The sequence below is a fragment of the Xiphophorus maculatus genome, chromosome 15, assembly GCF_002775205.1.
Source record: "Xiphophorus maculatus strain JP 163 A chromosome 15, X_maculatus-5.0-male, whole genome shotgun sequence".
Lineage (NCBI taxonomy): Eukaryota > Metazoa > Chordata > Actinopteri > Cyprinodontiformes > Poeciliidae > Xiphophorus > Xiphophorus maculatus.
Genome location: NC_036457.1, coordinates 17,979,492 through 18,086,271, shown reverse-complemented (window position 1 = coordinate 18,086,271; position 106,780 = coordinate 17,979,492). Strand labels below are relative to the sequence as shown.

General features: G+C 41.1%; 5 protein-coding genes and 2 non-coding genes across 10 annotated transcripts; 4 read left to right on the top strand and 3 right to left on the bottom strand.

Annotated features, from left to right (window-relative positions):
* The first annotated feature begins 2,416 nt into the window (after positions 1-2,416).
* Positions 2,417-17,802, top strand: ism2 (isthmin 2). The gene is made up of 7 exons (XM_014472595.2): positions 2,417-2,569; positions 2,685-3,101; positions 9,442-9,687; positions 11,754-12,075; positions 13,520-13,657; positions 13,750-13,818; positions 15,341-17,802. Exons 2-7 carry the CDS (start codon positions 2,991-2,993, stop codon positions 15,856-15,858), a joined length of 1,404 nt encoding a protein of 467 aa, XP_014328081.1. The 5' UTR covers positions 2,417-2,569; positions 2,685-2,990; the 3' UTR covers positions 15,859-17,802.
* Positions 17,803-24,842: 7,040 nt separating this feature from the next.
* On the bottom strand, positions 24,843-24,925 carry trnal-cag. Its single transcript has one exon. It is a non-coding gene; the product is annotated as a tRNA-Leu (tRNA).
* Positions 24,926-25,349: 424 nt separating this feature from the next.
* Positions 25,350-25,422, bottom strand: trnat-ugu. The gene has a single exon. It is a non-coding gene; the product is annotated as a tRNA-Thr (tRNA).
* A 77-nt stretch (positions 25,423-25,499) lies between these two features.
* LOC106699939 (cholesterol 24-hydroxylase-like) lies at positions 25,500-30,697 on the top strand. The gene is made up of 15 exons (XM_023347848.1): positions 25,500-25,747; positions 25,835-25,912; positions 26,132-26,213; positions 26,314-26,387; positions 27,064-27,150; positions 27,318-27,456; positions 27,554-27,664; positions 27,756-27,918; positions 28,385-28,450; positions 28,673-28,745; positions 28,824-28,908; positions 29,032-29,142; positions 29,501-29,589; positions 29,696-29,762; positions 29,942-30,697. Exons 1-15 carry the CDS (start codon positions 25,599-25,601, stop codon positions 30,089-30,091), a joined length of 1,524 nt encoding a protein of 507 aa, XP_023203616.1. The 5' UTR covers positions 25,500-25,598; the 3' UTR covers positions 30,092-30,697.
* On the top strand, positions 30,487-36,834 carry LOC102224087 (cholesterol 24-hydroxylase-like). The gene is made up of 16 exons (XM_005809269.3): positions 30,487-30,629; positions 31,530-31,751; positions 31,834-31,911; positions 32,071-32,152; positions 32,294-32,367; positions 32,492-32,578; positions 33,605-33,743; positions 33,828-33,938; positions 34,034-34,196; positions 34,342-34,407; positions 34,689-34,761; positions 34,844-34,928; positions 35,021-35,131; positions 35,437-35,525; positions 35,657-35,723; positions 35,819-36,834. Exons 2-16 carry the CDS (start codon positions 31,603-31,605, stop codon positions 35,966-35,968), a joined length of 1,524 nt encoding a protein of 507 aa, XP_005809326.1. The 5' UTR covers positions 30,487-30,629; positions 31,530-31,602; the 3' UTR covers positions 35,969-36,834.
* A 1,625-nt stretch (positions 36,835-38,459) lies between these two features.
* Positions 38,460-90,233, top strand: ccdc85c (coiled-coil domain containing 85C). Of its 4 annotated transcripts, none has more exons than XM_023347656.1 (7): positions 38,460-39,988; positions 73,519-73,598; positions 75,471-75,512; positions 81,355-81,459; positions 84,534-84,626; positions 85,063-85,161; positions 87,212-90,233. In XM_023347656.1, the coding sequence occupies exons 1-7, from the start codon at positions 39,277-39,279 to the stop codon at positions 87,299-87,301; spliced, it is 1,221 nt and encodes a 406-aa protein (XP_023203424.1). In that variant the 5' UTR covers positions 38,460-39,276; the 3' UTR covers positions 87,302-90,233. The 4 variants fall into 4 exon arrangements, with proteins under 4 accessions (XP_023203424.1, XP_023203425.1, XP_023203426.1 ...); XM_023347657.1 differs by having other exon boundaries at positions 38,461-39,988; positions 81,358-81,459; XM_023347658.1 differs by lacking the exon at positions 75,471-75,512 and having other exon boundaries at positions 38,461-39,988.
* Positions 90,234-92,875: 2,642 nt separating this feature from the next.
* Positions 92,876-102,042, bottom strand: ccnk (cyclin K). The gene is made up of 11 exons (XM_023348328.1): positions 101,889-102,042; positions 100,385-100,611; positions 99,638-99,719; positions 99,401-99,532; positions 98,008-98,113; positions 97,842-97,899; positions 96,790-96,959; positions 96,499-96,707; positions 96,379-96,409; positions 94,954-95,025; positions 92,876-94,053 (listed from the first exon to the last, which is right to left on the bottom strand). The coding sequence occupies exons 1-11, from the start codon at positions 101,895-101,897 to the stop codon at positions 93,524-93,526; spliced, it is 1,626 nt and encodes a 541-aa protein (XP_023204096.1). The 5' UTR covers positions 101,898-102,042; the 3' UTR covers positions 92,876-93,523.
* Positions 102,043-106,780: the final 4,738 nt, after the last annotated feature.

The following is a 106,780-nucleotide window of genomic DNA, read 5'->3' as shown; positions in this document are numbered from 1 at the left end:
CGTCTGTCTTTGGAACTGTATTCTGGTTGACGGATCTGTAAAGCCATGATGTTTCTGAACCATGCTGCTAGAAAACTGTGCCACGAAAATTAAATCAGTTTTGAAGTTGAATGCTTTTCTGACTAGTCTCGTTTTATTTACTGAAATAAATGAGGACCGAAACTTTTAGAGCTAAAATGGCAAATTACAAAGGACAAGTCATTAACTTTATTCGCTAGACTTTAGAGGGTTTTAATGTTTAAGGGTGCAACAATTAAAAATAATCATGTTTCAAATCGACTTCAACTATAAAAACACAGTAGGCAGATATCCCTGTCATTAAAAAAATAAACCCAAAGTGGAACAGCAGATTTATTTACATGATGCCAACTGGGAATGTCATCATCGACGATACTCAGGACGCCATTATGGATTCTCATCAATTGGGGAAGGAATACAAGACCATTTCCAAACAACTGAATGTCTTTTTTATACCTCAGTCAACTGACTTGTCTCGGTTTCTCAATTGGATTTCGATCTGGACTTTGACTAGGTCATTCTAACACATGGCTATGCTTTGATCTGAACCATTACATCATACCCGGATTGCTTTCCTGATGTGAGGTGGACTTCTACGCCTGTCTAATCTTCTTGAGCCTCTAACAGGTTTCCTTTCAAGTTTGCAGCTTGTATTGAGCTCCACCCATCAGCTCAACTCAGTTTCCCTGTTCCTGCATGTTGTTGCCACCTCCATGTTTCACTGTGCAGTTGGTAAGTTCAAGGTCTTCATGCTGCTCCTTAATAAGGTCTGATTTGTGGACTGATCTACTTATTGTTGTGGTTTTCTCGTTTGTCGTTGCTGGGTGTGCTTGCGTCCTCTCTCCAGAACCTCCAGGTCTAGGCGCCGGGGACAGTGTGTGTGTGTGTGCGTGTGTGTGTCTGAGTGCTGCCATCACACCTGACTGCTATCAACTACACATCTGAGTTAAAAGGGTCTCAAGATAATTCCTTGCCTGGTGGTCAGCCACTGATGGTAGAAGTCAACCTTTGACCTCCATTGAGATTTTTTGGTGAAAACTCATTGTTCTTGGCATTCATGTTTGTCTTTTGCAGTCCTCCAGAATGCAACTTGGACACTTACCTGACCAAGCTCTTTGAGTGGCTTCCTCCTCCGATTCCATCTCTCTCCCTCTTCTAGAGCGTACATTTGTCTCCAGACACAGCCGTAATGCTGCACTCGTGAAAGTAAATCTGTCCGGCTTCTACTTTGCACTCAAGACAACAATTCTGGGTGCTGCTCTGCCAGCAGGAAACATAAAAAATAAATAAATAAATCGTTCCCCTCAACTCCTCGGCCTGCCTGCTCTCCAACAGACCACCTGCACCTTCCAGGAATCCTCGCCGTCTGGATCGCACCCAGCGAGACATCTCCAAGTCGGACTGATCCATTGTTCCCTCAGAACAACATTCGCCAAACCCACTTACTTCTGTAAGTGGGTACTTCTGTAAATAGACTTCTAAATCTAAACCGGATCTCAATATGTAGACTTGTCCAATTCTCTCACCTGAACTCTGGATTTCTGTAAGACTTTCAGATGATAAGCACTTAAACTAATTGATCCCTGATCTGCCTGCTTGTGTTTGTTGGTCATAACGAGGGACGTTCGATATGTCAGAATTAACATCAGGCTTGGCCGATATTAGTCGTTCTTTTAACATATCGATATCGGCCCAAAAAATAAAACTGGGCCAAACTAATATTTATCTCCATCTTGTTGCTGTCTGTTTCTGGTATTCCCCCCCCCCCCAAATGTGTCAAAACAGTAGAGAAATATATATGATGTGGGTAAATATAGTTTATCAGAAATAATAGCAATATTAATATTAGATATTGATATTAACCCAAATTTTCATATCGATATATCCTTAATCATAACGATGTTGTTTATCCACTAATGCTCTCTGATTTTTGAGTCCTTCCCAGTACACTGAAATTAAATGACATTTGTTGATTAGGTAACTTTTGAATGCAATCGTATTTTATTTAGAGCAGATATTTTATTCAGAGTAAAGTGAATGAAAAAACAAAAACAAATGTACACCACATTTGGACTTTTTTTTTTTTTTATCAATACACTTCACTATTTTGAGACTTTGTGATGGTCTGTCACATAAAAAAAACTAGTGAAACAAATTGAAGTTTATGATAAAGTGACTTACTATGAAAAGTTGGGTCTGTAATGCTATGCAACTGACTTTGCCTGCCTTCAGTCAGTTTTACTGAACAAACTATTGCTTTCACCTTGTCAAGCTCCTCAGTGGCCCCACTGCACCCTCTCCACACAGCTGTGAGCAATCCCACCCCCAACTCCCACAGCGTGAAACCTCTTAATGCGTGCGTAAAAGAGGCAAGTTTGCCTCAACCGTTTGGCTAGGCGGGACGCGCGCACAAACACGTCGTACAAAACCGTTGGATGAACCGTGGCTTGATAATGGATTAACGAATCAAACAGACAACCAGCGAGAGGAACCCTTAACGCCCTGATATCAATGTATTGGAAGAGAAAACCCATCCACCCACTGACTAGGAGTGAGTCACAGTTTAAAGCAGCTGAATAAGCGTGCGCCGGTGCGGACGGGGAGATTCAGCGTGGGGTATTACACTCTTTTTTTTTTTCTTTTTTTCTTTTCTCGGGTACTTAAAGCCCGCAGCCGCAGCGGTTTTTATGGGGAAGAGAAGCGTGGAGCTCGCGCCGCCGAACGGACCCACAGCTGCTGCGCGAGCCTCTGGTGTATCCGACATGGACGGTGCGCGGGATGCCGTCGCACGCTGCTGGTGCGCATCTTTATAAAGAGCGACGAGACTTCAAATCTCCATCTGTTCTGAGCTAAAAGTCAGACGAGAGTTCGACGACGAGCGTTTCTCCCGAACCAGCCGGCCGCCTCACCGAGAGCAAACCAGAGAAAAGCACTTTTAAAAGAACTTCAGAGGGAACACCGCCGCAGAGAAGATGCGTGGAGAGGTCGCGAGGAGATTTCAGATGCTGCTCGCGCTTTGCTCGATTCTTCTCGTCAGCTTGGGAACGGGCTTTCCAACAAAACGCAAGAGTTTTACCCACAAAGTAAGAAACTTTTAGTTAAACCTACAATTTTGTTGCTAAGAAGGTTAAACAATAAAAATGGTTGATCTTGATCAAATTTTCACTTAGTTAATGCATTTTGGTTTTTATATCAGCTTCCTGGTTATTTTTTTATTAGCAGATAACTTTTTTTTTTAAAAGAGATAACATGGGTTGTAGAAAGTTAATGCAATTCTGTTATTCCAGAGCCGGACCAAAATTGTACAGGGCCTTAGACGGAAGTTAAATTTGATACCTTCCCAACAGGATTGGGTGACATGGACTTAAGTTTTCTTGTAATATTATGTGGTATTTATTGTGATAATGATAAATGTGATGCTAGAAGTTATTTAATATCCTCATCTTTTGGCAAAAAATCTGCAACTTCATAGTCAGAGCCCCACAAATGCAAACACTACTCCACTACCTCTAAAATAATTTGTGTAGTTGATATTCTAGCAGCACAAAATAAGAGCATTCTTCACCATTTCTAGGATACTAATATTTATTCATGCTCTCATGAAACTAAGCCAGTGGAAAGTGGGGGGATTCAAACAATCACAACCACATCTCAGGCTTCATTGTTAATAAAAAAAAAATCATTAACTTTTCATCATTATAATTAACTCCATGTAATTAATCACTTATTGCCTCTTCCTGCTTCCCAATACTCTACCAATATTGCCTTTACATATGTTTGAAAGATTGTCGCAAAAGAAATTTTGGGGAAACAAATGGTTTCGTTTTGAAGAGCATCAAAGTCTTTTGAATGACACCAAAATCAAAAGTTATGTTAAAAATAATAAAGTGTCACCAGTTTTGTATCTAAAATTTGGGAATTTGGGGAAATTTCATGATTGACTTGAAATTAAAACTTAAAATTTGGCACAGTTTCAGTATTTATTTATTTATTTTTTAGATATTTTCATGATACTTGTGAAGGAAGTCGGATTATGTAAAATATGTTAAGACAATTATGATCGATTGTAGTCCTGTTATTTATAATAGTTACAATAACATTGACTTTGGGTAAATTTGACCCAAATATGATTTTTTTTCCTCATATTTGTGACCCATATCTGACTTTTCATGGCTGTCTGAATGGCCCATTTCCAATCTTTTCACCCAAAATACCCCCAGTTTTGTCCCACTTCCATACTAACTTGTATAAATGTCTAACAGTTTTCAAAGCTTCTGTAATTAGAAGCTTGTCTCGACAATGAAGTCTCCATCACTACTACTACAACTTTTAGACATTTTGACACGGATATAGTTTTTTTTCTCAAATGTGAAAAGAATGTACCTAATTGTGCAAGTTGATTTTGGTTTTAAAATGAACTATAAGCGAAAAGGCTGATTTAAGCAACGCTGTCCTGACTTGAGATCCTCCAAATGTAAAAAAAAAAAAAGGACGTAACAGGAAGTAAATAAATAAACCAGTATAATTCCGAGTATGTTTTGTTTGTAGAAATTCACGGTCTTGACTTGTAGCACTCCAAACTTTCCATGAGGGTGGCTGATGAATCACTTCAGTTATCATTTTCGTGCCCTTGGGGGCCCTCTGCTGGTTTGGGGGCCAAAGTGATCTGTTTAGTTTGGCTACGCCTGGGGCCAGCTCTGTATTATTGCAACAAAAAAGCAAATCTTAAATGTGTTTCCAATAATAATGCTGAATGAGTATTATAAACAACTTACTCCTCTTTAAAATGTTAATCTTTTCTCAATCACTCCAGTAGGATTTGTGTGCAATGTAAAAATAACAGCTTTCTTGTGGAATATATGGCATAAGCATGACATGCACAGTTTAAGCGCTGTAATTTATACTCTGGTAATTGATTACATGAATCTATCATGATTTAGTTTTCCGAAAATAATTAGCTGATTTCCACCTTTCGACTCAGATCACGTTGCTCTGTTTCTCCTCCAACTCTCTTTCCATGTATAGTAACATTTGTCATGACCGGGCACACACCCTGCCGTCATAAATCCAAACTCGGTGCGTAGCTTGGCACGCCACGCAATGTGTGTGGCGGGTCTATCTAAGGGGAATGTTTGTGTTATGCGCAGACATATTTGGAAATCAAAGTCTGTTAGTGGATGTGTGTCTTTGATCTCTCCATCTTGTGTGGCCTCCCATTGATGCCCTGTTGGGACTTTCTCTCTCATCATCTGTCTGATTGATGTAAAAGCATAAAGGGGCAGAGAGAAAACAGAAGGAAGGAAAAGAAGGGAGTCATTAGAGTAAGACAGAGGAGAAAAGAAAATCCCTGTAGAGTGTGTGATGGTTCATTTCTATCCCCAGCGGTTTGTGGAAGATGACTCCCTACCTGTGCTTGTGACCTGCAGGGTGTAGCAGGCTAAGACAGAGGGGAAGGAGAAAGTGGAAGCTAAGATCGGTAGAGTAACTAGATGCTTATGTAACCAGAATAAGGCAGGCCTTCAGTATCTCCCTTACTGGGGCTCAGGTCAAGTGTCATTCGTCTGGCTGTTTACGTTGGCTCTTTTTTTTTGTGTGTTAATGTGGAATTTCCTGTTTTTGAGTTTTGCCCCCATCTCTCTTCAAAGTGGAGAAAGAGGAGGATTGTGTCGGAGTGGCCTGTTTTCCCCAAATATCAGGACCTGTTTGCTCTGTTCACTCTCTACCCTCCTTTGCTCCCCCCTTTCCAAAGCTCCACGAGCTCACCCCAGTTCATCTGAGCATGCATTCGCTGTCCTGTTTCTATTTGACAAAGATGCCGATCAAAGAGCATCCATAGTTTATTGTTCTTCTGTAATGGTTTGGAAACAGCCAAGTGCAGGGGCCTTTGATTTCTGCGCGCATAAATCAGGCCTGCCACTCTGCGTGCCTTCCCAGACTCCCCGCCAATCCTACCGGATCTCATCCCTAGCCCTTTACTTTGGTCCCCCCTCACCCCCACGTTGGCTTCGCCCAGCCTTCCAACCTTCTCTTCCCTAACCCGAATGTGTGTCATCATCAGCAGTAGCAATGGCAGTAGCCCTAATTGGGCGTAATCTTTTAAATCGCTTTCAAGCGGCGCTCTCTGCTTATCTTCAAGAGAGACTGCAGTCTCCAGGTCAGGACTGGTGTACCCCTATGCATTTTGTGCAGTCTCCCTGTTAAACACGCCACATGCCATCAGCCACGGGGCCTTTGATCAGGGGAGCCCCACTACCAAGTAAGGAGGAGAGGAGGAGAGCAGGATCACAGAGAACAAGGGGGAGGAAGAAAGGAGGAGGAGAGTGATATACAGGGCGAAGGAATACAAGATCCAGATGTGAAACAAGACGAGATGAGGAGGGTGTGAAAGTATGTGGCCTCTTTCATGGCTCTGGACTTTAAGCTTTTTGTGTTTTCATGGTTGCGTTGGATATATGTGAGTCTTAGGTGAGAACGGTCTGATCCGATATAACAGATATTGCATTGTTGGACAATATTACAGTGTTGGACAACGATTCTTTGTAGGTATTTGAATAAGCCCTGAACATTGGATTGACATCTTCTTTATGGTTATTTTAGGTGGAAAACTTGTTGTCTTTGTTGAGCTCAGAAATAAAATTATGTCCTATGTCTGAGAGAGTAGTGAACTAAAAGCTGGATTTTATTCATTTAAAACAATACTGATATGAGTGGACGTTGCCAACTGCCTTTAGCATCTTATGTTAGCTATTAGCATAATTAGCAATATTAACTGTGAACAAGAATCTCTGTGTGTATTATCCAGAGAACATAGACCCTTAAATCTGAGATTTCCAAAAGACACAGTTTGACTCTACTCTGTTCAGCAACCAGCTCAGGGTCAATTTGCTGCTCTGCCGATTCAACGAAACGTCTATAAGGAGGGTATGAATTGATGCTCTGTTTAAGACAGCTCCTCTTTGTACCTGGAAAAAGTCATGTACAACACAACCAACTGCCAGACCAACCTAAATAAACACACAAATCGCCTCTGCATATCCTTTAAAAATTGACTTTTGGTCCTCCTTTTGCCTTATTTTGAACATCTACGTCCTACATTTAATTGAAAATGGATAACTTTCAGGATACCTCCCTCTGTAACAACTTCCACTATGAAGAATGTGGTTAGTGTGATCTAATTGAGCTTAAATACTGAGTGTTTTTTGTTGTTGCGTTTGTTTGTTTTTCTGACTTGCAGGTTCCCAGTCAGGACATGCAAACAAAAATTGTCCATTTTAAGTCACCAGCAACAGTTTTCAGTGAATCTCTGATGAAACTACCCAAATCTCGACTCAGCCTGTTTGATCAACTCAAACAACCTTTCACCCACATTTAGATATTTATACATCTATTTTGTCAACCCTGTGTTTCAAAGCAGTGATGTCCTTTGCATGTCTTTCAGCTAATTTCCATTTGTGGTGGGGGTGTAATATTTTACAATTTGGTCAAAAACGTCAGAATAAAATTACATACCAAAAACCTAAACATAATACCAAGTAACTTCATATCACAACACATTCAAATGCTTCTTTTCCCATGAGTTTTAGTTAGAAACACGCATAACTAACACGCAGTAGTTACATTTTTTGCAAAATATTGAAGTGAATCTTCATCCTAAAACATGTCATAATGCATTGCTAAATGATTAAGTTTTTGTTTTGCATCATCTGTCATTTGTATTAGTTTAATTAGTCTACTTTTGCTAGACGTTGAGCTGTTCACTTTTAATTTAATTTATGAATTGTGCTTGCTTGAGATATTCCCCAATAATGGATTCCGTCTAGGGTTGAAAGGAAAAATGATCCTTAATATCTATCCTGTTTGTCACCATTACTTTAAGTCTATTTGAGGAACAAGGCTGAGTTCATCATTTATCATGTCTGGGCTGAGTTATCTCCTTTGCACGCTTCATGTGTCTGCACTCTCGAACGGTGGCACGAGATCTTTATGGGACAATCGCAGGCATCGAAAAGTACATCGTCTTCTTGAGGCCATAACTACAAATCATCAACTCGCTGTTCATGCGTTCAGACAGTTTTCCTCTTCGGCCTTTCAGCTTCCCCTGTTTTGCTGGGTATGACCGCAAGCTGGATCATCTCCAGTCGTATACAAGGACCGGCATAGCATATGACACACGTTTTCACCGTTCGTCGTCACTCTTTCTGTCAATTCACTGTATGTGACCCTTCAAGGTCACATACAGTGGGGGAATAAAAACAGCATCAGGTTCAGACACCCTCGCATCAGCCCAGGAGTCCCACGCCTCCCAGGCCCTCTAATTAAAGCTAAAAGAGGATCTCGCCAGCACAGGACCCCCTTTGTCCACAGCTTGGATGCCATGACTGTTGTGGGAAAAAAAAAAAAGGAACGAATGCTGGTTGATCACTTGGCTAGTAATTTGGATGCCTCAAGTCTTTTACAAACTGCTGACATTGCAACAAAACGAAGAATAGTAGTTATTACAAAGAAGTACTACACTGGCTATGTTCCCCAAGTCAGTAGTTTGCAGAACCAAGTCTCTACCAGCGTTGCACATTGCCTATCGCGATAAGCACTGAATGTATTAATCCCTTGATAAATTAACAAGGTGCTTGATCATTTTCACTTGTATGGTTGGTTGTTTTTTCTCATATCTCTCTTTCTACCAAAGACTGATTGACAAAAGTCTTCAGTCTGGTGCATTGGCCTCAACTAGCCCCTTTTTTGAAGGACAACTTTGTTTACAGGGACTTCAGTGTTAATTTTACCTGTTGTTTCGGTTGTTTTGTTTATTTATTTTGGACATTTAAAATGCCTTCCAGTTCCAGTGCTAAATGTTTGTCAGAAATTAAAGTTTTATTTATCTCTGGGATGACGTACTGTATGACTTGAAAATGGTCTCAAAGCAACAATATCTTTCTCTATAGTAATAACTTCTGGCACAATTAATCGCCCAGCAAAATTTGTTGTCATGATAGGCGACAAATATGGACATGTTTGCTTATTTTTGCAAAACAGGGTCAATGTCCAAAAGAAACATGGACTTCTGACCCAGGATCAAATATTTTAGCAAGTTTTCTTTTCAAGATTGCTCAGGTTTTAGAGCTCCATCCAGGTTTATAGCTCCTGTAATTCCCATTAATTACTTCCCTGTTCCTACTGAAAAAAACCTCCACCCCCACAGAAGGATCCCATATTTTACCGTGGGATGGTTCTTTCAAGATGATGTGGGTGAGAATACATAACAAATTTGAGAAAATGTTATTTGACAAAGTTTTGAAAGGTTTAAGGCGTACCTACAAGTCACTGTAACTGTTAAAAAGTGATATTTATCACAACCTTCTTGATGAAATGTTTTGTGCCTGTGCCAGAGAGTTCAACTGTATATATTTTTGTGTTTTCCATCAGATTCATGGCCATCCAGTTCACACTGGTGGGATCCAGCACATCTCTGAGGAGCAGCAGAACCAGGTCCAGAGCATTCTGCCTGAGCCGCACAGCCACCAGAGGAGGTGGTCTCACCCCCAGCACCGCTCCGCTGGTGTTCTACCACAGCCCGAGCCCGAGGAGGAGACCAAGCCTTTTATCTTCGACCTGAACAACTTTCCAGACCTCGCCAACGCTGACATTAACTCTCAGAACCCCAACATACAGGCACGTGTGAAGAGGGCACACACACTTTGAAATGTTAAATTAGTACTTTGTTGAAGCAGCTTATCTGTCTGTAGGATAAATTATTAATGCTGTCAATCGATAGAAAAACCGAATCAGATGAATCACATTTGGACATTTTGATTAATCGTGCCTAATCACCAATTCTATGAGCTTGAAATGTCAAAATTCACGTTTTTAAAACATGTTTAAGAAACGTTTTCATTGCCTCAAACTAAATGTCTGAAGATTTTCCGTTGTCCAGGTTTTCATTTTCAGGAAGATTTTTTAAAAAAGTAATTTGTTTCAATCTTAGTTTAGAAATGTTAATTGATTGTGCGTCAACAGAAGGATAATTCGACGGAAGGATAATTCGCTGTCGCAAAAAAACTGCATCCAACCAGGGTTTTATCCAAACGTCCATTGTCATGTTGTTTAATAAATCTTTTGCCACTAGTTGGACAGAGGGAAGAGGGGAAGACATTTGGAAAAGGAACCGTGGACAGGATTCAAACTCAAGATGTCTGCATCGATGTCTATAGCTTCGCGGCACCTGCTGTAACCGCTGTGTTTTTTAAAGCGAAATTTGCCGCTGAGCAAAACAGCCTGACTCCTCACCAATCTCCTCACTCGACATTGCTAATAGTAGCATCTTTGAACTAAAGCTTAAATTAATTGCGTGCGTTATCGCATTACCACTGACACCCCTATAAATTACTAAAAAGCTTTAAATTAAAAGAAAAAAATGGGTGTTGCAGAGAAAAGTATGGGTTAGTTTACTTTTTCTTTAAAGTCTCCTATTCTCATCTTTTTGCTTCATACTTCTGTTGAAATTTGAAGGCAGATATCTCTATAATCATGTATCTATTTATCCTCACAATTTAGGATAAACAAAAAGTTCAACATTTTCCAATAAACTTATTCTGTCCAACTCTGGGTAGCTAAAGGGCCATTATGACGTAAGATATGCTGATCAGCTACAGCTAATGTAGCTTTTTCTCCTGCAGCTTTTCCTCCTGTTCAAGTCGTACTCGCTTCGCCTTTTCAGTGATGATTAAATCTATTGTGAGTTACCATATAAACACTTAAAACAGCAGGTTGTACAGTTTATATTCAAGCAAACATAGTTTTAGGTCTGATGAATGTGCTGAATTTGGCTTTGGGAAATTCAGTTGCATCTAGGATGAGTCATCTTTGGGTAATAAGAGGTGTTTATCCAGAATGAAGCTTCACTACTTCCCTGAGAGAGTTGTTTGATCTACTGACTGCTCATGCCCACTGATTGACTTTAAATCTGTGGAAAGATTCAGTCATAAGCTTAGTCACCTAATGATTTGACAGGAGTGGGTTTCGGACTACAGCTCGCCAGTTGTGTGATGCTTTAAACGTGCATAAATACTTTGCTGAACTTAATGTTTGTAAATGTGTATAAATTCAAAATCAAACTTTGTGCAGGAAAAAATGAAACTTTTTAGAGATACATAGAGAAATCAGCTGTTGCCTAGAATTGGAAAATGTTCATGTTTATTGGCTTATGAAAATCCAGCTAGAAAGTCCAAAATCAGATCTGTTTTCTTATTAGTGAGCTTACCATACTTATGACACTGAAAACACCCCTCTTCGGTGTTGAAGTTGTTTTTTATTATGTTTAAAATGCAGCTGAAACTATATAATCCAAGACATGTTGACATAAATTTGCTGTTAAAAATGAGAGAAAGAGACGCATCAGATAAAAGAGTGAAATACAACAGTGCTTTTATTGTATCATTTTGAAATTTTAACACCTGTGTGACATGAAACACATTGGATTTTGAAAGACTGGCAGCTTTCTAGAGTCAACTTAAACCTCCGACTCCTTTAGGGAATACAGGGGGAGACTTCTAGTGACCCATGCTGAGTCATCTGTACTAATTACCAAAAACAAATCGTCTCAAGTTGTGACAGTATCCACAGGTCAACTCTTTGAAAAGAAAGTCTGGAAATTGGCCCAAAATCAGTTTCACCGAAGCTTTTACTGTCTATGTTTGGAAGCACCTGGTTAACGAAGCTTCTCCAATTGTTCCACGCAGGTAACCATAGAAGTTGTTGACGACCCTCAGATGGAGGTAGAAATGGACCTGGCCAATGAGAAAGACTGGCTACCTTCCTCCTCCCCGTCGTCCACAGTGGATTGGATCGGAGGCAAGAAGCTCTTCTGGCCCCTCTTCTGGAGCTACACCGATTCCAGCGAGGAAAGCAACAGTCGGTCGGGCGCAGAAGACACCGGCGAGGAAGAGGGGGAAGACGATTACTCTCTAGATTATGGAAGCGAAGAACCCCTTCCCAGCGGAGTGGGGGGAGACTGGGACACTCACTGGAATGAGGGTTGGGATCCCATGGAAAGCTATTTTGGTAAGCTTTACATCTACTAGAAATGGCACAAAAAAATAAATAAAAAGCTTAAAGTAAAACAAACATAGCGGAGTGATAAGATCAGAATGGATGGACAAGAATTACTTATTTAGTAGAATTGCTTTTCACTGTCAGATCGAGCCGAACGATGCCAGCATATGAGGAAGCACGAGCACTCGACCATGAGGACATTTGCGGGCCGCGGCCGCTTTGAAGTCGACACTGTCGTGCCGGTCTCAGAGGCCCGCCGTTTGAAGATGCCTTCCGATGGGCTCGCTAATAACAGCGTGAGGCCGTCACTGTTCTCTGGGACAAAACATCCCACTGCTTGTGGACAATTAGAGGGCAGATTGGGAACAGAGAATGGCAGGGACCATTTGGCCGGCTCTTTCATCCCTCCCCGGGGCCCTTTGGGCCCCCTCCCACCACTTCTCCCTAACCTCCCCCCGTTTTACGCCCTCACTGTCCTGCGCGGCGCAGCCTTTTAGGCGAGTTCAAGAATTTGGGAGGCTGTAAGGGCACCGCATAACTTGTTTTGTGTCTCAGCTTTCACAGACAACGTACTCAGGGATAAAAATAGTATAAAAAAAAAAGAAAAGAGAGAGACAAAGAATCGTGAGGTGTGCACTGTCAGAGTTTGGAAAAGGAAGTGAATCCCAAATGCAGAGCCCCAATCGGATTAGTATTTAGGCAGTTTTGAGGGTTGTTCGAAGCTCTCCTCAAATAGATCCAAATATTTTATAGTTGAGGAAGACTCTGCAGGTGAACGTACCGTCTCTTCGCTTGTCAATTAAGCCATTATGCATTTTTTAATCTCTTTCGATGTTGCGTATACAGGAGGGAATCAGTAAAGGGCAACAATGCAGCCTAAATGGTCACATCTAACGGCATAGTGAACATAAATTAAGGGTGCCAACCTTAGCTCATTCTGTAATTACAACCTCCCTGAGACCTCATGCCCCTTTGGCCACATGGCGAGCTGGCGTTGCCCACAAAGTCAAATTGGGTGCCTGCTACACCCAGGCTGGTATTTCTGCACCCACCTCGCCTTTAATCAAGAATGACTTGTTTTCAGTGTTATTAACACCACAAGGAAATATGGTGCGGAGGCGGACAGCCACAGCACAACCTCTCTCCCTCTAATTTCACTCAAGCCTGCTTAAAAAGAGCAACGGATTGCATGGGAAAGGTTAAACCAGGAGAAAATTGTCATGTGTATAGCCTAAGACGTTTAGGAAACTTTGAAAGCTTGTTCTGGATTAGAGCGTTCGAGTACACAGATTCCTGTCAAAACAAAACTTGTGTTTTGTTTTTTTTGCTCTGTTTTTACACTGATCTAATCACAGAGCGTATAGCTGGCTTTGATCTCCATGAAATAAATCGCAAGCGCTTATGCTGGGTTTGGAGTGCGTGGTGATTTTTGGATTTGTTTTCTCTCCCACAGAGAAGGAGACAGATGAATGGACTCCTTGGTCTCCATGCTCAGTGACATGTGGACACGGTGAAAGAAAGAGGACGAAATCCTGTGGCTACTCCTGCACACTGACTGAAGCTTCAAAGTGTGACCTGGAGCCTTGCCCTGGTAGCGTTTTACTTCTAGCTTCGTTTTGAAGAATTTTTGTTTTTTTGTCTGATTTCTAATCTAATTTCACCCGTTTCCTTTTGTCCTCGTAGGTGACGTCAACGCTGTGGTGGAACCATTCCCTTTTGAGATGGAGAACGGCACTGAACCGTTTGGAACAGGTGGGTTCTTTCTAGGAAAAGCTGGAAGAAAATCTGTTAGAGACTGTAAAATACATAAGGCTAGGGTGAAGGTACACTTTCTAGTAGGGCAGCAACTCAAAGCACACAGTAGAGTTGGGCGGATCAATCCAAAAAAATCGATCATAATGATACCAAGTCAAGATTTCATTTTGATTTTCTCTCTAATTAAAATTTGTTGCACTGTATTTAGGAAAAATGCACACAAATCATGCTAATTTGGCATTAAAGTATTTTGTAGATACCTATAAACTTTGTCGAAATTATGTTTGAACAAGTTGATTCAAAGGAGAAACTACTAAAATCAGAAGTTTGATCATATATGCATGTATTGATATCAGCAGTACTGGCCGTGTATTTAGCTGGCATGGGTTCGATACCAGAAAATGCTGTATCACACACTTCTAACATGCAGCCAAAGTTAGAATGGGTCAGATCAAGTCACACTGTTGGATTAGAATGGTGAAATCCATTTGAGAATCTGTGATAGAACTTGAAAATGGAGGCTCCAAGGTCGTGTCTGGGCATTCTTAAAAAGTCTGAAATTTAAGTATCTAAAATTAAGGCCCTAAATGTCTTTAATTTGTTTAAAAAAATCAAGTGACCTCAAATATGTTAATCAAAGGTCTTAAATTTTTGTTGCAGCAGAACTATTTAACATTGTGTCGTCTGTGTGGTTTTAAAAATGTTTTCACACAGAACGTTTCTGTCAGGCAAAAATTTGAGTCACACTCAAACATGGTCTTTGCTTTTTGTGACTTTGAGGGTTTGCGTTTGAGGCTACCTGTAAGCAATATGCCACAGCTAGTTGTGGCAAAACTTACCAGTTTTTCTGTCACTGGTAAGTATAAATTTATTGCCAGTCGGTTGGATGACATTCGTCTTTGCCATTGACTCACTTCTGTTGCCAACTCCATACCAAGGTAGGTGCTTTATGTGCAAAAAAGCATGGAGGTGGGGGTTAAGACCGTAGGCGACTTTCTTTAAATTTCTGTTATGATACGGTTCTTGAATTTCATTCATAAAGGCCTTAAAAAGGTTTTAAAAACTCTTAAATTCCAGAAATCCTATCATAGATTCTGTCCATATAATCTGACTGACTTTAGGTTATTTTGCAAAGAGAGACAGGCAAGAAAAACTGGTAGAGACTTACCCTAAAAGACTTGAAGCTGTAGTTGTTAGAAGGTCAGTTAGCACTTAACTTCAGCTTCACAATTATCCAGTACTTCGTGTTGGTCTACTACCAAAAATCCCAATAACATTACTCAGAAGTTTGTGAAAAAGCATTGGGATTGTTGGGTAGTGAGTCACGATGCTACATAGCTGATATATTTTCCCTCGAGAAAGCAGATTGTTCTTGTTCTTAACTGTAATATAAAGGTTTAGGAAAGGCACCCATAAGATTTCAGCTTGGCTCCATTCTGGCACCTGTTCATTCTATCAGCAGAGCTCCTGTAAACTACTAAAGACACAGCTTTGCTTCCTCTGTTCTCTTTCCCGACAGATGTGGACAGCTGTGAGAAGTGGCTGAACTGCAAGAGTGACTTTCTCCAGAGGTATCTGCAGCAGGTCTTGTCTGAGCTGCCCAGCTGCCCCTGCTCGTACCCGTCCGAAGCGGCGTACACCGTGGTGAGCCTCTACGACGAGACCCGAGGGCGACCTTTTCGCTGGCGCGACGCCAGCGGCCCGACGGAGCGGCTGGACATCTACAAGCCCTCGGCGCGCAGCTGCATTCGCTCGGCGCTTTCCAGCGACTCGTCCACTCTGGCGGCGCAGCATTGTTGCTACAGCGACCGCGGGCGCCTGATCACGCGGGGGAAGGGCGCGGGCACGCCGAACCTCATCAGCACCGAGTTCTCGCAGGAGCTGCACTTCAAGGTGGACGTCCTGCCTTGGATCCTGTGCAAAGGGGACTGGAGTCGCTTCCACGTGGTGCGGCCGCCAAATAACGGACTGAGTTGCCCAGAAAACCCCCATGAAGACGTGTTTATGAATGAACTTGAAGAGGCCAGAGAGTACTGAGTTACTACAGCCAAAACAACTACAGTCCTAATTTATGATGAAACAGCCTCTGCTAAAAAATAAACATTACCCTAAAGCGACATATGAGCTATTAATCATGCAAAACCCTCAAAGAACCTTTTCATTTGTGAATGTGTACTTTGATGAGGTTTGTGCCCACAGCATCATTGTCCTATATCCAGACTCGGCCAACTGATTTACATGAAAGGATGAGGGGGGGAAAATGGTCGGTTTTCATCTTCCCACACATTTGGTGTATCAATTTCTTTCTTTCTAAAGTTCATTCCCTCTGAGGCTTGTTTTCTTGTGTCCTGTAGTTATTGTCTAATATTGGATGATAACATATGGCCTAAATCCTATATTGCTTCGTAAAAATGTAAATGTTATGTTAATAAAGTGGTCCTTTTCAAGATACAAACAAAGGTATGGTAAGCTAATCACTCATCTTAACGCTGCTACAACGTAAAAACCCTCAGACCTTATGAGGATTTTAACAAATGGACACACAGATCCAAAAGACAACACATGGTTGGTGCTTCTCCCCTCCCCGCCCCCATCACTACTGCAAACTATAAAGGAATATGGATCTGAATATGAGTGATTCGAAAGGCAAAGTGACTTTTCGCAGTCAATTGTCCTTGTAAGACTTGTTAAGAGAGCCTTACAAGAGTAGCCTGTAGGCGGAAATGATCCAGAAAAATCCCATTCGATTTTAAACGTTTTGTGGCGCTGACTCGATTTCAGCCGTTTCCTTTCACAACCAGGAAAAACACATAATCCGGGTGCCAAAGAGATACAAATCAGACTGTTGGTGCCAGTGTAAATCCAGCCTCCACGTCTCTACCGTGCAGATGTAGACGAGGAGCAAGTTGGGCAATGGTTAGATTGTGCATGTAGGTGTGTCTCTACAATGTTCTCAGGGGGGGGGACTAACTGATCATGCTAAATGAAATCGGTTCATTTACCTCATCAACAGGATACTTTGTGGATCTTGTACAGAAGCATGTTGGGGCAAGAATTAGTCGATGTGTAATCTAGATAGAAAGCGATGAACTGATGATGCTTTTTCAGAAGGCATTTGGATCCTTTACGTTTGGTTAATTCTTTCAAGCTGCTGGATAGAACCGGATTGGATAGAAAAGACATTCCTTCCTAAATAAAGTCAGGAAGTCGGCTGACACAGGATATTGGTACTGGCAACAGGAATAAGGCGGTACGACCAAATATTTCAGGCTTTAGCCATTATGTATGGTGCATGATATTAAAAAAAATAAGTTTTTACCTGTGGCCAAACATGTTTCAGCTTTGTGATGGATACACATAAAACGTGACCGCTGGACTTGTCCTTTCTATCCAACCTTATTCCACGGATATTCGCAACAGACCTCTTTTCAGGAAATCTGCCTCCACGCGCATACAGGCATTTGTACTTTGAAATAGCCAATTTTAAAGTAAGGCACTTTATTTTATTTTACTTTGTTGTTTTTATTTTTCATTTTTTGCCATTTATTAACAATTTTGTTATTGTGAAGGTAAGCTCAACAGAAATGCTGCGTTATTTCATGAAGTTTCATAACATGTAAGAAGTGTTGATATATATATATATATAAAAACAAAGCATGATCTTTTTGTGATTTCTGGGTCTAGTATTACGTATTATGGTGTTGTACAGTATTTATTTGTCTGTTCTGTTTTGTTTTTAAGTTTGCTGAAGCTTTGAACTGTCTCTACGCTCAGCATGGTGCACTAATTGAATTGAACAAATGAAGGCACCCGGTTACAAGGGAAGCATTTTTGCCTCATATCACTTTAAACAGCAAACAGTGTGTCTGTGTTTCAGGTTTTTGTTTTGTTGGACTGCTCTATGAATATGTTGTTGCAATTATACTGAAGAAATATATAAATATATATATATATATAAATATATATATAAAGAGTTTGCATTCATCATCTGACATCTCAATGTGTTTTCTTTCATCACACCTTAGATAAAGGTGATTTCAAATCGCCTTTAGTTTGCTGAGTCGAATTTTCCAAGACAATTTCCGAACACATGAGACATAAGTCACCATAAAACAGTGTTACTATTTTAAAACAAAGACAGAGACTTCTGTTTAAAACTGTTTTAGCGACTTATGTTATCAATTAGCTTGGTTAGATAAGTGTGAACAGTAGTCTGAGTGTTTAGCCTGGATAATGCAGAGCTAGACTTGAAATCAGCTTTTGAATGTTCAATAAAAAAAACAAAAAACCCAGACATTTAATGATCAAAAGAATAAAACAGTCAGCTCCTCCTGAACCCTGCTCCAGATTAATTCTCCTCCTTTTCTGCCAGTTCAACAAAACGTCCTCAAGTCAGAATTGATGTCCCGCGGCAGACATAAACTTTTGCAAGTTGAAAAAGTTGTGTGTGTGAAACGGCCAAAGCCACAAAAGCAAAATGACCAGCACCCGCCAAAGTCTATTTTCCATTGTAATAGCCTGACAGAAAAGCCAACGGGCCGAATAGAAAATAATATTTTCAGTAGCTTCTTACAACTTTTGTCGTGCTTCTGACTTAAACACCTGAGTTAAACACTGAAAATCACTAGCGTTGCATCTTCTTCCCATTGCAAAAGAGTGTTGTGGTTAGCACAACCTGGAGCATCTATGGTTCATTCACTGATCAGAAAAATAATTACATTTTCTCAGAAGTTGGCAGTCAGACATTATCGAGCTGAAAATCTATCGATTCCGATTTAGTCACCTCAGTAATACTGAAAATTGTAAACTTTGAATTTAACAGCTTCGACACTGAAGAGTGTTGTGATGCGACTTAATAAGTATGGTGCGTTTGGTGATTACAAAAAAAGATTAGACGTTTAAGTTTCCAACCTTGGTCGGTAATGCCAAGAAGAGTGTTGCATTCTGCGTGATCTGGTACATGTAATGCATTCACTGATCAGTAAAACCCTGGATTTTTTTGAGTTCCCGAACATCGTCACAGTCCTAACAATTGTCAGACCAACAATTTACTTGTCTAAAAAGAACAACACCAACAAATTAGTCACAGTTAAATTCTGATAAGAAAATAAGTGTGTGCTCCTTTTAATGTTGTTTGTTCCATTGAATGGGATTTAATGAGAAACCACAATGTAGCAAGCCAAAGGAAGGTCCATGTTTCATGTTGCTCAGTCTGTCCACTGCACAGAACTGATGGAAACTAGAAAGCTGCGCAATCTGTAAGAAAAAAAAAAAAACAGTTAGTGGTTTTGTGAGTTAATGACCACTCTGATGAGGAGCAATCAGAATGAGCCTGTAATCTTTTCCCGTCAAAGCTACGTTTTCCACATGCAACAGATCCTGAAAATAACAGGAGCCGGCTACATGTTGCAAAACTCGCAAACTTTGAATCCAATCGCTAATTTCATCCGAGCCACGGGGTTTTCCCCCCTGCAGGTTTATTTGATGTGTTCAAGTCATCGGCCATACGCATTCTCTACTCAAAACAACCACCCACACCCTTGCATTCACTCATCCGGGGCTTCTTCTGGTGGTTTATGAAAGCGACAAATTTTCAAAATGTGATGAGAGGAATCATGGCCGATGCTAGGACGCTCAATTGAACTTGCCGGCCAAAATTCAGCTGTTTTTTGTAAAAGCTCTTAAGCCCCTTTATGCCTTAACTTACAGCCAGCATCCATGTGGTTTCTAGGCTGATCTATGCCGGCCACAACGTTGTCTGAGGCAATAGTCTTTCTAGAGGATTAAATAACCTTGAGATTATAAGATGAAAGGTCAGAGTAATGCAAAACCGTAGGCTTAGGCAATGCAAACAGTACTCTCAAATGCTCTACTTTCAGTTGGTCATGACATCCATACTTCTCTTACGGTTCCCTTTGACCCATGATTAGAGGTTCATACACTAGCTATAAAAACAAATCTCAACCAACAAAGACTCCGAGTAGTACCTGTCCCGCTGCAGTGTTTTGCTTTTAAACAAACAACAACAAGCATAATTCCGTCCCCCCATGTGGTTCTGACGTTGACTACAAATGGGTAGTGAGTGAAGGAGAGCCAGACAGATGCTGACCACATTGCTGCCACAGAATAACAGATAAATAACCACAGATGTGTAGACGGAGGAGAAAGTCAGAGCGTGGGGGGGGGGGGGGAGTGAGGAGAAAGAGAGAGAGAGAGAAAATAGGGAGGCGAACGAGGGACATGAAAGACGAAGGGGGTGGTTTGGAAACACCGTGGCTAGGAGATGTTATCTGACACACTGAATGAAGCGGGAGTTTTTTTTTTTTTAAAATTATTTTTACGGACAGATGCGTTTTTTAAAAAACAGCGAGGTGAGTTCCCCCCCACCCCGCAGCATGTGAAGGGGGCATGCGCATCACTTGCAGAGAACGCTGTGATTACACAGAAGTTTAAAACTGTTCGGTTGGAATGAGTTTGGCTAAACAAAGATAGAAAAAATAACAACAACAACAACAACAAAGGCTGAACGATGAGTCAAAATTTCTAACGCGGGGCTCTGCTGCTCATTTCAGATAGTTAAATGATTCACCTCTGTAGTTGAGCGCTGGTGGCTACGGCCCGGTGCCAGCCAATGGTGGTTACAGATATGTTTACTTTCGTAGGCTGGCAGGAACACGATATTTCCTCTGGGTGCACCGCGGCTGCCTGACCCTGCACACAGCGTGGCCCCTGCTCCTGTTTGCAAGCTGCAGCGACCCCAACCCCCAACGGCGAGCGCTCGCACGACGCCGCACCAACATTGACCTGCAGAGGGTTTTTTTTCTCTCAAAATCATGGAAAGCACACATGCACACACACACACCATATGCATGTCGACAAATTCATACGTGCGTTTTAGCAGCTCCATCTACATGGGAATGCCAAAGGGCTTTAGGATTTTAATGGATTATCTCCAGCTTGAATTATCCCATTCCTTAACCCACTTGACACAGAGGAACTCCTTGTTCTGGAATGATCAGCAGCACTAATCTTAAAAATGCAGCTTCTGTTCAGAAGATCACCAGAAAGAAAGAAGCTTCGCAATAGCTATAGCTTTTAAGGAGGTTCTTTTTTTGTTTTTGTTTTTTTCTTTTTTGAGATACTTGACAAATGTCCAGTGACAGTAAAATCATTGTAGGAGGACTTAAAAGTGCATCTTACATTCAGAAATAGTCAAGTAAGGAGATTCGCAGAGGAGCGAACAACGCCTTCAAGCACAACAACCAGTAGCCTAAAATATAGGATTTTAGCCGCTACATCATCCATTTATTTCTGCTTAAATATCCCCAGTGTATACAATCTGCATTTATAGGTTGAGCAAATTTATGTGGTCCAAAATGTCGACACTCGCCCCCCACAGAGTAGGGTTCGATGGAGAGACTTCCTCCAGAATTTGGGATTGGAGGTGCTGGAATTGCTAACTCAACTCTGTTGAACTCTTGCCTCCAATAATTTAAAGCCTTGTTCTTCCAATGAATGATGATGCCACCCCCATACCATAACACTGCCTCCACCAAAACTGTCTTGGAGGCAAATCTGGGAAACTTCTCATGAACACCATCCACACACTCCGCTCGGCTCCTCAAATGCCTTTTAATTACACGTGTGTGTCCCTAAATAAGCAAGCTTTCCAACAGTAAAGAATAATTCATGGCAAAAAAAAAAAGCACTAATACGGCAAAATATAAATGATCAATAAAGAACACATTTCCTGACTTTCTGTAGGCTTATTAATTTTGGATCATAAAAAGGCGGTATACTCAATGTTCTGTCAACCTTAATGTGATTATTTTACACTTTTCAAAACGTAGAAATTTTGAAAACCAATGTACGGTGGACCCTGGTCTAGTCTCGGTTCAGTATTTGAAGATTTCTTTTCTTAGAGAATATCAAAAATATTGGAAAGAAAACTCAGCTTGGGACGCTGAGATGCTTAGCCACTAAAATGCTATGCTACTTTGCTCACTATTGGCTGGAATTTGCAAAGCAGCCAATCGAGGAGCGCCATTCATTTCCCTTCGCGCTGATTGGCTGTATCCCCAATTAGGAGATCAGAAAGACAGACAGTGGATGGTAGCTTTTGCAACAGAGCTAAGACGGTTTCAGCTGTGAGTATTAACGGACACTGAGACATATTTTATGTCTGAACTATTAAAATAGGCAGTTATGGTCGTTTTTTTGAGGGGGTCCAAAACATTAGTGGATTGTAGCTATTTGACCGTAACCCAGAAACATACCGTGGATCCAGCACCCTACGAACTGACCTGTCCTCTTTGAGCTGCTTTACCTTTTGTCACATCATAATAACCACAAATGTAAATATATTACATTGGGATTTTATGGGATTTCAAAAGAGTAGAAGCCCAAAAGAACTGAACCTCCTGCACTCGACCACTAAATCCAGTGAAACCATTGGAGATATGGTTTAATTAGCCACGTCATTCAATTTCCTCTTGGTTTAAATCTGGCTGTTTCATTGAGGGCCAGAGAGAATTAGTGAACAAACAACATCAAGAAGACCAAGAAACACGGCAGACATAGAAACCGCGCTGGGTTATGAAATAATACCCCGCGCTTTGAAAATGTTTGTTGTTCTATCCAGAGATGCTAGCTGGATGGAGGTTCATTACAGAACAATCCTGAAAGTGCAATTTCTTCCATCAATCCTAGAAGAAAACCTATTAGAGGCTTGTTAGAGGTTTTCCCTCCTTCTAGCCAGACAACAATCTAAAATATCCAGCCAGAGCTGCAATGGAACGGTCAAAGTCAAACTACGCTAACGTGTTAGAATAGTCAAGTCAAAGTCCAGAGCTAAATTTAATCAAGAATGTGTGGAAAGTCTCGGAAAGAATGCTGTTCAAAGACACACTACTTCCAATCTGACTGGGGTTCAGCTGTTTTCTATTGAAGAATGGGCAGAAAGTTCAGCGTCTAAATGTGCAAAAGCTGGTAGAGACGTACAACAAACGACTTGCAGCTGTAACGGCAGTGAAAGGTGGTTCTACAAAGCACTGAAGGCATTTTTATTTGCAAAAACTTGCAAATCGTGTATCATTTTTCCCAGTATTTCCTGATTCCATACTACCTTGGGTTGGCATATCACCTGAAATGTCACTGAGAGGCATTGAGGCATTTGTCCACATATGTACATTTCTGGAATATTTTGACAATCGCAAGATTCTGAGGAGCATGTGTATATGTGAGCTACAGTTAGCAACGTAGCTTATTCAGAAATCTTTACCAGTGGACTCTCAACCAAACCAATTGGTTCCCAAGCCTTACCAGTGAAAGGTCGTGTCTAAACTTGTCAGAGTGGGGCCTCATCCTCGGTCGATTCGTTGCAACTGAAGCGACAACTGATGACTTTCTTGTACTTTTAGAACATTTGGACATATTTTTTTCTTTATTATTGTCCAAACTCCCCACCTCAAGCCATGGCAGCTTTTTTTATTTTATTTTATTTTTTTACAGAAGACGACCAACAATGAGCATGACAACCCTAACACTCCACACTGAACATCAATATCCTCAGAGAAGTCTGAATAACTTGCATTCTTTGGATGAATCCAGACTCTACAAACTTTTGTTTGTTTACTCATGTCCAGAGGGAGTCTTAATTTTCCCCAACTAGCACTCTCTGTTGATAATATAATCAAAAGAAAGGCCAACACAATACATTTGGACTTGAGGGGGGGAGTGTGGGGTGGTTGCCTGCATTCAGTTCTGCGGCGGCAGCCAGCCAGTCATAACAACATCAAACGGCCCCCGTAGCCTGCAGTGCTTACACGGAGCCAAGACCCTGGACCAGAAATATGATTGCTCCATCTTTTTAAGATAAGAATGCAGACGAGCTTAAAAGTTATTGCGGACAATATGTCCAGGTATGAGGCGGCCATAAACGTTGAAGAGGCCGCACCGGGCTGAACAAAATTGGAATAAAGCGGTGGTTAAGATCAAGGCAGGAATCTTGATATCTTGTCTTGGATCAATATGAATAATCCTCTTGTTTTGAAAGGAAATGGAGGGAACGAATGCCTCATCGCAACACACAGGTGCGCTTTCACAGAGAACACGTTATGATCTGGTCTGCTGCTGTGTGTGTATACCTTTCCTTCCAGCCAGTTCAAGAAGAGGACAGTAAAGGGAGAATGGAACACCACCACCTTCTGGTCTCCATGAGTAAGTGCTGTTAATGTGTCCTTAAAGTACTTCACTTGTAATTAGCGAGTTATTTATAATCACTATAATTCTGTATGTATGACATCAGAAACCAAAGACTTGTGTGTGGGTGCCTGTGATTGTGTGTTAAAGTGATGCATTGAGCTGGAACACATGGACCAGCAAACACTGTGTGTCAAACTTGACACTGTTTAGCACTTGAGTGGCCACGTGTTCGATCGGAAGACATGTTAAACTGAAAGAAAGTCGTTCCATATATTAATACATGTACTTCCACAGGCGAGAAATCAGTTAATGGGTCAAACTACTTTCCTGCTTACTCTGTCATGGCTCCTTAGTTAGTTTTTACCATTTAAAAATCCACCTAGTGTTCAACCAATACATTCACACGAGCAAAAATGAATAGCGAATTGGAAATGCAATGTTTATTTGCATCACCTGGTCCATTTCCTTTTCTACTCTTCTTTGGCAAGTATGTGTAATATTCTGGGCTGATTCAGACAATTACTGTGTTTTTTTTTCAGCATCTTTGGAGATGTGTGCAATTGCATGAGCTATAACTGGGTTTGTCAGCTTCACCAGCCCAGTGATAAGTAAGAGGGAAATTATGCATAAAGCACGTCTCGCTACGTAGTTGCATGCTGTAGTTGGCAATATCAAACCTCCTAAAAGCTGAAATTATCCCCTGCGTCATGTGCAGAATGAGCTGAAGTGTAAATCTTATGCGAAAGCGACATTGTTTTTTCCCCCCAGTTACTGTGTTGACTTATTGCTATTTGTAGGACACACTAGCAAAATATGTTTGTCAGAAGTGGGATTCGAACCCACGCCTCCAGGGGAGACTGCGACCTGAACGCAGCGCCTTAGACCGCTCGGCCATCCTGACATGACACCCCGTCGTTCCGCACACGTATTTCATAGAGGGTGCCTGTAGTCCTGCGTAATGTTTCTGTTTTCCATGTTTAGGTACTGTGTACTTCATTTCCGAAAACAACATATACAGTATTTAATTTTTACTTTGAGAAGAACAAATTTTAATAAAGTCATCATTACAAATCTGAGACTTTTGCCTCGTAGTCCCTGCTAACTTCCTCGTAAGGTAAGATAAGATAATACTTTATTGATCCCGTAAGGGAAGGGGAGTTTGTTTGTCCCAGCATAGCACAATTAAAATACATAAATAAAGCAATAAAAATAAACGTACAATGCATACCTTCCAACGAAAACGGTCAGGAACAATTCACAAATGGACAACTCGACATAACTTTCCACATTTAACTTTCCTGTCTAAAGAAAAGAAATAACCATGCAGGCCCCAGCGAGGATCGAACTCGCGACCCCTGGTTTACAAGACCAGTGCTCTAACCACTGAGCTATGGAGCCTACCACACCGTCGTAAAGCGTCACGTACAGTAATGAACGCCAAAAAGCGAGGTTGTATACTAGTCTTACATAAATTGTTGTCTGAGAACTACCCAGGAACTACCCAGTTATCGCCCCACTGCGAACGAGTTAGCTTTATTTGAGATTAATCGTGCTCGTCGCTGAAAGTGGCATTTATGGAAGCGTTTGCTGTACTTTTGAGTGTCGGCGCAACAGTTTTCACATGGCTGTTCTTTTCTCTTTTCATTGCATTTCTCGCCTACTGTTTTTATATCAAATACATTCATATGAAATATGACCACATACCAGGGCCGCCGAGGAACAGGTAAGCCAAGGTCGCTGGAATATTAGCATAGATTAGCAGCGGAACAGTCGTACACTAACCACAACTCCTTGTTTTTGTCCCTTAAAGTTTCTTCTTGGGACATTCGCCGACGTTTGTGACGATTATGAAAAATGACGGAATTGTGCACAACAGATTTTTGGAGTGGTAAGCTAACGTGCATCTTCGCTAAATGGTTATTTCTCGGTGGATAATAGCAAACAAATTGAAATGTATCACGTTTCGCATTGTCTGTCTTCTGTCTGGTCTCGATATGTTGGCTTAAAATTCCCGTGACAAACTGCTCGCTGGCTTTTGTCGACATAGTTTTATTATGTCTAATTTCTTTTGTCTTTTTCAAACTTACATCACTCTTGTCATTTACAGGGCCGAGACTTATGGGCCTGTTTACAGAATGAATATCCTGCATTACATTATCCTGGTTGTCACCTGTCCAGAGGCAACTAAGGTAAAAACGTTAGATATATAGCGAAATTCATATTCTACATTTTAATACTTTGATTTAATTAAATCACACAAAGTCAACGCATACATTTTTCTGTTTTCAGGAAATCTTGATGTCCCCTAAGTATCCCAAGGATCGATTCCTCTACAAGCGACTGTTTAATCTCTTTGGCCAAAGGTAGATCAATGTCATTATTATTGTCTCTTGAATCTTTTTACATGTACACCAAATAAACAGTCAAGTTATGAAACTGGTTTTACTAAAACTGTTAAAAATAAATTTATTACACCCATTGACCTTGTCTACATTTTAGCAGGTTACAACCACAAACTTCCGCATATATATTCCTGACAAATCAGCACCAAGTAGTTCCTCACTTTGACATGAACAGCATAGCTTTCGAAACATCTCACAAATAATCTCAGTAGTGTGGTGTGCTTGTGTAAGTAGTTCACTTTACTTGGATACCGCAAAATGAAATCCAGTGCAACCAATTCACCTCAGAAGTTGCGTAATTAGTGAAATACTTGGATAGTAAATTTACAAACTGTTACTTTAATGTCTCAGAGGGTTGATTTAGAGAACGCTAGTGAACATACAGAATCCTATAGCGCAAACATTAGGTCAGAGGTTATGACAAACTACCTGTTGCTGCAATTACAGCTGTAAGTCCTACGTCTCTACCAGCTTTGCACGTCAGATGCTAAAATTGTTAATCATACTTCTTGGAAAAAAGAACAATTTTGGTCTCATCTGATCTGTCTTTGTTCTTCCACATCATTTAAAATCTTTTACAATATACTGAAGTTTGTGGTTATTTACATTTCGAATGATATTCTTGTCGCATTCCCAGGTTTATAGGCACCGGTCTGGTCACTGCAATCGATCATGAGACGTGGTACAAACAGCGGCGCATCATGGACCCCGCTTTTAACACCTTGTAAGTTAGTCTCCGAACTGATACTCAGAAGCCACTTGTCCAGTTCGTTTTGTACAACACATCTCTCCGGTTTCGATTTGTCCCACTGTCTGGTGGCATGACGTCTGAGAGTCTCTGCTGGTGTCTTCTTTAGGGGACGTTTCTCAGTCTGAAAGCTTTTCTTTCAGGTACTTGAGAGGCCTAATGGGGACCTTCAATGAAAGAGCAGAGAAACTCATGGATAAGCTCTCAGATTTAGCTGACAGTAACACGCAGGCCAACATGCTGCAACTTGTTAACTGTGTCACGCTCGATGTCATCGCTAAGGTACCGTCTGTATTAAATCTCCTCCTTCGACGTGAGACGCTCTGATTATAACTATACTGTTGTCGTTGTAAACATGCGTTGCTTTAATATATTCCAGGTTGCGTTTGGAGTTGATTTAGATCTCCTGTCCAACAACTCACCTTTCCCCAAAGCCATCGAGACTTGTCTGAAAGGGATGGTGTATCAAGTCAGAGACTCTTTATTCCAGGTAACGCTTTAGATTTGTTTTAAATGAAGTTTTTGCGAACAGCCCCCCCGTGGGTTTTCACATCAAGGTGAAACTAACTCTGCCGTTCCAGTTCAAGCCAAAGAACTGGCCGTTCATCAACGAGGTGAGGAGAGCCTGTCGCCTGCTGCGCACAACCGGAGCTCAGTGGATCCGCGACAGAAGGACGGCCATGCAAAACGGAGACGATGTCCCGAAGGACATCCTCACTCAGATCATTAAAACTGCTGCCACAGGTGGTGATTCGGTCTCGATAAAGGATGAGATTTAGAATTATTTGGTTTTACAAATTGCGTGGATAAGAAAAGAATCCACACTGCTTTCCTTTTAATCCTTTTTCTTATTATTAGACTTTGGACTGCTCCCTTCTTTCGGTCACTGTCTTTCTCTATTTCATCCTGTCCTCAGCATTATATTCTCTCGTTAGCGGCATTGTTTTTAGACAATGCTTGTCTCTCTTGCAACTATCCTGCTGTTACAGCTCTCCTTTGACATTGCTTTGACCTCAGGTACTTAAACTCATCCGCCTTCAGTAACTCCTCCACCTCTTACAGTCTTTTTGTTTCTGCATTAAGCATCTATTTCAAGAAGAATTTTGTTTCTCGCCGTTTCTAGCTCGACCGGATGAAAACGTCTTTTTCCTAAACAACAAATGCCAGAGTAGATTTATGGCTGACGTGTCTGTTGCTTTTGTTATTGCAGAGGAAAATATGTCTGAAGAGGATGAAGAGTTTATGTTGGACAATTTTGTAACATTTTTTATTGCAGGTAAGTGTTGTTTTTTTTTCCTGGTGCAAGAAATGTATTTTTATTCATTCCTATCCACTAGGGGGTGCTGTAGCATCATCTGCACACGTCCATCCTACAACCTTTTGCCTCTTTGATATTCATTTTGTTCTCTCTTCCATGTATGCCACACATCTACATTTGACTTTATACAAACACACAACTTACAATGTAGAGTGTTTTACTTTGAAATTTGATGTTTAGGTCAAGAAACGACAGCCAATCAGCTAGCATTTTGCATCATGGAACTAGCAAGACATCCTGAAATACTGGATAAGTAAGGGCAAAAAAAATACCCCATCAGTTCGCAATATTGAGTGAAGCAAGTTTTTTAAATAATGTCCATAATTTTCAGAGTGACCAAAGAAGTGGATGATGTCATCGGGATGAAACAGGAAATAAGCTACGATGACCTGGGGAAGCTAGTTTACCTCTCACAGGTACTTGAGAGAGTCTGGATGCTTGTCTACCACCAAACATCTGCTCATTGCGTTTAATTAAATAACATGCAGTCTCGTGTAAGCGGTTTATTCAATGTGAAGAGTTCACATCTCATACTAAAGGTGCTGAAAGAGACACTAAGAATCTACCCGACGGCTCCGGGCACGTCTCGGGAAATTCATGGAGACATGATGATCGACGGTGTCCACCTGCCTGGAGGTTTTACCTGTCTGGTGAGTCTCTGATACGTCATATACATGATATATCATATGTATCCGATATTATTGATATGTCAGATGTATTACACAAAATCTTACCGAGTATTTTTGGTCTCGTTTCTTGTGCAGATATCTTAGTACATTTACAGTAAGAGAAAACAAACGTACAACTAGTACTTCTAAGGAATTGATGACCTTAATCAAACTCACATTTCTTGCTGAAAAGCTACTTGTAAGTTAGTTTTGTCTTATTTCCAGTGTACTAAGATATTTGCACTGGAAAATAGACCGAAATGACTTGGTAAGATTTTGTGTTTTTACAGTGTTTCTGTTCCACTTACAACAAACAATTGACTTTCATGTAACATTTCAGCTGAACTCCTATGTAATGGGGAGGATGGAAAAGTTCTTTAAAGAGCCTCTTAAATTTGATCCAGAGAGATTTCATCCAGATGCTCCCAAGTAAGTTAAAAAAACAAACAAAAAAAAAACCAGACGTAACACGATGCCAGTTTTATATTTCTTTAATAGAAAGGAGGACATGTTTTCTCTTTTTTGTTTTTACAAGACCCTATTACTGCTACTTTCCCTTTGCCCTCGGCCCACGGTCATGCCTGGGAAAGAACTTTGCTCAGGTGGGTCTGACAGAACAAAAATTAAAAAAACAATAACTTGCTAATTTACACTCTTTGAACATTTTCTCTTTCGTCACGCCACATCCACACACTTCAATGTTTTTATTTAGATTCGGATGACCGATTGTAACGCGGTGAAATGTGTCGTCCCAGCTCAAACAGACTTGGTTTGTTTTCAGATGGAGGCTAAAGTGGTGATGGCAAAGCTGCTCCAGAGGTTCGATTTCAGCCTCATCCCAGGACAGACCTTTGACCTCCAGGACACTGGCACCCTGAGGCCAAAGAGTGGAGTGATCTGCACCGTCAAACACAGGAAATATAAAAACTGAGCGATGCTAAACGTTTCTGCCACTAAAATTAAATTTAAAAAAAATAATCCTAACTGTTAGGTTTCTTCTCCTGCCTCAGACAGAACTGATTTTTTTTATCTTGCACTTTTATTGTTGTGATTAAGAGTGTTTTTATGTAAAGTTGAAAATAATTTGTCTTTATTTAATTAATATTTTCAACAATGCTACACCTTTTGTGCCTCTAACAGTAACATATAAATATCAAATGCTATCAGCGCACATCAATAACACTAACTGTTGTGGTAACTGATGAAATGTACTCTTTGTTTTCTTCCATGTGGTTAATTTTATTTTTTTTTTCCATGTTGTCTGCTGTGTTTTGATATTCCTGAAAGTGTACACACGGGGGCGCTGTAATCGTGTTAGCAGAATTATGTAAGCATTTATTTGATTTTATCATGGGAAGCCATACTGTTTCTAGAGCAACGGCACGGTCCAAAGTATACATGAGCAAATTTCGGTCATAAAGATACTGAAACGCAAGAAAGCGCAACAGCGAGCAACTTTCTAGCAAAAGGTAAGTTTAATTAAAAAGAAAACCAAATCGATACGTTTTTGGGGATGCAAATAAAAGGATTAACTGCGGGTTGTTTCAATCTTTGGTGATTGTTTTAGCAAACTTTAAGTAAGAAGGGTGAAAGGAACAAAAATTGTGATTTCAGACTCGTGATTAAATTATTTTGACCAAAATTTTGAAAAAAGCTCCTAAATCTAAAGTTTGTCGATATGGAAACGGAAGGGTTTGTCTGAAAAAAGAGCAGTCCACAGTTTCTAAGTTATCTAGAAATTCTTAGTTTCTCTTTATTGTGAGAACTTCTGCAGAACCCCTTTTTAAATGATGGCGCAAATATGGATTCTTCATAAATCAAGAGAACTTCGAACAACCCTGAGAGTCCTCGAGATGACACGTTAAAACATACCGTCTTCAATCAGAGGCTTCTTTATAACCCAGACTGCAACAGGAGGTCCCTCCTGCCCAAAGCTGGCAGCCTCTACAACAACTCATTGTCTTTTGTGACCAATAAGAAATTTTTTAAATTGAAATGAATAAAATGAACGTCTACTAGAAGGATTGTACTTGGGCAACTTAAGATTTGCTACGATTGTACTTGTTGATGATTATGAACTGAACTGTGGAACATCCTGGCGTTGTATCTTTTGATTAAATGGATGTCATTTATGATGCATTTTTGCAGAAGAAGGATCAAGTTCAAGTTTAATATGAGTGGGAAATTTAGGAGGCAAATGTGTTTTTAGAACAAGGCTATGGAAAATTCCCAATACATCTTCATCTAGTAAACAGAACAAAGAGGGGAAATTCCACGTCATATCTGATTGCTGAAGTGATTTGCCCTCTACAGCACCACCTGCCTGACCTGAAATGCAACATGAACTTTGATTAGACTTTCTATTTCAGAGTTCAGGGGGAGTGACCTGGATTGGATCATTTTTTACTGTCCGTGAACAAGCGCTCAGCTCAGTTTGGGAAAATGGCGGTTTTCCACCTACTTTTGGGTTTGCTTGGCAAAGCCCTCATCCTGCTGTGCTGTCTGCTCTTCGTCGCCTTTCTGGGTTACTGCCTGTACCTCAGGCACATTCACATGAAATATGACCACATACCGGGGCCGCCGAGGAACAGGTAAAGATAAGCAGAGTTGTGTTTGCTACCAGTCTCTGCAAAACATTTCTTCTGACTTTCTCTTTTTCCTTTTTCCGGACAGCTTCTTCCTTGGCCACTCGCCAACCCTTTTGACGATTATGAATAAAGATGGACTAGTTCATGACAAGTTCCTGGAATGGTAAGCACAGGAAGTTCACACAGAACTCTAGTACCACTGAGCTTTCCGGGAAATTTCTGCTTCACTAAAAGAAAATCTCTAATCAGTTTACAGTATAAAGGATTCCCGTTTCATGTGTGCTTTCTTCAAAAAAAAAAATTATCAACATGTCATTTTCAGGTCTGAGACTTACGGACATGTTTACCGGTTAAATTTTCTCCATTACGTCACTGTGTGTGTGACCTGTCCAGAAGCAACAAAGGTGAATATATGTGTGTTTGCGTGTGTGTTGCAAGAGAAACGGTGTGAGAGTTCAGGAACAAAGAAGGCGTGTCTCTGCAAGTGTGAAACCAGAAGTAGGTAAATCTGTATTTATCCTGTATGTCATTGGTTCTTGTTTCAGGAAATCCTGATGTCCCCAAAGTACCCCAAGGATAAATTTGTCTACAATAGGCTCTTCAATCTGTTTGGTCAAAGGTTGTTCTTACATTCATTGAACATAAAAAAACCCAATAAATTCTGTTTTGGTGCTGTTATCCATTTAGTTTGTGAACCAGAAGTTGAAAGCATTACATTGAAGCTAATCCTTTGGTTTTTACAGGCTTTTTGGCAATGGCCTGATAACAGCTCGGGATCATGACATGTGGTACAAACAGCGCCGGATCATGGACCCTGCCTTCAGCAGCTTGTGAGTCATTCAGTCTCTGTTTATTCTATGATCTTCGAATAATTCTTCTCAAGCATAAGAAAACAAAAGATTTTTTTGGGGATAAACCTAAACCAGTCTCCCTCTTGTGCCCCCTTGCCACCACCATGTTTCACATTTCTCCAGATGTTTGCCCTATCCGACTTCTCATGGCTCTTTTTCAACAGTGGTTTTCTTTAAATGGGGGTACTCTGTAAATTCAATATATATTATTTACTTTATATCACTTTATAATGTTATCCTACCATCAAAAACATATTCTTATTGTTGGTCTGATTCTTTCATGCATGCCTAAGAAATTCTTGAGTCTCCCGTGGCAACCATTCGGTGGTGACTAAACGCTCGCTCCCACAAAGCTCCGCCCATTTCCACAAAGCTCCTCCTTGCAGCTGCGGTCTCCAGCTGAACTTCCGCCCAACAGAGCTTCTCCTCCAGACTAGCCAGAAGCAACTAGCAAACACCTGTTGGAACTGCGAGTCTGCTGAGCTCATCATACGAACTACTTCTCAGTCCAGAATGGTTGTAAATGGCATAATGAGAAGCATTGTTGTGCTGAAGGCGGCATGTTGGAAAGAACAGCAGCTTCTTAAAGAGACAGAGGTCAATTTTAAGTCACCTAGTCAGATTTATTTTAAGTCATATTTCATATATACAGCATTTTACAGCTATAACACGGGACTACGTACCTAGAAAATACATCATTCTGCCTCTAAGCTACTCTCTCATGAAGGACAGATTTGTAGAGGGCAGCAGTATAATGTGTCTCTTTAGCTTATCCAGATTCATCATTGGCCTCTTGGCTGCTTCTCTGATTAAAACGCCTGAAAGTTTATTTATTCTTTTCATTTCTTGCCATTATCAACTGCTCTGTGTTTGTCTATCACATTTAACCCCAATAAATTCAACAATGTATTGGTGAGAAGTTGGGGGGGGAATGTAAGCAGCGTGAATCCTTTTGCAAGGTTTCTTCTGTGCCTGACGTTTCTTGGTTTGCATCTTTTCTTCCAGGTACTTGAGAGGCCTAATGGGGACCTTCAACGAGAGAGCGGAGAAACTGATGGATAAGCTCTCAGAGTTAGCTGATAGCAACAAAGAGGCCAACATGCTTCAACTTGTCAACTGCGTCACCCTCGATGTCATCGCTAAGGTAAAATTCGACAAAAATCCTGCCGTAAACTCTGACCATCTGGCTTAATGAGAAAAATGTGTTTCTTTCCCCGTCAAACCTCAGGTCGCTTTTGGGATGGAGCTAGACCTCCTGAAGAACACTTCACCTTTCCCCAAGGCCATCGAGATTTGCCTAAAAGGGATGGTGCACTACGTTAGAGACGTCATGTATGAGGTAGCGGTTCAGTTGTAGTCGAATTTAAACGTGCGCGAGCAGAGGACGAGCTCTTCAACGATCGAGGACGCTGTAACTGGAGTTTGCTCTTCCAGTACAACCCCAGGAACAGAACGTTTGTTAACGAAGTGAGGGATGCCTGTCGCCTGCTGCGTACGACCGGAGCTCAGCTGATCCAAAAGAGAAAGATCGCCATGCAAAACGGGGAGGATGTTCCAAAGGACATCCTCACGCAGATCATCAAGACTGCAGCCACAGGTGGGAATGAAAAGATGGATGACAAGATTAACTGTTGCTCTAACGCAACATTCATCATTGGGTAATTTTACACAGCTTAGCATGTGGGCTACTTCCCACAGTACCCAAGATGTTGGTTGACTTGTCCATTTTCTCCCTATTCCAGAGGAAACCATGACAGAAGAAGATGAGGAGTTCATGTTGGACAATTTTGTGACATTTTTCATTGCTGGTGAGGAGTTTTGGTTCTTTGCCATGGTGGTTTCTTTACTCGTAAAACTGTTTGATTAATTATAAAATTAGATTTGATATAGTCTGATCCTGCTCTATGCTAACTTAGCAATTCATGTTTGGGTTATGGGTTAGAGTCAGCATACCGGGATAGGCTATGATCACCAAAAGTGGGTTAACTACGTTACATTAAAATCTGCAAAAGAGTAGGTTTTTGACTGAGTTTTGGGTCATTGTGATGTAATGCTTTGATTCAGTTATGCTAAAATCTCCTCTTTCTAGGTCAAGAAACAACAGCCAATCAACTAGCGTTTTGCATCATGGAACTTGGAAGACATCCTGACATCCTCGAGAAGTAAGAACTCAAAATTTGCTCTGTCGCTGCTTCTGGTACAGTTAGTGAGCCATGATGCTTATGGTGTGATTATACTTTACAGAGCAAAGAAAGAAGTGGATGATGTTATTGGGATGAAACAGGAAATAAGCAATGATGACCTCGGGAAGCTAATCTATCTCTCACAGGTAACTTTTAGCTGCTACTTCTATCTCTTTATACATGTTTCTAACTAATTTCTGTCTTTATTGACGTGTTTGTTCCTGTAATTGTTGCTCAGGTGCTGAAAGAGACTCTGAGGATCTACCCGACTGCTCCAGGAACGTCCCGTGACATAGAGGAAGACATGACTATCGATGGCGTCCGCATACCTGCCGGAGTCAACTGCATGGTGAGTCCTTTGCTGTTGAATGTGCTTCATTGGAATAAAAATATGAATCAATGCAAAACTAAAGACACAATAAAATCACAACAGGCAATGATGGTGAATTTGTGGCTCCACTTAAACTTATGACTTTGCACATCGTGGCTTGAATTCATGGACCTACTGTCTGCTTTACAGTCCCTTTCAATGGCCTTCGTACCACTTGAAATTCTTTACACTTTCTCACATAACAACCACAAGCTCCAATGTACTTATTTGGGATTTAAAGTAAAACGGTCTTTCTTTTGTTATTCTGCCACTCTCGTACTCAGTTTAGCTCCTATACCACTGGGAGAATGGAGAAGTTCTTCAAGGACCCTTTGACATTTGATCCAGACAGATTTCATCCAGATGCTCCAAAGTAAGTAAAACAACACCATCGCATCATGACAAGTTTCTATTTTTTCTTTTTTTTATTTCGGTGTGACTTTTGCACATCTTTGTTGTGCCAGGAAGAGGAAGTAAATATTCTCTCTTATCTTGCTTTACAAGGCCCTATTACTGCTACTATCCCTTTGCTCTGGGTCCACGGTCATGCCTGGGTTTGAACTTTGCTCAGGTGGGTCAGACAGAGTCAAGATATTGTGCTACCAAAAAATACAAATGGTACGTACTAAGTTGAAAAAGAACAAGAAAATACTTATGTGTTTTCAGATGGAGGCCAAAGTGGTGATGGCAAAGCTGCTCCAGAGGTTCGATTTCAACCTCGTCGCAGGACAGACCTTTGACGTCAAGGACACTGGAACCCTGAGGCCAAAGAGTGGAGTGATCTGCACCATCAAACACAGGAAATATAAAAACTGAGCGATGTTAATGGTTTACAATAGAAATCACAGCAGTCCACGGGGTAAAAGATGTTCATAACGAACTACAAATTTCTTTGCGTATTTAAATTTGTTTGCGCATGCATTAATCTTTCAGCTTGGGTATTTTTGCCGATTTAAATACCTGGAAAAGTTTATATCGGGTGGAATGTTTTGTGCGACATGGTTGTCAGTTCACTGTAATTTGACTTACTGACAACGCACACATGGGGGCGCTGTTAGCTCTTTAAAAAAACCCTAACAGCGGAACATCATCTGTTAAACGCACACAAAACTGAAACTCCACTTCAGAACTGTTTAAATGAGGTCTACCTTTTCAACAAATTGCATAGGCTGTGGTTGTAAGGCAGTGATAACATGTGATTGTTTTGCTCAGTCCAGACTGAAACCGGAGACACTATCACTTTCTCATGTATGTAATGAAAACGTTGTGGCTTGATGTTCACAAATGGATGAAACCAAGTATTCAATCAATTTTTCACTCCTTTTCCTGAGGCAAGGCAATTTTTGATTCAATTTCGTGGTTGTAGTTAACGCGATTTTATGTGTACTCAAATTTGTGTCATGTGAAAGCCGGGTCACAAACAAATCCCCTGCATTTATTTTGTAATTTTTTAACATGTAACTAATTTTACCGTTTCTTAAATTGCTTTAATTGAAACAAACAAACCCTGGATTTTTTTTTTCTGGCATCTTCCCTCTGAACTGGATGTTAGACATACAAAGTCTCTCCTTTTGCCTATTTTTTCTTTGCTCTTTTCTGTGTATCGGTCTTTGGTAATATTTGACTTTATATGTTTTGCTTTTGCTTTCTTGAATTTACAATAAATAAATATCTAATTTTTGTTTTGGTGGAATTTTCAAGTAAGTTAGCTTAGCAAGCAGAAGCTTGTACATTTTCTGCACTTCATGCTTTAAAATAGACACCCTTATGTAAAATTTTTGTAGCTTGCTGTTAAGAAACAATTTATAAACAGTGAAAAATCTGAGCACTGTAAGTACAGGGCTTGCTCATGCTGCTGAAGTTGACGTTAATTCTAGATTCTAGATAAGGAAATATGTTTCCTTGTGTAATTAAATTATTTCTGAATGCCAAAAATATAGAACTTAGGTGTAAATAATAAGATAAAATGAAGCATGCAAAAATAAAATAAAAGCAGGAGTATAAACTGTGCAGAATATGAGTAGACTGTGTGCGTATTTGTGCATATAATGCTCTATATTAGCTGATGTGTGCAACATTCAGTACTGAAACAGTGATTGTACAGAAATTTGACAAAATAACAAAAAGGTAGCAATGACGAATATTTATGCTTTGAACCATTCTGGCAAGACATGAAGGTCAGACACAATGTAGGCAACAGAAGAAAAAAAAAACAAGACTTTGGACAAAATGTTTTTGGACAGATAAGTCTGAAATTGAATTCACAGACAACAAAACAGAGGACATGTTTGGCATAAAAAACTAATTTAACATTCCAGGAAAGGAACCTTATTCCAACTGTGAAGCATGGAGGTGGAAGTGTCATGGTTTGAGGATGTTTCGTTGAGAGTGGGACCTGGTAGTTCACCATCATTGAATTCAGCATGATTTCTTCTGGGCTGTATGGGCAAGAAACCGCACAAAACTGGTCAAATTTCCTCAAATTTATGTCAGTGACTCATGGATTGCTACAGGACGCATCTTACTGAAGTTATTTTAGCCAGAGGAAGTTTCTTAGTAGCCACTAACTTACCATTACCTAACATTTTCATGAGTTAGAATACTGAGGGAAATCTTGGTAATTTTTTTGGTGTGACTTTTAGGTCCTAAATAAACAATGATTAGACATGAATCTGTAATCACTTATTATAAAAAGAAAAGAACATATTATTTAATGGAGCGTACTGATTTTTTCGACATGACTGAATGTTTCAGATTATCAAACACATTTGATCATCTAAAATTGCTTTTTAATTGTTTAAAAATGCAATTTTAAAATTATTTCAGATAGTGGAAATGCATTAAGAACATGGTTCATTATGATTAGGACTTGTACATTTAATCTTTTTTAGTCTTTTATGAACAAAATTAATTTATTTATCTAAATATATTTGTACATTTATATGCAATTATAAATATAGTGTATAATTGTCTATATATTATATACAATTTATATAAATTATATATATTTATACAATTGTATATACTAGTGTATACAATTGTATATAAATGTATATACATTTGTATATTGTATATACAATTGTATATACAATTGTATATTTATTGTAATTTAGGCTGCCATGGCTTTATTATCTATACCACAAAAACTGCACTGCCTCTGCACATAAAATACGTCTTTTCAATATTGCTCCATTTACATTTTAGAGTATTTTCAAATAATTAACCATTTTTTCCTGTTTTTTTTTTTTCGTGGTGGCCTGAACGCACCGTGCTGTTGCTTTAAGAGGGCCGAGCTTCCACAGCTCTGAGTCTGAAGCGCACTTTTCATCTACCTGCTGCCTTGCCTCTCTCCTCCGTCTTGATTGGCCCTCTGGAGCCAAATCCCCTTGAATGATTTCAAACCCGAAGACTTTGGACACAACAGGAGGAGGAGGAGGTGTTCGCTGGAAACTGGGCAGGGTGGAAGAGACGGAGCCCTCTCAGTCCACCGAACGCACCATCTCATGACAGAGGTTTTATCCGCGGAGAAGCGCTGTTGCTGACGGCTTACCGCGTCCAGACGGTGGGAAAGGTGGAAAGACACGGACTGAATTCGCTTTAACGCTCGCGGACCTCTCTGAAACCAACCCGCTTTTTTCTTTCTTCCTTCATTCCTTCCTTCCTTCCTTCCTTCCTTCCTTCCTTCCTTTCTTTTTTTTTTTTGGCTATTATTTTTGTATAAGCACTTGAGTGGAGTGATGGTGTCTAAGCTGTGGGACGCGGTGTGCTGACTGGACTTGTCGCTTGAGACTAATAGGACCAGACCGGGAATTCCTCCGAATAAATATCTAAACACAAACAGTAATTACTGGAGAAATGTGAGTACCAACAGTTGTCTCCGAGCTCCACTGAGGCTTTTATTTACCAGATCAAAAGGGTTTGGAGGGAAGAGCATTCAGCTCATGCACAGATTGCCATAGCATCCCATTAATATTTCCACTCCTTTCAGAGCCTAACAGCATCTTCACATTTTGGACAATGTGCTCGTTTCTCAACACCATTCCTCAGCTCAGGTCGGGTCGAATCGGGTCCTCGCAGTAAATTCCGAGCCACAGGTTTCACAAACTGAGATTCAGACTACAGTCATGGCTAAAAATCCCTCCGATGGGGCCAAGGATGACCTGAGCCAGCTGACGGACGATGACCTGCTGCGGTGCAGCAAAGAGGAGCTGGTGAGGAAGCTAAGGAGGGTCGACAGCGAGAAAATGAACTTGATGATCGAGCACGGCAACATGATGAAAGACATCAACCGGCGGCTGCAGGTGCACCTGCACGAGATCCGCAGCCTGAAGGAGGTCAACCAGAAGCTGCAGGACGACAACCATGAGCTCCGGGAGCTCTGCTGCTTCCTGGACGACGACAGACAGAAGGGCAAGAAGTTGTCCCGGGAGTGGCAGCGCTTCGGCCGCTACACTGCCAGCGCCATGTGGAAGGAGGTGGGCGCCTACATGATGAAGCTCAAGGAGCTGGAGGCCAACCAGGAGAGCGTGTTGAGGGAGAACTCGGAGCTCAAGGAGATCATCCTCATGCTGGACGAGGAGAGGAACGGGGCCGGCTCCAGGAGCTCCATAGACAGCCAGTCTAGCCTCAGCAACCTGAACGGCAGCGCGGGGACGGTGAGGGATGTCGGAGACGGGAGCAGCACGTCCAGTACGGGGAGCGCGGGAAGCCCGGATCACCACAATCACAACCACGTACACAAGCCCTCTGAAAACAGCAAGATGCCCACCATGAGGAGGTCGATGGATGATCTGTCAGCTCCACATCATCACAGGAGCATCCCCAACGGACTCAACGGTGAGTACATTCAAGGGGGGAACTTCCTAGTCAAGCACTCGTCAAAAAATTCCAAAGCATAATTGCCATTTGGAGGTGGTCAGAAGGCCTGGTGCTGCCGGATGCAGCCTCTCCTCTGACTGCCCCAGGGCACCTCTGGCTACTATCCAGTAGCTTGCCATGTGAACATGCGCATGAATGAATGTAATCTGAAGTGCTGTGGGGCCCTCTGGACTTGATAAAGCACTATACAAGTAAAGACCACTTACAATTACTTCTTACCATTGAGTATCTTGGTCTACCTTTATCGTCATGCTATCTTTGGGGTAATAAAAGTGGACACTGCATCCCTAAAAGACCTCCCCAGTCCTGAGCTAACCCATCCTCTGAGGTCTGCCCTGATTTAGGTCAGTGCACTCTTGGTTCTCAAGAAGCCTTAATAGCTTTGAGATGAGGCACTAGCGATCACCGCCGTCTCTGTGATTGGAGGAGGAGAGAGCACCTCTCTTCTTCGGGCCAGTTTGACATGCGTGGCACGGGCCCAGACATCAATGTCCTTGCAAAATCTAAATGCACGACCAGAAAGCCACAAATGCCCTGATGGGACATGAGGAGACTAAGCCCCGTTTGGCTCCTCAGTGATCTGTTTAGCGAAAGGAATAAACTGCTTCACTGGAGTAAAAAAAATTAAACAAAAATAACAACACAAGTCTCAGTGGGGCTTTATTTTTATTTACAAGGACAGGGCAGGGGCATGTAGGAGCAGGACTCGGATCAGGTCGCGAGGGCACATGTTATCCATCAGACATTCCTGGAGTTGTGTGCGTGATAAAGCCGTGCAGGTAACAGATACAAAAAAAGATGAAACCGTGCGCGAGGGAAAGCAGAGGAAGCCCTTAATCCAGATGTTGTCACGCGCAGCAGCTAGGGCAGTTTTTGACTCCTGTTATGTAACCTCACTGTTGTGCCTGCGGAGTCCTAGAGCCGCTCCGAGCTGCTGTTTCAACAGATGTGTGCGACATTGTTTGGCCCAAGGGATTTACCACAGAGTCATGTACGGTCCTTGCGTTTATCATGCGAAAACCAGGAGCGCCTGTGGATTTTATTGGCATTTTAAGTGATATAATGTGCATCGGTATGAATTGGAAGATAATTGATACGTGGCATCACAATTATATGTAGCCCACCCGAGTCAATATGTAGAACCACCATTGCAATTACCAATGCAAATCTTTTTTCAAATTTATGCCAATTGTTTTGCAAAATACTAGCAGGTCATACTCAGGCTGAATTACCACATTTCACAATTAGACTTTAACTAGATCTTTCCGGCACATCAATATGCTTTTACTTACATGCTGTTATTTATTCTTTTATTTGAGATTGTTGCCCTGCTGGAGAGAGATTTGTGAGTTTTTTGGGGTTTTTTGTCCTTCTTTTGTCCCAGGATTGTCCTTCTTTCAGCTCCATCCATCTTCTAATCAACTCTGGCCAGATTCTCTGTCACTGCTAAGAAAAAAAATCCCCACATCATGATGCTTCTCCCACCATGTTTCACTATAGGATCACAAGTTCAGAGTAATGTGCAGTTTTAGTTTTCCACCGTACACATGCGTACTGTGCTTTGGCCACAAAACTAGATTTGTGTGTCATCCACCAAACTTCATGCAGGACTTCTTATGGCTTCTTTTTTTCTAATTTTAATATAATAACACACACTGGGACATGATTTACCAATTGGATGCCTTCTTGATTGGTTGCACTGGGTTTTCATTCAGGGAATCGGAGTAAATGGGACTGAATACAAATGCACTATAATATAAATGCAATCAGTAGTTTTTGAAAAAAATATTTAAATATGCATCTTGTTACTTCTGCTTTACATAGTATGTGCTAAATCATTTGCATTTCACATAAAAATGTGAAATGCATTTTCATTTCAAATAAATATGTGAAATGCAAAAAGTATAAAGTTCAGCGTGTATGTATTAGGGGTGCACCGATTTATGAGCTTTTTTTATTTTATTTTGGGAGATCCGTGACCGGCCAATCTTATCCCCTTATCTACTGCAGCAAAGGTCTAAAAATCAACCACTGTCCACTTCTGCTCTACCGTGAGAGAGGTTTGACTCACAGACCGGCCCACCAGGTCACATCTGCACGTTTGCAGTTAACAATAGTCACCCCACTGTTGCCAACTCATTTACTTCCTTGCTATATTTTGTGACATTTAAGACAAAAAATTGGCATTGACACAACATCGGAATTGGCAGATCAGGTTTTTAAAAGATCGGTAATCAGCGATCGACCAGAAAACTGCAATCGATGCACTCCTTGTATGTCTACTTTTGCAAGGCACTGCAGATATGTTCATTTGAACGTTTCTGTCAATTTGATGCTATCTGGTGTAGCACATGGCGCAGCCTCACAAATCTGTCATCCTTGTAAACAGATGAATTTCGAAAGGAACACAACTGACATCTCCTAAGATGCCATTTGATAACGGCAACAAAGCAATCCTCCCCTGATGCCGCCTCGCTGTTTGTTGCACGTTAGATCGCTGGGAGAGGAAGCACGCGGATCAAAACACAGCTTTCCTCTTCAGTGAATAATTCCCTTCAACACTCTCAGATACAAACCTAGTCATGACACAAGCTTCTCAAAGTGCCAGACTGGAGGGAAAACTGTCTTCTTCTCCCCCTCCCTTCCACTGGGAAAGATTTACTCAGTTGGCTGGTTGAAATCTGAGAGGAGTGACCGTGTTGTGAGGTCGGATCTCCCCCCATGGTGTGAGGTCTGGAGTGGCTTTTATTTAATGCTGTCCAAATGCCACAGGCTCCCCTGGGCATTCAGGACACCAGCTCCGGGATTGCCACTCAAATGCTAAATGAACAGCATCTGTCTGCTTGTGAGATGTATATACAGTCAGGGAGGAGGAAGAGGATGTGGATAAAATAAGTGTTATTATAGGGTACTGCATCGTTTTTGCCAAACAGTACCTTTCTCTGCTGAATTTAGTCCTATCCTCATTGGAAAATCCCTGTCTTTTTGAATGATAAAGTCTGAAGAGGAGCCTAAGCAAGGGGTTCTAAGTAGATTTTGGGTTTTGGGGGGGAGTGGCAGAATGGCAACAAGGGGTTGGTTGGGATGCTTTGGAGAGGCACGATGGGGTTTCCTGGAGGAGCTATTAAGCTCCATAGAGGCTGCCTTTTGCAGACGTCCCACTGTCTGCTTAATTGAATTTCTTGAGCACTGACACGTCTGACCACCTCCAACCCCCCCACCCAGCCCTTCTCTTCTTACTTTGTGGTGAAGAGTGACGACATCTGTTTAGAACAAAAACGTAGATAAATCAGCAAGGGCAGCTTTGAGTGCCATGCCACGGGTTTCGTAACCTACTGCATAATCATAATAGGCTTTTCGAAGTCTGCAATCAATTTTGGAAGCCATGGAACCCGATTCCACTCAAAGACAGACTGATTCGCAGGCTGTCGCAGAGAATTTGCATAAAACTCCCTCGCAGAGCCTTAAAAACTGAACTGAACACAGCACAGGATTAAAACAAAGTGGCCAAGCGAGACGGGGTGCTTTGACAATGTCCAGATGAGCTGCTGATAAAAATCCCCTCTTGCGATAATGCTTGTTGACCTTTAGCAGGCCTCAAATGTTCCCCTGGCCTTTTAGCCGACGGTGGCTTTGAGAAGCAGTATTTGTAGTTCAGCAGATAAAAGTGCTCAGAATAAGGCAGCCGATGCAGTTTCTCCCAGTCAGATGGGAAAACATCTGACTGGGTGAAACATAGTCTGCTATCAGAATTTTTTAAGCAGAAAACTTGGGAGTACTGCAGTATTCTGCCATTGTAAGATTCTAACAAAACTAATAAGTACAGCACTAATTTAGGAATTGCTGCAGTCATGCTTTGCTGAACATAACGCAATCTAAACATCTGTTTTTAAAAAAATTGAACATACTTTGCATTGAAATGTCTAGAATGTTCATTTAAAGTGAATGCCTTCTCTTGAGGCACAGCAGTTCTTGTTTTACATGTCACTGCATTTGATGCGTGTTAAATTTAGGTATTTATTGATATCTGCGTAACATTTTGTCTTTAGTATTCTCTTTGAGTTCGTACTCAGTTCTTCCAATGTCTGTAGAAACAAACCCCTTCACTGCTTGTGCTGCATGCAGAACTTTAAAAAAACGGGCGTGTAGACATCTGATGGCGGAGACAAGGCACAACTTCCCGTCAAATAGAGTAGCCCGAAGGACTCATAAAAAATAAATGGTATTTATTTGGCTTTCTGTTGGATCCTGGGTGATCCCATCTGAACAACAATAATGTACTCTGAGCAACTCTGAATGTCTTTTCAGATAGTCTAAACTACTGCTAACTATTTGCTGTTCCTACAAGAACCGCTGGGTCTGTAGTAAGAATCTGATGGGAAAATAAGCTCAGGAATGTCTTCATGACACCATATAAATCAGGGTTTTAGCGTGGTATGCCTCGCTACGTGTTGCTATTTTGACAACTTTATTGATAGGAGATAGTGAGAGGTCTCAAAGTGTATAAATCTTTGATTATCTTTATGGCAGACTCTTACTGCTGTCAAGGTTTGGGGCTGAAAATGTCTCACCTCATTCGGTTTTTGTTAGTTATAAAATTTAAACAGACTGATTTGGGTTTTCAGTCATACACACAATAGAGAAGGTGAGTGGCCAAACCCAATTCTTTCAACAGGGACTGAAAGATTCTCACTATTAGATTTTACTTAATTTTATTTTATTTCTTAGGATTACCCAATGCTGTCCTTGGCTGTGACCAGCATGAAACCACATAAAAGCTAAGAAGGGGCAATACATAAAGCAGGAGTTTTATCACCATGTCCTCTGCAGCCAGATTATTACAGCATGACCAGGCTTCAACCCCTAACCCCTAACCTTCCCAACCAAATTCAGTAGCACCCAACCTAGACATTCATTGGGATATAGTACAGGGTGTTAGGGATGCTTTCAGGGGTTATCCAGTCTTTGTCTAACCCAGGCAAAAGCTGTCTCCACATTCTTGGCACATGCTCAAGCTTGTTTGCGGTACAGGTTGGACTCAGCCACGACTGCTTTTTGTCTCTGATCCTCCTTGTGGTGTTTATGGACAGGAACTCAAGATAGTGTTGGAAGAGAAGAATATATCCGACTTGGGATCATGGTGTTTTGTTTGTGAATGACATAATAGGGAAAGTTTGATCAGGGCATGGTCTATGTCCTAACCCTTGCTTATGGCCAACGGATAGAAATAATTACAAAAAGAACAAGAACTCTAATACAAGCGGGTGAAAGGAGCTGCCTCTTGTCAAGTGGATAAATTGAGAAGCTTCATTATCTACAGAGAAGCCACAGCTTCTCAGCATCTAAAGGATTCACCTTCGGTGGTACAGGCATCTGGATTAAGACGCATCCTGGGTTCCTCCCTTTGGAGGTTGTCCAGGCACATCATACTGGGAAGAAACATCAGGGAAAATTTAGAACTTACTGGAAAGGGTGGAATACCCCCTTAATGAACTGGAGAGAGCTGCTGGGGAGAGATGTCTCTGGGTTTCTCTGCTGGACTTGTTACCCTCAAGATCCAACCTTAAATACACAGGAGGTTTCATATCTCAGGTTGGATGGAAGGATTTTTGGGCATTTATTGCAGTGATTTTGTCTCATGATAATAATCTTAGAGGATTGTACTCAGTAAACTTTGCTTATTGCAACGTGCGATAATTTTAGTGTCTGGACTACGTGGAAGGTTCTGTTATTATAGGCCAGTAATTTATTTTGCAAATTACTGTTTTTTGTCTCTTACATAAATGGGTTGAATTTTGTCTCAATGGCAGCTGAGCCAAAGAGCCAACTATTACTTGACAAGTAAGCAAATGCATTTGCTGGGTCAAAAAGACTTAGTGCAGTTGCTAAAGGCACTAAAGGGGAAGGCATCAAACTTTGTTTTGATCACTACCGGAAAGCAGTCACCACAAAGTGTCTTGGCTTTAAATATTTCAGCGATAAGCTTATATTCTCACTTTCTTTTTCAGACCTATCAGCTCTTGCAGCTATGTCTGGCTCTCCTCTCGGAAACCAGTTGGGTCGGTTGGTGATTAACATTCATGAGATATTTTCATAAGACTTTATTTGAAGTATGCAGTGTGACCTGGTCAGTGGAGTATATGTTCCTAAGAAAGAAGTTCCTCTGAAAAGTCAAGACCCTCTCAGTCAACACAGTTCCACACATTAGGCCCAAATTAAGTTCTAGTTCGACCTTTTAATTAACTTGTTGATTAGATATGAAATATTTCACTTCCTCATTGCAATGCTTTTCACTTATTGTTCTGTTTTTATGTATTTGTGTATGTTGGGGACCTAAGTAAATAAAAAAATAGCTCACTTAGTGTGTATCTATGTGGGTTTCATATCAATTAATTTCAACAACACAAATTGTTTGAATGCCGACATTTAGGCCTGACTAAAGAAGCTTTCTTTGTCACTTTGAATGCAAAGACCTTCATTAATAATCTTACCGACTTAATGTGGGAAACCTATATCTGTTCTGTGTTAAATTGCAGTATCTGTTTGGGGCTTTTCTTTGTGTGTACCAATCAAAGTCCAGTGTTGGAATGCTGTGTTTGGCTTAAATAAACCTTAGTCACACCCGTGCATTCCTGAGTTTCTATTTGAGAACTCCTTTCTTTCGGAGGAAACCAGTGGGTGAGCTACACAATAGTGTTTTCTTCTAGGCAGCTGTTTCAAGTCTTTGTGTTGCATGTCTGGATTGCTGGAAAAAAAAGACAGGTCAACTAAGCAGGAAAAGGATGTTTCGGTCGCCAATATCCTGTTTGTCCACTCTCATGTTCAAGTTTCTCTGCTCAAAGTATGTAGACAGGTTCTTGTAATCCCCCGTCCCTCTAGATTACTCAGACTTTTTGAGATGATCCTGAACACACACCTCCATGGTGGAAAGTCATCAGCTACGAAGATCAATCTAATCCATGTAAATATCAAAGACAGATTAGGTCTTGTAAAAACTTGTTGGAATTGCATCAGATATGGTTTTAAGTACTTCCCTGGACATCTCTGGGTTATGTTTCCCTGCGATGCTGTCTGTCTGCTTGCCTGTGTGAGGCCTGGCTGATAAAGCACAGATAATAGAGTGTGCACACACCCCGACACACACACACACGGGAGAGGTTAAGAGAAAGAGCCACGGGGGAAACTCAGCTGTGTACTGTCAATGAAAAGCTTGCCTGTCAGGACGTCCCACATTCCAGGATAAACAAAAGAGGAAGTGGGTCTCGCTAGTCGTTGTGACACAGCAGGAATAACACTGTGCAGAGAGACAGAGCGAGAAAGTGGAAATAAAGGAACCTAGTCTCCAGATTTCTTTTTGAACTTTGGTATCAATGTCTTATCCTACCTGTTTGGCAGACTTCTCCAATCTCCCTTTCTGTGTCTCTCTTTCTCACTCATTCGCACTCCATCTGAGTTCATCTTTCTCACAATTCCTGTGAACCGGCTGTCTGATCCGCTGTCCTATCTGTCCCATCAGCACAGCAGCCAGCCGACAGAATGAGGTTACAGAGTCAGTGTGAGTCTTGCCCTGCACGGACACAGCCTTGCTCAGAGTAATGCAAGGACAGTTAATCCAGCAAAGAGTTCTCCATATAAGATTTAAGCAAATTTGTGTTTGCTGCTTTTTCTCTTCCAAAGGCATCCAAAATCTTGTAAGATATGGCATTGTAAACTCTTTAAAATTACTGGAGATTTTCCACAACACCTATAAGATCAGTAAACTGTGAATGGGTCATTTTAGGTATCTAAACAAGCTAAAGATCCAAAGGTTCTAGCCAATCGTGAACAAAAATGGTTTACCAAGTCTTCTTCCAAGTCTCAGATCAGTAATCCACTGATCTAAATACTATTGAAAACTTTTTTGACTTAACTGTACCAAAAGACTCTGATTGATGTAGAATGATTGGAGGAGAAGATTAAATGATGTCCTGGTGGCATAAGGAGGTCTTGAAAGGGTTGTTAGTAGGGGTTACATCTGTGCCACCCCGAGGGTCTGTTCAAAGCATTTATCTCTTAACCAAATAGATGTACTGATTGTGAGAGATTGAAATACAGAATGAGTAGAGGCTTCACACATCTTTATCAGGTCTGGCACTGTATGTAGTTCTCTCCAACGGTATGTCAAGCAACATTTTGTTCTCTTTATCCTTAAGATACCAGTAAGTTAGGAAGTTTTAAAGTTTCTCACAGGAACAAACTTTCCTCCTTTACAGCAAGGCAAATACTAAGGTGCTTGCCTCTTTCCTTATCTTTGTCTTCGTCTTTGTCTGTGCTGATCTGAGTGGACGTCCTTCTTTACTGATCGCTGGGCAGTGTGCCGCTGGAGGGCTTGGGTGGTGCTCAGTTGCCAAGGCGACAGCAATGATCAGTGGGGTGAGTGGACGTCACCCACGCCTAGCCTCACGGTTAGTGAAGTGGAAGGGAAATAAGACGCAGGGGGATGGGATAGGTTCGGGCATAGTTGCCCTCCATACTGACTGACCCGTGCACAATGATGCAAGCTCCACCGTAGGTTAGTAATAAGTGTGTCTTCTTCCTGCGTCGCCGTTACTCGTAAGAGGATCCCAGAGTGCACATTTGTTGTTTACTGAATGCTCTTACTAAAATGTAAAATACTTCTCTACTAATCGTTGTAAGGCAGAATTTTGACGTTTCTTGGATGTCAATGTCTGCCTTAACAGGGAACAGTTCAAAGATCTTGGTGTCTTGTTTATGGGGCATGATAGGATGAAGTGCTAGATGGATAGACCGAATAGTCTTGTCAGTAATGTGTTAGTGTAAAAAAAAAGGGTGAGGCAAGAAGTTCTTGTTTTACCAATCTGTCTATGTCAGTTCTTGGATACAAGCTGACGGGGGTTTTAAGCTTTAGAGATTGGTCGAGAAACTCTGCAATCCTTAGGGAGCTTGAGGTTGAGACACTACCTTTCTGCATTGACGAGTTCGTTTTTGGCGTGAGCGTCTGATCAGGACGTCTCCTCAACATCTCCTAGATGTTTTCCAGGCAAGCCCCACCGAGTCCCCTGGGGAGAAGCAGCCTTCTCTTTGTGCTGACAACATGCCTTATTAAAAAGGCCACATTAAACAGAACACAAATACACAATTATTTCTTTGTAGTTTTAACTTTTCAGGACTGCACACTCATCATAAAGTTTTTAAGTATAGAGTTTATTGAATCCCAAGAGAGACCTAGAACTTTTTAGTGGAATTTTAAATCTCTTCTGATCAACGAACACCCAATCAAATTAGATTGCACCCAAGATTTTCATAATAGTTTATCTCAATACGTAACTCACCAGAGTACTTGGTTACAAAGAAAATTAAACTGAGATGCAATGGTTTAAGTGCACTGGTACAAAATGATTCATTTCTTGGAGAGGATTAAAAGCCAATGCGTAGGTACAGAGAGCTAAATCAATTCATTGTTGCACTGTTTTTCCTGATCTCAACCCATGAAGCTTTGGCTCCAAAGCCAAAATGAAACTTTGCTACACATTATTTCATGCTATGCAGTTAGCTCACTGATGCTGAACTGAAAGAGAAACTCTTGAATTGAGTGTTTGCTGATGAACCAGCGTTCCATTCTTTTTGTACTAAAAGATGCCTAAATGTAAAGTAGCTGAATACATTTTTCAACTTCTAAAATAAGAGCTTATTGTACTTCATAAACAAACACAATTAATGTGAACTTGAATAGAACACCTGGTTGTTCAGAGCAGCATATCCATTTCTTGTCCTCTGTAATTAGCCTGACCTTACCTGACTTTGTGGCGGATTACTTTTCTTTACCCTTGGCCAGTGACCTATTGATCTGTGCCACATGCCAGATTGCAGTAGGCCCAGAGCAACTCATTGTGGATGCAAATGACAGACACAAGGAGGAGTTGGAAAGAGTAACTGGGTTCAGGTGGCACGGCGACGATAATCCATTTGGGGCAGAACCTAAAGCCCACTATCAGCAGTTTGATTCTGTCTATGCAACACAACCACTGACCTTCAGCTGCAGCTCAGTCCCAGGTTGCCAGAAGTCAGCAGCTCGAGCCTGGAAGGAACATTTGGATTTTCTGCCTGTCAGCTCTTTGGTTTGGGCCTCTGTGACACTGGTGGAGTCAGCAGAGGTCTTTCCCTTTAGTTTATACAAAGTGCCGTCACCTTCCTCCAACCACCCATTCTGACGGCAATAGATTAGGTTTCTTGAGTGCAAACGACCTCCGTTTCTAACATGACACATAGGTCGTCGGACCAGGAACATAGAGTACCCATTGGGAATGTGTGTGGAATACGCTCTGGTAAATAAATATTTAAGCGCCTCAGCAGCATGACTTCACTGCATAGCTGTTGTGCATGCAAAAACTTGCGAAACCGGCATTGGACCGCTAAGATGGATGAGATAATTTGGAGTTTTGACGGTCGGCTGAAGCATCTGGAATGAATTTTACAGTCTGCAGCACTATTGCTCCATCCCCTGGAATCTTTTTTCCTTCTATTTGGATGGTTTCAGGTATCATTTCTTTGCTGTTCTGCAGACCAATTTCCTCTTGCAGGCCGGGGTGTGTAACTAAACATGTGTCTGCTTTAGTTTGGACTGAGGGTGACGGCACACCTCTCTCTTCCTCCCTTTCTCTCCTTGTTCTTGATACTTTTAACCTGGGACAAGGTCGGGACATTTGGATGACAATCGGAATCGTATGTGAGGTGAATGCAGAAACCGGATACCCTGGAAGGCAGGGAGTTTGAATGGGTTGGAATAAAGGGGGAGCATTTTGTTTTTGCTTTCAGACTTTAGATAGTAAAAGTAAGAATGTAGCTAGTCTGTTTAGCGGGTCATATTTGGCCTGGCGATCACATGTCAAACGGCTGCTGAAATTCCATCAAGAAGATGCTGTACACACCCCTGCCTAACAGAGCCAGCTTTTACCTTTTCGTGAACTGACCCGCAGCCTTTTGCTCACTTGAACTGAGGCGAATGTTGGGCATTCAATTCCACTGACTGCGATGATTGTAAAGCGCTTATGCGAAAGCTGATCATGCAAGTGGACGAAAAACGGGCTCGTCTGGCAGAATCGATAACTGGCGGCGGAGAGAAAGGGATACGAGCACAAAAGCTCTTCATCTTCTCATCTGTTTGCGTGTATTATGGAATTAGAGGATAATTGCGTTAGCATTTATGCCATGTAACAGCCACCAGGGGAAAATCTGTAGATGTTCTCGGGCCCCTTTCTGATCCTCTTAAATGCCAGAGTCGTCTTTGGGGTTTGCGAATGTACAAAAGACGTCCTGATTACATACTGGCTGCTTGGCTGTAGGAGGAGATTATAGCATGAAACGTTAGAATTTTGCCAGTGACGGATATTTAGGAGAGAGTGTACCACTTTTTATGGATAGTTTCTGTCCAGATGGCTCTTTAAATTCACAGAGTTGGTTAGTGTCAGGGAGGCAAATGAAGCCAGTTATTCATCTCACTTACACACTGAGAGGAGCAGACACCCATGACAGCCAATTATTCTTCTCGTCTGCACTGTGGCTTATTTAGTTCTCATCTTTACTCCTCCACTGCTATTGGGAAGAGTTCAGCATCAGCACATCTTTTCACCGAGGCTCCAATCCGCAAGGCTGCAGGGGCTTGTTAACACTTCAGCTTTAAGTATTTGTTTTTCCTCCCGTCTTAATGGCGATGTAATTCCTCTTGTGGAATCAAAGAAAGAGAACGATTCCATTTTCACTTAGTGCCGTTTTGAGACTTGGCCGATAATCAGAAAGGTTCCGGGATAATTATATTTGCATTAATTTGCATGTAAACAAAAGACCATCTCAGAACCTTTCGGGGGAGTTTTCTTTTCCTGTTACTTTAGTTCACCTGTTTATTGCGCAATGGTGAAAACTCATCTTGTTAAAAAAAACAGACAAAAAAACCGATACATTAAATTTCCCCTCAATTGTTTCATAGAACCTCTACCTTTTTCTTTGGATCAGTTTTTCTGTCCTAGTGGAATTTTGGAGCTTTGCAATTTACAGCATAAACTATAAGAAAAACATTTTTGGTCTGTAGCTAAATTTTATTTGTCTTTTCAAGGTAGCTATCTAGGCAAAAACAAGCACAATAAAATATGATAATTCAAATGTACAGAAATATGTTGCTTGAACTTATATCTTACAATAATTCCGATAATGTCTGAGTTAGCAAATTAAGCATCCAGAAATATTAAGTTCTCTATAGTGGCTTTAGGAACTTGGATTGGCAACAGTCATCAATAAACTCACATTGGTGCCAATAAAACGCCCCTTACCCGTGGCTGTCTTTGCCAGCATCCATATCCATTCTGTGATTTGGTTTTCTTCAGAGCAGAAAACCAAACCCAGCCATGAGCAATTTCAGATGTCTCTCAGTCTTATCACTGGCAGGCTCTCCTATCTTGCTGAATCTCGCCTTAGTCAACAAAAGATGTAAAAGGGGATTAAGGCATTGATTTTTGTAGCTGCGCCGTGGCTCGCTACACCGTGGCAGAGGGTTTGAAGATGATGGCTTAAAAGGATTTTCAAAGTAGGATCCAGTGCTACATCTCTGCCCACCGCTCCTTTAAACACATGACACGTAGCCCTGTGTATGATGGATGCGGCGTAAGCCGAGGCCGTCTCTGAAACCCTTCAGAAACCGCGCGCTTAGTTGATGAAAGTGCTCTTGCAGCGGCGCAACATCGGCCGATGATTGGGGAAAGACGGAGAGCGGTCTGAAAGATTTTTGCTGAGGTGAACTTTTGTGAAAGATGTAAGGCTCGAGATCCAGGAGCAACCGAGGACACTGCAGAGCAAGCGGCGTTCTCTTTCTGCTTGTTGCTAGGATACAAGGCCTCTATTTTTCTTTTTTCCCCCATTTTTTCCCTCACTATTATGTGGTGTGCTGTGCTCTCCTTTCACCACAGAGAGGCACCTCGTTTGGCTTCGCTCATCTCCACTGTCCACTTCTCAACGCTTTTGAAAATTGATTTTTTTTTTTTTTTACTTTGACAAATTTCTCCTGATATCTCTTATGTTGTTCTCTGCAAAGCTTCTAAACAAGCTCAATCCTGTTGCAGGAGGAATGCAGATGGATAGATGCTGTATTTCTTGCTGTTGATTGCTGCTATGCTGCGCTTCTTTAAGGAGGAATGCATGCTTTATGCCTCAAGGGGCCTCCCTGTAGTCTGTTGCATAATGTAGTAAGATACACCAGTTGGTATTAAACTGGGAACCATGAGCAGGACTGCGCCAGCCAGGCTGGATATGGTGGAGTTTATGCAACCTGAAATTACACAGAAAGTGTCCCCTGCAAGCACTTTCCATGCAGAAGTTAATAATTAACTGTTTGCAAAACAGAGGAGATAGCAAGAATGAAAGCAGACTCTTGGCTGTTGCCACGGTTATGGCAACGCGGTGTACCGGATGGATGAGGTGCCCGCATGAGTAACCATCAGGGAGAACGCTGAAGTTTTAAAAGTGAAGAAATACGTAAGAAAAAGGAAAAAAAAAAAGGAGGCTTGAGGCTATGTAGGGTCAGCAGAAGATCTGAAGGCTCAAGCAGCAAGGGCTGGAAATGAATAACATTTGAACAAAAAAGATGAGAGGGGGGATAGATTGCAGCAGAGATGAAGCTGTGAGGAAGAAAAAAAGGAGAGCATGCGCTGTTGAAGGAAGGGAGGAAGTATGTGGGAAAGAGACGTTATTAACGAGACGCAAAGCCCAGACAGATCTTGCACCAGCAGCGCTCCAAACAGCTCAATTCATAAGAGCGACTCCTTTAAAGAGCCAGCGCTGGCCATTTAAATCTTTAGTGGGTAGTTTGTAGTTTGTGACCAATTTCAAAACACAGGTTTTCAGAACGCTGTGACTCACCGATACCGAGTTGAACCGATTTTTTTTTTTTTTTTGCTTCAGTTTTTTCTTTATTCTGTCCTTTCTTCCGTCTTCTCTGGAAGAAACCCAGTAAAAATGTTTCTACACTCTTAAATTGAACGTAGAGACGTCAATTAACCTCACATGCCTGTGGAGTGCTTAGAGAGACATGCAAACTTCATTCAGAAAAAAAACACATTTGAACTCAGAAACGTACTTTTGCGAGGTAGCAATGCTAACAGGCTACTGTTGCACATGGCTTTAGCTGTAATTAACAAGCTTACATCTTAAACTTTTATATTTCATAATTAGCATGTGTAGCATGCTAGCGTTGCAAAAGAAACTCTCAGTCACCGTTTATTCAGTTCCTTTAAATCTGCAAACATTTCCAAACCAGAGCGTTTTATGATTGCGGTTAAAGACTGAAAACGATGAAACAGCAGTTTGACTGTATTTCTGTTGATTTAACTGATATGTTGTAGAAAATGGTTTACTTATAAGTTTCTATTTATCTATTCTTCCTCTTATTCCATTTTAAAATTCCTTAGTGATCCTAAAAACTCTTCTTCCCTCAGTAAAAACTTCCACACCAATGAGCGGTGCTGATTTCTCTTTGCATCTCGACCTACAAGCTGATCTAGCTAGTAAAGTTATGTCACCCCTATGTTTTTAAGAGCATTCAATAAATGGCAATAACTCCCAGTCTTAATGCTTAACTGCATCTTTCTGCTGTGTAAGTACGTTTTTCCTTGACATTTACGACTCGACGCTTTAAACCCCCTTTCTGCATTTCATTCAGAAGCGAAATCCATCATAGGACAACATTCTGGCAAACGCGAGCGCGTATTTCACCATCGGCGCAGCTCCGACTTCATCTGCTTCCACGCTGTGTCACCATTAAATATCTCAGCGGTGGTCTGAGAGTCGCCTTATTTGCAGCTCTTCTTTTTATGAATTACTCCCGTCACAGGGAAGCATTTCTCACGAAGCTCCCCTGCTTGTGTAAAGGCGGCAGATGTTGTTGCCTTTATGGGGAACTACGGCACAGAGACTTTAAATTTCTGAAGAACATGAATCAGAGGAGCTCACCCTGACAGGATCTTGGCCGATGGTTGTGCTGGGTGGAGCGTATTGTCATTAGGTTGTAATAAAGCTGTAATAAGAAGCAGTTGAGGGGGTTAAGCAAGGCGGGCCCTTCCCTTTTTCCGCCTCAAGGAATTCCATACAACAGGAGGAGAAAGTTGATAGATGGGTCAAATATGTGACTTCCCTGGAAAAGGAAAAGCACAACAAACAAATTCCTTCATGTGACTTAATCACTTTTCCTGTTATGTATTTATTTATTTATTAAATAACCTGCAACAGTGGACGTATTTAGATCTCTACAAGCTGCTGTATTATCATTATTGTGTTTTTTGGGTTATTTTGCTGATGGCACACAGATTAAAGAAAGCACTCGATCCATTACTCGCCCCATTTGATCCACTACATGCTTTCAGGGATGTTGGACAATTTCCCACAACAAGCTGTTTGTCCAGCAGGCCAGGTCGCCGTCCTATCAGGGAGGAGGAGAGTAGCAAATTCACACCTACAGGCGCGTTTACGGCCGACCGGGGTTTCAAACCGAACGCCGTTCCTGCTGCGACGAGAAACAGGTTTCTCTCTAACCAGAGAGGCTTTATGTTTCAGAGGAAAAGGTTTGAGTGTTTTGCCAAGGACAAAAAGCTAGCATATGTCGCTGTATACTAATCTAGGGCTTTTACAGTAAGATGATTAAAGGTTTGATAACCCTGCGTTTAAAAAAAAGAAGAAAAAAAAGACAACACTAAGGGCTTATTTAGATCCTGTCAGAGCTGATTTACCAACCTTCTTTTTTTTTTTTTTTTTTGCACAAATCGCGGTATAATTCAGATTTAGTTTTGCTTAAACTTAATTTTTAACCGTTCCCTCGACGCTGTCCGCTTCGCTCTGGTTGTGTTGGTTAGATCCAGTGAGGCGGTGGACCACCTGCTGACCGCTGTCTGGGCCTGACCGTTGCCGCTCCCCGCTAATGTGAGCTGACACGGCGACTCTCAAAGGACAGCTGGCTCTGCAGACGACAATGGACACAGAAGAGTGTCTGACCCAAAACTTGTGTTTGACTTGAGTGGGATGCTATATTCTGAAAAAAACCCAAAAAACTAAATATAATTCTGATTTTTAGTCATTCTTGTCTTTTCAGCTTTAAATGCAGCAGACATGTCTTGTTGTTATGATGATAATTTAAAGTTCACAGAATATTAGTGCATCCTTTGGTGTACTTTTATAATCTCTCCCTTTATATTTACTTATTTTTAACACTCAGTGCTGCTGCAAAACTAGGATCAATTTCACTTATAACAATTAACTAATTATTCCTAATGGAAGTTTTGATACACAGAAATTATAACAAAACAAAACAAAATCAGACAAACAAACAAAACGAGTCACTGAAAGCCTCTTTCTCAGTAACACTGTAGTATCTGTTATGGTCTTTGCTCACCATGACAAATCCAATGAGTTTATGCCAACAAGTGGGAAACAAAATGCCTTTATTTGTCCAAATAAAAGCTGTAAGGGTTCCAGATTTCATTCCCAATGCAATATTCCCAGCTATCATACTGGGGCATTCCCACATTGATTGGAATCGGTCAACCTCTGCATCCCCAATTCGAAGGTTCATAAAATGGCGCTCGCTCAACATTGCAGAACGCAGCGGCGACAGTTTCAGACTTTGCTTCCTGTTTCTCCACGTCATTTCTTGCTCCGTTTGGTATTTAGAGAAGAAAAAACAAAACAAAACAAAAAACTATGGCTTCAGTTTCATCAGCTTCAAAACGACATTGCGTGTGTAGCCAACAACAAGCGAGAAAGTGTTACTTGATGACAAGGTCCTGAATAGTAAAATTACCAGTTGATGGCTCGTCATTAGCCTTTATGAGGTGTTTGTGTGTGAGGGCGTGGGCGTTTGTGTGTGTGTGGCCAGATAGAGTACCACTGTGGTCTTCATCAGATTGATTCAGGCCAGGTTAACCATCTGGCTATAAACCTCTAGTCTCACTTGCTAATGGAATTTCATCCTGTAGACACACCACAAGCATGTGTGTACATGCTTGTGGTGTGTGTGTGCGTGCGTGGGCGTGTGGGGGTGTGTGTGGGGGTGTTTAACGCTTAGAAGAAGCAACACTAATAAACCTAATGGTTGTGAAGGCAGACGGGGGTTTTAGGCCTATTAAAAAGGACAGACTGCTTCAACTCTACAGTGGCACTTATGGATCGCAACACTTATGATGCCTCTGAATAATTTATGCCGCTACTTAAAATTCCCCCTACACGCTGTCTGAGCTCCGGTTTGGACATAAATTAAAAATGTGCTTCCTCGTCGCATCGGTTTTAAAGCCCGTCAATTTTAAAAATCTCTGTGGCAGCAAGAGGTTTATTGTTTGAGAAGCGAAGAAAAGGGTCAATGTTTGGAACAGGAACGCCTGATGAAGCCGTTCATCGGCTACACTTAGATGTTTATTGGCATAATTAATCAGTGTCATGTGTTTGGAGCAGGGTTGCAGGAGGTTGCTGCTGTGTGTGTGTGTGTGTTTTTTTTTTTTTATTTTTATGGATTGTTTCCTTGTTGGTGTGCTTAGCACACCAGATCGTGGCGCCTGTATCAGCGCTAACTCTTTTCCCACTCACCTTTTCTATCTCTTTGTTTACGAACTGACCTGTTGTAATTGTTACACATCACACAACTAATTATTTGTGGATTACAGGGGTCATTTCACACAATCCTCATAATGGCTTCCAATTATTCCTTTGAAACAAGAGAACGCACTGAGCTAATTATATCCTGATTTCTCATTTTTGTTGCCATTTCATTGAGATTCTTCAGCTGCTTTTGTTTGATAGCATCTAATTTTACATTTGGCATCACCTTTTCTCACATCACAGCTTCTTCTTCTTCATTGGGAGGAGATTGTGTAATTAACTAAATTATTCAAATTTGCCATCATAGCCTTCACTAAATAAATAAAAAAAAGACTTTTTGTTTTTTGCGCAACACGTGCTACACTGAAAACCAACCGGTTCCAATCATCCTCCGATTTATTGGCGCGTCACTAGAACTGAGCTGAGCTGGGAGCCGTTGCTTTAAGAACCGAATGAATAGGTTTGAGGCCAGATCCAATATATAGGAGGAACAAGTCAACAATCAGACAAGTTCGGACACCTGAGGAATGCTTGGGAGCTCCCATCAAAATGGGTTAGACATGTGTCCCATCAGCTCATCTGTCAGCCCTGCAGGTGGCAAAAACAAACAAAAAAATGTAAGAATAACCAGAAGCATCTGCTTAATATTTGCTTGTTAGAGCCCATGAGACTTTTCTCAGCTGCGGGATAATACTGGCAGTTTCAAACATTCCAGTCAACTCGTCACTTCCCAGAAGTCCCACTTTAGTGTCCAAAAACATACATAGATGTGCTGTTGCCTTTCTTCCAAAGCGCGCCACGTGACCCGTCACTTTAAGGATTAAAGATGTCATTTCTGTGCCGCTGCCGCTTATAAGACTCTTGGTTAAAAATAGATTTTGCATCTGAACACGTGAGAAGGTGATTTGCTCCCTCCTTGGACGCATTTCACACAGTTCTGGTCAAGAACACATTGGTCACTTTTAAGTTGTGTTTAAACTGAAGGGCTAAGCTAATCTGCTCTGGGGTTTATGGTAAATTACACCAGACACAGCCAAGACAAAGAGCTTCATTTTGGAAACTATATCAAACATGAGCATGAGCTAATTCCAAGTTTGGTTTTTGGCAACACCAGATCATAATGTATTCTTTCCATTTTTGAGAAATCAATCACATGTTGGCCAAGCACTGTGATATGTATGGTACTGATGTGATAACGTACAAACAAACGAAGCGCCGATAAGCTAACGTGGGTATGTGCTTGTCTCAGTGGTAGTAAATGCTGAACTTGTGGGTTTCTTGACAATTCCAGTTCAAATTCCAATTTCAGGAGGCTCCTTTTATTTCTACATTCAACTGGGGAACTTGGAAAAATCCAGCTTCTCTGTGCAAAGCAAACACAACATTAGGCAGTTACCATTTTACAATTTACCGTAATTCTTTATCATTAAACATTTCCATCAGTGTAAGTGTGCATAGATAATTGTCTTCTTCTATGTTCAGGATCCGGTAGTGTTTATTGAGCCTTTGTTTGTCCTGTCCACCCAGATTTTCTTGTCTCTTCGATGCGCGTTGCGTCTCGCTGCCGTTCTCATGTTACCCTTCCAGTGGCTTTATTTTTCCAGACGACAGCAAAGTCTAAGCGCTGTCATCTTCATTTAGTTTCATCCAACGCTGCCGGACCGAGCGGGAGTGCTGCTGAGCTCCGGCCCAACGTCACTGCTGTTCCTAGCTGTGGTTGGGATGAGATAACCGTCTATCCGCGCCGCTCTTACGTAATTGCTTTTTTTTGTCTTTGTGGCCTTTACCGTGCCAATAGCCCTCCACAGATCCCTTTCAGCCTACATGGGTAGGCGAAAGGTTGCTAAAGCTCAAGCCAGCACAGGAAATGTTCTCTTTAGCCATGTGGTTTTATTGGAATGATCTTTTTTCTTTTTTCCTTTCCTTTTGGATTAGTGAAAAGTTCCAATATTACGTTGTTTTCAGACAGTATCTTTCTCTGTTTTCCTGCATGTTGTCGCAGGTAAAAAAACTTCATCTGGAGATTTACATCAAAACAGAAGAGCAGGGAGCTTTTGTCCACACTTGTGTACAGTAGCAAAGCCACAAGTTGAGACTTGCCTGGCCTCCTTTTCTCTCTGGGATTTGGATTCAGATGAAATCATAGTTTATGATTTCATAAAGGGGGGGGGAACTCTTAATGGCACCACAACATGATGTCATTAGAATGAAAAAGATTGTTTTCACTGGATCTGAAGAAGCAGTCCTGGTTTGCAGATTGCCTCAGAGGCCCTCATGGGAGATGGGATTTTAGGCTGCCGATAATAACGGGGGTTTTAGGGTTCCGCTTATGGAAAGATCGTCCTCTGTGTTTACTGTGTAACTGCGCGCCATCAGGCCCTGCTTACATAAGCAGAACCTTTGCCAGCTCAGCAGTCAGACGGGCTTTAAAAGAAATGCAGATTTATGCAAATGAGGTCGCTGAGGGGGATTGTGGCGTCGAAACCCTGACAACCGGGAAAGGAATGGGGTTAAATAGGGCTGTGGGGCTCCAAGACGACTTTCTCCACCCTCGAGGCCCTCCGTTGTTGTTTTACACACCGCGTTGGCTGGCGGCTCGCACGTGATAAAGCCAGCTATCGCATAACAACCACCTACTCCGTGTTTTGTCACGGTACGATTCCTAACTCCGCTGGATTTTGCTGGGATTTTAGGTGATGTGCCAAGTGCAAGTTGCTAGACCTTGTAAGTCTTTTGCAAGTTTAGAAGTTGACATTCTTGTCAGTGTTTCACTCCATCAGTCTTCCCCTCAATTCAGAACAGCTTTTCATGCCTGATGCTATCATCGCGCTTTATTGTGCGGATGGTGTGTTCAGGGTGATGGAGTTTTTATCGCATACGGACAAAAAAGTGCATTTTTGTTCCCGTGTCTCCAACAGACTTCTGGCAAATTCCAAAGGGAACTTTTTTAAATACTTTCTTTCAACCCTGGCTTTCTTCTTCCATGGACGACGAGATGGCTGAAAAACTCATCCTGATATAAGCATTTCCTATCAGTCTATCCATAATTGTTGATATCAATAATTATTGATCTGAAATACTGCCAAACTGGTGGCATGACCTTTTCCTTTTGACTCCACGGCACGATGGCGAAACCTGGAACTGCTGCAGTGCAAGTTACTCAACCGGTTGTTGCCAGGTAACCACAGAATTACTGAGTTGCTAGGTAACCAAAGAGTGAGTGAGTTAGTTGATGCCACCAATCTACCTTAGCTGGCTGTTAGAGGCCAACATCTCCCAGAATGCTTTGCCGTTCTGAATCAGAGTTAACTATATATTCTACATATTGAATAGTCAATTTGACAGAATTGGAATTCTATCCATTTTTGATATTGATCAAGTGTCTATCGCGATACAAATTGCTATTGATTTTTGATTTATTTTCCAGCTCTTAACAGGACATATTAGTTGCGTACATTTTAAGTACTTATAACTTCACCACAATACATATGAATGCCACACCTTACGTATTGTATATTTCTGAGAAACACTTTTAGCTATCAGTTTCCATCCCACCGTAAAATCAAGAAGTACTTTACATAGCGCCCTGCATGAATACTCTTGCAGGACACTGTAGCTTAATCCTGCAAGCAAATGAGTCGCAAACCCCCTAAACAGACAATTTCATCATTCCAGCTGCAGGACAGCGGAACGTATGAGAGGATTTCGCAGCCATATGGCTGTCCGCCCTCTCCGTGGTATGAAAGCAGAGACTGACTTGACTGATTTAGCAAACTGTTGCATCACAATCTAACATCAGACGGGTATTGTTACCCAGGACCATTGATGTTGGTCGTTCCTTATGTAACCGATGGGGATGCTGGAGGGCACTTGAAGGTGAAAAAGACAAGAGGTTATGGTACAAAATATTCTGCTAAATAACAAAGAACATAATTTCTACATGGGCGAGTTCACAAGTTGCACAACACATCCAGAGGAGAACAATAGCCCATAGCTAATCTCCAAATGCCACATAATCCCTTCGGGGTTTTTTTGTCTTGCGATGAATGGCCACTCTGCTCACACATGAACTGTAATTACGATCTTGAACCAAATATTAGCCCGCAGCTTTGATTTCATGGGATTAAAACCAAACGAGCCTGCCCCGACTGCCTTTCTTCTGGCCCAATCAAATGATTAGGATCTGGCAGCTTTAGCTGATGTCTCACTGCAAATACTCGCCGTCGGTGAAAGGTAAACGTATTTCTAAAGGACATTAATGCGTTCGCAAATTAGTATGTAGCTCATGCACAGACGCACACTGGACTTGTCACAACCACAGTCCTATTTTTAGCCCGGCCGCGCTGGCCCGGAGGTGCGAGGAGACATCCGCTGACCCTGCAGAAGGTGGTGATGTCAAGCCGAGGAGACGGCAGAGAAATGCATCACTTTCCCGGACAGAATGGGTGACAGCAGCGCTGTTTGCTTCGGTGTCCATAAATAAAGCAAGCAAAGCGGGAATGTCTCTCTCTCTCTCTCTCTCCACCTCCGACAGGGACGACGTTAACTGAGCGATCGATCCTCGGACATCGGTTTCCACATGTCCCAATTCATTAAACGGCACCACCTGAGCCGCATGCGGCGCTGAGTGGCTGGCACATCATGATTACACGCATAACGAGATTCGATTATTGCGGGTAATTAGATTAGGTCAGTAATGACTCCCTGTCATGTTGTTTAGCTTTAATGGTCTGATTGATTTGTGCTGTGCGTCACATGTGGGGGCAGAGGGGAAATGAAGCGGCCTGCTGTTTGGTTTTTATTTTAGGCGGGACTCCTCGCTTTGCGCTTTGTTAAAAACAACACACCCAGCAAATAGTCTGTAACAGACATTGGGTGGTTTTAAATTATTATAATATGACAATACCGATTTGGTTTCAAGCTATTTACATAAAAAATATATCATGTGATGTCATTTTTTTTACTTAAAGCAGAAAAGGAACATTTAGTCCTACGTCTGCCACAATACTATGTTGAACATAACACTATTAAAATTGTTACCTATAACATTTATTTATGTTATTTTTATTTTGACATCGCTTTAATGACTTATGTTATAACTTTTATCTTTGGGGAGGCAGTGCAAGTAGCTAATATTAGCTGGAAAAGCTAATGGCTTAGCTTTGTTGTGCTATCTACAGTTAGCTGCTAGCAGACATGCTGCCTTGTCAACAGCTCTACATTAATAAGAGTGATTTAAGCCCTTTTAAATTCCTTTAACCCTTTGTAAAGTCTCTTATTTTTTCCCTAATTTTATGGTTTTCATTTTTATTCCTCAGAATTCCACCTTCACCACGTCAGCCATATTTATATAACCCTAAAAAGTGTGTAATTGTGAAGTGTATGAAAACAATTTGGCAAATTAGCAACTAGACCTCCACATTTACTGTTATTCATGTTTGACAAGTATAACAAAGTGCTGTGATCCAGCATAACATTAACATAAATGGGGTATTTAAAAGTAGTTCACCCTCATTTTTTATAAAAAGAAATAAAACATCATGTTCAAATCAAATAATCAGATGATCTTCATATTCTAAACAAGTTAAATCTCCATTTTAAAAATGCTCCAGATTTGAACTCGACACAAAATATGTCATGTAAAGAAACCAGCAAATAGTACAACATTGTGTAGACTTTCATATTGATCAGAACTTTTGTTCATTTTTATATATGGAGATTCATTTTAGATTCATTTTAGATTTTAAATAATTGCTCCCACTTCCTGTTTGCTGTGAAATTTCCGTGAAAAATTTGGTTTAAATAATTGGCTGTGTTTTCTTTGTTGCTGCCGCACCGAAAAGACATTTCAGCTCTTAACTCTTAAAGCAGAATTAAATGTTGCTAACAAGAACTTTGTGTCAAGCACATTAAAGTATGAGTCAGATATTCAAACGGAGCTTAAAGAAATTTTTTCATTTATTTATTTTTTTTAATCATCGTTTTTCAGTAGAGAACACAGCTAGGATTCTGTGGTCACGGTTCAAGGTGTCCTCACAGCTAATCAGCTTTCTTCTTTCCATACCCTCAACCTACAGTGAATCAGAGGAATGGGATTATTTAAAAAAATAATAGTAAAGAAAGAAAGAAACTTAAACGCTTCAAGGAAGGTTGTTAAAACCCACTAAGAAAACAAATGAGTACAAAGTCGATTCCACCTAGTCCGTGTTTTACGGTTGCTCAGAGAAGATGTCCTTCGGTTGCGTAATCCAACCGACACTTTGACTTTGACACAAGTCCCTCCACATGCACTGCACCTCTCTAAGCATGAAGTCATTCTCAGCTGTCTTGACATGCCAAGACACACATTTCTACATCCTTATCTACATAACAAATGTGCTTTTTTTATTTTTTTTACCCGCTTCCAGATCACTCTCCTACACAAAAAACACTGTGCATGGTGAGGTGAGGTGCTCTCTCTCTCTCTCTCTCCTCCCAGAGTGGGTGCCATGTCTTGTCAGATGGGGTTAGCTCCCTGCCAGCTGATGAGCCAGTCGAGCCTTTGAAGCCCTTCCTGGGGCTTGTGGGTTACGTGCTTGGGTTGCCAGGTTCTGCTGTTCCCCTCATTAATGCAGCATGGGTACCCACTTAACGTGCTCCTCTCTGTTGATCTGGCCAGCTTGCCCCGGCCTTGACCCATCGCTGCCCAGTCGAGCAGAAGAAGCACGTGTTAACTCTGAGAGGACTCATGCATACATGCACTTATATACTGACACAGTAGCAAATATTAGGTCAGGGTTGTTGTTTTTTGTATTGATTTGCACTGTAAAAAAGACTAAAGTTATTGGGGCAGAAACATTGGGTGCAGCTGTCCATTGATCTTCTGCTCTTGCTATCCTCAAATGCACATAAGAGACACTTTTGATATGAGTCTTTTAATAAAGCATAACTTCAAAACCACTTTAGGTGCACCTTATGGCGCAGCGTGTATTTTTAACTCCCATTGACATGACTGCCTTGTTTTAAAATAAGTATCAGCAGCTGTAGAGTCAATGCTAAGTAGAATTAGAAATATATAATGTCATTATTTCTACAACAATACATTTCCACCATATTCCTTTGTCTTATTCCTATGCGACTACCTTCTTAGTTCTCAGACTGTAGAAAAAACCCCATAGATCCATGACAGAACTTACATCTCCACATTCTCCGCTAACGCCTAAATACCGGGATCAAATAAATTGAGACACGACGACAAAGCAGGGAAAACATACCCACTCCTGATACTGTTGAACACTGTACATTTTACACCCTTCATCCCAGTACACACTCACTATTCAAAAGACATCAGAGGCTGCATACCGACAATAAATGCCTGTCAGGACCTGATGTTTTTCTGTTTGTGCTTTAAGCTGATGAAATGCAGTATGACATATTTATTCATAAATATTTATGCTTTTGGTTCAACAAATACATTTAAAGATGCAGTATTATGTAAAATTGTCTCTTCTGAGCTTTTCATCATGTTATAATGTTATTCCCTCATCAAAAACATACGCTGGAGTATTGCCTTGATTCTTTCATGCATGTTTGAGAAATCCCTTAATCTCCCATGGCAACCATTCATCTGTGCAAAATGCCTGGTTTGACCTAGCGTTGCCTTCGAGACACGTTCAAGCTTCAGTTTCCAAGCTTACGAGCCTCCGCCTCCCTCCCCACTCAGCTCCTTCAGACTAGCTAGCAGCCATTAGCAAACACCCGGTGGAACTGTGCTGCAGCTGAGCTCATTGTAGGAGCTGCTTCTCAGTGAAACGCTGGTAAAAACGTTGTTAAAGGGTTTACAGAGGAGCCATATTGTGATGACTTCCTGAAAGCAGAGTTTCAGAAAGAGCGGGAGTTTTTAAAGAGATGCCTTGATTTAATTTCAAGGCATTAAATCAGAAAGTAAATAGTAATATTTGATATATGTAGCATTTGTATAACTGGAGGTATAATAGTTACTTGACAGTACTATAAAATGGCCTGGAAAATGCATAATACTGCCCTTTTTAAGAACCAATTGACCATAAAAGGGAACATATGCTGCAGACTCGTTAATAGTGCAGTTGGACATGGATTAGAAATCTGTTAGTCCCTTAGAGTAGGTTCAGATTTTCAAGGTGTTATTAGTACCTTTGACATCCAGGATTTACAAAGTTATTTACGCTTTAAGCTTAGAAAGAAAATTCTTATGTCTGCCCAGTTCTCTTTCTTCCAATCATTGCTGCCTTCATCCATAAGCCGTGGCGCCTCAATGCTTTAGCTTATTTTCTTTTCATTTTTTTTAGGGACTTCTTTTCATATTTTACTTCCCAGCATGATATCCAATGCGTTGCAGACTGACGTGGCTTTGTTCGGTTGTTGGTTAGCCGGGACGTTTTGGTGCGTTAACTGGATGCAGTAGAAGCTCTGAGGTTGGCCTTTTCTGGAATCCGCTGCAGTTGGAATAAGTTGTTGCCGAAGGAGAAGGAGAAGAAGGGAGAGCTTGGACTGTTTCAACTCTTTCTTCAACATCTTGAGGTAATTGACCCAACCTGGTCCCGCCTTAAACACACACAAACGCACGCCTGCGCGCACGCACACACAGTGTAATCACAGATGGGTTTAAAAATCCCCTTTCTTCCACAACCCTCATGCACATTTTCCCTCCCTCCCACACAAACTCACGCTGTCAGCTTAGACATCCTTTCAAACCCACACACACACACACACACACACACACACTTCCAAACGCAACACATAGGCATTCACTCTTAGCACACATGCACGTACACACATTGCTTAGAGAATATCCATGTTTCTGTGCTAAAACACTGAAATACAGCTGTGAATAGGAGATGAAAGCCAGAGCTGAGCCAGGAATAATAAAAGCAGGCTGATTTCAGCATGCTGTGGGCTCCTAAACTGCTCTGGGATCTGACTAGAAAACATGAGGGGATTCCAACGCATGGTCCTTTTTTTTCAACCGGAGTATTTTACCCAAGCTACTTTGATGTTGCAAAGACCTTGGAGTCCACACCAGTGGAGGACAGTTTATTGCGTCGTTCCCTTCAGCGTCGTATTACTGCCTAATTTTAATATTCTCATATGCCGAACCTCCGCAGCAATATCCAATTCCTGCGACGTCTCCTACTAGCATACCTGATGCGTCTTTGTTTGCGCTCCTCAGTCTGTTTTTAATAGGCAGTCGTGTTTTGAACTACAATAAACTTTTTCCCGCCCCAATGTCCCATAATGGGATTTGTGGCATGCACCCCAAAAGGCGGGATGCGCAAGTTATGAACAGATGAAAGGGAATGCGGCCAATTTAAAGAGAGTTTCACCAATCCTAGCAGTTTCTATTGTAATCATAATCAAACGCTATAAATAACGTTTAGATTTACTCCAACAGAGAAAAAGGTGACGGGGAAAAGGTCGCTGGAGATCATACAGCTGGAGAGTTTTGGGTTTCATCTAAAATTCTGCTGAAAGGGTGTTAACATTGACTTTACAGGAAGTAAAAGATTATTAGCCCGTTGGCTATTACCCATGTTGGTTTCGCATGATGCAAGAGGGAAGACACTTGAGGTGAAAGAAGGACATAACAACTTAAGTCCGTGAAGCATCAGCGCCGTATTTCTTTTACATATTCTATTCTCCACACTGCAGCACAGCTAACCCTTACAGCAAGTTAGACAAGGTGAAAAGCTGAGAAAGAGTGTTCTAGCCAGTTCAGTGTAGATAAGTTCGTCAATTCGCAGCAAGCGAAAAGTTGTGGCTTGGTCCTCGGTTTCCTCCTCTAATACGTCGATGCTCTGAAGCTGCAGACAGATTTGCATATCCATGTATGAATGTGTGCCTGTTTGTGACTGCAGTGGGTGAATGCGGCTCCTGTGGGTAGCGCTTTTATTGGTCAATATGGCTAGAAAAGTGAGGTATGAATTGTCAATGTACTATTTAACAGGTAATTTGGATCAAAGATTTTGGGTAGCAAGTTTCTCACAATAATTTCTCACAATGGAATTTTGGCCCATTCTTCCTAAAAGAACTGGTGTTACTGAGGCAGTATACCTTTCACCTTTCACGGTTTTATAATGGCTGGATTATTCTTTGGTTGATTTGCATATTTTGCACCAAGCACCTCTGACAAACAATAGTTTTGGTCATCTTAACTATCAGCTGACCTAAAATAGGAAAAGCTGAACTTAATGTCAGACAGTAAGCATAAAAAGGCTATTTTTCTACACAGTGTATGTAAATATCTGGTTTCAAATGTATAAGATGATATAAGGAGATTATCATGAGACAGTAATTCTGGTGTAGGGAGGTATTGTAAAGTAAAGCTTTATTGGGTCACCCCTAATAACCTAATCATGTTGTTTTAACAAATGAAGGAATAGTTTTTTTAAATGTTTTTGTCTTACGACTAAGCCGAGTTCAAGTTAAGTTTACGCTATAAAACTTTAACACTCCCATGCTGTGTGACTTGAATAGATGCTATTATTCATACTCTGGGTGTGGAGTTGGCCCCAATCTTAAGAGGAACTGCAGCTATCTGACTTGAAAAATGGCCAAGAGTAAGTGTGATGCGTCGCAGAAGAAACAAGATTAGCTGATAAGCTGTTATAGACAGATGGAGATGGGGTATTCTGAAGCCTAGGAGCAAAACAAAGCAGGGTCAGCAGAGGTCAGGGCCTTTCTAAAGGAACGGGGCTTGGATTTCTTTCGGCTGAACTGTCCTTGTTTGGTTTTACTCGCCGAAATGACTGTCTGGAAATAATCAAACAAAACTGTTGCGATGGTTAACGCAGGAATAATAAAAGGATGTAGTAAGAACGGAAATATATCAAGGGGAAATGAGGAGTGGGGCAGAGTTAAGGAGGGAGTGGCCAGTGGAAGTGGGTCACAGTGGCAGTGACGCGATCCAGAGTGACGTGTTGAAAGGCGCATGGACTTGCGCCACTCTGTGCCTCACCTTGTCCAGTACTCACACACACACACACACACACACACACACACACACACACACACACACCCACACACACACACACACACACACACACACATGCACGCTCACCCTCGTCTCAAAGTCTGCAGCCTGTTGACTACTAATCTGAGCATATTCTGCATCTTTTTCTAATCCTTTAGGCAGCACATAATACTACGTTGAGCTTAAACCAGACTAGATGTAACATTACCCTCAGTGTTGGGTTGTACAAACCAGTGCAAGTAGGATAAGATAAGCATTTTATCTCAACAGTGCAGCTCTGGTATGATCAGAAGCCGTTCCTGAGGAGTTGTTGAGAGGGAAAAGGTGCGATGCTTGAGGGAGCAAGGAGTGACGATGGGGCTAGAGGGAACAGTTGAATTTCCTCCCTCACCCTTCTTCCTTCAGGGTGACTCTGGAGCCCCGGTGTTAAAGACTGGCAATATGTTGCATTCTCCCTGCAGCTGCATGTGTGTTTTGGGGAAGAGTTGGACTCTCCCGCACGCTCATATTTAAATGGCACAACTATCACTCCAGCTATAAAGATGGAGAGTTTTCCTCTGGACTCCATATATTGATGCTGAGGGGAGTTTTGCAGATGCAGAGTTTAGTCATGGGCCAGTTAATGGTATCAAGCTAGCCTAAATTTTTTAAAAATGTAGCTTCAAATGAGATGCTAGCAAAAGCGCTGGAGAAACAGGAGATTTTTCCCCCACTTATTTTCAACATAAAGAATTCAGCCCTGCTTCTCCCCCCTACTGTTACTGTAGCTAGCTAGCAGTGCACAGTGCACTGCTAGCTAGCTAAATTAAGTCTTCCACGCACCTTTCTTACAAAATACAAAAATTTGAGAGGCTAAGATTAAGCTAGGATGGAACAGGATGGCCACCTATCAACCTTGTGATGTGTTTAGCATTGGTGTCAGCAAGCTACGAGTGACAGACAGATCTAGTGTCACTCGTAGCTTGCTGTATTTTACATAACCCAATTAATTAACCAGTTGATACAGGCCTGCTGTATTTGGGTTCCTCTATAAAAAACAAAATATTTGGAATATTCTACAAGACATACTGTTAATTAAAACTGTTAGATAATTTTTTATATATATTTACTCGTCTTTCATGTCTAAATAGTCAAGAAAGAAATTCAATCGATAACATTATTATAATATGCAAAAACCAGTGTATTTTATATTAGTTTATGTATTGCAGTTTTTGAATATTTTCTGCAAATACCATATGATAATAAAAATAATGTATTTTTACTCAGTGTTATCATATCATGACATTTCCAAGCCTAGGTTAAGCCTACGGGGTAGAGAAGCATGGCTGATGCCGCTAATTTTCAAAAAACACTTTCACACATTTCATTACTCTGTAGTTGTTCCTGTGAAACAAAAGTACATTCACCTTTTTTTGTTTGATTCCATAACTTAAAGAATAAGTGGTATTTAACCACTCTATGTAGTGTGTTTATCCCCACCGACCCCCTCCGTCTTTCGGAGTCCTCCCCTGTTGTTGTGTGAGCGTGCTGGTGATGACTGAAGACCGAGGAGCCTCCGTCCTAATCGGCTTGAGATCTGGCTGCAGGTCAGGCCAGCAGATGACTGCAGATTAGAGGGTCACAAGGCAGTTAGAGAGGATTAGCAGCTCTGGGCAGTCTAACCTCCTGCTGTAGGTGTCCAGCCATTGGTTGCCAAGCTGCACTGACTCTCTGTGAAAAGCCAAAGGTTTTCTGCTTTGACTCTAAAAAGGATTCACTACCTTTGAACTTTTGTTCATGTATTTGTCATATCGTAGCCATGAAGTTTAATGTGTTTTTTGGGTGGGTTTTAGGTGATATATCACACAAAAAAATAGTGGATAGTAACACATGACACATTCATTTAAAAAAATGTAACTTACATACTGAAAGTGGTGGCATTCATTTTTATTCAACCCCCTGGATGACTATTAAACAGAGACTCCAAAAATCTGCCTTATACACGGTGGTGGCAGCATAATGCTTTTCTTGAAAATGGACTAGTAAGCTCACGCTAAGATGGAAATGGCTACGTACTGAAAGAAACCCACGTTAGAGGCTTTGGAGATGCAACAACTTCAGGACTGAAATGCAATGGATTAGAATGGCTTAGTCAAAGTGTTAACCAAATGTATTTGAGAACCAGAGGCTTTGAAGATGGACGTTCTCAATCCAGTCTGACTGAATTGAGAATTGTCTACGGTTTTATTTTCCTATTGGAAGTAGATGTGCAGAATTGTCAAGAATTTCAATCGCTATATAAGCAACCTCAAAAGACTTTTAACCACAGCAAAAGGTTTCTGTACATACAGTAAGTCTTTACCCAACAAGTTAAAACTTAAAAGGCACACTTTTCACATTTTTACTGGTAAAACAGTTTGGTAAAACAACGTTTCATTTTCCTTCCACTTGACAGCCGATAAGATAAAATCCCAGCAAAAATCCATGAAGGTTTGAGGATGTAAAGTGACAAAATGTGGAAAAGTTCTGGGGTGTGAGTACTTTCGCAAGATGCAGCAGACAAGACTATTTTTCTTCATGCCTAGTTCATTTTGTCGTAAGATTTTGAGACAACCATATTGTGTTTCTTTCACATTAGGGGTGCACCGATTGCAGTTTTCTGGCCAATTGTTGATTTACTGATTTTTAGAAGCCCTCACCTGCCAAACGATTTTGGCCGATCCAGTAGTGTTTGATTTTTAGACCTTTACCAAGGTAGATAAGATCGGCTTCACATGTAAGTATCCGATCACTGATCTCTCAAAATGAAGGAAATTGGCGCCAATAAGCCGGCTGGCCGATAAATCGGTGCATGTCTACTTCCAATAGGAAAATAAAATTCTGACTCATGCTTGGTATATAATGTCTATCTCACCTCAATGATGGATAACATTTGTCATCAGTGACCTTTCACCTCAGCTTTGTTGCATCAGTGTGCCCTCTCTGTGCCACTACAGTCCCGCTTCGTAAACAAGAGTGAAATGAAGCTTTGTGTGTGTGTGTGTGTGTATGTATGCATGTGTGTGCGTTGCCAACATGCGCGCCTCCTCGCAACTCAGCTTTTATCTCAATAAATTAAACAAGCCTTTTAGACAGCGGGCTCTGAGCCACCTGCCGAGTCAGACTGCACCTCTCCCTCACACGGCTCATATCCTTCAGCTTGAACTCAGTAAACCTGATCCAGGTTAGCACAGAGTGCTGCTACGTAAGGAGGACCCCGGTTGTGCGATAATTCTGTCTTTTGGATACTTAACAAGCAGTACAAAAGACATGTGAGCCACTCAAAGGCTCTGGTTTAGCAGAAAAAGAAAAAAAGAGTAAATGTTTGTTCGTGTCGGGCTGCATTAAGTTTATTTGGCTCATAGACTATGCAACAAATGGCTAACAGCTGCAAAAAGACATTAAAGCGTTTTCAACTTGAGTAGTTTTTTTTTAAGGGTTGAAAGACACAATGAGATCAAAAACATAAAAAAATATATTTAATGAGAGGTTTTATGTAGTTTTGTTTGAGAAAACTTGACCTTTCTTTTTCATTCTTGTTCGTTTTTGCTTAAGACTCAACAGCTGATCAAATAGCAGAGCAATGAGTAAGAAGTGGGGATGCACCAATATGAAAATCCAGTAGTACTGCTATTATGACCAATAACATTAATTCCCCACCCTTTTAACACCATGAAAACATCACTGCACCACCGATTATGCTTCTCTGCTTCAGTTAAACACCGTGCGCAGCATCATTATCCTGTCACCAATCAAATGCCACAGGTCAGTCCACTTCCCTCCCCTTCTCCTCCAAAAACGCGTAACTAATGGCAACCAGATAGAAATAAACATGGGTTACAAATATTGACTGATCAGGGGTTCCTGAAACCCTTGAAAGCTGCATGGGTATAACACTAGGACTGTAAGGAAGTGGTCGCAGGAAGCTGAAAAGGCCGAAAAGGTTGTTTTGAGGGTACCGATTGGATTGCTCTTTGCCAGCCCCATGGAGAGGAGATCTGTGCCATGAAATTTTTACTTTCCTTTGTGTTTATTGAAGTATTTTTGAACTGAATAGCACTTTACACCAATCTAATGGTTCAATAACCTAAACAACAGATTTAACACAATAAATATCTTTGTTGTTGAGCTCATTTGTCTGTTTATTCAACAATGCTTATTTTGTCATTGCATGATTAATTGTGACTCATTGCAGACCGTGCAATTAACTCGATTTAAAATGTGTAATCAAGTCCCACCACTAGCAATAATACATTATAATTGACTCCTCATAAAAGCTCTTTATGTAGAATTAGTATGGAATTAGGTGTTTTTCTAGATTCTTATGTATTTTAAATCCAAATTAAAGATGCAGCAAATGATCATTTGTTGCTACTGCACCCTAGAACATAATTTAATCACTATATAAAATAAGAGCTGGAACAAATGGTTCATAAGATCCAGTCACCTTAGTTTTGAGTCAGTGTTGATACTGCATTGGTTCTAATGACATGACAGTATATAATATTTCTAAAACAGAAAAAGTTAAGTAGCCCCTTTTAAGCCAGCTGAGTGGTGGTATATAGTAACGGGTGGACTGGGGGAAAAGTCAAAGTCTGCTTAATTCAAGTTGAGCTATTTTGAAACTAAAAGGTCAGCTCTCTGGGGTTTTTTTTAATCTTCGACTGAACCATTTGGAGAGCACTCTTGCAGAAAGACTTTTCTTGTTGTTGTTTTCCTCTTCTTTTTTTTTAAAGTCTTATTTGCGCATCAACCTTTTTCTGCCCCACTGGCCCGCCTGTCTGCCTCTTGTTTTTTTTTTTTTTTCCCACTCCAGGTCTTTGAAATGCTAATCGCTTCTCCTCCGTCTCGTTTTCAGATTCCTCCTCCAACTACATCAGGCAGCTGGAGACAAAGGTCCGGATACTGGAGGACGACAACAATAAACTCCTCTCTCAGGTGAGACGCAAACACGCAACATCTCCCCTACGAACCCCGTCAGGATTTCACCAAAACTCAGCCGAAAACGTGCGATCGGCAGCTGCGGTGACATAACGCGCTCGCCTGATGCCTCTGCGAATACGTTCCCTCACGAAAGGCTGAGGCTTGTTAGCTACAGAATATGTGTACCCATGTTTAATTCATAGGGAGCCTGTAATCTGCAGTTGCGAGTAGTGATCTTAGCCCCAGCTGTCGTAGAAGCCGGGGAAGCGGAAGAAAGATGAGAGGAAGAAGTAAAAAAAAAAGAAAGAAGAGGGGAAAGCTTTAAGTGACAGTGACTGAGTAAAACTTTATCTGCCCCATCTTTTTCCCCCAAAGTTGACCTCGTAGTGACTTCCCCCCGCAAAAAAAAAATCAGAGGATTAAATGTGTGGAGCATGAAAGAGTGAGGAGGTGGAAGGGGTGCTGGGGTGCAGCAGTGTGGTTCACCAGGAGGTCACATGTCAGTCTCCAGAGGAGTGTGTTTATCCACACTGCACTAAAAACCCAGGCACTAATTAGCCCTATAGGACAGGGAATGAAAGTTTGCAACATTCAAAGGACAATCATTAATTATTGGGATAGATGTCATTAAAAGATAGAGATGAGCATTATCATTTCATCATATGGTTTTATGATGTGCGGCAGCTCGTTTGAATGCCAGCCAGACTGCAGACAGTCAGGCTGAGGTTGAATTTTCCATCCTGAAAACCCTTTCACTCCTTTTTAAAAAATGTTTTATTTTTTTTTTTTTACACCAACTCTTCTTTCAGTAGTGACGACCCAGCAGATTCCTGTGTAGGCTGGAGTCACCGTTGCCAAATGAGCCCCATAATTAGTTCCTAAGTGTTACAATGAGGTGTTCCACGTGAGGCAGGAAGAAGGAATAATGGGAGGCTCCTCTTTTTTAGCTGACATTCGGCGAGTAACTCACTCAGAGCTGTGGAACTTTTCCACGCAAAACTCGAACTCGATTTAGGGAGATTTCATGAGATTACCCAACACAGAAGGGTAAATAGTTGCCGAGTGAGAAACAATTGGAAGCTTTGAAAAGAGAAAGACATTTCCTGCAGTAATAGCCGCATGCTAGCATAACTCGACTAGCTTTGCGAAGCTACAAAGTGACATTTCCGTCTCTTCTTCCTCGCAAAACATCTCAAACTCAATGAGCGTGGAGGGAGAGAATCTGTGAACAGCAATTTCGAAGCCTTACAACAGATTTTCAATTACCTTTAGGTTTTGACTTTGATTAGGCCACTTTTTAAACACAGATATGTTTTACGCTAAAACTGTTTGGCTATATTTTTAGTACTATTGTCTGCTGAAGGGTGAACCTCCAGCCCAATCTGTAGTGTCTTTGTAGCTTCCAATAGATAATTCCTGTCTTAGTTGGAAGAAAAAATCAGGCCCCACAGCATGATGTTGTCACCACCATGCATGACATATAAAATTGAAATGGCTATATCACCTTTGAAGATCACTGATTTCAGATGAAAAATGCAAAAACTCACAGAAAGTTGTTGGGATATTATAAATGAAGCAAAGCAACCATAATCATAATCAGTAACTTCATCACACTTTTCAACAATTATATGGCAGTGTTTGGTTTACCTAATGCCATGGAGCCCTGGTATTGAACAATGTCCTTTGTCTTTATATCAGTTAGAGAGAAAAAAACCTTCAGAATCATTTTTCACAATTTTATCACGTGAAACCCTCATGAAATACAGCAAAGTCTGTAGTTGGAGCATGACAAAATGTGGAAAGGTACAAGGTGTTTTCATTACACAACCAGAAACTAATGCATTTGGTCCACAATAAATCTTTTCACGTTGTGTTTTCTCTCTCTAGGCCCATAACCGCTATAGCTTATCACAGATACAGACGAAAAAGGTAACCTTCTGAAATCTTCCTGAATGTTGGCTCTGCCGCTCACCAACTCTTGGGGCTTCTCTCCTTTAACTCCTGCAAATGTTTTGGTGATGGGACTTTTCGCAGTTTTTAGCTTGAAACTTTCTACTTTCTAACGGACGGACACAAAGCAACAGATGTCAGCACTTTATTTATTCTTCCCCTAGTCAGCCACGGCCTCACTAATTTTCTTTTAGGGGTTTTTTTTGGCTTCTTATTGATGAAGAAACATATATAAAATCTCTTCCATCCGCTAGATAAGGTTTGCAGAGGTCATCTATGCCTGATCTTATCATTATAGCCTACACATAATGATTCACTCAGCAGAACAACAAAACCCCATCATTGACAAAGATATACAGTGTTTGCGTGATTCATCAATTACTCACAGCACTTCGTCTGTCATCACACAGTCGACCTGTGCAACAGTGTGTAAAACCGGTTTCATGTAATAATGTGGTGGAGAAAATCCATTTGACTCATTTCGTAAATTGCAAAGTTCCTACTTTTTTTTTCTCGGCTGAAATGGAGGGACGTAGAGCGGAGCAAACCCCGCCGAAGAGCCTCCCGGAACCTGTAAAACAAAGCAGGACGTTGGCCAAAGAAAATGTTATTTTCCTGTTCAGTGTGTCTCGGTGCTTACATTTCTTGGAATAAAGAAAAGCAACCACACCTTAGCAGATTACTGTAAGGAGTTGGCGTCGCATGTAGTTTTTCTGAAGCGCTGCGCGTGATTTTAGCTTTCTTCTTTTTGCGTGTGGTTGCCACTGGATCTCTGTCTTGGCACCGTCATTCCTTAACTCGCTTTAGCCGTGCAAAATTGTTCCTCTGCAGTGGAAATGTAGACCTCTGTCTGCTAGAGGACCGTGTCGCGTCCAAAAAGGGCACAGCACACGGAGGACACAGGTGCAAGAACGAGGGTTCAAAAATAAGATAAAACTAACTTACAAATAACTTTTCAGCAAGATATCTACAGTTTTTGTAAAGTCAATAATTCCTTAATGTTGATCAAAAAAGTTCTAGTTTCACTGGCAGACATTTTTCTTGTAAGTGAAATTAACTTTTTCCATCATCATTAAGGAATTATTGACTTAAAACAAGCTCATATATCTTGCATGAAAGTTACTTTTAAGTTAGTTTTCTCTTATGAAAAGAGAAATATTTCTCGTGCAAATATTTGCACGAGAAACTGAACCGAGATTACTCGATAAGATTTTGTTGTTTTTGCAGTGTAGCGGAAGACGAAAAAAAATTCGACATCAATCTCTGTCGCCCAGGAACAGTATGCACAATTTGGAGGTGTGTGCGCTAATTCCACAGCTGGGAGTCCATTTGCATTGAAGCTGTTGTGCCAACAAATAAAGCTACTTGAATCGCTTCACTGTTTCTAATTTACTCCAAAAGACTTCCTTTCTAGAGCCAACAGAGACTTTCCCCAAGTTCAAACCGATTTTCAACATCACCGTGTGATCTTAGTCCACTTGTGATTCGTAATTTTTGCACATCTTCTTGTTTTTAAGGTTATTCTCCTTTTATGCGTTTGGTCCACGGTAAAAGTAGAGTTTCATGGCATTATGAGTAGGGATGCATTTAAAAATATGACATGGAAATTAGTGGTAGATCCTTCCTAAACCTTGAATAAACCACTTCCTGTATGAATGCATCATGTTTTTTATATTGAGTAAACTAGCTGGTATATTCTAGAAGCGAACATCAACTTCCCTTGTCAAACATACCAACCTGAGATTGTTGTTTTCTAACAAACAGAAGTGTTGCTTCTGTGTCCAGTCCTCTCTATGTGCCTCTTGCATGTTGCGCTTATGACTCATATTGGTGGCCCAGCTGCACATATGTGGGTTTTAATGGCTAGAAAAACCTTCGTCTGTCTCTGGATCTGCTCTGCCCTGTACTGTGGACCCCAGGCGAACGAACGCTACATCGTGCTTTGGTGCGTAAACCACACTGGCTTGTTCTTGCTCGTCGAGACGTCTGGTGGGCTGAATTATTGAACGTATGGGGGCAACACAGGTGGATCTGTGTATGCATTATGCATGGTTGACAACTGGTGGGAGTGCGAGTGTAACTGAATAACAGAAAAATGTCCGTTCGAAGCTAAGAGACTCGTGCGAGACTTCTTTGAAAGAGGGGTGACTCTCTGGATCTTTTGTCATCTTGATGAGCAGCTAGGAATGCTGGGTTGGATTTGTTGACTTCCTGAACAATGGAACAGGCCCATTAAAAGTTGAGTGCAGCTAAAACGGAAAACAATAGCCTCTTATTTCAAGAATGCTCACCATCCAGACCGGAGTTGCAGAGAGATATCAAAGGGATTGTTGAGGAAGGAACCAAAAGAGAGCAGGTGTAAGAAAATGGAAAATGTAGATGCATCCAAAAATTGCTTTTTGGCTTTTCTCACAGAGAACTGGAGCACGGGACACTCAGACTCACTCTTCATCCTCACTGTTTTTGATTGGTGGAAAAAAACACTGAATATTTCAGCTTCGGCAGATTCAGATGGTAGCCCTTCTAACGTCTGCGAAGGTCTTTAAAACACTTGTGATATGTGGAACCTTTGTTTGTCAGGATTAATGTGTTAATTAAGATATAAAGCTAAAAGAAAACAAGTCTTAAGATTTCAAAAAAGACTCATTTTGTGGTTTTCTTTGACTGTTATTCTGTTTTGACAAAAAAGTGCCACTTTTTGCAATTTTAGGGTTAGGGTTAATTCCCATATCTACAAAACTCACCTCAGCTGATTGCTGATTTTCTTACAGATAAAAGCACGTTTGTTCCAGTAAGTAGTGCTTTTTGGTTTCGCCACACTTAGCACCTATTTCATTTGAGTCGAGCTTCTCATTAGTTATAGACGGTTGAAAAAAAACCTAACCTTTCTCGTCGCTGTCCTTTCCGCGTCACTCCTGCCCTTTGTAACTCAAAGAGGGAATCGATGGCCGACATTTCTCCGCTTCAGCCTGTCACCTCCAAGATCACGGTGATGGATGGATGGAGTGAAGAAAGACCCTGAGTTTTATTTATCCTCTGCTGTCGAATATCTTTATTGGCCTAAATAGTCAAGGTCAGAGCGTGCTTGGAAGTAAAGCCAGATCTATCTGCTGGGATGGTTTAAAAGATTCCCGTGGAACAACGCTTTCCTTTCTTACCAATTAGATTTAGATGAAGTGTTTGATTTTACGTAACACGTGTTTATCACTTTTCTTCATCTGACATTTCGAGGCTCTTGACGGAGCCCAGAGTAAAACATTGTGGGCTTGAATACAAAAAGCTACAAAGGGTAAATCAAGCAGTGCCAAGGGAAAGATAAGGAAAGGTTAGAGAAATGCCACGGAGCAGAGAAGAGGTATGGAATGCCGATTACGGGTTTACGCACGGAAAACTTAAGTGAGTGCCCACCTGAGTGTTTTGCTTGAACAGTGCTAAAAAAAAAAATTAAAAAAAAAAAGCTTTGTAGCCCCCAGGCCACAAAGGAGTGATCGTGTGATTTAAAAAAAAAAAAAACAGCAATAAAAGACACGGCTCACTAATGGGAGGGGGGGAGAAACAGCCGTGCGTGACATTAAAAATGTCACAGAGCCGTGATCCTGCCAACAGCGCCAAGCTGGGCTGGTTTGTGCCCAACGGGAACGGGGAGTTTCTGGGCTGCTAATGAGAACAAAATCTTAAGAGCGCTGCTCTGTTGTGCATTGTGACCGTAAATGAGGGCACAAAGTGATCCAGCCCTCAGTGTGGCGAAGTGTCATTAACGCAGGGAGCAGCTGATGCCAAGCTGATGAGTAGAGCGCAGGTGGTGTCGCTGGAAGGGAGATCGCAAGGTCCAAAAATGGTTTTGGTCTTTTACAGCTAGTTTTTGAGGACTAAGGTTACATTATGTTTGTATGCGTTAGATTTAGGATTCTTAGATTACAAACACAGCACACTGTTCATTTCATTTGTTTGGATAATGTATTGTATTAAAGTAGGTACTGGAAATTTCCCCCTTTCCAGTTTGTACATTCACATTAAAAGCCATTTTCTTGCCAACTTTTTTTCAGGCGCAAGAAAAAGTTGCGCCTGAAAACTTTTTCCAGGTTTTTTTTTCCAGGTTGCGCTTTGGGCTATTCAAGCCCGAAATGTCCCCTGTCCATGGCAGTGGACATTTTGTACCAGCCATTCATCAAATCAGGAGGCTTTGTAACAACTTAAACTGCCAGTTATCCAAAATAGTTTGTTGTTTTTTTAACCTAATGCTGTAAGAAAATGTGGCTGTGACTTTTAAAAGTACAACATCTACCAGAAAGAGGTTGCTTTGGTTTACATTGGTTTGATCCGGTATCATAATCTCATAATCAAGTGAAGATCCATGCTCCACATATCAAGTGTGCAATAAAAAGTCTTTGAAAAATAACATGCAATCAATGTTTGATTTAACTGGATTTTAATAATTACCTCTATAATTCATCAAAATGCTTAACTATAGTGAGATTTTATTTTGATACACTATGGCACCAAATTGGCAACTCGTCTGAATAAAATCGGGGTACTGACTAATTCAGTCCTCACTTTTTTATTTTTTTAAAATTTAGCCTCGGATTAGTTTTTGTAGTCCTTTTGATTTGGCGAGTTGTTTTCCAGGCCTTCTGGCATTCTGGCATTTCTTTTGCCTTTTTACTGTTTTTTCCACTCATTTAGTCCAGGCCACTTTAAGAGAATTCACTTTGTTATAGTTGTTGTTGAGTCGCTTAACTCTCGCCAGTGAATCATTCAGACAGAAAGAAAAAAAGCTTTTGAAAGTCGAGATAAGCGCTTTGTAACCAACATTCTGTCAAAAGATGCAGTTTGCTCCAGTTTCTTTAATGGAATGTATGTAGATATAGTATTTCAGAAACGAGACAAATGTCAAAAAGCTGAAAACTTAGGGTAGGTTCTGCGTCGGATCTTTGCAGGAATTTTCCCCTTGTTTTTTTGACATTTGCTGTAGATGTTGTTTTTTTTCACCAACTTATTTGCGTCTCTTGAGAAAACAAACTTCTTAAAAGTGTACTACACACTTCAAATACCTAATTTATGATTGTTCAGGGCAGCTAAGTTGGGAAGAAAGCATTTGAAAGCTGGTCGTGAACGACGCACAATCAGGTTTTCTCTGGCCGCCACCAGCTTCTGTTTTTCTCTGTTTTCTGAGGTCTGAACTGCAGACCCTGATTTTGACAGATTCCAATTTTACATTCTAAAGATTATTAAATGTGCAGCAGGTTCTTGGAAAGAGGAAGTAGTTTGAATCCAACAGGAACATACAAAAAGTGCGAGATTTGTTACCACTCATGTGTCAGATCCCGGAGGTTTAGAACCATTTTTTAAATTTCGCCCCCCCCAGAAATTTCAGTTGATGCGTTCACATAGCAAAAATAACGCGAGTTCTCATTTCTGATGCATTCAATGATGAGAGGAAAAAATATTACACACTTCCGTGCTTGACCAGCCAATAATCAATAAGGGCTGATCAAGGACAAATTGGCCATTCTGATCTCTGACCACTTGATCTGCGCTTCTCTAAAGTGAATTAATTAAAGTTAATCTAAAGTTAATAAAGCGTTACAAAAATCAGAGATCAGAATTTGCCGTTATTCTCATTGGTGCATCCCTGCGGATAATTGAATGGTATTTCCACTTTCCTCTACCCTCCCAAGTTAGTTATTTTGGTCCATTAGGATGCATTACAGTTTGGTTTCATGCTAATTTCCGTTTCTCAGCATTGACGTCTTTTTCTCTCCTGTCGTTTTGTGGTGTGTGTGTGGGTGTGTGTGTCCGTTTCGTGCCCACGTGTGCCCAGCAGTGCAACCTGGGTGACCTCCGAGTCCTGAGGAAGGGAATGACTCTGTACCACTCCGAGTCCCAGCTGTCCTCGCTGCCCCAGCGCCAGGAGGCCATGCACATGGTCAGTACTAAGAGACACCGACACACACTTACCTGCTCAGACAGACGGTATAACAACAGGCTGTCACTGCCACACTGCCTTTTCTGTTCAAGTGCGCTTTAACTCCGGGGTTTCACTTTGTACGAAAATAAACTCAGACACGCCTAATTGTTGGGAGGAGGACACTGGTGCCTGCAAATGTGAAATCAAATCGGGTTAGCTTTAATTCAGTTTTCTGCAAACTCTTCAATTACGCCCCCGCAGGCAACCTTGCTCTGTGTTACTCATGAACTCAATCGGTGGGATGACAGGGGATGGGTCACAGTCACAAGACAAAGAGGCAATAAAAGGAACTTACCGGGAGCCTGAACCCCGTTCTCTTGATCCCATCTCCCGGTCCTTGAGCTTTTCCTTGCCTCCCCGGAGCCTGTTTGTTCTGAATCCCACTATGAAAGTACTAATCCTCTTCAATCCATCTCTACCTTTGACCCTGAGAGTGTCTGGGGAGGAAAGGCTTGGTAATTGTTTTTCTTAGTCCACTCGAAGGAAAGCCACTGCCCAGAGGACTGGATCTTTATGCGAGGCAAGGCAATTTTATTTGTATGGCATGATTTGTACACAATTCAAAGTGCTCTACAGGAGCATAAAGGAATGGGGTAAAGAAAATGTAATTCAAAATAAGAAATTCAGGAAAATACCAGTTAATAAGTGTGTCTCGCAGGCTAATATTTTAGCCTGTCCACTTGTAGATGTTTTCCAAATTGACACAGTGACTGTAAGTGGCGACAGAGAAAGATAATGTTGTACATTGCAAAGAAAATTAAAGTTTTTAAAAAATACCTTCTCTTTTTATGTTTTCGTTGAGAGATGGTGACAAAACTGGGTTTTGTCAAGATTTTCATCTCCATGATATTACAAAAATGGGGACAAAATGATGAGTTTGGGGCTGGCTTTAGCATCTTATATTGGCGATTAGCAGGTTAGCTTGGTTAGCATTACAAAAAAAACCTTGAATATACCTGTGGAGGCTCTATCTCTATAGACAGAGACTGATACCTCAAAAACATAAATCAAGTTACATCGTTGTTTTCCGTCCAACCTTCCTGTTATCTGTTACAAGTCTTGCTCTCTCTCAATCTTTTACAGCGTCAGTTAACCACAGACAAGTCTTAACATTTGGTAGAAAATATAATTTCTATTTTAGTAGCTTTCTACATTTCTGTGCTTCCTCTGAATACATTTTTGAATGTGTTGATACTCTGAGCTAGAAGTGCCTGGTAATGATGCGTTCACAGACTTTAAATAATCCGACTTTTGAGTTTCCACTCCTCTGCTAGCCTTTCCGATCAAGCTGAAAACCAGTCAGTAGCCTCTTTCTCAACACATCTCTTATAAAACCTGTTGCAATTTACATTTGCAAAGCCTAACATCTAAAACAGTGCAAACTTGTGAATGTTTCTTTCAACATAAGCCAACATCACTACAGAAAAAAACAGGGGAGGTATAATTACGTCCCATATTTAGCTGAAGTTTATCCATCCATGGAGTTTAATAAACAAAACCGGGACAGACGGGACATTGTGAATCCCTTTCACTCTTCATTTTACTGTATTTAGGCTTTTGTCTCATTCACACAGTTTCAGGTCAGTGAGTGTGAGTGAGTGAGAGCGGGAGGTTGTCAGGCTAAAAATGATTGGAGAGATGAGAAGGAAAGTGTGTGTGTGTGTGTTGGGGAGCGGTGGGGGTGAAACGGCCTGCATTCATGACTAACCCAAACACTTTTCCAGTCTGATCTGATTATGTGTTCTCAAACGCCACGCCTCCGATCTAACGCTGTTTGATTCGTCCCTCCCCAGTTTGCAAGGCCTGTTGACGCAGTCATTTCCCCAAATGACCGTTCATATGAGCAGTAAGCACCGTCCGTCTTCTTCAGGACAGAATAAAGTGAAAATTGGATGCTTGTTTGAACCGACTTACGTGACTGGGCGATCTACCAAACGTGCAGGACGATGTAGCTTAGCTGTTTGAAACATCTAAAACATTCAGGACTTCTGGTTGAGAGCATTTAGAATATGTATTATGTATTTACCAAATAAAAATTCAACATTTTGTCTGTTTTTGTACAATGTTCAGAACCGCCCTTCCTGTTATCTGCCAAAATTGTCAGGTTGTGGTCCCCATCTGATTCCTCCACGACTTTTAACTAACTTCAGATCAGATAAATTAAGACATAAAACGTGATCTTTTTCTGTGTGTTCTTATGAATCTGGGAGAATTTAACTAAAAATTTGCCTTAAGAAAAAAAGAAAAGATGCTTAGTGCCTAACCAGAAATAACAACCTTTATCTCTGCAGAGAAAACAAATCGACCCCATTTTCCTCAATGCGTTTTTTTTTTTTTCTTCTTTCTAGTCTGAAACGATCCAAACAAGTATCCACCTTGTCCGACGTGGAATTCACGGCTATTATTCGTTATCAGAATGAGTTCACAGAGGGAGCTGACAAACGCATCGCCATCCAGAGCCGGTGGAGCTGCGTCTGATGCTTCGGGCCCCGATGCCAGGTCACCCTGAATGCCGCCATTGTGCGTCCCTGAGAGCTCTGTGACCCCTAAACAGAGAGCCACTGTCTGGAGTTAGCCGTGGGGAAGTGGAGGGGGGGGTGTGAGATGAGTAAAACAAACACCCCGGTCTTCTCCTTCCCGGCTCACCGCTCCCATCACAGCAGGTTAAATCACGCCATTGCAGGTTGCAGACCTGGGAACTGAATTGGGAAAAAAAAAAAAAAAAGCCGACAAGGAAGAGAGGTGATTTGAGTTGCGGTGAAAGGGATGACATTTTCGGTGCCACAGTAAATGTGTCCCTTTTTTTTTTTTTTGCCTCATACTGACCCAGGTGGAAAGAGGAGCGCGGTGAACCTTGTTTGTTTTGATTGATGCTCCTATACGAGGGAGTGCAGGGTTTAAATCTCCGAGTGACGCCGCGTGTTTAGGACGTAGACCCGCCGCTTGACCTTTGCAGCCGCTCTAGCTGTCGCCGTGTTTCGTTTACCGTGACAGCTTGACAACATGGATGTACGGTTGTTGCCTTTCTGCAGGGCACAAACCGTCTGCCAACAAGTGAGTCGTCTCCTGCCACCGGCTACCTGTCCTGTGTCCAGAAGCCCGAGGCGGTGGTGCACGCCATGAAGGTCGGTCACTTTTAACGCTGCAAAAACACAAAGTCTCACCAATTTGGTCTGCTCTAGTGCAAATACTAACCTGCAAGTAACTTAAAGAAGAAAAAGCACCAGTTTTATTGGCAGATTATTTCACTTATAACAAGATATTCTCCCAAGATATAAGTGAAATAATCTACCAGTGGAATTAGCACTTTTTCATCAAAATTAAGAAACTATTTACTTAAAAAAAAGCTGAAAAGTTTCTTGTAAGTTAGTTTTGTCTTATTTCAAATGTACCAAGATATTTGCACTAGAAACTAGACCCCAGAAAATATCTAAGATTTTGAATTGATGAGAATGTAGCCATGGAGATGCCTCCTTATTCAAGTCACAATCTCACAAACCTTTGTTTTTTTTAAAGTTGTTGGCCTCGGTGAAACCAGACCCTCTTCTGTCTCTCCGTTAGGTTCTAGAGGTCCACGAGAATTTGGACAGGCCGGCTCCCGAGGACTACGAGGACGATCTGAGTGAGAAAGAGAAGGCCATCGTGCGAGAGATGTGCAACGTAAGTTCAGTGTTGCTTTGTATCTGTCTGCAGAGAATAAGCCTTAAATCTCCTTTGTAGATTGAAACTGCAGGGATTTCCCCCCAAAGAATTTAGAATGGAGTTGTCACTTTATCGCTGACCGTCTTAAGCGCACCAGCCGTGTTTAGTCTGCTTTATTCAAATTCCAGTTGGTTTTCCTGGAAGGTTTGGTGTGAATGCATAATCAAACTCTGATGCGGATCAAAAAAAGTGAACCCTGGTCTGCCTACAAACCCGGGTCTCGGATCGATTAGCAAAAGCTCCGAAAGTAGAAAGTGGACTATAGCGCAGGGTATTGTGGGTAAATGCAATCAAATCAAACGTGTGTGTCTAGCGCGAGCTGGAGAATTTATTATTTTTTTTATGGTGTTTTACCTACAACTGGTAAAATCGGACACCGCACCATTTTTGTTTACGTTTCACGACGAAGGGAGTTGCGCTCACGTTCTCTTCAGACGTTGTTCCCTTCAGTAGTTCTTGCTGCAGCGCCTCCGGAGGCGAGGATGTGAACAGCTTTTCCAATTAGTTTGGATCGTTTGACACAATGCAGCGAACGGACAGATGTTCCAATCGAACCGTGTCTACCGGACCATCAGTTGCAAAAACACCACTTTGAATGGTTAATCCTCCTCTTTGTCCTGGATAGAAATCTCTGGAAGTTTCTTTTAACCTAACCTCTCTGACCTGTTTGGATTTTTTTTTCTTTTTCTTTCAATCAATCAGTCAATCAATCCTCATATTTAAAATACTTAATTTTTTTTTCTTTTTTAAAGGAGATATGTGCAATGCAGTGGATCCTGTGTGCGTTTTACATGGATTCTCACAATTTCCCAAAAACCCCCAACTCCACTTTAAGTGCAGAAAACATGGCCGATCGTTTGAACTAATAGGGCCAATTTAGCCCTGTCATCTCACAGTTTTGACTTGCAGTTTTGACCCAGAATACATCATCATCATCATCATCATAATAGTACACAGCACAGCTACAATCCTAACATCCCGAGCCGCCTTGTTTTGTGCCCTCTGTCCCCTTTCTTTTGTCTTCTCTGAAACGAAGCCATCAGTGGAAGCTCACAGTTGAGCTGTCAAATCAATTCCACTGTATCAGCAGGGAGAAGAGCTCTCTCCTCCAACCACACATTCTCCCTTATCTAGTCTTCCTCTTTCTCTCTCTCTTCTCTCTATATTGGAGCTGTAAAGGCCTTGTGCTGAATAAAAGGTGCAACGATGAGAGAGAGAGAGAGAGCCTGGCTATCTGGGCCCTGCAGAGGTATGCAGCAGGCCAGGAATCTAACAGAGGGAGATCGGGGGGGGACGCTACAATAGTGCTTTTGTAATAATATTACCGGGGGGAGGCCGCCGCCCCCACCTCGTTTACAAAGCTGGAAGAGAGGAAAAGTAATTCAGCTGCTTCGCATGTACAGGTGCACTAATAAAAAGTGAATTTATTTCAGTAGTTCTATTCAGAAAAGTGGAACTTGACTTGAATTATTGAAATAAAAAAAGAACTTTCAGATGATAACCCTAATCTCCCGAGATGCACATCTGCGGGGAGGTGTGTGAAGTTTCCCTTAGTGTGTGAAGTCCTTCGAAGTTCTCTCTTTCTTCTCGATCACACTGCAAAAACACAAAATCTCACCGAGTATGTTTGGTCTAAGATGTCTTAGTACACTTTACATAAGGTAAAACTAACTTTCAATTAACATTTCAGCGAGATATAAGGACTGGTGTTGAGTTTTCATATTGATTAAAAAGTACTACTTCCACTGGCTGATTATTTCACTTACGATAAGATATTTTTTCTCATGTTGCAAGTGGAGCTAGTACTTTTTTCATCAATATTAACGATTTATTCACCCAAATCAAGCTCCTCCATCTTTCTGAAAAGTCACCTGTAGGTTAGTTTCATCTTATTTCAGTGTGCTAGAAAACAGACCGGAATTACTTTTTTGCGTTTCTGAAGAGCGGGTTGACCCGGGCCGCTCCCCTTCGCCTCTCAGCGTCCCGTCTCTGCTCTCCGTTTGTGCAGGTGGTGTGGCGGAAACTGGGCGACGCCGCCGGATCAAAGATGTCCATCAGGCAGCATCTCTCTGGGAACCAGTTCAAGGGCCCGCTGTAGCACCGACGACCCGACTCGCCTACATTCACCCGGGGGGGAGAGAGGGAGTCGCCACCGCATTAAACCTGCCAACACCACCCATCCCTCCGCGCTCCACCACTGCCGACGGAGAATCAGCTGCCCCCTCCCGCCCCTTGTAGAAAACGCCCTCTTTAGGACCGACTGAGTCGGCTACAGGATGGACTACGTAGTTTTGATATTTACATGTGCAGTGAAATTATTACACACCGTTTCTAACCAGTCGATGGTGAAGGCGACTACTGGCAGCTAGTTTGGCCACTTTCCGTCAGTCTCAAACACTCGCGCCGCTCTGTTAGCCTCTCTCGAGGGCATGGCGGCGCAACACGGTTTCAAGCACAGACGCGACAAAGCCGCAGGAGCCGAGGCCTCACCCCGCGTGCTACGGGGGCTCAAAAGTGCCACAATGCGACAAATAATTTGTCAAATAAATACTCCGAATTAGCGGTGGGCAAAATAGACTTAAAGTTTTATTTTTTGGTGTTACTGTTATGACAATTAAAGCTACTACATTTTCCATCTTTTTTTTTTTTTTAGGTATGGTTGTGACTGTGTGTCACAGCAGTCAGGGCCCCCACAGACACAAATAGTGCTCCTGAAAAACATTCCCACTTGTAATAAGCTACTTTAGTTTACCAGCTTAGTGATCTGTATCACTAAACTTGCTCACAGTAATGATATTTTCAAATATACTGATCCTTATGTTGAACAAACGGTGGAGAAAATGGTGAAGCTAACAATCTCAACAGTAATTACCGTTTTGGGTGATTTTTAAACATCATTAATCAGAATTTATGGTGACAACGCTAAATCACAATTCTTATCGTGATAGGAAATGTATCACCATAAATGGTAAACGATACGATAAATGCATAAAACTTCATCTACGGTAGATACATTTTAAAACAAACCTCAGTATTTACATAAATGATTCAATAGTTTATTAAATTAGTTATATAAATCGAACCCGTTTTGATATTTATTTATTTCACATTTGAGCAATGAAATTAATTCAAAATGTGCTGCGACACATAACACACGATCTGAAAAAAAAAAAAGTCAATTCAATTTTACCAGATGGTTTTCATATTTGTTTTTTTTTTTTAATTATTATTATTACTTTGCTTTTTCTTTTATTATTTCAACATTTATGCAACTATAATTAAAAAATTTTATTTCTTGTATTTTCACGTCCATATTTATTTTACAACTTATTTTTACGAATTTTGGCACTTTTGTTCCCGCAAGCAGCAGGGCTGAGAGGGCAACAGTGTGGCTGAATTTTTAGATAACTTTTAATAGTAACCCCTGTATAAATAAATGTAAAAAGAAAAGTAAAAAAAACTAACTCCTGTCACACGGACCTTTCCACACCCTACTGGTCAACGAGTATAATTAGGATTAGCATCCTGAGACGTTAAGTGAAACCCACTGTGATCTTGCGCCTTTTGCTCGTGATAGTCTATGAATCTAATTACGTCTAGGGATCGCTGTTGACTTGTGTATAATGTGTATAAAACCATAGCACTACTTTGTGTTGATTTGACGTTTGTACACTAGCGTGGCCACGTGATCAAACTTTTTTTTTTTTCTGTTTCGAAAGCACACTCACAGTCTGACCTCCAACCGGGTTTGCTTTTGGTATTAACCGTGTATTATTATTATTATTGTTATTGTTATTATTATCTTCTCTTTTTTTCCAGATCAACCTTTATAATACCTTCTCAATTGAACCTCTGAAAATGTACCGAGGCCATTCGGGTTCTTCAGATGATTTTATGACTTTGTGGAAAAAAAAAAAAAGCTAAAAACTTTGGATGCTGTGTGCTTGTCAGACAATCATGTTCTCAGGTTGGGAGGGCGAGAGCTTTACCTTCACCCATCTCTGAGTCAGTGTGTGTGTGTGTGTGTGTGTGTGCGTGTGTGTGTGTGTGTGCATGTGAATGAAGACCGGATGGTTTTCTTGCGGCTGTAGCATCTGGTTGCAACACGATGCATTTTCTGAATCCATGCAGGAGCTTACCAACTGCAATAAGATTTTTGAAGGTCTAACCGTAGGTGCGCTACGATTTTTTATTTTAAGGAAATTGCTCAATTAGATTCTTTCTGTTCTGGATTCAGCGGGTGCACAATTTCTTTCTACCTTTACCTTTTCGACCTTAGAATATGAGAAGTGTGTCTTCCCTTCGATGTCTTTACACCACGAAACTTTGTAAAAATGAGTATTTCTTGATGTCAGTATGAGCAGTTCATCAGCGTATTTATTGCCAGGTTTAACATAGAGGCTGGGGGAGCAAACGGGTTCATGAATTGATTCTTTCTGATCGATCTGTAAGTTTTATCCGACGGCTGTGACATAGGCCTACGGACGGAACGGGCTCTCTGGTGATATTTGTTCCAGTTCCGTCACCGACCTTTCTATCCCTAAAACGGTAAAAGAAAAGCAATCAAAGTATTCATTTTAAAGTGTCCTTTTTTTCTAGGAACTGCTTTAAAGCCATGGTACAATTTTGAATACTTAAAACAAAACAAAAAAAGAAAAAAAAAAAAGTGGCGTTTAGTTTGAAATTTGCCACATTTTCCTTGATTATGTTTCGATTTGGTACCCAACTACGTTTTATTATTATTATTATTATTATTATTATTATTATTATTATTATTATTATTGTTTTAAACTTTTTCTCTTTAATGCTCCTTTTTACACCTGTGTGCTAACACCCACAATCCAAATCTCTAGGATTTCCGAACCAAACGTGAATCTTGTAGCAACTAGCATGACTGTAACTGTTTCTCATGAATTTCACTGATAAAAAAGAAATAAAAATAATCAGCAATTTTCAGGTGAAATGTACATGAATTAGGCCACTTTTAGAAAACTCTGGGAAAAAAAAAATAAACAAGTTGCTTCATGGTGCTGTCGAGTGTTGTCTTTACTTGAAGAGAACGATTCCTCCCCAACATAGGATGACCAAGAACGCCCTCTGCTGGTAAGGAGTTATCCTGCAGTTCATTCACTCATTAGCATAAATGTTGCATTAGCCAATTACGTCACAACACCGCTTTGCACTTTAGCTGTCTTTGCTTAGGGACGTTTAAACACGGCGTCAGAACGAGGAAGACTCACTAAATTAGACAGTAAAAATTACATACGGTGATTATTCTCGAATTCAGCAGGGTCCACATTTATTGTAATCAACATTAAAATATTTAAATAGACGCAACAAAAATCTAGTTCCAGAGGTTCCAGTGATATGAATGTCGCATTTTTTAAAATCTTCTATAATAACAAGAACAGCATTACTAATACTAATTTTAAACGAAGACGTTGTCTCTACAAAAGAAACCTGTCTGAAATGGACTTTGTTACAGTCAATAAGCAAATAAAAAAAAACATCCGTAAACATTCACTAATGTTTAAGAATTGCTGACTAAATTAATTAGTATCTGTTTTTGGTCCTTTAAGTTGACCAAAAACTTATAATGACCAACGAGAGCAATCAGAATCATATATATGTATAAATGTCTAAATATTGATAACATTTTTTGTTTTCACATCTTTTATATCTGCGCAACGACGCCCCCTGCTGTGTCATAGAGCACCCCATGTTTATATCGTTACCATCCCTAAAAATAATGGCCTAAAGTGAATTTTATTTATTTATTTATTTCGGCCAAAATTACTTTTGGGCAAAAACATTACTTTTTTGGAAGGTGACGATATATTTGAAGCTAATTATTGTAAAAAGACCCATAATAATTTCTTTAAAGAATTCCCGTTTTAGGTCAGGAACTTACCGTACTTGAAGCATTCCGATTTGCTAATTATCAAGATAACGACTTTTTTTTTTTTTTTTTAAATCACTTTCTAGTTTCAAGGATTAATGTTGTGTTCACTTCTGACAGGTATACACCATGAATTTCTCCCATCGATGCCTTTTCTGTCCAGTCTTTTCCTTATTGTTAAATAATAAACAATACTGTAGCTTTTACAGAACCTAGTGAAGCTGGTCGTTATTTGGGTGCCTTTCTGGATTTGTGAACACTTACACTAACTTTTACCTATGTTTTGTGTGATTTCTTGATTCTACCCGTCAGGCAGTGTATAGGATTAGGAACAGCTTTTGAAATGTATCTAGTAATTTATTTAATTTATGCTTTGACAGCAGAAGGATGTTTCCACTTTCTTTTTTTTTTGCTCAATAAATGAAAAAACAAAAATCGTGTGAAACATTAGTTTATTTATCTGTGTCTGATATCAAAGTTCTAGATGCCCCCCCCCCCCCCCCCCCCCCCCCCAAAAAAAAAAGCAAAAATGGAAGAAATAAGAAAATATTTGTCATGTTGCCGTTTGTCTTGTTATCCTTCCTTTCACCACCAGAGGGCAACAAAGTCTGTCTGTTCAGTCACAGTGGCACTCTCGGTCCAGGCCCGGTTCTAGCCATTTGGGCCAACTGAGGCGCCCTAGCCTCAATTGTTTTGTTGTCCTCACCCTCCAGTGTTTGTCTATGAGCTTCTCTTTAGCTGACAGAGAATGTAATAATTAAATGTGGCTAAAATGAGGAAACAAAGTACAATACAAGAGGGAGGATAACATAGAACATATTTTAATCTAAATGCCACTGATTCCAGATCATAACCAGCTGATATTTTACAGAAGAGGCTCAGTCATATTTGCCTCCGATTAATCATGGAAGACATTAGGACTTCATCCAGAGGTGTATCCACAGGAGGGCCAGTCTGGGCCATGGGGGACCCCTAAAGTTGCGGCCTCTCTTCGTTCTACCGTGTGCTCTCTGTGTGGGGCGGGGGCTCCGGGCGTGGCCTCCTGTCGTCCTGCTGGGCCTCCATCTGCTGTGGAGGTGCTTAGGTCCTCCGATTGATGGCAAGACAATGAGTTTATGACACGTGTGGCGGTGAGTGACAGAGGGTCCCATCCCAGCCGGGCCTCCACGACGACGACTAACCTCCCATTTGTAGTCGGCTCTGTGCCAGGGCTAATGGGAGGAGTGATCCTCCTGCAGTCGAATGGGACTTGTAGTTTACAGCTGGATGGTAATTTAGGACAAGGAGCTAATCTCTCTGGCTTCTGTCCTGAGAGTCTTTGTGAAGGAAGCAGTGTGTTCTGTTCAGACTTCTTGCTGAAAACTGGATGATAAAAACTGGAGTTTCACATCTGAGCAACAATGCTGCTGTACCTTTGGACATTTTGAAAGGTTTATCGCAGTTTATTTTTACATGTTTGACCTGGATAGTCAACCTATTGTTTTTGTCAGTTTCAGTTCATCTTACATTGGCTGTCCTACTCCTAACTGCGCTGACTGAACCAGTCGAAGTTGTGTTGTTTTTACATGTTTTACCAAGCTTGTGAAGCGATCAGTGAATTAGCTGTAGTGGTGCAGAGTTACTGAATGAATATGTAATGCAGTACATTTATGTCTGTGTTTTAAAAAAGAAAGTAAAGCAAATGTAAAGTCAATTCAGGACTTTTTCTGTATCAGATCTGTACTAAATCTCAGATATCTGTATTGGTGAAAAAAGTGGACAAGTGCATCGCCATTAAAGAGCAATTGTTTAGTGCTTGTGTAACAAGAACATTTTACAGATCCCACAAAACAAGGACAAAATGTGAAAATAAAACTTTTAATAGTCGCAGAACTGTTTGCAACTCGAAACCAGCATTTTTGAAGTTATGCCAAAACAAAAACAGATTATGGGCCGACAAACTCCAAAAGCCTCAACTACTGCATTTTCCCTAAGACTGGACACAATGTGACAGAACAAAGTGAGAAACAGAACGCAAAAACAAATGCAACTGGGAAACATTAGGAGGCAAAAGACATGATTTCAATGATAAGAAGCCTAAAACAAAACCAAATGAACTGAAACATGTCTTTATGATGTTTGACACACTTTGGGAGAAAAACAGGGTGCTGCTGTTCCTCAGTACATTCTCAGTGAAGGACTCAATAAGTAGCTTCCTGTAGATATCAAAATCTTTCCAAAAAAAAAAAATACTTCCCAGAAATATGTCTCCTGGTTTTCCAAACAATGGTGCCCAGACCTGACTTGTCATTTCCAGTTTATTTCCAACCACCTCAGCTGCTTGTCTGAAGCCGCACTGAACAGAGACCAGTCACTTCTTTTAGTTTGTGACAGGAAAACTTTGTGGTTCAGTCTCCAATCAGCAGCAATGTGTTTGTAAATTCATCTCATCCACCCGCCGCGATTGAGGGGCATTCCAGGTGGAGGAGGAAGGGGCACTTGGGACTGTCCTGGAGGCACGGGGGGCGGAGGAGGGTACCCGGCAGGGGGAAGCGTGATCCCCGGCGGCGGCACGTGGCCTGGGGGCATGCGGGGAGGCGGTGGCGGAGGGTAGCTGTTGTAGCCTGGCGGAGGGTAGGCTGGGGCCAAACTTGGTGGTGGGTAACTGGATGGAGGAGGCGGAGGACCTGGAGGCGGCGCCGCGGCCGGTTGGTAGACGTGCGGGTGATATGGCGGGATGGGTGGCGGGTAGCTGGGCGGCATGGGGGTGTAGGGCGGGCCTTCTGTCTTCATCATGGACTGCAGGCTCTGGTAGCCCTCCCCAGACATGTAGGAGCTGGTGGTGGACATCAGGTAGTTGGAGGGCGGGGGCGGAGGAGGGCGATGGGGCAAGGGTGGGGGCTGGTGCGGGGGCGGGGCGTGTGGAGGCGGAGGAGCAGCTTCGTTTCCTGGTTCCGCCTCTGCAGGAGGGGCTGGGTGGGGAAACAGAGAAAAGCAGAAAAATAACTAACAGGACTGAAACAATTAATCGGATTAATCACAATTAATCAGTTATTGAAATAATCATCAACTAATTTAGCAATCGATTAATCGTTAACAGACTCCGAAAAAGGCAATTTGCTCACTGAGAGCAGTAAAGTAGTCAAAACTGTGCAAAAAATTTATGAATTCCTCAAATAGCAGTTTTCGATTTGCCTGGTTCAAATTCTCTAGGTGTTCACATGTCGATGTAAAGCGTTCGCAAAAGGAATATGTTGTTGCACTTTAGGCAATAAAATGTTTATTTTCTTACTTAAAAAAGGAATTGAACTATTTATTTGCATCTATTAATGCATTTCTAATATCGTACAAAAAGGCTCACGTCTTCAGAACGGGCCAATTTTTTATCCGAGTAATTGTCAGAATCACTAAAGTAATCTTTAGTTGCAGCCCTAATTAAAAGCAGTCACCATCTCAGCGGTGGAGGATGCAACCCCCCTGCCCCTCCCTGCCCTCTCCACCCACCAACATAATCCCAAACAACCTCCCTGTTCCCAGACAGGAACGCACAGCGGGACCAAGATCAGCCAACGCCGCCGCGCAGGAGGTCTCATTACCCGGCCAAAGCTCTCAGAGAGCTCCGGGTGAGCGTGGGAGCATGTGGTTTGCGTTTTGTCCAGGCGAAAGGTGATTACAGAAGCAGGCTAACAATTTTGGACTGCTCCGGGAGCCCGAACTGGCCGCAGGGGAACTGGCGGCTCATAAAGCAGGTCTGTTTACAGGCACAAGCAAACAGACAGCAGAGCTTTCCTGAATGCCAGTGTGTCCCCAAGTTCAACTCCATGCCCTGAAACCCAGATGAAGAGCATGACTCAGGCGGTGGCCATGGTTACCTGGGGGAGGCTGGGATGTAGGCAGGGGAGGCATGGGGCTCTCCAGTCGCGGGATCTTTGACCCGGCTTGTTCTGCAAAAAATGTCAGAGAGAGTTACGAGAGTTATCAACATGTGATTTTTGGTTTAATAAAGTTAAACAAGAACGAATGACTTGAATACTGTTGAATTAAAACGGCACAGTATACTGCATCTCATTGGGATTTCATGTGATGTACTGACATAAAACTGTGCACAAATTTTTCTGTTGCTTTTTCTTTTTTTGTTTGGCAAATTAAATTTGAAAAGGGTAGCAGGCAAGTACTGACCCAAAAATCAAATCCAGTGTAAGCACTGGACCTTTTGGGATATACGCACAACTATGGACAGACAACTAACAAATACACATCCACCGGGACACAGTGTTCCTACAGAGAAACAAGATGGTGGCTGCATCATGCTGTGGGGATTCTATTCTTCAGCAGCTTGTCAGAGTTTAATGGAGCTAAACGCAGGTCAACCCAAGAAGAAAAACTGTTAGGGTCTGCAAAGCATTTCAGACTGGGGCGGAGGTTCACCTTCCAAGCAGAATGAGCCGAAACATGAAGTCATAGCAACAATAAAGTGGTTTAGATCAGAGTGAAATCATGTGTTAGAATGGACCAGTCAAAGTCCAGACAAGGGCTACTACTCAAAGTAATTTTTTTACCCCCCAAAACAATGCTAGTTTATTTTATTTTATTTACAAAATTGCTCGTTTTTTTGTGACACTTCCAGCATAAAGAAAAATAAATACATAAATTGGCTTTTATGCATATGCAAATTAAAAAAGCTGAAGCATTTAGACAAAAATAGGTCTCAGCTCCAAAGGGAAAACAACTTTCAGCTACATATTTTAGTTGAAATATAATGAGAAATGTTACTTTTTTAAAATAACTAGTATTTATTAATTGACTAAGTTGAAGTTGTAAGGAGCGGAACCTGGCTGACTTAAAGACACACACACACATACTGGATTGAGGGGACTCTGTGCACACACACTGCACTTTGGGGGAAAACAAACTGCTGTAACTTTTGCTAAGCAAAAAAAAAAAGAAATAAAAATTGTGTTGACTAACTATATTTATAACAATGTCATTATGTTAATTAATGATGGCAGTCCAAACGTAAATATAATTAGCAAGACCTGAAAACTGATGCTGACGGTTGTTTTCACCCAATCTGAAAGAGCTTGAGTCATTTTACAACGACGAATTCATGTGGAAAGCTGGATTTAGTGTTTATAGGGACAGATGGTCCTACAAATCTAATAAACAAGGCATTATTGTCCTCCCTCTTAACATTTATGGACTTTATACTTTTGTGTTTGTAGGTGTAATTTCACAAAATTACAAAAAAAATAAATAAATAAATAAAATTGAACTGCGACATATAAAAAGCAGAATACCTGGAGGTTTGGGTTCATCCTTTGGAGGAGTCTGGGACAAAAAACAGACACAAGGTTGAGATTAGCAGAAGTCATTTCTTCATATTTTTTAAGTCTTCTCTTCTCTGTTAGCTTGCTTACATGAGACCGTTTGAGTTGGCGTGCCGGGCTGCCGACCTGAGGAGAGGCCTTCTTGGGCGGTGGAGGCGGCGGGTTGGAGGCCGGGGGCTGCCCCTGTGGGACTGGGGGAAGAGAGGTGGGGGTAGCTGGCGCCCGCTCTTTCTCCTGGATCTGCTGAGGGATGGGCTTGTTTCCCTGGGAGTACAGATCCAGGATCTGGTGGCAGATGTCTGCAAGATGGAGGGATTGTGACGGATGGATGAGAAGCGTCCGAGAGGTGAGGGAGGAAAGCTGAAGGAAGGAGGGGAGCACCTTCCAGAAGCTCGACGGGGACATCCTGGACGAACTGCTCCCACCAGCGGCGGGACGACTGCTTGGCCGTCCACTCCTGGATGTCGAACTTACACAGGCGGCCGGCCAGGTACATCACAGCCACGGCGATGATTTCTGGCTCCCACTGCAGAGACAGCATGGTGCAAAGGCTGGAGGGAACACACACACACACACACACACACACACACACACACACACACACACACACACACACACACACACACACACACACACACACACACACACACAACAAGGGTCAAGTCTGTCAATATTATCAGGGAAATCCTCAAAATAATGATTTATATGATGGAATATTTGGACTGGACTAATAAAATAAAGAAAGAAATAAAAGTCATAATATTTTAAGAATAAAGTTGAAATAATACCAGCATAAAGTCATAAGAATATGAGAATAAAGTTATAGTATTACGAGAATAAAGTTGCAATAATACAAAAACAAAGACGTATTATGAGAACAAAGTTACATTATTACAAGAATAATTTGTATAAGAATAAAGTTGTAATAATACAAAAAAAGTCATAATAATACTACGAGAATAAAGTCAAAAGAATGAGAAAAAAGTTATAATATTGAAAATAAAGTCAGTATACAAAGTTATAGTATAACAGGAATAAGTCGTATGAGAACAAAGTTGAAATAACAAGAATAAAGTTGTAATAATACGAGAATAAAGTCAATATTTCAAGAATAAAATCATAATATTAATAAATTTGTAATGTTATAAATTGAGTCTTTCAATTTAGAATTAGAATTCAACTTTATTGTCATTGCACTGTCACAAGTACAAGCAACCAGATGTAGTTTGCATCTATCCAGAAGTGCTCTACGAGATATAAATATTTATTTATAGATGTACAAGACTATGTATGTATGGACTATAAGGGGTTATAGCAAGAGATATAGAGCAAGAGATTTTAGCAGCTTTATTCTGAAAATATTATGACTATTTCTGCAGGTTTAAGAAGAACCTTCAGTTAATTAGAGTAAAAACAGGCCAGAGTGTGCTCACCTGTCGTTGACAAAGGTCCAAGCCATCTGTAATACCTTGCAGACTTTATTCTTCTCCCCTGCAATACAACAGCAGAATGTCAGCCTGTTCCTGACTGAATCCATGTCCCAGACTTTACTTTTCATCAGCGGTTGAAACGTTTGAACTTCCCCCCCCCCCCCTTTACCTTTAAGCTGCTTGACGTAGCGCAGCAGGAACATGTAGGGATGCTCCACCTGCAGGTCAAACTTGATTGTCTGGAGTAAAATCCTCTCCAGAACCATCACCTCCTCCTGTTACAACCAGAAGGTTCATTTAAGGCACAGTTCTCTCAACAATGGACATTTGATGCCGTTTTACAGCACAAATAGACAGATTGATCTCATTTTCCCTGAAAACACACATTGTAAAAGATATTTATGATGGAAAATTACATCTCTAAGTTACTTCTGCTCCGTAAGGTTAAACTCTGGGGCTGTGATGTCACAACAAACAGGTGGCTGACAAGAGATTGCAGGATAGTTACAATCTTCATTTTATTATTAACAAAGAAGTGAAAGTACATCCAGAGTTTTGCGCTCGGCCTTCACGACCGACTGATTAGGCGTTTGCTGCATCCAGTTTAGACATAAGCGGTTCTTTCTTCTTGACCCAGAAAAAGGAGAAAGAAAGTGCTGCGAGAGACACTTAATGAGCATTTTAATAGTTTATTAAGGACTCTGGACTCCATTGTAACATCTGGAGTTAAAACAAACTTGGACGGGTCAAGCCTGGATATTTCTGCCCTGAAAACACACTCTTCACAAACTCAGTTGGAGTTTTATGAAGCATTTCTTTTTGTGAAAAAGACAAAAAGCTTCCTTTTTTTAAGTTTTTTAGAGAGCTAATGACTCAGATTTGCCAGAGGATATTTATTTCTATAATCTTTCCCTCAGAACTAGAACCTCATTTCCTTAAATTAGCGTAAAGTAATAATAACAGCTATGATGTTGGATAATGTTGAAGGCATAAAAAAAAAAAAAAAAAAAAAAAATTACCCAGATATTTATTTGAGGGAAACTATTTCTGCTGTCTTGTTTTCATTTATGTAAACAAATAAAATGCAAAATGTTATAAGAATATTTCAAGCTGATGTAGATTTAAAAAACTGACATGTTGAAGGTGGGAAATAATATCAAGTGGAGTTTATTTGTACTTCAGAACAAATATGCAAAGGAGAAATGTAAATAAATACAATTATTATGTGCAGTTCTTTATGTAACTGCACCCTGAAGAATCCTACTGTGAATGGGTGTGTATTGTAAGAGGCATGCAGTTACTTAAAACAAGACCACAAACAAGTAATACATACTTTTTCAATCATCACTTCTATTGTTATCCCATTAGCACCAGTCAGTATTGTGATAACATTTGAAGGTCATATCACAAACCCCTAAATCCAAGCATTTTATTTTTATTTATTTTTTGTTCCTGGTGTCTCAAAGATTGGACACGAGACAATAATCAAATTTGTAGACCTTTCTGAGCTGAATGTGTTCAGAAAAAGGTCAGCGGTAAACTGAAACAAATGAAAACTTCACCTTTGGATCATCGCCGAACTGAGCAAACTGCACATCGTTCAGTAAGCTCCGCGCCGTCTTGATGATGTCTTTGCACTTCTTTGGGGTCTCCTCGACTTTTCCAGCCAGGAAAAGACAACAAGCTCCAGTCACCTGTGGGACAAAGAAAAAAAAAAGTCCCAGCATTCATTTCCCTAAGTTTAGTTTGCTTTTGGACATCGGGGAAAAGACCGAGGATGATCAGAAACTGGGACTCACGTATCTGGGAAACTGTTTGAAGGAGTGGAACATGTAGAAGCGATGGAAATATATGATGCCGGTGGCCAGAGTGTCATAGTGTCTGCTAACAGTCAAGGAGTCTCGCACACAACGACTTCTGATTAGCATGGTTACCATAATCACAACATTAACACAACATTACTCTATGAAAAACATATCTAGGCTTCTCAGCAAAGCATTTAACCAACACTCATAATCAACTAAAACAAGCTCAAGAATTTCCATTTGTGTGATTTATCCCTTTTTTTTCTTTCCTCTCTTTCTACCAAAGACTAGATGACAAAAGTTTTCAGTCTGGTGCTCTGGGTTTCAACCAGACCTTTTTTTAAGGGTAGTGTTGTTTACAGATACTTCATAATTTACTTTTAGTTGTTGTTTCTATTGTTTTGCTCATTCGTTTTGAATAGTTAAAATGTCTTCCAGTTCCAGTGTTAAATGTTTATTAGAATTCCAAGTTTATTGATCTTGGAGAATATGTTCTTGCATTATTATGCCATTGCCAATATATTAGTTGAGAAATGTCTCAAAACAACAATATTATCATTTATGCAATAACTAGGACAATTTATCATCAAGCAAAACTTGATATCGTGACAGGCCAAGTCAATTTGTACAGCTTATTTGTTCGGTGTTTGTTTATTGCACTACTTTACCTAAAATATCTAAATCTAACGTGACAGAGATACAAGATAAAGTTTTTTCCTGGTATAAACGGATCAAGGATACAGGCCGAGGCGGGTTCCCACGTCGAATATGAAGCGGGCTCCCTCCCTCCTATACCGAGCCTCCGTACCCGGGTCAAGGCCCTCGGACTGAGACGGGGTGTGGGCTAGGTCCTTCTTGTCCCAGTACCAGCATGGCTTGATGTGGTCCAGAGTGGCTTGGCCGCTCAAGTTCTCCTTGGGTTCCTTCATTGTCTGAGGGGAAGAGGTGGATGGACCTGCTGCACTGGACTGCGGAGAATCAGAGGGAGCGGGGGGAACAACCAAAAAACAATAATTAATTGCTTGCTTTCAGAGAAAAGCCCTACCAGTAAGAATCAGTATTTTATGTGAGCCCCGAATTCTTTAAAAGTACAACTTGTGCTAAAAGTTGCTTTGTTTAGTTCATTTTTTGCTTTTAATATTTGGTCTGTGGAAATAGACGCATCCTGTATAAAGCATGTGGGAGATTTATTTTCCATGTTCACCATAAACAACCCAAACAGAACCGGTGAGGAAGTGTGAAATTATCCAAATTATACATAAAAAAAAGCCACAGAAATGCTTAACCCAACAAAGAAAACTTTAAACTACACATTTTATTGATCTACTGGGCATGGCTGGGAATGAGAGTCTGGCGGTATTGTAGCTCATTAGCTGGTTGGGAAATCCTAGGATTGGCTAATTAACAGCTTTAAAATATAATTTCTCCAAATAGTAGTGAGAGCTTGTTCTGCTTTAATTTTCACACCACGAAAGTCAAGTTTTGTTGAAAAAAATATATACTCCCAAATGCTCAGACATCTATGTAAGCAAGAACTAGCCTTTCTTCTTTCAGCCAGCTGACCACCTGTGCGCAGTAAGAGGCAGAAGGGGAGGCAGAAGAACCACATTATTCCATCCACTACACATCTGGGGAAAACTAGTTCCTCCTGCACGTATTTAAACATAGAAGTTGTTTAAATATAATCGCAAAGTAGACCTAATGTTATTCATTTAGACATATATGATAAAACTCTCCGTTTCTCCACTGTATTAGAGAGCAAACTGTATGGCTAAGTTTAACCAAACGTGTTGCAACAACAACAAAAAAGAATAGAAAATAAGAACAATAATTTTATTTACTTAGCATAGTAATGTCTTAACTCCTGTATAGTTTATATAGAGAGCAACAGCGTAGCCTGGTTTACTATGAACGTGTAAAATATAGGATTTAGCTTATTAGCATAATAAAGTCACGAGATACTACCCAACAATTACTATAAATATGCCTGAAATGTTCAAAACTACGCTTCATAATGTGCAAAAAAATGCATTTGACAGAAAATAAAATGGGTGAGTTTGTAAAATAAAAATATACAACACAGAGAAAGACGAGAAGTGTGAATTAGGCTGGTTAATCTGTTCGCTAGCATTGGGTTAGCATGTTAGCCCGAGCTAATGCTAAAGGCATATCAGCCTGTCAAAAGTGTTCGCAATTCTCGCTGTTCGTCGCTTATTTTTTCCATCTAATGAGCCGCGACGCTTACCTTTATCATGTATGCGTCGGGATAAACCACATACAAGAGACGACAGTTTGAATAATCCGCAGTTATTCACACTGTATTAACCAACAAATGAGCAACCAAAAATCCCCATTGTAACAAGGACGACACCGGTTTCCTGTACGTCGCTATCTCCTTGCCTACGTCATTACGCAGGAGATAAGATACACGTGCGCCATGGAAAAATACATTTCGGGTTAAAGAAATATATTTTCCCGAAAGTGAAGTGCCTAATTTAACCAGTGAACTCTCTGTTATAAGATTATAAGAATCGCTTTTCTAGACCATCCAAGTTGTGAGAATAAGGAGGCTGTTGTTTCGAATACTATCCACTAGAGGGAGACAAATGTTGACTCTACTGTTTTAATTGTCTACAAAAGCAGTCCAGCAATCATAATTCACTACAGAGTTCAACATTTATTCATTTATTGTCTACCTCTCACCCTCATAATTTCAGGAGTTTCTTAATCAAATGTGAAATGTTGCAGTTAATAGTTTTAGTATTTTACTCATTTATGGAAAAGAGTACACTATGGAAGAAAATGCCTACGAAATAAAGAGAGATTTTTAAAGTCATTGCTATCGTACTAGTCTAGATCTATGGTTCTATACGTCCATAACAATATAAAATTATTTTAAATTTGTAACAATAATATCTCAGATAAATAGGCAATTTTTACTGTTGCAGTTTGCAGCAGTAAAATGTTTTAGTTTGGTAAATAATAATGGGTAAAAGATCACCTAGAAATGCTCTAAAAGGAGAAAGACAACAGTTGTCTGGCTTTGTGCTGGTGATATCTTTTCTCAATCAATGGTATTTGTCATTAATTAGTCAGCTGTGTCAGTTATGAGGCAAATACTGCACACATTTAATTTAATACACAACTGATGTTTACCTTCCACACATGCCATTGTTAAAAACAAATCCTCTTTAAAATCTGCACACACTGCAAAAGAAGGAGAAGATGAGGCTAAAAAGGGATGTCTTTGCAAATGTGGAGGGAAGCCAGCTCCGCACATCGCCTTGAAAACACTGTGACACATGATGATGGTAGCATCATGCTGTGGGGTTGCTTTTTTTTTATCAACAGGAATATGGACGCCAATCAAAGCTGATAGACGCATGCTACACTGATCAGTAATTCTTCCAGTTTGCGGACTGTATTGTTGAGTCGAGTACTCTCTTGTGTCGGTCCATTAATCCCAGCGAGAGATGTCCAAGTTTATTGCCGCGATGTGACTGTATGTGAGAAAGTTGAAGGTGATCCGAATAATCATCAAAACATTGTGAGAGGCGTTTGCCCTGCGAGGCGGAAATAATCCCTAATATCTCCTTTGGATGTTTACAGTGACTACCTGCAGGTGGGCCCGCTCAGCCTGTGTCGCAAGAGCCGACCACGAGCAACATCCCGTGCCCCCTTCGCTCCCCTCGCGGCCTCACTTCTGAGAAAAGCCAGCATTGAATCATTTACTCGGCCCACATTAAAATTTGGAATCTGCATGCATTATATATTCACCCCTGCTCGGACAAATCCTCTTAACTGTGGGAGAAATTGTCAGGACGGGTCCTGTGGAAAAGTAAGAGCCTTGTCTGGTTGTATTGCCTGTAGCAAGGGAGCATCTCAATCTGTCACTCAAATCCACACACACAAACACACACCCACCAACCACACTCTGAATAGCTTATAAATAATATATCCTTATACTTTCTTTATTAATATTAAACATTGCATAATGAAGCAGCGACTATAAGCAAATCCCACAGCAATATTCATATTACCACAAGCTCTCCTGGAGTGGACCTTTCATTGTTTATGTCAGTGCTGTCACATTGCGGTTAATCACATCAAAAAGGCTTTGCATGCTTTATTTTTCACCTCTGCAACACTAAAATCAGCCGTTTTTCTCTCAAAACTTGCAGTTCGTTCACTGTGCGGTGCTCTGAAAAAGAGTTTCACCCCTACATGTTTTGGTTGCTCACCTAAATGTTTCATATCATCAAGAATATTCTAAAACCAGAGATAAAGTGATGAAACACAACATGCGATTTTTAAATCCTCACCCTCCCTTTAGAACAATTATGAAATAACTGCTTAAGTAATTTTTTTGCGGATGGGGGTGAGTGCAATTGGACTTAGTTTCTAGGGAAAAAAGTGGTTAAATTGTACCTGACTGACCACACGAAGTAGGCTAAAAGATTACAGAAATCCACCTTATAGTTCCCCAAAACAGCTTGATGATCCTCAAGATTCTTTGGGCTGACAAGACAAAAGTGACGCTTGAAAGATGTGCGGTCCCATTACGTCTATTGTAAGACCAACACAGCATGTCAGAGACTTTATTCATTAATAAAAATCAAACATGGAGGTGGATGTCTGCTGGGCTGGACGATGATTTCTGAAGGTCATCAGATTGTGACCTTAAGCTTAAGGCCACTTTGGTTTTGTGCAGCAGGATGATTGTGTGAACACTACAAAAACACAAAATCTTACCAAGTATTTCTGGTCTAGCTTCTAGTGTAAATATCTCAGTACACCTGAAATGAGACAAAACTAACGTACAGGTAACTTGTTTTAGCAAGATATGGGATATTGTTGTAAGTCAAGTTAAAAGTCAAATAATCTGTCAATGATACAAGACATTTTAACTAACGATTTGGGTAAAATGTTTTGATCCACTGGTAGATTATTCCATTTGTAACAATATTAAGGGAATATGACTTAAAATAAGCTCTTGATTCTTGCTGATTGGTTGCCTGTAATTAGCTTTGTACTAAGACATTTACACCAGAAACTAGACCGAAAATACTTGGTAAGGTTTTGTGATTTTCATGCAGTGAAGAAAACTAACAAGTCCACATCTGAATAGCTCAAAAAAAAAAAAAAAAAAAAAAATCAAAATAGTGTATGATAATTAATCCACATCAATGCAAAACACTCTTTTGCTATTATCACCTTGGAGAGTGATTGTTGTCGACAAAGATGGCACAACTAATTACTTTTTCATGTGTGGATGGCTTGCTTCTCTTAATAAATGAAATCATCCTTTTGAAAATTACCTTTTGTATTTACAGAGGTTACCTTTGTCTGATATTAAAAGAAATAAAACGCTTTTCTACAGCACTGCATACAGTCTGGCTATTTTTAGACGCCCCCCCCCCCCCCGCTCTTTTTTTAATGTTTCATTTTTATTTTGGAGCGACATAAAAAATGGAAAGGATAGTGACCCAGAATCAAAAGCGGTTATGAGCGGGATCCGGTCCTTTTTTTTTTTTTTAAACACAAGTCCCCGAACTCGTTTCATCCACCCCAACATGAATAATTAGTGCCTGAAATCGTCTTGTGTGCCGGAGATCTTCAGCTTTCAGCTGGAGGAAAGCTTCTTCTTCTTCTTCTTCTTCGTCGGACAAGAACCTCCATTTGGGCGCCGGCGGCGTGGCTGTTGGCCCCGCGGCGTGTTGAGGTTAACTCGTACTGAACGGTGACACTTGCCACGGCGGATGCGTGTCTCCTCGGAGGCAACACTTTGGACTTAAAACCTTTCCTGTGTCCACAACCGAGACATGTTATGTGGCCCTCTGCAACCCAACTTAAACTGCCTTTTGCCCCGAGCCTGCAGATACAAGCTATAATGGTAGCATTGATGTATTATTGAGACACCCACGGGTGAGGATCACAGGCAGACGACATGGTAAGGGAGACCGTGTGAACTCTGGGTAGTCTTCCTTCATGTTACTCTGCTGCCCCCTTTGTTACACCACTATTACTTTCATGTAGTGTCACGTCTGAATTTTGGGGGCCACGCGCCGGGCCGGCCTGTGAAACCCCAACTATGGTCGCCATTGTGTTTCTGCACGTGGCATCTGCCCAGGTTACATCTCCTTGAGCCAGAGCCGAGATGACATTTCATTTATATAAATAATTACTGTCCTGAAAGTCCCACAGGCCAGCCCCGAAGCAATCAAACTTCTAATGCTCTTAAAATTGCCCACCATGTTTTATTAATGGCCGCGCCGCAAAAAAAAAAAAAAAAAAAAGAAAAGAAAAAAGCATATCGCCATGGCTGCACACTTCTCTCCGCCGATTAATGGAAAAATATATTGTCAACTTTAAACGTCCATGAGAGGCTTTCAAAAAAAAAAAAAAAATCATTTATTTTTTTGTTCAGCAATTGTATTTCAACCAAATTACAGCTTAAACACAAGTTTGAATTGCATTCTAACATTGAAAGGTTCAGAGAAATACAAAAAAGAAAGAAAAAAAACAGCTAGGCTACAGTGTCTGAAAGGCACTTACCTGTGCATATATATACGCTGAATACAATGAAGCGTTCAGTGACTGAATGATTGTCCATTAGAGTCGTTAACCAGCTCTAAGTGGACCTCTGGATTCTACACAGCGGCAAAAAAAAAATTTTTTTTAAACCCTTCAACTTTTCCACGTCTTGTCACGCAGCAACAATATTTCAGGTGATAGACCAACACAATGTAGCTGTAATTATTATGTGACAGGAGTGGGGGCGGGAGGGGGGGGGGGGTTTACCTTTATTACAAAAATGTGAAAAGTGTGGTGTGCATTTGTTTTTAGCTCCTCTTTCCCCCCCACGAATCAACATTTTGTAGAACCACCTTGACTTCAATTACAGATGCAGGTGTATTTGTCAAATGTACTATTTCTGACAACTTTGCACATGAAATGTTCGCCTGTTTTTAAAATATTAAGAATACAAGCGCTGTAAAGTTTTTTTTTTCTCCGAAGAGTTTTTGCGGCGCTAGTTGCTCACATTTTTTGCGACAGTAGGGCAGACAGGAAGACATGCGGCAAAGGTCGCCGGGACCGGGAGTCGAACCGTCTGCGTCGAGGTCTAAGGCCTCCAAA

Excerpts from the sequence above, each read along its gene's own strand:
- ism2 (XM_014472595.2), top strand. The coding sequence starts at position 2,991 with ATGCGTGGAGAGGTCGCGAGGAGATTTCAGATGCTGCTCGCGCTTTGC. Across the intron at positions 3,102-9,441 it reads GCAAGAGTTTTACCCACAAA|ATTCATGGCCATCCAGTTCA; the intron begins GTAAGAAACTTT and ends GTTTTCCATCAG. Across the intron at positions 9,688-11,753 it reads CTCAGAACCCCAACATACAG|GTAACCATAGAAGTTGTTGA; the intron begins GCACGTGTGAAG and ends TGTTCCACGCAG.
- LOC106699939 (XM_023347848.1), top strand. The coding sequence starts at position 25,599 with ATGGAAGCGTTTGCTGTACTTTTGAGTGTCGGCGCAACAGTTTTCACA. Across the intron at positions 25,913-26,131 it reads CACAACAGATTTTTGGAGTG|GGCCGAGACTTATGGGCCTG; the intron begins GTAAGCTAACGT and ends TGTCATTTACAG. Across the intron at positions 26,214-26,313 it reads CCTGTCCAGAGGCAACTAAG|GAAATCTTGATGTCCCCTAA; the intron begins GTAAAAACGTTA and ends TTCTGTTTTCAG.
- LOC102224087 (XM_005809269.3), top strand. The coding sequence starts at position 31,603 with ATGGCGGTTTTCCACCTACTTTTGGGTTTGCTTGGCAAAGCCCTCATC. Across the intron at positions 32,153-32,293 it reads CCTGTCCAGAAGCAACAAAG|GAAATCCTGATGTCCCCAAA; the intron begins GTGAATATATGT and ends TTCTTGTTTCAG. Across the intron at positions 34,408-34,688 it reads TGTGACATTTTTCATTGCTG|GTCAAGAAACAACAGCCAAT; the intron begins GTGAGGAGTTTT and ends TCCTCTTTCTAG.
- ccdc85c (XM_023347656.1), top strand. The coding sequence starts at position 39,277 with ATGGCTAAAAATCCCTCCGATGGGGCCAAGGATGACCTGAGCCAGCTG. Across the intron at positions 39,989-73,518 it reads CATCCCCAACGGACTCAACG|ATTCCTCCTCCAACTACATC; the intron begins GTGAGTACATTC and ends TCTCGTTTTCAG. Across the intron at positions 85,162-87,211 it reads TCGTGCGAGAGATGTGCAAC|GTGGTGTGGCGGAAACTGGG; the intron begins GTAAGTTCAGTG and ends CCGTTTGTGCAG.
- ccnk (XM_023348328.1), bottom strand. Across the intron at positions 99,533-99,637 it reads TCAAACAGTTTCCCAGATAC|GTGACTGGAGCTTGTTGTCT; the intron begins GTGAGTCCCAGT and ends TTTGTCCCACAG. Across the intron at positions 96,708-96,789 it reads CCCCGTCGAGCTTCTGGAAG|ACATCTGCCACCAGATCCTG; the intron begins GTGCTCCCCTCC and ends TCCATCTTGCAG.